This window comes from Haemaphysalis longicornis, unplaced genomic scaffold (assembly GCF_048455015.1).
Source record: "Haemaphysalis longicornis isolate Haplotype H1 unplaced genomic scaffold, Haemaphysalis longicornis Haplotype H1 scaffold_9, whole genome shotgun sequence".
NCBI lineage: Eukaryota > Metazoa > Arthropoda > Arachnida > Ixodida > Ixodidae > Haemaphysalis > Haemaphysalis longicornis.
In genome coordinates this window covers 81,039,562-81,171,681 of record NW_027526460.1, presented here as the reverse complement: position 1 = coordinate 81,171,681, position 132,120 = coordinate 81,039,562, and the positions used below count along the sequence as shown (strand labels likewise).

General features: G+C 47.0%; 1 long non-coding RNA gene and 1 other non-coding gene across 2 annotated transcripts; both read right to left on the bottom strand.

Moving 5' to 3' along the window:
• Nucleotides 1–13,796: 13,796 nt before the first annotated feature.
• On the bottom strand, nt 13,797–60,805 carry LOC144152255 (uncharacterized). Its single transcript, XR_013319119.1, has 3 exons — nt 60,683–60,805; nt 17,065–17,156; nt 13,797–14,011 (listed from the first exon to the last, which is right to left on the bottom strand). It is a non-coding gene; the product is annotated as an uncharacterized LOC144152255 (long non-coding RNA).
• A 67,447-nt stretch (nt 60,806–128,252) lies between these two features.
• On the bottom strand, nt 128,253–128,325 carry Trnat-ggu (transfer RNA threonine (anticodon GGU)). The gene has a single exon. It is a non-coding gene; the product is annotated as a tRNA-Thr (tRNA).
• Nucleotides 128,326–132,120: the final 3,795 nt, after the last annotated feature.

Here is a 132,120-nt window from a genome sequence, read left to right as displayed (position 1 = left end):
TTATAACACACGACGCCCTCTTTCGTTTCAAGCGCGTGTTTTCGTCTGACTTCAGCGCACCTGCATATAACAGTACGATTTTAAAAATTCTCCAAGGTTGTAGCGGCGTACTGCTTCAAATCAACATCATTGTGTTTGGTAAGGGCAGAGAGGAGCCCATGACGAACCTCGTGGCAGTGCAGAAGCTGATTAAAGAGTCAGGACGCACACTAAACCCAGGAGTGTCAATGACACGCAGGTGTTTGCGCTTTCGGGCCATCGAATAGAGTCAAACGTTATTGTGCATTGAGGGAAGAGGTTGCTTAAATCAAGACCCTCGAGCCCTCACTGACCCATCCAGCCTTCGATCATTTCCTGGATTATTCGAATATTATTCTAGGCTCATTTCCAACTTCGCCGACATTGTCGAGCCACTGAGTGTTCTGCAAAGAAAGGGGCAGCAATTTGTATCGCCTGTCAAGATAGACACTAGTGTCAGAATGACCAAAACCGCGGTGGCATATAGCGCTATGCTAAGGATGTGCGATGCAACTCTTCTAGTTGTAGCGTCCACGACGCTACTACAGCGGTGTTTGGAGCCGTCCTACAACAGGTAGACGGACATAAACTGCGCACTGCCACTTTCGCGTCTCGAGTGCTATCGACAACTCAAAGGAAATTTCTGTAGGAGAACGGGAAGGGCTTGCCTGTGTTTGGGAGTACGAGCAGTGGCATGTCTGTCTGTTGGGACGCCACTTCGCGTTGCTCACTGACCACCAAGTATTATTGGTATTGCTTTAACTCAAGGGACCGGGGTGCGCCGCTCGCAGATATCGCGATTTGCAAAACGTCTGCAACGGAAAGTCTATACATTCAAGTACAACAAGAAGTGGTAAAATAAAGTGGCGGACGCATTGTCACACTTGCCCGGATAATCTTCACAGGAAGAAGAAACAGATGTTAGATGAGATGGTATTAGTTCCCGAAATTCCTTCTTCATTCCCAAAGAACAGTTTGAACAGGCCCAGTTGCAAGATAGCACGTTGCAACAAAGCAAGATCTGTGAGAAATCGCCATCGCCGGCGCACAAATATTTATCATCCGAATTTCAGCTGTTCTTTAAAGTACGTGATGAACTTTTAGGGGTGTACTTTCGGAGTGCGCCGCCGCCGGCGAGCTTGTTGCAAATTGTGTTTGAACCTCCCGCGCAAATATCACGTGGTGCGGATTATCGCCGCACAAGGGAGCAACAAGAATGTATTGCATATCGTGGTTGAACCTCCTGCGCAAGCGTACGTCGTTTGGAATAGCGGAGAATGGAACAGCGTCTGGGGAAAGTGTCGGGAGGGCGCTCCTTGGTGGCGATGCATGAGACGTGTGTGAGGGAAGGGCAGTGAGAGAGACGACGCCGTAGCCGCACATGTCGCACTCCACTTCACCCTTCGCTAGATGCGCCATCTGTCTTTCGTCGCTACTGCGTTCGCTCACTCGCTTACGTGGACATAAACCGACGCCGCTCCCGCAAAGCCCAGGTAATGGCTTCCAAAGGGCTGCCCTATTAAAACTTCCGAAACCCCCCGTCGCCGTTTGCGCTGAAATCACTCACCAAGTAGCTGCGAATCCCTCCCTGTGGACGCGAAAGTTCCCCAGTTGGAACGTCGGCATAATTCCATGTTTCTTTTCAAGCCTGGCAGACATTCCAAGAGACATTTTCGCCGGTGTCTTTCACGCCTAAGTATGCGCCATCACCGGTTACGGGTTTATGCGCGCATGGTTTGCGGGTGGAAAAAGTGGGGGCGTGCACGTACTGCTTGGCTTCATTCCGCTGCCGACGAAATGCCGGTTGTGCTGGTGTGAGGTTTAGGTGTCGAAATTACATGCCTCAATGCGATAAGTCGGCTGTTCTCCTTAATCGAGTGGTTTGGGTGTTGAGTTATGCGTTATACAGACCATTCGGACGAAGAAGAGCAAGGATTGAAGCCTTGGCCAGTAATTAAGGGCAAATGGGCCAAAAATAACGGAAAGCTTTCGGCGACGCCATTGCCGCCTCAACTTCAGCTCGTCGAGTAGTGGCGAACCCCTCCCGGACGAACGACTACTAGCCCGTTTCGCACGCCAGAGTGAGCCAATATCACTTCTTCGGAGTGCTTTCAGGGGATATCTTCGAAGGCGTCTCTCTCTTCTAAGCATCCTCACATGACCGGTTGCCGGTTTATGCGTGCGGAGGTTGGATAATAGGGGGAGCAAGGAGGGGGGCGTGCACGCGCAGCTACAGATTTCATGCCCGTACTGATGGATGGCGCATGTCCGTTGTGCTGGTGCGAGGTTTAAACGCGGATGTTAAACGGCCCAATGGGACAGGTCCGAAGCCTTTGTGGTAGAGTGGATTGGATTTGTGTGTTCGGGTACGTTCAGACTACCGACGCCAAAGCCGTATCGTGATCTATGGACGCCAAAAAATGGGATGCCACGCAGTTCAGTTGGATGAGACGTTAAATGACGTCACGCTTCAAAGTTATTACGACAGTGGCCGCAACAGTCTGAACCCGGCCTTACACAAAGAAGATAATTACGACGCGGGAGGGACACAGGTAGCTCCAAGTTTACCTTCAAGAACAAAGCTTGGATCCTTCAGAGGTTCATTGAGCTAATTGGCTGGGAAGTATGCTCCATCACAAATTACATTTAACGTGCTTTGTTTCGTGCACTCGGTAGACTGCGTCGAGCTATGCAGGTCATCCTTCTTCACAGAGTGGAAGGGCCCTAATTTTTTTTAATAATTCGTTCACTTTTTCTTTAAACACAAACAAGTTTGTTTCTGTTGTAGGGCTGTCAGAATTCTGGAGAAAAATGTCGAGAAAAATTGAGAGTTCCTGATTAGATGTTTCAAAATAGGCTTTGTTATACTCGCGATTACGTTTATTTTTCTTTTCGGTTTTAGTACAGGCATAAGTGTGTCAAAACTAAGCGATAGCTTGTCGCTCAGGGATGGTAAATAAGATATGACTGATGCAGTATCTGGGTGGAAAGTTAGTATCAAATCGAGAACATTAGCGGAGTTGTTCGCTATCCGAGTTCGTTCTGTGTAAGCGAAAAAAGCGAGCGCAGACTAACACATGTTGTGCTCGTGGATGAAAATGGCATAACGAATGGTCCAATGGGCAGCCATTTTATATTTTAAAAATTAAAGTCGCTTTTTAGAAAAAGTGTAGCTGTAGGGTGCCGCGCGACAACGACGTTTAGCACGACATGGAGCTCGACAATGAAATCGGGTGGGTGTTAGGGGGCGATAACATACCTCGACAAGAATTGTTTGGGGCCCAAGTTCTAAGTATGCCCGTACAGTTTCCAGTTCAGTGCGGAAGTTAATCTGATCAGATATGATAGATTTATTTTGGCTAGAGAAGGACACCACCGCCTTGTCGCAAAATACGGTCCCAGCAGTAAGTGTGTAATCAAGGTGTGTTGTTATACAGTTCAGCGTCATGCAAGTTTGAGTTCAACGAAGTTTCAGTAAGTGCTATAATAGCAGCATTAAACGTGTCAAATGAAATGAGTTAAATTAGTCTCGTTTATTAACAATACTTGTAACATTTGCAAGTACCACGGTCATGGCTGTTAACGCACCCTGTCCCCTCGCATTTCCCTACGTGGTGGGAGATTTCAAGCTTTGTGCCGTGCTTTCGGTTGCGTGAGTTATGTTAGATGCAAGTGCTTCACGAACTGCTCGCGTAGATTCTGTCGCAAATTGTACACGTAGCTTTTTTTACCAACGAACAGTTATGTCGCAAAATAAATTAGGGACATTTTGGTAAGTTCTTTGCGAAATCCAAGGGCTTTCGCATTGGCGTGTAGCCGGTGAGTAGTCTTCTGCTATACTAATGTTGCTTTCTTTTATTTTAAATGCACAGCTAACATCTGGCTTTTTACCTTAAATGACCGAAAATAATTCTGACAGGGCCACATATGGAATGAGAAAAAGAGCCGATAGGGTGTGCACGCTCTATTTCAATCGGGGACAGCTCACTGTCGAGCGCTGCTGACAACAAAGAAACGGCCTTTTTTTCTGTCTGATCCCGTGTTTCTGGCTCATCTGGAATGCCATGTAGGATGACGTTGTTTCGTCTAGGCCTGTTTTCAAGGCCTTGTAGTTGAGACATTACGGCATTGTTCTAGGTTGTTGAGTGCTCTGCAGTGTCCTCTACAATTTCAAATTCTTGTTATGTTGCATCAAACTCATTATATGCAGTTTCAAGGTATTCAAGTCGGGTAAATATACCTACAAATTTAGTTTTCATAGCAATTTTGCTGGATTTTATTGATTTAATGAAAGTAGTAAGCTTCATAGTGCCTGCGTCAGCTTCTGTAATAGTTTGAGCAGCTTGCCACGGTTGTCTGGTACTGTTTGCGTACTATGGGAGCGAAGTGTTTGGCCGGGAAGTTTTTTCACTATCCCCAGAACAGAGTATTAAAGAAGCCATGTAATAGCCCTCGTCATAAAGTTCGACAACTCCAAGTTTTCCGCAAGTGGAGAGGTCTGTGTGAGAATGCGGTGGTGCCACCTGAACATGTGTTTGAATCCTCTAAATGTGGCTGAATCAGTGTATTATGGTTTGTTGCGCTGACTCACTGCGCATAATTGTGTTTTAGTTGAAACTTTTTGTTCACACCGAAGAACACCCTGATCCTAACACTATGCTGGAACAGATAATCTAAGTTGCTACAGATAAAATCTTCCCAACAAACTCTGCAGAATGGAATACAGAGTGCACAGACCAAAACTGCGTCCATACAGGCCACTCTTGCCACACTTAAACAGTACCACAAGAAGGTTGTTGGTGACTGTGTGGAAACAATAACTGCGGTTCATTGTGAGGTCAAGGACATGAATTACAAAAAAAAATTGATGACTAAAATATCCATATTCGTCGGAACAACCTAGTTGTGTATTTGCGCTATGGAGCACCAAGATGCGGGTTTGATTCCTGGCCGCGGGGGCCGCTTTTCTGATGAAGGTGAGTGTAGAAACGCCCGTGTTGTGGAGAATTTGGTGCAGGTTGAAGATTCCCAGGCGGCCGATATTAATTGCAGCCCTCCACTACGGCACACCTCATCACCTGCGTAGCGTTGGCGCGTTAAACTATCCAGTCAATCAATGAACCTAGTTGTGTATGGCGTAAACGAAAAGGAGGATGAAGCTCAATGCGACCTTGTTGCAAGTGTTGTGACCAATACCTTTGCGGGCGGGCTATTGGTAAATGTGAGGGCTGTCGAGCGCATACACTGCGTTGGCAAGAAAAATGCCGTATGAGAGCGGCATGTTGTAGTTTGATTTTAGGACTTCAGAGAAAAATGGCAGTGCTACGGTACTGTTTCAAGCTAAAGGTTTCAACTATATCTTTTTTGGAGGATATTTCACCTGCTGTCGGTGAAACGGGTCCGAAGCTGTGGCACGTGCCAAAAGTTAACCCCGACAACAGCGACAAAGGTACCCTGGTGTATGACCACATCAAATAAAGAAAAAGCTTATATGTTTGGGATCACGCACAGAACATTGGAGTGGTAATAAAACAGTCCCATGTCGATTTGCCTGCAGATGCCAGGAATTCCGATGCGTGACGCATCAGGAATACTACACTGCTTTCATTACTGTGTTTCAATGCGAGAAGTATTGTACCAGATAAATTAGAATTGTTGTTACTGTACTCCCCGGATATAGTAGTTATAACAGAAACGTGGGTAAATAAAGGCATACATAATTTCGAAGTAATTATCGTTTGTACTATACCCTGTGACGTACGGATAGTGACAGTCGAGGAGGGGGCGTAGCTATTGCCATAAAAATAGCCTCATTTTTCGCCCGTCAGGTCATCCCTAACCACAAAAGTACTTGGTCACTATTCGGTTTAATAATACTTGAATTCTTATACACGGGATCTATAAAAAACCAAACGGCGATTGAAGATTAGCTCAATCCAATGCACGATTTGCTTTACCAGAATGTAACTGAGCGCACTAAACCTTTCATAACTGGTGTTTTCAACCTCGCCGGCATTGACTGTGATCAGCTTACCACATGTAGGCTGTGAAGGGCTTTTAAAGATAATGTGTAGATTCTTGCTATGTCGGTTGCTAAAAAACCTACGTGCATAAAAATAAGTGCTCATTGAGTACCTATCTTGCGTTTGTATCCCGACGGTTAACTCCTGAAGTAAGTGTAGAAAAAGGCATTTCTTATCTCCAAACGCTTTTACTTGCACTTCTTAACCAAAATCAGAATTCCAGCGGCACCAATAATTTCTTAGGGTAACGATCAAGCAGTGTAAGAGGGCAAACGAAGAAAGAATTATCGACCATCTATAAATAGTGTCCGAGAAATTTTTTTTCTGATTACGATACAAGCAATAATTAGTTATAGCAGAAGTTTAGGCAAGAAATAGAGTTTGGCGAACCCATCTTAATTTCTACTAAATGAAATCCGACATAGGGGGAAACGCCTTAGATTACATGTACTGTCATGGATATTGAAAGACAGTTAGAAAGAATACAAGGAAAGAGAAATTATTCAGCAAACAAAAGTCAGCTCCATGAACAATAAAGGTCCACAAAAAGCCAGAGATAACTTGTTTCCAACAACGCTTACAAGTTTTATAATAAATCAGCGACAAAAGCTTTGCCGTTATTTGTCTAAGCCAGCTAACCCCATCAGCGCATTGGAAGTAGCAGGTGCCGGTTTAAGCGAAGAGAAATCAATGTCAAACTTCTGCAATAAGTATTTCCAATTGTTTTTACTCGTGTTACTCTCGTAGTAGTCGGCCGGTTGAGGTGTCGGCGTAACGCCAGACAGTTACCGGCCTCTGTCCCCTCTTCCCCCCCCCCCAACAACCACTTCATCATCATCATCATCTCGTAGTAGCACCGCCGACAACGCCTCTCTCAGAAATGCCGGGGATAGATAGAAACAGGCGGGAATATAAAACTTAATTTTTCAAATAGAGGTTAAAATAGTGCCGGTCCTGATAAAATATCAAGTGATTTCTTTAGACAATACCCTGAACAATTAGTTCCATTTCTTTATGTAATATTTACAACGTCCCTCAGGGCGGCCACCCTGCGCGGAGATTGGGTTTGTGCAAACATAACTCGCATCCGTAAAGGCGGCAACCAACTGCGCGCAGGCCAGTCTCGCTAGCAAGTTGTTGCTGCAAATCGGCTGAACACATTCTCAACAAACCAGTAAGATCTAACTTTAAAGAAAACAGCCTGCTATACCCAAACAACACGACTTTTGCTAGGCTTTGTCCCCGGTGACTCAGCCTGTAGAAATAACGCATGATTTTGCATCCCCAATAGATTCCAATCTCCAAGTTGATACATTATTTATTGACTTCACTAAAGCGTTTGACCGTGCACGACATAGCAAGTTTTGGAAAATTGAAGTGAACTAGCACAAATTATCGAGTTTAATACCGTGGGAAACAGTCTATTTATTCAACCACAGTCAGTACGTAGCCATCAGCAAATCGGGTTCTGACCATCTTGACGTTTTCTCTGGGGTTCCGCAGGATCCCGTGTTGGGCCCCTACGATTTCTTGTATGTTTAATGGCGTTGCTTACTGCGCTGGAGACGGAGTTACCTAGTGTATATCGATAAAATACAGAGTACCGTAACTGAGGCACTCAAGTGAGCAAAGGCAGCCATTTTGTCGTTCATCAGTGTTGCCAAAGTGCCGCCTCACCGGTAACCTTGACTAGGTCACTTGCAAACAACACTGCCAAAGACGCAGCAACACTGCAGCTTCGGACACACTTATGCAGATGATCAAATCTCCTCAGCGCGTTTCGACTCTCGTTCCGAACGACGCCAGTGGTGCGCAGCCGCAGAGCAGGTGGACATGCTGAGACCACCACAGTTGAACGACAGAAACCGCGTAAGCGACAAAATTGCTGTGCCCGTAAGCCATCGCAGTGTAAAAAAATATCGCGTGATGCGAACTGATCAATGATCACGGTGGGGGCATGGAAGAATAGGCGAAAATTGATTGCTTGGTTGTAGGTTTTAACCCGCCCACGCAACGCAGGCGATGGGGCGCGCCGTAGTGGAGGGCTCCGGAATACTTTTGACCATCAGGGGATCTTTAACATGCGCCGAAATATCGCACACATGGTCGTTGTCGCTTTTCGTCTGCATCAAAAATGGTGGCGCCGTGGCCGGGAATTGAGCTCGCGTACCATCGAACCAATTTATAGAAAGACAATTTCTATAAAATAACAACTGCCACACGCCACCACCCCAACACATCACTGATTGGGACGCGTTCCGTACTGACTGCGCTACCCTACCAGCCCTTATTCACTTCGATGAAGGCACGCTCGAGCAATCGCTTCGTTGTAAGATAAGACATAAAACGCAGTCATGACAAACCAGTTGACCTAGAGCTTTCCGGCCCATAGGCGGATTCCCACCTCCTCCATCGGTGGGAACACTACTGCAGTATCGAAAAGCGCTGGCGGTCCCACAAATGCCCCAGGTCGCTAAAACGCACACTTACTCGCCTACAAGTTTCCAAGTATGTCCATGCTTGCACACTCTCTCGGACTCACGGGTATCAGATCGGCGACGACGTGCGCATAGGCCTTTCAAAGAAAAAGCCCGGGGCCCTCCGCTAGCGCCTCCTCGACCCTACGTCATCCAAAACCATCGCAATTATCCGCCAGCACTCGCTCATAAACAATTACCAAGGCACATCCACTGAGCTTCTGGACAAGCTTCCATTCATGTACATTCCTACTTCCTCATCGCAGCGCCCATCCCTTCCCCATTACTCCGGATCTCTGAATGTTGTTTCGCTCGACCAGAACATCAGTCTTGCTGAGGTCAGGCAACCTCCTGGCAACCCCCCCACAGTGGTCATTAACAAATACGCGCTTAGCGGACCCACACTTCACTTTAGAGCATGTAAAACAAGCAGCAGAGTCGGGTAAGTGCAAATATAAACTATTTTAAAAGACATATACCTTACTTTACCATACAACAGACACATATCGGCACCTTTGTGTGTATAGACACAGCCACACTCTCAAAGCAAAGTATAAAAAACGAATTTTTTTTTAAAATAAAATCATACACCTTCTTTTCTATGCAAGACACACGTATCAAAGTTTTTGTGTGTACAGACACATACACATGTGCTCGCACAGACAGTAAGGGTTAGTTTTTATTAGTTATTTTATTCTTCGTAGTAGACAACTGGGCCATGCATACCAGGATCACGGCACAAAATTGTTTTCTTTTTCGTCGATATCTTACCCACAACTCCTTCGGTACCATGGTCCAGCAACCTACAAACGACCGCCTAGAAATTGCGAGAAAAACAGAATAGATTACTAAATAGCCAGGTGTTCACCTTTCGCTCTTATCTCTGTGATGTGCAAAGATAAACACAATTTTTATCGAACGTAGAATTGACCCCTTCTCCACAATGTCATTTGGACAAGATTTTCGCATTCAACGTGCTGTTGGTAATGGCAACACGGTCAAAACCAGTCGCAAGCTAACGAGTCATGTGCAACGTCTAAGGCACCTTGACTGAAACCACACCGCGGTACCTGTTTTAAATCATGCAAATGCTGCATATGCGATCATTTATGAGGAATACCAAGCATACCAGTCTATGCTTGGGCTGTGTCTAACGGGCATTTCAACAATGTTAAATACACGGCTATCTTGATGAAGCTGAACCCTGGACTACGGAGTAAAGACGTACCAGTACGTTAAGCCCTTCACAAATCGCAAAGCCATACTGAAATTAGGGAACCGCGCCACGGACTCCTTTCCAATCGGATGACGTAAAACTCTGCAGGGGGAAGGAATGCCCTCAGCTTTAAGATTGATGTCATGGGACTCCGCGCACTACTCCATTCAATACAGTGTGAAAAGTGCTTGAGTCATCTCGCTGTTGATAGCAGTGACTGAACAAGTTCACGAGCGAGATAAGTGGATTATAAATCAATTCCGGGGTATGGTAGCTTCTTTCCAGATGTCCCGTACAATAACTACAAACATTTCTTTTATATCGTTGTAGAGGGCACCTTGCTCTTGGGTATTGATGCAATCAAGGCACTCGGTGTGGAGAATTGTGGCTAGCCACTACAGTGCCTAGAAATAAGACGACTGCGTACTAGGGCATGAACAGTGCAGTCCTCTGTCCAGTCAGAGGGGCAGCAGCCCATTAACCTTCTCTCAGAATTGCTTCAAGGGTTTGGTGCTATTTTTCATCCAGGGCTTGGCCTCGCGCAAGGTTTTGTGCACCGTGTCACCGTGTCAAAACGCGATCGACAGTATTTTCAGTTGCTCCAAAACTCAGGCTCTTTCCGCTATCACTCCTGCCACGAGTCTCGGGAGAACTCCGCCGCTTACAACAAGTAGACGTGAAAGTGCAAGTAGATGCACCTGAATGGGTGGCTCCGATTTCTGTGGTTGAAAAGAAAAATAGAGGCATCCCTTTATGCAAAAATTCTTGACAGGTAAGCAAAGCTGTCGGGCCTGGTACAATAGCTGGTACCTCTTGCTCATACAATATATTATAGCATACAAGAGCAGTGGCAACACACTATCCCAAGCCTGACCTTGTACCCACTTTCCATTGGGGCGTGTTTATCCCTGAGAGCCACGATATAACAGCTTTTATAATACATGACGGTCTCCTTCGTTTCAAGCGCGTGTTTTTGTATGGATTCAGCGCCATCTGCATATAAGAGTATGATGTCAAAAATTCTGCAATGTTGTTGCGGCGTGCTGTTCTATATAACGACCTAATTGTGTTCCAGAAGGGCAGAAACGAGCATATGACGAACCTTGTGGCAGTGCTAAAACCGCAATAAAGAGACATTACGCAAACTAAACCCAAAAGCGTCAATGACATGCTCAAGCTTTCGGCCCACCAAATATTGGCAAACGGTATTGTGCCATTAAGGTAAAATGTTGCTTAAATCCAGACACACCAGCCCTCACTGACCCACCCAATCTTCGATCATTTTTCTTTCTGGGATTGCTGGAATATTATTCTAGGACTGTTTCCAACTTCGCCGATTTTGCCGAGCCAATGAGTGTTCTGCAGAGAAAGGGGCAACGATTCGTTTCGCCTGACAAGATAGACGCTAGTGTCGCAATGTCCAAAGACGCGCTGGCGTGTAGCACTACAGTAAAAATGTGTGATACATCCCCTCTCGTTGTAGTGCCCACTGACGCATCCGAGAGTGGAGGTGGGAGCCGTCCTACAACAGGTAGACGGACATAAACAGCACACTGACGCTTTCGCGTCTCGAGTTGAGAGGAAATATTAGTTAGGAAAACGGAAAGCGCTTGACTGTGCTTCGAAGTGGGAGCGGTGGCCTATCTGCCTGTTGGGACGCCACTTCAGTTGCTCACTGATAACCAAGCCTTGTTGGCAGTGCTTTCAAATCAAGAGACAGGGGGGAGCCCTTGCGGGTATCTCGATTGGCAAAACGGCTGCTACAGGAGTTCTATACATTCAACTAGCAAAAGCAGTCGCAAAATCAAGTGGCGGACCCACTCTCACGCTTGCCCGGGTCATCTCCACAGGAGGCGGAAACGCTGTTAGATGAAGTGGTATCAGTGCTCGAAATTCCGTCTTGCATTCCCATACAGTTTGAACAAGCCCTGTTGCAAGATAGCACACTGTAACAAAGCAAGATCTATGAGAAATCGCTGTTGCCGGAGCACAAATATTTATCGGCCAATCGTCAGCTGATCTTCAAAAAAGGACATGGCGAACTTTCAGGGGTAGACAATGGCGTGGCGAACGGCTTGTGGTTCTAATTTTTCTCGCACAGCAGGTAACCACAGCCGCTTATGAGGTGTACCCCAGAGTAATGCGAAGAAACGCGCAGCTACGAGGAACATATTGGGGGCATCCATGCACCGCAAGCCGAGCTAGCTATCCAGACATGTAGCATTTGCCAGGAAGCAATCAAATGAATCAAGGTGAGAGGCGTACCATTACAACCAGTTCCCTTTCCAGATCAGCCGTGGCTGAAGGTGGGCATGGGCATTGTCGCCCCACCTGAGGGGGCACCCTACCATGGCAGATAAGCAATCGCGGTTTTCGTACCATTGTGAGTGGCCCGAAGTGCATTTCAGGAGCGATGCAACAACCAGCTCAGTAATACGCTTCTTAGTGGCTTTGCTCACGCGCAAAGGCGACCCAAAATATATTATTTCCGATAACAATCGAAAGTTTGCATCTAGGGGGTTCGAGGCGTTTCTGCAAGATCGTGTCATTCGGTTTGAACATTTGTCCTTGTACCTATCACAAAGAAACGGCTTAGTAGAGCGCATTAACAGTTTAAAAAGCTCCATTCAAGTGGCTATTCTATTCTACCTATAACAGCGTACCTGGGAGTTTAACGGTGCACACTACATGCTGCAACTGCTCCAGCTTTTCTGCTTAACGGACGACAGTCAAGAAAAATCGGTTGCATGTCGTTGGGATTCCACCGGTCACTTTCTTTGATGATCCTCACTGGAAGCTCCGTCGGTTACGTGAGCGGCTGAGGCAAAAGCAACAGTGCAGTAAACAACACACGGTCACCCCGATGGCTGCACGAGAATGGAGAGTTAATATTGGTGACTTCGTTCGAGAAAAGAAACCCCACAATGAGTTTTCAAAGCGACCAAGAATTCAGCCGCCCAAGAGAAGCTATCAGCAAAAAAGGATCATCATCTTTCCGGATGGATAGCGGCAAAACGTGTAAATCTTCGAAGTTGTCGAAAGTGACACGAGCCTCTTCAGGCCTTTATATGTGGGGTGGAACATTACAGCTAGTCAAGGATGGTCCCCGCTTACAATTGAATGAACTACCCTAGAAACAACCACGAGCACTTCAGCTGTAGCTCCTGCGGCTACACAATCACCCTGGTCGCCCGCTGCTACGCATTCGCCCATGTCTGTTGGAGCATTTCCGCAGCAACGCAGTGCACAACTACCAAGAAACAGATGACCACAAGATCGTTATGGTTACCATGCGTACAGCACGAACTTGTGCTGTATCTAATGAAACTGACACTTCTCGCGAGTTCAGGGTTGCTATAATGAATACTGTGACCTTGTGCTGGAATATAGCTATGTGTACAGTTCAGTTCGTTGTTATTATAAGTAGAATTTTCCGCCTGTGTACTAACTAGTAACCAACTATATTACTAATTAATGTAGCTGTTGTCTAAGGAAGGAAATATATTGTATATTTGTATATTTCGCTTCAGTCCCACGATCGCTGCCGCAGGGTGCGTTAGTGTTGCTTAGGTATTTAAGCATTCGCAAGTTTGCATAAAGAGGTCCTTTGTTGTGATGTGTTCTCCGGTTTAGTTGTTCCTAGATCGGCGGCGCATGCCACCTCAAGAATCCTTCGATAAAAAATCGAGTATGTCTTTTTTCAAACATGTCGGCATTGCACTTGCATCAAGCATTCTAAAATTTCGATTATTTTTAACCACTTTTAAACGAATTACATTCGAATCTTCCGAATATCCGAAAATCAGAAGTTGACAAATATGGTAAGTAGAATATTTCGATACGACAAATATTTGAATGTTCAATTTTTGCAGTATGCGGACATTTGAACTTAGGTCATTAGGCAAATTTTGGATATTCAAAGGTCGTCATACCAATTTTGCATCTGGTCTGCAAAAATTGGATTTGTAAAATTTTTAAATCATGTCTACAAAAATGGGAAGTAGAGCGCTGGTTCACCACAGCCGAGCATAAAACGTCAGTTTAGCGATCGTTTACCTCGTTTAGAAGTCCCTCGTAGAGGAGTGAGGTGCGGGAGAGTTTCTAGCGTCTTCCAGGACCCCCGAGGAACTCGCTGCCGTTTGGTGAGTTCTGTCTCTTCTGCGCCAAGTGCTCATTAAACTTGTCATGGAGGCTGTGGTGTGACCTCGATGACCCAGACCGGCGCCGAGGCAGTGGCGCCATTCGCTTTTCCAGGAACTCGGAACCCGTGCGCCTCCCTGCACGGTGCGCAAAGACGCGCGGTTCGCAGTAAAATCAAACATTTGGGTGATATAACATTTTCTCAACAGAGTGAGTGAGTCCCCATACAAAGCTTTATGCCAACTTTCCGAAGAGAGCTACCGCTAGGCAAGCAACTGTACACAAACGTTTTTTGTTATTCAAATAAGTGCGACCACAGCCGAAAGCAAAAAAAAACAAAAAAGGGGGAAACCTCCCAGAACAATGGTTCGCTGCGTTCTCGCCACACTGCAACAAACCTGTTGTTCAGGGTGCTTGCTTGCCAGCAATGAAAGATGTACGGGACTTGTTAGCAACGCGCGGACACTAACCTTGTGAAATGCAAAATTGTTAAAGCTTTGGAAGTCAACTGTCAGAAACTGTGCACTTGATTGTGTGGGCGACCGCAGCTTTGTTATGAGCTTGCAACCGGACCGGGTGAGTCTACCTCGCGCAGTGGAATCTGAACGCCACTGTACGAGCGTAACTTCAGGGGGCAAGTGCGCCTCCACTCGCCGTTTTAGAATGTTGTGCATTATAAGAAATTTAAGTCACGACACAGCCCACACCTCAATAAATAGTCAATAACGGTAGCCGCAGGTTTACCAGTCGCACTCCGAACCAAACATTTGACTAACTGACAGAAGGCACACAGTAGTGCCCCCATATTGCAAGTCACAGCCTTTATGTCGATGTTTTTAGCGGCAGTTGTTAACGATAGACGCCTACACGGTGCTTTGGGCCTCCATCCTGGAACTACGTTGGCGTGTGAACTCTCACCGGATCGCGAAAGTGCGGCGTGTCGATAGCGCCTATTCAAATTCTAGTTTTATTGTTAAGGTGCACACTGAATTCGCGCCTCGGGATTAGTAACTGCACATTGAAACTAGTTTAGGCTAGTGTTGGTGTAGGTGCCGCGGTTTGACAATCAGCAGTAATAATGTACTTAAAAAATATGTCTTTGAGAACTGTGACTTTGCGTACGGCCGCATTGTCGTGATGAGAACGAGTGGTACGAAACTTTTCATCACTTACGTTGTACGGCTTGGTTGGAAAGAAAGATCAGCAGAAAACTTCCGCACATTGTTTTTCATCTATAAAAATGGAAGTAAGGTACCACCCGCCACCAGCTACGGCAACACCTCGCCAACACGCACCGACATCAAGCCAACGCGAGCTTACATCTAGCCAACTCAAGCATTGAATCTGGAGACTGCTTTGTCGACAGCATTTGTCTGGAATAGTCCCTGTCGTAAATTTCATAGAGGAGGAAGATGTAGCTCCTACAAAATAGTGCGCCTTTATCATCATAACTGCATAGTCGTTCTCTTCCACTGCCACCATAGGGTTCGATCGGAGTGTCTCGAGGCACGATATCCCTAGCGGCTTAGCCTTGATGAGGTGGTCATTCCGCGACAGTTCCAAAGGGCTTATGCTTCCCCGAGCTATCTTATATATCGAGGTAGGGGTAGAACGACTCGCGACGCAGGAGATGAACGTGGAGCAACTTGTGTTTTCAGCGCCGTCCCACTGCATTGACCACTGTGTAACACCGGCGGGAGCGGGAACGCAAGTCCCTAGAAATCCGCTTAAAAATGAGCGGGGTAATGACCATATTGCCGCGAAGCTCACGTTTTCCGAATGAAACGCCTCGACTTAAGCGCGCCGTAACCCCAGTAAACACCATTGCATAGAGCACGAGCCCTAACGGACCCCGCGCTTTGAAGCGTAATGCGCCTCCGCACCAAGAAGCGTGAGAACCCCCTCCCCAGCACCACCACGGAAAAATACGAGCGTGATATCAATGCGAATCTCACATGCGAGATACGCTGATAGCTGAAACATTGCGCAGTGTTAGCAATGAGACGGTGGCGGTCTTCTTCCAACCTCCCCAAACATTTCGCCGCTACTCTGACGCCATTAGCGATGTGGCTTGCCCCGCTGAGCCGCACTCGACGAATATACCCTACGATGTCGGTGCCATCTCAGCTCAAAGCGGTTGCACCTGGATGCCACCATCCAGGTGGCATCCAGGTTTCTCGCCGTTTTCTCGCCATCTCCCCGTTTCTCGACGGCGAACTAAGATTTGATTGGCAGCACACGACTTGCGTGGCAATGCCACGCAAGTCGTGTGAGTGCTTGTGTATGCCACGGTGGCATTCACCAGTACCCTCTCATCAAGCAGTGCACGCGGAATTTCTGAGCGCCAACGGCTGCACGCGCACAGGGTACGCAAGAGTTCGTGCTGCGCGATGTGTCTCCACCCTTCTGCCTTTCCACCAGTAACAGCTCAAAGAAGCGCACCGTTATCCACGGAGACAATTGCAGCATCTTGAACAGAAGTGATTTGTCTAAATGCTCGTGTTGGTTTGTCTGTAAGCTGAAATACTTCTGTATCCAAGGAACGGCTCCGATTCGAGCTGGTTTAGAGAATTTTAGTGCACCAAAGGCAGGAAAAAGCGACAGGGCAACGCACTAAGGTGGGCATCATCGTGCCATTTGCCTATAGTGCGATCGAAAAGGAATCTGGGAAAGCACTTAAGATACATTGAATCCTCGTTATTACGAAATCCTGGGAATACAAATCTGGTTTTGTTATGAGCAATACTTCGTGAATCGCTCGGATAAGATTGGGTTTAAGCAGTGCACATGGGAGACGAAACACTTTTGTTAAATGTACATTTCGTTATTACGAATGCCCAAGGAACTCGCAAGATAGTGGTTTGCTACCGCGGCCTTTTAGTTAGTTTCACGGAAGCCCCGTTGACGCTCTGAGCCCTGTTCGCGCAAGGTGCCAGAAGGAGAACGCTTTTCAGAAGAGTTTAGACAAAGCTTCGGGTTCGTCTGCGCTTCTGACAAAGGTGCGAATGCCGCATGCCACTTCTGGGCCCAACTTATGTGTACCGCCGGTAGGACGGTTTACATTGAAGGTAGAAAGGAGCAAAAGAAAACAAAAAAAAAGGAGGAAAAACGGGCAAACGGAAAATGAGGAGGAGGGAGGATCGGGAGGGCGTAGAAGAGGCGTTGTGGACGTCGGAAGGGCTGCCATTACCCTCCATGTTGGCGTGCAACACGCCGAAGAATCCGCTTATCGCCAGGATCACCAGAGCGAACAGGTGAAGCCAGCTCATGATGGCGAGATTGCTGAAAGAAGAAAAAAGAGGCAAAGAGAATAAATGATGATCCCGCTTCTTTTTACTTATACCACGAAGAAGGTATGAGAATAAGCGAAAAAAGCATACTGTTTAGAATATTCAACAAAGCTTCCCTAACGTGTTGCGGATATTTGTAGAGAGTTTTCACTAGAGATGGGACAAGCGTGACCGGTCGACATCTTTATTTCTGATAAAACATTTGTATAAAGTGTTTTGGGCACAGGGAAAAACATGGCTGAAGTTAGTTTTCCGAAAGAAAGTTTGCCTTCCTAAAAAAATTCCCAAAGCCAGCAGGCCTGGCAGAATGTTGGACGAGCCGCAAGAAATTTGAAACTCGTCCTGTTGTAAGACGCAAATTATTGCTGCTATTGCCGCAGTGTCTTTTTTTTTTTAAAGCGTTTCATACTTGCAATGAAGTTCGCGTAAACATTTATTTATATATGGTAAAAGAAATAAATTTACAAAGTTGACATTTCCCGAAATTGCCAGAATGTTTAGCCCTGTTACTTGATATCTAGACAATTTTTGGTCTTCAATATTTTAACCTTACTCCTCCATCCTCTTCTATTCATCGTGACAAGTTTAGTTTATGTTGAAAACATAGTTCAGTATAAAAAATGCGGTGCTACATTGTGGTCAGTCGCGCATTTTGGTTTAATTTGAAAACCAGTATACAAAGTCCACCATTAATTTATTCGATCTCTCACAAATTGAAGCCGAGCGCTTTATAAGCAAGAATTTGTACTTCAGGATCAGAATCCGTGGCTAGTACGTCCTAGCCACACGTTAGCTTGGTGTTTTAAAGGGACACTGAAGTGAATTTGTCAAGCTCCTGTTCTTGCTTGCACGGCGTGGACTGGCTAAAATTAACAGACTTTTCATCGTTTATCCAGTTGATAAGTCGTTAATTAATTTATAAAGCCAGACAGAAGAAAAACTACCATGCGCGGTCTGTGGAAGCCGCGTCAACTAAAGGCTATGACATCAACAGGAGGTGCACAATGATTGGACTATGTCCAAGATTAGCATTCAAACAAGTTTTGGTTTCTGCTAGGTATACCAACACGCTTGACATGCGATGTTATCGTTGGGTGGGCCATCTCAATATCTCAATAATCGCCATACCGCGCTTCTGCCATGTTGTCGGGTGCAAAATGTCTAAGATACGCCTCCCAGGAGGGCGTGGAATCGTAGCAATCACTAGCCGAGTCCTGCGCATTGGAAGAACGCCCTCCGAGTCACCGCAGATGCTAAAATGCCATGCGCTTTTCCCCCATATTTAAACCTTGCCTCACTAATGCCTATAACATTAAAAACGTGTTCCACCAGGCCAAGGGTCAGGTGATTCTGGCCGGGGCCCACTGTCCGCAAGCAGTCGGTGCTTATGGCAACAGCACGCCAGCGAAAACTCGCTGGCGCGTCAGCGTCACTCTGCGCGCGTTCTGCGAACTCGCTCGTGGAGCAGTAAACGTTACGGCCCAGAAATGGTGAACTGAGCATAAAAAACTTAGACGAAAAACGAAAAAACTCAACTTACAAAAATAAAGAATGTACCCTCGTTGATTCAAACTTCTTACCTGCGAAACAGCACACCTAGCGCTCCAGACCACTCGACCACGGGCCAGCACTGCCGTCATCGGAAATATAAGGTATATAATGTATAACCAAGTTAAACTCTTGTCTAGTTTTAGCATTTCAAGCAGCTTAGGCGACTATTGTTGCATAGCGCTTGTGCACAAAGCGTCTCCCGAATTTCCACAATATCTCACGTCTTGCAATTGCATTGCTTAGACGGAAAAGCGTTCGCAGATGTGTGGTCCGGATGCTGACCTCTGTGCTTGTTCACACAGCGCAAAATTGTGCTTCCTGCTACCTAGTTTTACGCTGTGCGGAAACGTTTTAGTTGATTTTATTTTCTTAGTACCCATATTGACTTTGCTCACTATCCTCCCGCCTTCAACTGGCCTTAGATGTTCCAACTAGCCTACCAGTCAGCGAAGCGTCACATGAGCGCTTGTGCAGCACTTGTGTCGAGCGACCTGGACTTAGAGCTTGACAGTGTGCAAACTAACAAAGTAACGAGATGCACATGCTTGCATTCACAAACGTGTCGTGGCTTAGTTTCAACTGAGCGAACAAATTGCGCCGTCCCGTCGGTGGCCGGTGGACTAAACGCTGCGGCGACTGCCTGTTTAGGAAGGTCGGCGAGCCGCGCAGTAGCGCAGTGAAGCCAAGTCATCTCTTCCTGACGTCCCACGAAAACGCCGGAGAAAAGGGGCGAGGATGCAGAGAGGAGGACAGCATTTTCGAAGTGATTCTTTTATAAATACATTCGCGTAAACGAACTCAGAGTGGTCGAAAGATGGCCAATGGACGCCGGACTGCAATTTGCGCTAGGAATCCCGCAATGTATACAGATCAGTTTATTGTACCTGTAAGGGGGCGGTGAGTAACTGCGTCTCGTTCCCTTGCGCCAACCTTAGAGTAGCTGTTCACTGCGTTGATGTTGATACAAAAACGTTTCTGGAAGCACGTTCACGTAGCATTCCGCAATGTTGTGCAGCGTCTTTCACACAAAGTGGTGGCACACGCACTGCACTTGCTGAGCAGGCGTGCAGATCTGGTTATTTCCAAAGGGAATTCCGAAAAACAACACTTTCCTGCCGCAACTGGTCCTCTCCTAGTCCTTCTGTACGCATTGCCTCTCCGCACCATCATGCTCCCTCAACACGAGGTCGGACATAATGTCAAAGGCGCAGTCGTACCGAGATATGCATTGGCCAAGGACCTTTCGAAAAGAAGCCTTTTCAACGCAGCTGAGGAATGATGGCCGCTTTATCATGACCCTGCAACGCTTTTCTTCAGGTTTTTTCAAACTATTGAATATTTGCAAAACGCACTCTATCACCACATCCAGTATTTAAACCGCGCGGTCGCAAAGTATGTCAGACAAAAATGGCTGCTCCATGCCCGTCAAATAACAAGCTAAATAAGTTGCTCAATTTTTTATTCTCTATTTGCCGGTCTAGGCGTTCCTCGTACGGTAGAGTCACGCCATTACAGTGGTGTAGCCGCTACCGGCCAGCATTCCTTCAGTTGCAGCAATGAACGCATTAGACAGCCACTTATTAAAAAATGGCTGCCATACCGTCCTGCGAAAGTGGATGTCCAGCGAAGCTTTTGTAAACCACTACTCATTCTGTTGTGGGAGGACATGAAATTTTCCTCGTCGTCTCGGCGAGCTTGTCACTTGCCCTCGGTTTCTCTGGCGTCAGAGCCTGACCCATGCGCTCGCCCTCGAAGGACTTCAACCCCCCTTTTCGTGAGCAGCTGGAAACCTAGTCTTTACCAGGAACACATAGGGGGTCGCATTGTTCACAGCCGCCTTTTCATGTATTGTGTTGTTTCGATGCTTGTTTTGTGGATTTTCTTTTAGGGAATACTGAACTCTCTGCTGCATGCCTGATTGCAAAGGAAGATTGTGCTGGGCTTCTCTGGCGGCAGATGCTGGCTCTTGCCTAGCCGGACGCATACGCTCGCTGTATTAGGGGACAGCTACTGGATCTTGCCTGGGTGTTTTGTTTGCGACACGAAATGTTCCGACCAACGAGAGGCTAACAGCTTCGCTGTAAAAGCAACCCACAAAAGCCAAGCAGAACTGGAAGGCGAATCTGCTGCCTCGAGCAAAGCACGCAGTGCCGCTCCGTGCTGGGGATGTGAACAGCTTTCGCAGTGCCTCCAGACGCGACGGGAAGAGTGGAAAAGTTTATCGGCATTGTTGCGGAGCCCTTTTAATGTAACGGTAGTTCAGAAGTTTGTCACTGAAAAGTTCTGAGATGTTCTGTCCGCACGTGAACAAACGTGCATTTTGATATTCCTTGCCGCAAGCCTCTGAACAGAGATGTAACGGTTTATGGCGCCACATTGAGTGCCGGGGGATCAGTTGGATGCAGCAACATTGAAACTGTCACCTGTGTCGTTTTATAAATTATCCATGGGCTTTCTCCGCCAGTAGAGATCGGGCTTGTGGATATACCGGGCTTGTGAATATCCCACACTCACAAGCCCGTTTCGTGTCTTCAGCCGCTAATTATGCCAAAAACTCGGCTTAAAACAAATAACAAAACCGTGATATACCTACGTAGCCTTTGCCAAATAAAGAGTACTAACACGAAATTTTGAATACGAGATAACTTCGCATATAGCTTGGTGTAAACGCACACATCCTATACAAAATAGCAGCGGCAAATGCAGCCTAGACCTAATTTCAAATGAATTTTAAATTGTGCGAAACGCAATCGAGCAGTCAGCGGAGTACCTCGCGCAATCGACATTCCCGGTATGTGAAGTAAATAAACAACGTCCCAACACGTCACGAGTTTCTGATGGCTGGTCCCGCACGGCCTGCTCGCTGCTCCGATCGGAGGTCGGTGCTTTAGCTTTCGAGCAACGAACGATCCGATCGCAGGCCGTGGACGCACCAGGATTTCTCTCGCTCATCGCGCAGCTGGCAGCGATCTAAATATTTTCAGTGATTCCAAGCACTCTATTTTTATCGCTTTTTATTATACTGGACGCAAAAACGTGCCGGCGACACGAACAGTGGAGTGGGCCAACCTCACGGTCGCGGCGCAAAAGGCAGCCACGGCCGTGAAGTTCCGCAGGCCGGCGCAGGTAGCTCGAGCGATAGCTTGTTAGCGCTGCACGAAATGGAACTAAGGTCACAAACGAGGTAGCGCATACGAGAAAGGAGTTATTGGTGCGATGGTTAATTGCATTAGGAATCTTCATCTTCACGGCTTACAAGAGCAGCCTTCGAATAACCGCCACAGTGTCAAGCCTAGCACTTCTGTAGGCTGGCGTGAGGGCGGATCTGGTCTCCACATCCCCTCTGTCGAGCGTCGCGGGTCGTTCTCTAGCCACGGCAGAAATTTGCACTCGCGGCGGTTTCATCATGTCCACGGTCGCTTTTTAATTAGGCAGCTCACAAGATCAGTACATGGTGGTATTTGCAGAAACTGCCGTTGAAGTGAAATCGAGAGTGCTACGGCAGCACTTCTACGTGATATCCGTTAGACAGTCACGTGGGCAGCTTTATTTATACCACATCCAGCCTGTCGCGACACTCGTTAAAACTGAAATTTCGACCGGCCGCATTAAAGCGTCTTTAATAAAACAACCTTCGCGCGCTGAAGTAAATGATGTTTCTACGTGTTTTTAATGTGTCATTAGCTACTTATCTCTACAAAAAAAACAAGATGCACACTTTTTGTGTCAGTGCCTGTTTATAGGCATCAACGAACTAAACACTCCCGTTAGTATCTTCAGCAGGGCTGAGAGAAGTTTGATATATCAGAAAGCGGGCAAATGTACTTTCCTGTCATGCTGTCATAATATTATTCTGCTGCAAGGTAACGGGTATCTTTTGTTTGAAATCTTGTGCAATAAATTTTTTTTCTTTCGCCTTGACAAAGAGTATATGTACACTTTGCACCAATTGTAAATGCTAGCTCTATCATAGTCAGTTCAGTCACAATATCTATGTAGCATCAGTAAAAAGGAACCGCTCCGCAGGACACGTATTTCTAATTGTTGCATTGTTTTTTAAAAGAACAATGCCTCCACACTGAAACAGCTCAAACTGCCGTGCAAGACCTATTTTTGTCCACTAAATGCCACCACAAGAAACGCGGCGTGGGAAAACGGATATTAAAGTGAAAAATCAAAGGAGTAATGTAACAATACTTCTATTTCAGAAGAAAGTTCAACCGCAAATACAAACTTCTGAGAGATCCGCTACACTTCGGTAAGTCGGCTCGGAACTCAAAGTGGAACCCCTTAGTTTTTTTTTTTTTTTGCCTATCTCTCACTTTTATACCCTTGGCACGATGCATGCGGATCCAGCAATTTCAACATTACCGAGTATAAATTCTTGGTTTTTCACGGTCCGCTCTGTTTCCATAGAAACCGGGAGCCCTATTGCGCATGCGTGGCGCGCTTGGCGCGAAAGGCATTAGAGAGTTTTAGAATAACGTACGCAGACGTACGCAAACAGCTAGCAAACGCTATTTTTGCCTCATTCGCACTGCGCATGCACCGTACGTTAAGCCGCTTCTGCGTTTAGCGGACGTAAGAATAGCGGACGCTATTTCAGCAAAATAGTGTGCGTACGTGAGGCCGCTTGCGGCAAGTAGCGCGACACCATGGCGGCAAGTAGCGCGACAACCATCCACGGTTCTGCTCTTCTGTGGACAGTAATTTGCTTCCGATGGACCTAGTTCTTATTTTGTTCCTGTGTTTTAAATACGTCGAGTGGTTAGCACGTCGGCCTCGCGCACCTCTCTATCGTCGTAGCACCGCTGACTGACCGAATGAAGCTTGCAGCCAAGCCAGCGACCAATGCTCTGTGTGTGTGTGTGTGTGTGTGTGTGTGTGTGTGTGTGTGTGTGTGTGTGTGTGTGTGTGTGTGTGTGTGTGTGTGTGTGTGTGTGTGTGTTGTAAACGCGTTCGCTTCGCGATGAAATGCGACGTTGTGCTTCTGCGGGTGGATAGTGCTTCGCATGCTCTCGATTATCTTTCTAGAGCAACGTACGACTTAACCTCGCATCGGGTATGAGCAGTGTGCGTGGCTAAAAGCCTTCTCGGCTTGCGCGCCAGAGTTAACTAACTTGCTGTTCGTCCCCGTAAACCGCGGTCGAGATGACTGCCGAATTTACGACAGGCAGGCGGAGCAACCGATCCCCTGTCAATCGCGGTTCAGACTTGCAACGCATGTTGTGACGTTGCGTTCGTTCGAAGCGCATCTCTGGGTTGTTTTGAAGTTGAATAAAATGTATGCGTCAAACAGGGGCATTCGGTTCAGGGCGTTCCCTGCGATTTCACGAAAGAAGTGCCACGTGTCTTCAACGCTTTCTTTATGGGACGTACTCAGGTAAGAGAATATCTATGTCGTGTTATGGCCGTGTTGCATTGAATACTAAAGGGAAAGCGTTTGTTTACACTTGTTGGGATAGTCTAAAAGGTCCAAGCACTACGGCACTCCGCTGGCAGATCAGCCGGCGATTCATTTCGTAAGACATTCGACAGATGGCGCCGTAAGCATTAGCGTGTCGCTACTCAAAACCGATGAGACGCTCTACTAAAACTCCTCTCCTCGTGTAACATAGCATGACGCAAAAATTCAGCGTTTACCGTACGCAAAGGCAACAAACGCTCTACTGAATCTCCTTATTGGCGCTGCTTGCACTGAGCCTCGCGCTGATACCGGAGCGGACCCTCGAAAACGGTCAGCTAAAAGTCTTATTATCTGTATTCGGATTCTCAACCCTGTTCGGCTAGTCTGTCAATGTATTTACTTTTAAGGAAGAAAATGTATGGCGAAATATTCTGCATGTTGTGTAACGCTGCCACCTTCACTACAATGTTTTTACGGCCAAGTTTCCTCTGCTTCATTGTACCAAGGGCATGAAGAGGACGGAAACCAAATATATATATATATATATATATATATATATATATATATATTGTAATGAACAATTGGGGCAGGGAACGGTATGTGCAGAACCATGGCCAATCTACGCGCGGGTATGTGCTGCGGACCTGCAGCAGTCATCATCAGTGCCTGTCTGTGCGTCTTGCAAGGTTATCTCTGGCTTCGCCGTTTTTTGAAGAGACTGCTCTTCCTCGCCTCTCGCTTGGACAACTGATCGAATTAAACACCATTGGAAGTGGTGGAGGTGCGGTTTCAACGTCAACCAGCACGAATCCTGGAGCTTCGAAGCCGCAGGCTCCCAATGCCCACTACCCCCGTTGACGCTGTTGATCAACAAGCCCCAGCGATGCCACAGATCGTCTGCGCTGGTTCCATCCGTCAGCGCGATCCCCCATTCTTCAATGGCGAGGGCGATCATGATGCTGAGGATTGGCTCTCGACATACGAGCGGGTGAGTGCTCGCAACAAGTGGGATGATCCCGCCAAGTTAAGCAACGTCGAGTTCTATCTCACGCAATTGGCTCAGACGTGGTTTTTCAACAACGCACGTGACTTCAAAATATGGGGCGATTTTAAGACCCGCTTCCTTCAAGCATTTGGCAGCCCAGCCGTGCGCAGACTACAAGCAGAACAACGCCTCCGCGGAAGAGCTCAGACGCAGGGGGAGAATTTCATCAGCTACATCGAAGAAGTTGTAGATCTGCGCAGGCGCGTCGACGTGGCCATGTCTGAAGCAGATAGGGTGAAGCATATTTTAAAAGGCATCGATGATGATGCGTTCACTATGTTGCTTGCCAAGGACCCGAAGACCGTGACGGATGTCGTGAGCCTCTGCCAAAGCTTTGATGAGCTGCGCAGGCAACGAGTGCTGGTCCGGCAATCTCTGGGGACAAATGCAGAACTCTCCGCTTTGACTTTCACTTCCGAGCACTCTTCACTTGAGACGAAGATAAAGGACTTCGTCCGCGAGGAAGTAGCACGCCAACTATCGATTGTGCCGTTCGTTCAAGAGCCACGCCAGCGGACGGAGGCACCGCCTTCATGCCTTCCTTCGTCTCTTCAGCGCACCATCCGGGAACAGGTCACCGAGGCCCTGCCAACTAATCGCCAAGTAGTAGCAGCTCCTGCTCCCCTTACTGTCCCCCAGATAGCTACTGTTGCTCTTGCCCTGGCTTCACCGGCTGCATTAACCGGTCCCCTGACGTATGCTGAGTGTGTCACACAGCCACCCCGACCGTTTACCCATTCGTTCGAACCAACCATCCCAGTGGCTGTGCCGTCCAGCTATCAGCAAGTCTCCCAGTTTCGACGTCTAGTGCAAGTGGTCGCGCAGCAATCCAATCCTTGGCGCACGCCGGACAATCGCCCCATATGCTACTTTTGTGGATACTCCGGACATGTCGCCCGTTACTGCCGCCGTGTGGTGCCGCATCCTGAGGTTCTCAACACTCCAGGATACACACCTAGGCACGTTCAGCATCGCGTATCCTCGAGGCCTCCCCACCCATCAGCGTCACCAAAAGTCTTGCTTTTCAATAAAAGTTTGTTCCTCCTCCCCAACGTCATATGAGACCGACCAGCCGACGTTCACCAGTCGCCGATCGCCTTCTCCCCGCCGCCGCTCCCTGTCACCTATGCGCCGCCAGCCTGCTCCTCCGGAAGTGGGAAACTAATACCCGCAGTTCCAGAGGCACGAACTGCGTACTCCGAGAAAATTCAAAGTCCTCGTGCCTATCCACCGAACGTTATAGATGTAGTTGTTGAAGGAGTCCCTGCCCTCGCTCTAGTCGACACCGGTGCCGCCATATCTGTTATAAGTGCTACACTCTGCCGCTCGCTGAAAAAAGTAATGACGCCGCTTTCTGGACTTTCGCTTCGGACTGCAAGTGCAGCACACGCGTCCCCGATAGCAGCATGTACTGCTCGAGTGAGTATTCAAGGCACCTGCTATCCCATTGAATTTGTTGTCTTATCTTCGTGCTCCCATGATGTCATCCTTGGCTGGGATTTTCTCTCATGTCATCACGCTGTTATCGACTGTGCCCGAGATGAACTGGAACTTTTTCCACAGTGTGACGTCTCCGGTGACACAAAACTGATACTTTCCGAAGACGTGGATATTCCGCCGCGAAGTTCAGTGTTAGTGGCTCTTTCTTGTGGTACCCTGCCGGATGGCCCTGTTCTATTTACGCCATCCGACCTTTTTGTTCGCCGAAAGCATTTATTTCTTCCGTTCGCCGTCCTTACGCTGCGTGCTGAACACACCACGATGTTTATTACCAACCTCACAGACAACCCTGTCAGTCTGCTTCGCAGCGAGTCGATTGGCCAAATTGAACCTACTTCCTCCATTCTCAGCTTCGACATTTGCAATGCCGCGCTTACCCTGCCGCTAACCACCCTGACGTCATCCCGTCTCACCGACCAGCTTCTATCCGACGACGTGTTCACCAAGTCTCTCGACACCGCTTTGGATTCTACCCAGCGCAACCAGCTACTGAACCTTTTGCACGCGTTCCGTTCTTCATTTGACTGTCAACAAGCTCCCTTGGGTAGAACGTCAACGGTGGTCCACCATATCGACACTGGGACGCACGCACCTTTGAGGCAGCGACCTTACAGAGTGTCGGCGTCAGCAAGTTGGAAGCGCTCGGGGTGCACAACAAGGTGCGGGAGATCATTGATGCCCACCTTGTCAGCCAACTTGAGCGGCTCAGACTGACTTCGACCGGTCGCACGGTGCTGAGGCAGCTAGGCTACCGGATAGGGGACGCCAGCCACCCTCGTCCGGAAACTGCTCCTCAAGACATCCGCACGCTCATCAGGGTTGCTCCGCTCCCGCAAAACATGCATCCTGAGCATCACGTACAGTGCAGGCAAGCACGGGTACAATTCCTGCAAGGGAAGTACTCTGACCACCCGCATGTGTGCTTCACGGACGCGGCCCTCTACGCGTCCCATCCAGCCAAGGCAGTTAGTGTCATTGACGGCTCGGGCGATGTCGTTCGCACTACGACCGTAAAAACCACAAACATTGTTGAAGCCGAAGAAACGCCCATCGCACTGGCGATGACGTCTCCAACTTCGAATAGCCAACTTCATATAATTACAGACTGCCAGCAGGCATGCAGAAACTACGGCAACGGTCGGATCTCAATATGCCCTCTCCGACTTCTAAAAAAGCACAAGGACACCCTAAACCCAACTGTACTAATATGGACGCCAGGTCACGCAGGGCTTGACGGAAATGAGCGAGCACACGCTACAGCCCGAGCATGCACCCTCCGGGCACCGCACCAGTCGCTCCGTGACGCAGAGCCTGTCCAGCAGCAGTACCGTACACTTCTGCAACACCACCGCCTTGCAAGATGTGCCTGCCCACCACCGCACCAGAAGCTCACCCGAGAGGAGGCTGTAGCCCGGCGGCAACTACAGACAAACACATACCCCCACCTTAGCTTCCTGCACATCATACACCACACAATGTATCCACCAACATGCCCACACTGCAGCGAACATCCAACACTGTACCACACCACATGGGCTTGCCAAAACACACCAGCAGCCCCCATTATTCGCACACCCACCTTCGAGCAGTGGGAGGCCGCGCTGTGCAGTTCGGACCCTGAGGACCAGCGACAGTTGGTGGACCGGGCACGCAGAACCGCAGCCGCCGCAGGGGCCCTGGACTGAGGGCTTCTCCCGCTTTCAAGCGCGAACCTCTTTCGCTTGAATAAATGTTTCTCCACCACCACCTCCTCCAAACAGTTGGTCCCGTCGGCAGCTTCAACAATTCAAGCTTTTGGATGGCATCTTGTACCGTTCCACTCATCTCTCTTCTGGCCACCGATGGGTTCCCGTTGCGCCACGCTCCGTCCGCGCGCAGATACTGGAAGCGCTGCACGACGATGCAACAGCCGGCCACCTAGGCTTCAGCAAAACCTACGAGCGCGTACGCTGTCGTTTCTTTTGGCCCGGCCTGTCCACCTGCGTTGCCCATTACATCGCTTCGTGCCCATCTTGTCAGCAGCGCAAGAGATCCACATCCCGGCATGCCGGACGGTTGCAGCCGCTTCCGTGTCCGTCTATGCCTTTCCAAACGGTTGGTATAGATCTCTACGGGCCTCTGCCTTCTACGGCTGCAGGATATCGGTGGATTGTGACAGCAGTTCACCACCTAACACGCTATGCGGAAAACGCGCCAATTCGCTCTGGCTGTGCAGCAGAGGTCGCAGACTTCTTCCTGTGCGCAATACTCTTGTGCCATGGGGCCCCTCGTGTTCTTTTGAGTGATCGTGGCAGGGTTTTTCTGTGCGGTGTTGTTGAAGATGTACTTCGTGCTTCGAACACAGTCCACCGAACCTCTTCCTCCTAACCCCCGCAAACGAACGGCCTCACTGAAAGATTGCACCAGACACCCTCGGATATGCTTTTTTTGTACATTCTACCTGATCACACCAACTGGGACGGCGCCACATGCCAGGCGAAGCCCCAGATGAAGCACTCGATCCAGCATTTTAAGGGATGTTTTACTTGTTGACCCATAAAAAAACACTTCCATAGTCCAATCGTGAACCCATCAGACTAGTAAAAACACGTAACGGAAGTTGCTTGTCAGCACCAAATGAAGAGTGGGAGAGAACTTTGACAAAGTCATAGCGTTTCAGCATTTATGTTCAGGTTGTTTTATATGTGAAATGAATGTGAGCTTTCTTCAAGGACTACGCCTAAATACTTGTGTTCATTTCTTACTGGAATAGAGACACCATTGAGTTGGATGTCTAGATCCCGCCGAATGCCACGCCTTTTCGAAAACAAATTATAAGTACACTTTCCTGGACTAAATTTAAATCCGTTGCTATCGGCCCAAACCGCTAGCTTGTTAGCACCAAGCTGGACTTAGCCCTCGCAGATAGACAGGTTACATAACTTAAAGGATAATTGCACATCGTCTACTTTGATTGAACAGGAAATTGATGGTCGCAGTGCCTTTCTGAGTGAATTCATTATTACAATAAAAAAAGTGCAACTCAAAACTCCGCCTTGCGGCACGCCATTTTCCTGCAAATGAACCCTTGAAAGTGCACCTCCATCTCTAACACGAAAGGTTCTTTCACACGAGTAACTGGAAAGTGTGTTTAGCATGTTACCCGACATGCCGAATGACTTCAGGTCGCCTAGTATGCCATACCGCCACGTGGTATCGTATGCTTTTTCCAGATCAAGAAATACCGTCATGCAATATTGTTTGTGGAGGAAAGCATCTTTGATATACGACTGTAATGCAACGAGCTAATCGTTGGTAGATCGTTCCGCTCTAAAGCCTGCCTGGCAGCTCTCGAGAAGACCGATGTACTCTAAGAAGTACACGAGTGTCCTGTTTATGATCTTCTCGAGAACCTTCCACAGGCAGCTTGTCAAAGCAATGGGCAGCTAACTGGCAGGAGAGGAAGGGTCCTTCCCTACTTTCAGAAAATTCACTACTACGGCCTCCCTCCAAGGGCCTGGAAAGTGCACCGAAAGCCATATTATATAATATAAATGTAGAAATATTTCAAGGATGTCCCAGTGTAGGTGCTGTATCATGGTGTATGTTATTTTGTCTGCACCTAGCGCTGAAGGCTTACATGTGGTCAGGACTGCCTTCAGCTCATGAAGTGAAACAGGAGAATTCGAGGAAGTGTGCCACTTGTTGCTATCACGCAGGAACTTTTTTTCTGCACATGTTTTGTGTTTCACGCAAGTGTTGGTGTACTGCGCTGAACTCGATACGTTTTTGAAGTGTTGTACAAGTGTGTTAGCCTCGTCTTCAAGTGTGTCCCCTGTTGTGGTAAACAGGGGTAGGCAGTGTCTCTTGTCCTTTGAGCTAACGTATATGTGTAGAGACGTGTGTCTCCGTGTATGATTAACAATGTCAAGAAGGTGTGCCAACTTTCTTGTTTTGCTTCACGGCGCACACGTTTCCGAACGCCTTGGCCCGTTTGAACAAAGTAAGGTTACCCGACGTGGGGTACCGACGAAGGATACCCCACGTCTTGTTCGGAGCCTCTCGCACCCGCCTACAGTTCTCATTCCCCCACGGCCTCCCCTGGTTGCGTGGTGCACCAGAGGCATGGGGAATGGACTTTTTGGCGGCATCGAGGATGTGCGCCGTGAAGAGTTGGGTAGCGTCTTCAATGTGTAGGTGCCTTATTGGTTGTGTAAGGCAGTTTGGATGTGTCTGTAAATGTATTACAGTTAGCTCTTGCTTCACTGAACCTTTTCGGGGAAGATGGACTGCATGGGCCTTTACCTATATATGTTAGTGAGGTCGGAAAGTGGTCATTACAATGTGGGTCAGTGCCCACGCCCACTCGAAAAGAGGAAGGAGAACTGCTGAGCCAATAGCCAAGTCAAGATATGAGTGTGTGTTGTGTCCTAAATTAACGTCGGTGGGCTTATTTTTGTTGAAGAAGCATGCTCCCGAAGATGTAAGGAATGTCTCTATCAGGCGACCTCGGGCAGCCGTCGCAGAAGAGCCCCAAAGAGAATTCTGTGCATTGAAATCGCCTGTTAGGATGTATTGTTCGGGCAACTGGTCGACCAGCACCTCGAAGTCAGAGCTCAAAAGTACAAGATCAGGACGAATGTATATGGTGCATACCGTTACCAACCTATTGAATATTATAGTGCGAATTGCTACAGCCTCAAGGACAGTGTTCAAAGTGACAGGGTGGCATGCTAACGATTTCCTGGTGATTATGGCCACACTCCCAGAAGAGTGTGTGCATCCATCCCTGTCCTTTCTGTATACCAGGTAACTATTCAAGGAATTTGTGTGTTTGGAATTCAAATATGTTTCCTAAAAACAGATTACACTTGGCTGATTAACGTGTATTTCGTATACATCGCCAAGATTTTTAAGAAGGCCTCTGCAGTTACATTGTATAAAGTTTTCTCTCCCATTATGAAGTGTTCGTACCTACTGGATTGTGACTATTTACGTAAGGTATTTCGGGGCTTGCACTCTTCGAAGGGTTTTTTAACCTTCTCTGGAGGTTTTGATGGAGGGACCCGCTTTTTTCCCTGCGAAGCAGACAGGAAAATGCCCACATCCATTTCATCATCAGATTTGGAAGGGGTACCCGGCGGACCGGACCCCCCAGACTAGGCCTCCTTTCCGGTGCTCTGTGTTCGAGCCGTGACCGCCGATTGCGTCAGGAGCACCCCGGGTGGCACAGGCGGTGCGGTGGGGGTGGGAACTACAGCGGTTTCCTCCGTCGCGTGGGCTTCAGGCCAGTGGAGAGGAAACAGTGGGTGCACCAGCATCCCCCACTGACGTGGATGCCACCATAGCCGCTGCTGTCTCAGCAAGCGCTGCGGAGGCGGGTTGGGCTGCCCGAGGCAACCCTGGGGGGGGGGGGGGGTGAAAGAGGAACCAGGTCCGACTGTCGGTACTGGGTCCCAGCCGAAACCAGACGCGGCTCCGCCCCCCGGAGGGCTGCGTCGGCATAACTCCCCAGGGGGAAATAGGCTAACCTCTTTTGCGCCTCTCGGGAGGTTATGATCTCGTTGGCTGTAAAGGTAATGATCTGCTTTTATTATTTTGAACTTTTCACAACTCCTAGAATAGGCAGTAGGCGGTCCCTGATATTTTGCACAGGTGAAGCTCTCGGATGCACAATTGTCCGTTATATGGTCATGTGCTGCCTATTTAGAGCACGTCAGTTTACTACGGCAAGTGGTTGTGCTGTGCCCAAACCGCTGACACTTGAAGCAGCGGCATGGGATCGCCACGTAGGGTCGGATCAGACGTCTCAAGTAACCTGCGTTGACCGAGTACGGAAGTGTTGAGCGGTCAAGCGTCAAGATTGTGTGCTGGTTGGAATTATTTGATCATTTTGGCATATTGTGATTCGCATAACGGCTGTACTGCCCTGATCTCAGAGGCCGTCGAGGAGATCTGCTTCAGTCTCGTTTATTAAATCCCGATCAGAGATCACGCCTGGCAGCTATTGAGGCCACGATGAGGCGTTATCTTGATGTCAACATCGACCAGGATTTTTGTTTGTTTTCTACTTCATTCAAAACTTCTCTCGTTGTGAGTTTCTTAGGCTTGTATAATTTTCCGATAAGGCTTTCAAGAAACTTGGAAATCAGAAAGGCACACTGGGAAGTGATCGGTTTTGACTTATCCCGGGATTAGAATATCAAAAAGCTCGAGAAATTATCGGGCTTTGGGAGAGAGATCGAAGGCAAAGAAGGAAAGAATACTTCGGTGCGGCCCCTTTTCAGGGACCGATCACGCTCTGGAGAGGGGGGGTTAGAAAATGCCTTATGATATAGTAGAAAGCAGGAAACGCGGGTACTTCTTTGTCAGCCTTGCCCTGATAGCTGAAGAGGTCCCGGAGCTCCCTGCCGGGTAAACAGACAAGGAGCCCATCCGCCGGAGCTTGACCTGGGCTCCGACGGCCACCGTTTGTGGTTTCTAACCCTCCACCCTAAAACACATCGTCTCGGTTGGATCCAGCTTAGGTTTGGGTGCTTGGGGTCAGCGGTGTCGTCAATACTGTCACCAAGATTGCTCAAGGTTCCCCCATGCGGGACCCGTAATCCAATTGGATTGGATTTCATCCAACACAATCCAGTTTAATCTAATCCAAGCCAACCCAATCCAAGCCAACCCAATCTAAGCCAATCCAATCCAAGCCAATCCAATCCGATCCAAACCAATCCAGTGCTCCTCGAGCTTGCACCGAACGGCCCTTCACGGCCCACGCGAAACTGCTCAACCTCGGCCACAGTAGCTTACGCTACAAAATAAATGACGGTTACCGGTTCACGCTGAAACAGTTCGGCCCATTGGGGGAATTTGCCTTTCAGGCACCATCAACTTCGCAACTCCTCACCCACTTTCTTCTTCAGAGGAGTCGCAACACTATCAACATCCTGTTGACCTCATAATATGAGGAAAGGTACGCGCACCAATGTTGCAAATGCATGCTAGTGCTGGTCGTGCGAGCCGAGTTCCACGCTGAGGAAACGAATTGTTACACTGCCGATGTCCCGATGTTACGAAGCCAGAGATGACGCAATTAACTCTAAAGAAAAAGAAGTTTATTCCAGCGAACGTCTGCTTCCATTACAACTAAAATAAACACTGGCGGCGAAGCAAAAGTCAACGAAGTCAGGTGCACAGGCGTGTGTCTTAGAATTGAATGCCGTGGCGTCGGCTGTGCCGGCATTTATCTGTCGGCGCGGGTGTTTCTGGAACCCATCGAATTACTTCGGGAACACTGCAGGTCAAAGAAGACTGTTCTAGGCTAGTGACATTATGGCAAAACATTGTCCCTATCAAATGAGATAACCCGTGCGGCATCAAAAAGAAAGAATGGTGCACGCGATCTGCTTGGGACACCGATAACACAACCCGGCGTAGCGGTCGGTAAAAACACAAAATAACTAAATCCAATGCAGGGTTCGCGGCTTTATGCTACTCCTGAAAGCGGAAGCACAGTTCTAGGATGGGCAAATTAAATATCACACGTTGCCTTGCTAAGTAACTCGGGGGACGAATTGCGATGCATGCTCACCGCGCAGGACAAACAGAGTAGTACCTTGCGCCTGAAAATATTATGCAGAAAATTTAAGTTATGAATAATAACCTCGGAAGACCACACCGGTTTCAGACATGGGGTGAGGCAGTAGAAGTTGTAAGGGAATATATTTACTTAGGCCATGTTGTGACCACCGTACCCAACCATGAGTCAGAGAAATTTAAAAGCATAAGAATAGGGTGGAGTGCATTCTCAAACAATGAATGGCCGCCTGCCCCTGCTGTCCCTGAAGAAGAAAGTGTATGACAGCTTCATCTTACCGGTACTTACATACGGGGCAGAACGTTAGAGGCTCACTAAGAGGGTTCAACAACAATTGAGGACGACTCAGTTCCAATGGAAAAAAAGGTGTTAACATTAAGGGATAAGAAGCGAGCAGAGTGCGTCAGGCAACAAACGCAGTAAGGAAAAATTAGTAGAAATTAAAAAGTATACAGGCACGTTAGCAGGGGATGTAATGCGAAGGCAAGATAACCGTTCGTCCTTAAGGAATTCCAGAGTGCATCCCTAAAGAAGGCAAGCGGGAAAGTGCGAGGAAGAAAGTTAGATGGGCTGATGAGACCAAGAAGCTTGCGGGAATAAATTGGTCGCAGTTTGCACAGGACCGACATAATTGGAGGCTAATGGGAGAGGCCTCGGCTCTGCAGGGGGCGCAGATAGGTTGTTTATGATGATGATGAGTTTAGAAACAGAGTCCCATTCGTTGCAAACTGCGCAAAAGATAGCGTTTCCCTATCGGCCAGATGCCTGTATGTGGTCTCTACATCTTGTTTTCCCGCCGTCCAAACCAATCCTGGACCAGCCTCGGCGTACGCCCACTTACTTCCGTGGGGTCCGGGTTACTCAGAAGGTGCTGTCAAAAACGTTAATCAAGCCTTGCAAAGAAAGCCCGCAATTGCCGCGTAGGAGCGCCAGAATACGCCCATAACAACTGTTACGAAAGCCCGCCGGCGCGAGCAGTCACCGTTGTGTAGGAAACGCTGTGTGATATCGCCCTATCGCCGCGCCATCTACCCTGTGCTCCATGAGTGAAAAGCGCCCTCCCCATCCCAAGCCGCGTTGGGAGTTTGTTGTTCTGCTCGCCACGAAAGAACCATTTCCACATAGAGGTAGAAACCTTTGCTGTAAAAGTCCGTCATATAGCATAGTGAGGTTGCAGGTGGGCCACGTGGACGACTTGGAGCTGCATGCGTCGTCTTGAGTTTCTGGTATAACCCTGGGGGATCACCTCGTAGGTAAGTTGGCCAGCCACTTGTAGAAACCGGTAGGGTCCAAAACATCGTCACAGAAGCTCCTCACTGAGCCCGACTCGTCGGATGGGAGTGCAAACCCACACACGATCCCCTGGCTGGTACGCGGCGTTTCGGCATGGAGGTTGCAGCGTCCGACATCCACCAGCTGCTGGTCTGTTGTTTAAACTCTAGCTAGCTGGAGGGCCTCCTCCGCCCGTTGAAGGTATCGTTGACGTGGGCGTTGAGGTCGTCGTCTGGTACGTGCGGAAACAAGGCGTCAAGCATCGTAGTCGGCCGTCTTTCGTAGACGAGCTCTAACGATCTCTGCATAGTTCCCTGGATAGCCATGCTGTATGCAAGCGGGACGTACGGAAGGACTTCGCCCCACGCCTTGAGTTCAATGTCGACGTACATAGACAGAATATTCGCAATCGTCTTGCTCACACGTTCCCTTCGTCTTGTTTGGTTGTGCGTGGTACATCTTCGTTCTTCGGTGATTCGTGTAGTTTTATACGTAACGTCCTTGCATAAGCTCAGCAGTGAGGCCGTCCCGCGTCCGTGCTTAGGAGGACAGAGGCTCGATGTCGCAGCACAACTTGGTTTAAGAAGAACTTCACGCCTTCTTGGGCAGTCTCCCTAGGAAGAGTGGCGGTCTCTGCGTAGCACGTTATGTAGTTTGTCGCTACGACCATCCAGTTGTTCTCGGATGATGACGTAAAGAACTGACCGAGAAGGTCCATTCCACTCTGTTTGAAGTGCCTCGCTGGGAGGGCCTCAGCTGCAGAAGTACGGCGGGTCTCGTCGGCAGCGTTTGTTGCCGCTGGCATTACCGGGAGCTCCGGAATTGAGGTACACATCAGTTGTTAAGCGGGGCCAGTAGTAGTTCGCCTTTATTTTTCAAAAAGCGCCCGCTGCGCCCAGTTGTACTGGAAGCAGGTCGTCGTGGCACGCTTCCAAAATTTCATCGCAAAAGTCTATGGGGATAAGTTGTTCTCCTTCTGGGATTGAAATTTTTCTGGCAGGGCGGTGTTTTTAAGGCTCAATGTAGGCAAGTTGCGTTTGAAGGCTGGGCACGGTGACTTTGCGTCCTCCGAGATGTTCGATGATGACCCGTAACTCGTGGTCGGCACGCTGCTGAGCTGCAAGGTCGCTCTCCGTCACGACTCCGAAGAGCGCGCTGTCTTCATCAGAGTCTTGTGAGCTTGGGTCGACGGGGGCCCGAAAGAGGCAGTTGGTGTCGGAGTGTTACCTGCCGGATTTCTAGGAGATTGTAACGTTGAATTCTTGCAGGCGCAAGCTCCATCGCCTAAGACGCCTGATGGAGTACTTTAAAATGACTAGCCAGCACACTGCATGGTGGTCTGTCACAACCTGAAGCGGTCTACTAAACACGTATGGGCGAAAATATTAGGTGGTCCATATAATAGCAAGACACTTTCTCACGTAGGCTGAGTATTTTTTTTCTTCCTTCGACAGACCACCGCTGGCACAGGTGATTACTTTTTCGCAATCGCATTGCCTTTGGAGGAGCACGGCACTCAAGCGTTAATTATTGGCGTCTGTGTGCATTTCCGTTTCGGCGTTTTTGTCGAAATAAGGGAGAACGGGCAGGCTTTGCGGGCTTTGTTGCGGCACTCAGAATGTTACCTCTTGGGCGTTTTTCTAGCTGAAACGGATGCTGTATTTCGTCAAGCGCGCGACGGGCTCTATAATGCGTTGAAAGTTTAAGATGAAGCGCTGGTAATACGTGCGCACTCCGAAAAGTCGACGTACCCTCTTCTTGTCTCTTGGTCTTGTTAAGCTCGCTAAGGCTGAAGTTTTCGCCACGCAGGCATAACTTCTTGAACGACGGCGCGGATTCTTTCCGGTAAGTCTTCCGTCGCGAATCCAGGGGCGTGGACGGGGTTCGACAAAAACTCGCTATGAAGTGGACCGTACTGTCTCGAATGCATGTCCAGGGTTCTTTCGATCATCGAAGCCTCAGTCACGAACTCGGCGAGTGTTTTTTTTGGTGTTGCGCATGATCCCAGCGAAGACATCTTGTTTAACGGCCCGCATCAGAAATCGCAGCGTCTTTTCTGCTGCTATTTTGGGTTCAGCTCATAGGAACAGTTTCTTAATCTCCTCGACGTACGCTGTTGTACAACTGCTTCATTTTGCTGTCGGATTCCCATCTGTAACAATACCTCAGCCCATTCTTCACGCACACCAGTTGTGGATGTCTTCGAAAATACTGTTTTGAAGATGCCCCTTGACGTTAGCAAGCTCTCGCGATTTTTAAACGAGACTCGAGCCGAGTGCCCAAGATAGAAAAACACTTGTCTTTGGGGTAACCCCTTGTATCGAAACTTCGTACGTGCTCCAGCATCTCCAGCCACTCTTCCGGTATTCACCAGGGGATCCTTGGAATGATGGGGGCTCCAGACGTTGCTGCAGAACGATGGGAGGACTGGCCTGGTTGACCATGGTGCTGGTCCCTCTGTATTCCTTCTACACTCTTCCCAGTAGTAGACCGAGCTCGGGTGGGAGGCCTTGATGTCGCTAGCTGGTACGACTAGAACTTGCTTGACCTCCACCAGATGTCACGAAGCCAAAGATGGCGCTGTTTTCTTGAAGGAAGAACATGTTTATTGGATAGAACTTCTCCTTCTCTAACATAAAAATACACTGGTGGCGAAGCCGCAGTCAACAAAGTGGCGTGCACATGCTTGTGTAGGCGAATGGAATGCCGCGGTGTCGGCTGGACGGGCATTTATTTTTTGGCGCGGGTGTTTCTGGAACCGTCGAATGACTTTGAGAACACTGCAGATCAAAGAACACTATTCTAGGCTAGTGACCGTGGGTTAAGAATTCTCTCTATCAAATGAGATACTCGTGCGGCATAGGACAGAAAGGATGAACATGCGCTCTGCTTGGGACACCTATAAAACAGCCCGGTGCAGCCGTGCGGTAAAAACGAAACAAATCAATCCAATGCATGGTTCGCGGCAGTATGGTACTGGTGATAGCGGGAGCAGAGTTCAAGGATGAGCAAACGAAATGTCACACTCTTGGTAACCTGCCAGCGATATAAAACGCCGACTTTGCGCTTCCTTGACGTTACGACTGTGTACGGCCCTAAGACTCCTTCACTGCGCGAAAGGCGAAGGCCAACGCCGGAAATCTGCATACTTCATGCATTTAACACTTTCCTGTAAAAATGTCGCACACCTTAATGGTGTATAGTGATTGATCGAATAAATCATTGATTGATTGAATGTAGGGTTAACGCGCCGACGCAACGCAGACGACGAGGTGCGCCATAATGAAGGGCTTCCAGTAAATTTTGATCCCCTGGGTATCCATAACGTGCGCCGAAATATCGTATACACAGGCGTTTTTTCTTTTTACCTCCTTCAGAAAAGCTGCCGGGGGCCGGGAATCGAACCCGCGATCTAATGCTCAGCAGCGCTACGCATCAGAAACTGAGCCACCGTAGCGGGTTCAAAGTGTAAATACTTAACTAGGACCCTCTATGCCGGCTCGGAGTGTGAGCCGTTGTCTGCTGACCAGAAGGATACGTGTTCGATCTCCGCAACCGACTGCCGTTTTTGAAGTGAAAATGAGAAACTAAAACATCCATACATGGAGATTTCATCGCCCGTAAAGATCCCTAGGTGCTCTAAATTTCTCTGCCAGCCTTCAATATACGCTGCCCTTTATGAAACATTACCAGGTTTGCGGAATGAAGTACCCAAAAATTATTCGATACGTGTTTTCCACGTGCCCATCTCGTGGCTTTAAAATGTTCTGCGCCGATTTTCTAAACCCATATTTCCGGCTCTTTTTTGCTTCCTTCAGTCATCAAATAATCGAAACACAAAAACGAGGATGTTACTCTCAACACCTGTTTCTTCGTCCATCCTTTAACATAACCAAATTGCAATCACGTCGAATGCAGTAAGCGGTAAAGCCTGCTTTACAGTCAGTTTTTCAGGACGCAATGAGCGGACAACTTTGCGTTTTTTTACTGGTCTAAGCAATGATAACAGATATTGCATAGAAAGCTGTTAGCGCATGGTACGCACTTTCTCCTATTGCAAGAAATGTTTTTCTCCGATCTTCTTTGCGCTACGTAGTTCGTCTTGGATAAAAATGGCACTCAAGAAGTAGGCGACCGGTACATAAAGGCAGGCCGGTCCCGCAGTATGGCATTGTCAGAACGCAAATACTTCGTGCTTTTTCTTTGGTTTCGTCTTTAAGGATGCTTTGTTTTCGAATATGTGCTTCACTGACTAGTCTAACGCACTTCTCTACTGCTACTGCAACTGCTACTAGTCCCCGGGGCAGGGGGGCGATACTGCTGTCGAGAAAGTAAAGAGCTCCTCACCAAATCAGCTTTATCTCATACTTTATGAGAATCTCCGCCAACCCGCGCGGTACGCTGGTAAGCTAGTGCATTCTCTTTCTTTTTCCTTTCATTGATACAACAACAATAAGGATAGGCTAAGTCGTGTTCACTTTGTAATGGCATAATCTGTAATAAGACTCCGCAGCTTACTGGACGGAACGCAGCCCGAAGTCAGACATAACGAAGACGTATTCATACAGAGAGAGAACGAGAGAGTGATGGTATTTTGTCCTTTGGAACATGCAAGGCACTTCAGACAACACGACACAAACATTTCAGAGAACTCTACAGACAACATATCCCACTACATCCATCGCTGTTCCTAGGTGACGATGCCAGTGTTTCTATGAAACGTGTGTTTATTTATTTGTCAGATGTTAAGTTTTTAAACCTTATCTCATATCACGCATAATCAAATCTGGCCCTATACACCAGCCACCACCATTACCTTTAATTGATTTTACTATGTCCGATTTACATGTTTTTATACCTACCTTTTTGTGGTAATCACTTCGCTCCATTATATAACTTATTTTCTGGCGCTCTTTGCCCTCGTTGTCCTTGCGCCATGAAACAGCAACCATCATCAACATATTTTGTCCTTTGGGAACAAGTACTAGGCGTGGAAGAAGAACACAGGCCCGCCTCCAATGCAAGAGCCCGGGAGGAGGTAGTCGGTACTTGGCCTGACTCCCTGCTCACTTCTGCTCCCAGATGTGAGGAGAGGGAATAGGGGTATAGGTCTGCGGGGAATTCGCAGTGCGAATGATAGTGACCGCCTTTCGATCTAGAGTGGGCATGGGAGCAGCGTGTGGGCATGGGAGCAGCGTCGACAACACTTCTGATATGCCGCGCCTTTGCCCGTTACAGGCTTTTCTGTCGCTGTGCTTGCTATGGCCTCCAGCGCAAGCTACTGGAAAATCTGCGGCACTCATTATCTTCGAACCCGCACACCAAGGAGCCAGTCACCAAGAACAAGCAGTTTTCCTGGACCTGCCTGTGGTTGCGCCAGCGACCGTCTGCGCATCGACGTCATCAGTGACGTCGGTTGCTGAGTTCGACTTGAGAGCACTGCAGAGCGGTTGCCCCTTCAGTGGGCATGGGAGCAGCGTCGACAACACTTCTGATATGCCGCGCCTTTGCCCGTTACAGGCTTTTCTGTCGCTGTGCTTGCTATGGCCTCCAGCGCAAGCTACTGGAAAATCTGCGGCACTGATTATCTTCGAACCCGCACACCAAGGAGCCAGTCACCAAGAACAAGCAGTTTTCCTGGACCTGCCTGTGGTTGCGCCAGCGACCGTCTGCGCATCGACGTCATCAGTGACGTCGGTTGCTGAGTTCGACTTAAGAGCCCTGCAGAGCGGTTGCCCCTTCAGTGGGCATGGGAGCAGCGTCGACAACACTTCTGATATGCCGCGCCTTTGCCCGTTACAGGTTTGCAACTGCTTTTCGCTGTATAGTAGAAAAAGTGACAACCGTTGTCTATTTCTGCTCCCGTGCCCCGGAGTTCTGTGCGACATTGCGAGTGATTGTTTTCAATGTTGTTTTTTGCTTTTGTGCGCCGGCGATATTGAAACTAATCCAGGGCCTGGAACTCGCTCCAGCAGCTTGCTAGCACCTGAGTCCTTGCCCACAGATCCGTCCGAGCAAATGGAAGTGGTGTTTCGCATCCTCGAAGACATACAGGCGTGTTCAGTAGAGTCATCTAAAAATCACAGCGAAGTGGTCTCCGAGCTTAAAGAAATCAAATCAAGTCAGAAAAAAATCGAAGACAAGATCGGTGCAATCGAGAAACGCTTGGACACGCTCGAAGAAAAAACGAAGGCAGTCGATCACTTCGAACAGGATATGACTACTATTCAAAGTTCTGTTGAAACATTGGGAACCCAACATGAGCTATTACAAGCTCGTCTCGATGATCTTGAAGATAGATCACGACGCAATAACCTACTTTTTCATGGTCTACCGGATTCACAAGAAACATGGGAACAATCAGAACAGCACATTACAGAAATACTGTCTAGTGCAGCTATTAACGTGGCAGATTACGACATTGAGCGCGCCCATCGTCTCGGTATTTACAAAGAAAACAAATGTCGCCCCATGATAGTGAAGTTTTCTAACTACAAAACTAAAGAGAAAATTCTTTCTGTTCGTACTAAATTAAAAGAGCTAAACGTCGCCGTCACCGAAGATTTCTCTCCTGCTACGCGTCAGGCTCGAGGAAAGCTCGTGGCGTTTGCCAAAAGCCAACCCGGTTCACCGCCTTTCAAGCTACACCATACTCAGCTTATAATTAACAAAAAGCACTACACGTACGACCCTTCCAGCGATAGCATTAACGAAGTAGGTCCGCAAGAAAAACCTAATCAGGTGAACTGCGATTCAGCGTCACCACGTGCCCTAACATAGGAACACGCGAGGGGAAGTGGAATAAAATCATCAAAAGTGTCCGTGCTTTTCACGAACATTCGGAGCATTATTAACAAACGGGATGCTTTATCATCTGTCATTGACACTTGTAACGCTGACATCATCGTACTAACTGAAACTTGGTTGCACCCACAAGTTCGTGATCACGAAATTCCACAACAAAGTCGTTTTTTGTTCCATCGATGTGACCGCACGTTACGGCGAGGCGGTGGCGTTTTGTTGGGTGTCTCCAAAGATTTTTCGTCGCAGCGCATCCACGTTATCAGTAATCTCGAGATTGTGTGCGCCTTTGTTGAAATAGGGTCCCGAAAGTTCATAATTTGTGCCTGTTATCGACCCCCTACTGACTCATCTGATTTTGCAAACGAGCTTCATGATGTTTTAAACATACTTGTCTCCCGGTATCCCACGTCACCCCTGTTTTTGTTGGGGGATTTTAACTTGCCGACTGTACAATGGGCTGATAAACAACCTATTATTTTTCCATTCTCTACTTTCGCTCAAGAATTCCTAGATATGTGCTCTCTTTTTTCGCTAACTCAGTTAATTAAGGAACCAACAAGGATAACGAACGGAACAGCTAACACTCTTGATCTAGTACTTACAAACATGCCTGACCTGGTTTCTAACCTTGCACACTTACCAGGTTTGAGCGATCATTCCTTACTTACGTTCGATCTAAATTCATTACGTCCGAAAACAATGAAACAAAGTAAACCTGTCCGTAACTATAACCGTGCGAACTTCGAGGCCATTAACAACGAACTATGCGAATTTCTTGACACCTTCTTAGCAGATTTTGCAGATCAAACTGTGGAAAATAACTGGAGCCTATTTACGAAAAAAGTTAGCGAGCTCACACAAGTACATTCCTATTCACTTCATCACTTCAAGTCGTAACGCTCCATGGTATACAAATAACCTTAAACGTTTATCTAACAAGAAAAAACGTCTGTACAGATCCGCTAAACTTTCAAGGAATGATGCGCGTTGGGCGGCTTATAAAGTGGCTAATGATAACTATGTTGCAGCACTAAGATCAGCGAAAGAAACCTTTTTGCGTACCGTATTACCCAATATGCTCGTTACTGACACTAAAAAGTTTTGGCGTACTATCAATCCTCGTGATAACGATATCATTCACCTAACCGACAGCGATGGTGTTGCTATTCCTCCAGAGGCATGCGCTAACACTTTTACTGAAACCTTTGTGCGTAGTTTTTCTTTGCCCGATAATGTTTGCTTACCCCGTACTGAAATTTTCAACTACCCCGATATGTTTCCAATATTTATAGAACCAAGTGGAGTAGCCAAGGTAATTAAATCGCTCAAACTTTCTTCCGCTCCTGGTTGTGACGATATCAGCCCTAAATTCTTGCAGAACACTTGCTCCTATTCATCTATCATTTTAACAAAGATTTTTCAGCAATCACTTGACAGCGCGTGTTTGCCTGCCGACTGGATGGTGGGGAAGGTGATTCCGCTTCATAAATCAGGAAACAAAAAATCGCCGCTTAATTACCGACCTATTTCACTTACTAGCATCCCTTGTAAAATACTTGAACATGTTCTTTTTTCCCACGTTGTTAATTTCTTAGAATCAAATTCATTTTTTACGCGATCACAACATGGTTTTCGCAAAAGTTACTCATGTGAAACACAGTTGGTATCTTTCACACATAAGCTTCATGCCATACTTGATCGATCATCATCTGCTGATTGCATATATCTTGACTTCTCGAAAGCATTTGACAAGGTGTGCCATAAACTACTACTACACAAGTTACGTCAGCTTAACATTGAAACGAAACTTCTTGCATGGCTCGAGATGTTTCTCACTAATCGATCGCAGTTTGTTTCGATTAACAACCAAAATTCTAATAACACTGCTGTCCAATCAGGTGTACCACAAGGTTCTGTTCTCGGCCCTCTGCTTTTTTTAATATACATTAAGGATTTGACGTCGTGTGTTTCATCTAACATGAATTTGTTTGCCGACGATTGCGTAGTGTTCCGGGAAATAACTTGTGATGATGACCTAACTAACCTTCAAACTGACCTAAATTCTATTTCAGCTTGGTGCTTAAAGTGGCGGATGGAGCTTAACGTTAATAAGTGTAAGTTCATGCGCGTATCGAGGAAAAATAACACATTACCTGTTTACTGTCTTGATGGCATCGCCCTAGACTCTGTTTCTTCTTATAAGTATCTCGGTGTTAACATCACTAACAATCTTACCTGGTCCGTTCACATACAATATATTATTAACAATGCAAATCGCATGCTCGGTTACCTCAGACGTAATTTTTCAAAGGCACCATCATCCCTTAAATTACTGTTGTACAAAACGCTTATCCGGTCTAAATTAGAATACGCCTGTTAAGTTTGGGATCCTTCCTTTCACAATCTCATTAACAGACTTGAAATGGTTCAAAATAATTCTGCACGTTACATTTTGTCGAACTTTAACCGAACTGCTAGTGTAACTGCAATGAAATCTACCCTTAACCTTCCATCCCTAGCAGTTCGACGTAAAATTTTCCGACTTTCTTTGTTCCATAAATTATTTCATCACCAACACCTGCATGATGAACTCATTTTGCCTCCATTGTACGTTTCTTCTCGTATTGACCATACTCACAAGGTCGGCATAGCATCGAGCCGAACGAATGCATTTTCCCAGTCGTTTATTCCCCGGACATCGTTAGAATGGAATCGCCTTCCCTCACCAATAGCAACCATTGTTAACCATACGCTTTTCAAAAATGCCATAGTCAACATTGTATGAACCATTTATTGTTGTGTGCATTTATGTTTGCTTGCTGCGTTTTTTTTTTTTGCTTCTGCCTAATTTTGTGTAAAGATGTATTTTTATTGTATTACCTTTGCTGCTTTTTGTTGTTCTACTCATGATTGTAACCACTCCCCTCTATAATGCCATTGGCCTTGAGGGTATTGCTAATAAATAATAAATAAATAAATAGTGAGTGTCGAGTTCCCCGCAGGCTGGAAACGTAAGGATAGTAAAGATATGCGGGTGAGTGCGTATCTATTGTGTTTGGTGTGGGAAAGTGCGTGTTTATAGGATGCGCAGGATGTGGCCTTCCTGCTGGGAGAACTGTGGTGCAGGGGTGGGTTTCGGGGGTAGGAGGCCGTGGGCATGAATCCGCACCGCTTTCTCGACGATCGCCTTACAACGACGTGGATGTCAGCAATCGTTGCCACAATGGAGCGACGCAACAAGAAGAAATTCCCCGATGACTCTGCACTTCTTTTTTCCCTTGCAGCTATCTTAAATGCACCCCAGTGGCCAGAGTAATAATGAGGGACTAAGCGGTAAATAACAGCACACTTGTAACAAACCTTTGGCTCACACACTCGGGCAGATGACTGATAAGAAATTATTCTAGGTGACCAAACCGTCGAATTCATAGGTAGAATATACCTGGCTGCTGTAGGGTTATTTCTCTTGCGCTGCTACTAATGAAAAAAGTACACCGCTGAATTTTAACACGTCCTCTGATAATATACCGAGGGGACTCGAGCGGATTCAGGCGTAACTCTAGGTGTTTAACGTTCAGGGTGACGGATGATTCCCGACAGGAGACGGGGATTTCAACAACCAAAAATTAAAAAGGAATAAAACGGAAGGGTAAGGAAGTGTATCCCGCAGACTTGTTATGACCATTGCTGGTTTTAAGTAGTACCTAGGGCAACATAAGGGCTGGGCGGAAAAGGTAGGTGGTAAATGGTCGCTACTCGGTGGTGTGTTTTTTATTAATGTTTGGCCTAATTGCTCGCTGTCGCTCTTAAATCAAAACTGCGCAACTTTTATTTGAATAGGTGCATTTTGAATGCACCGGAAATATATTGATATTTCATGGTCGCCTTAAACTGCAAAACATTTATTTCGAACATCGCCAATATTTTAAATCAGCGAATCGGTTCACGAAGGTTCAAGATTCTGAACAAGTTCGCTAACCATTTCGGGTTCTGGTTTTGTGGAACCGCAACGGAATCGGAGCCAAATAAATTCATCCGTACCCGAACCGTAACCGAACCGGTATTGTTTTGTTTCGACACAGTGCTCATCATATAAATATGTGATGATGATGATGGTTGGATGTTAACGGCGCAAGGCCAACTGGGGCAAAGAGCGCCAAAACAATGGTTATATATGAGAGGTGAAACCGTAAACACTAAGATAAGATTGAAGAAACACAAGTAAAATCTGTAAACGACAATGAGCATGGGTAATGTATAGGGGCAGGGAGTGATCATGCGTGGTATGAAATGAGGTCTAAAAATTTATCTTCTAAATATTTAAAAACACGCTTGATACAAGACATGGGATCGTCAGACAAGAAAAACTCTAGGTGTAGTGGGACGCGTAGTCTGTATAGTTTTGGAAAGTGTTTGCGTCGCGTTGTGTGAAGTGCTGTGCATTGAATGAGTATGTCAACTATGGATAGGGCCTCTCTACACCTGATGCACTGGGGTCTTGAAGATCTCGTCAGCAGATACGAGTGCGTTGCATGGGTGTGCCCTATCCGTAGCCTAGCCAAGGCGACTTCCGTGTGTCTGTTGCGTGTGTCAGTGGTGTATGGTCCCAAGTGTGGTTTTATAACGTGTAACTTGTTATCTGTCTGTTCACTCCAGTGTGTTTGCCATGTTCTGCTCAAGTGTTGTGTTAGGTGTAGCTTGAGGTACGGTTGGTGTGGCTATAGTGTTCCTAAGTGCAGCAGCAGCGGCCCTCTCGTCTGCCAACTCGTTCCCAGCGATCCCAGCGTGTCTTGGGACCCAGCAGAAGAGCAGCCTATGCTTTTGTGCATACACAGACATGATAGTGTTGAATACAAGAATAAATGTGTCGTTTTTTTTTTTGGGGGGGGGGCTAGTGGGATGATAGTACGTGTACAACACTCAAAGAATCTGTATAGATGATGGAAATGGGAATTGGATTTTCAATAATGTGTCGTACAATCCGTAAACGTCCGTACGCTTCTGCAGAAAAAAGTGTTGTGTGCACCCTCATGGTTCTGGCTGCATTGAAATTCGTACCATGAGCAGCGCATGACTCCATAGTCGAGGTTTTGGAAGCTTCACTATAAAACTCTGCACATGTGTATTTAAACTGCAGAGACAGAAATTGCTGCGGTATTGCAGCTCGTGGTACCCGATTTTTGTCAATTTTTATAAAAGAAAGTTCACAGGACATAGGGCGAACTTTCCAAGGCGGTAAAATGTCTGAAAACGATGATCTGTACACATATAAAAACGAAGCGCTGAGATTCGCGGCTCGCTCTCTCACTCTTAGCGGAAAAGGCTAAGGAACGAATGGGCGATTTAAAAACAGCAGAGATGTGTATGTATGGGTAAAGACCAGATAAAAAGGAGGGTTATACATCGATGAAGTTTTAAACGCATAAAGCTAGTTCATGTGCGTCCGTTCGTTCTCAAGGCTCCATTTATTACACTCGACATACAGACTCTTGACAAGGCTAGTCAGAAAAGCATCCGACGCAACACGTAGCCCCAAGTGTAGCACTGGGTCAAGCATTCGCAACGCTGTTTTTAGTCCGCGACCCATACACCACACTGCCATAGTCCAAGCGAGACCCAACCAAAGCAGTATACAAGCACAGCAGGAGTACTTTGTCAGCCCCGTATGATTGGTGGTAGAGAACCTTCAGGATATTCATTGTTTTGAGACATGTATGCGTAAGTTCCTTGATGTTGGGAATGAATGTGAGTTTGTGGCCGAACACAACAGCTAAGAACTTGCGCTCCTTGTTCACAGGAAGCGACGCGCCATTAAGAGTAATGTCTGGGTCCGGATGGACCCCGCGCTTCCTGGAGAACACAACGCAGGAACTTTTTGCAGGATTCAATTTAAAACTATTCTTGTCTGCCCAGCCGGTAAGTTTCTTAACACCAAGCTGGACTTGACATTCGCAGATTGGCATATTGCATGATTTATGGGATATCTGGACGTCACCTACATACATAGAATAAGAAATTGTACGTGGAAATGCCTATCCAAGAGAGTTCAAATTAATTATGTAAAAAGTGCAGCTCAGCACTCCACCTTGCGGCACGCCATTTTCTTGCACGTGAACCTTGGAGAGTGCACAACTAACTTCCACTCGAAATGTTCTGTCTGACAAGTAACTAACAAGAGTGTTTAACATGGTACCCGAAACACCGAATGACTTGAGGTCACTAAGGGTTCCATAACGCCAAGCGGTGTCGTAGGCCTTCTCGGGGTCGAAAAACACAGTTAAACAATACTGCTTATGCACGAAGGCATCCTTTATGTACGAGTCAAGTGCCACCAATTTATCATTCCTTGATCGCCCCACCCTTAAGCCTGCCTGGCAGCTCTCCAGAAGACCGTTGTACTCAAGGAAGTACACGAGCCTGTGATTGATCATCTCGTCGAAGAGCTTGCAAAGGCAGCTCGTTAGGGCTCTAGGGTGGTAACTTGAGGGGGACGAGGCGTCCTTTCCCTCCTTCAAGAAAGCCACTACTATGGCCGGTGGAATGTACCCCACCTGGAGTGTGGAATGTACCCCGAAAACCATATTTTATTATATAGATGTAAAAGTGTTACAAGTGCGTCTTCGTGTAGGTGTTGTATCATTGTATATCAGATGTTCTCTGGGCCTGGAGCTGAGGGTTTACTCGTGCTCAGAGCAGCCCTCAGCTCATGCAGTGAAAACTCTGAGTTATAAGAAGATGTTGACCTATTGTTATCTAGTAAAGGCTTCTTTTCGGCTGATTGTTTGTGTTTTATGAAAGTGTTAGTGTAGTGTGCTGAACTGGACACGTGTTGGAAGTATTGTACAAGTGTGTCAGCCTTATTTTCGAGTGGGTCTCCTTTTGGGCTGACCAGAGGCAGGCTGTGTGTTTGTTGTCCTTTAAGTTTGCGTATTCTTGTCCATACTTTCCGTGTGTCAGTGTAGGAGTTTATTGATGTTATACATGAACGCCAACTATCTTGTTTTACCTCACGGTGCACATGTTTTCCCATCGCCTTTGCCCTTTGGAACAATAAAAGTTTTCCCGCCGTGGGGTACGAACGGAGGATACCCCACGCCTTGTTCTCGGCCTCTCGCGCCCGCCTACAGTCCTCAGTTCACCACGGCCTTCGCTGGTTGCGGAGAGCACCAGAGGCGTAGGGAATGGACTTTTCAGCGGCGTCGAGGATGTGCGCCGTGAGTAGTAGGGTTACCTGTTCAACCTGTGTCTTATGGATGAGTACCGTAGTATAGATGAATCTGTAAATGTATTCCACTTTGCTCTTGCTTCATTAAACCTGTTCTGGGAAGATGGACTCCTCGGGCCCTTACCTATATATGTTAGTAAAGTGAGGAAGTGGTCACTACCGTATGGGTCCGTGCGCACGCCCCACTCAAGACAAGGCAAAAAACTGCGGACCCAGTTGCCAAGTCAAGGTGTGAAGAAGTGCTTTGTCCTATAATATAGTATGTAGGCTGCTTCTGGTTGAAAAGACATGCTCCCGACGATGTTAAGAATTTCTCAATGAGGTGTCCTCTGGCATCCGTGCAAGCATAGCCCCAAAGAGAGTTATGCGCATTCAGGTCGCCTATGAGAATGTATGGTTCGGGTAACTGATCTACCGGGCCCTCATAATCTGAGCTAGAGAGCTGGAAGTCAGAAGGAATGTACACATAACATCGTGTTATAAGCTTATTGAACATTATCGCTCGGATTGCAACAGCTTCAAGAATGGTCTGTAGTTGGACAGCTTGGTACGCCAAGGATTTTCGGGCAATGATGGCCACACCAACTAAGGATGTAGCACCACCACCTCTGTCCTTCCTAAATACCATGCAATTGTTTTAGAAATGTCTGTTTCGAGTATAATTGCGTTTCTTGGAGGCACATCACACTTGGCTGTTTAGAATGAAATATTTCATATATCATAAAGATTTTTAAGGAGGCCTCTGCAGTTCCAATGGATGATGTTTTCTCTTCCCATTTAGAGCAACTGGAGTACGTTTAGAAGTTTAGAGCAACTGGGTTTTTCGACTTTTCTGCTGACCTGGACGCCGGAGCCCGTTCCTTTTGCTGCGATGAAAGCCGGAAGGGCTCGACGTCTATTCCGTCATCTGAAGACAAGGGGGTGCCCAGTGGACTGGGCCCCCTTGACTTGGTACCCTTTCGGTCGTTCTTTGCCTGCACTGCCAGTGCCGAAGGTGTGGGGAGCACCGCAGATGGCCCTGCCAGTGCGGCGGGGGAAGGGGTCGCTGCTATTGCCTCCATCTCTATCTCCTCCATGCCCTTGCGTGTGCTTTGGGCCGGTGGAAAGGAAGCAGTGGATGCAGTGGCAACCCTAACAGACGTGGTTGCCACCACAGCCGCTGCTGGCTGGGCAATGGCCTGGTGACCGGGGTGCTACCACTGGCAGCCTCGTGGGGGGCGAGGGCGGGAGCAAATCAGCTGCGCTGTATTGCGTCGTCGCCGAAACCAGGCGCCGCTCCGCCCCCCGGCAAACAGCGTCAGCATATTTGCCGGAGCTGAAGAGTGAAAACCTCTTGCGCGCCTCTGGTAAGCTGATGTTCTCATTGACCTTCAAAGTGATTATTTGTTTTTCTTGTTTGAACTTTTCGCATGATCGTGAAAACGTGGCATGAGGTCCACGGCAATTGGAACAAGTGAAGTTCTTAAGTTGCTAGCATCACAGTTGTCTGTAAGATGGTCAGTTTGCCCACACTTCGCACATGTGAGTTTACCGCGGCAGGAGTTCGTACCGTGCCCATAACGCTGGAACTTGAAGCAGCGGCGTGTATTTGGCACATACAGTCGCGTGGGACATCAGAGAAAACCTCCCGTCACGGCTTCTCGTAGTGGAGTTCTATCGAATGTCAGAATAATGTGCTGCTTTTTTATTTCTTTGTTGCCTCGCCTTATTGTGATCCGCCGGACTGGTGTTACCCCTTGGTCACGCAGTCCTTCTAGGATGTCGATTTCTGTTTCATTGATGAGATCGAGTTCGGAGAGGACGCCTTGAGAACAGTTTAGGGTTCTATGGGGAGTTGCTGTTATTTCTAGATCATGGATTCTGGTTTGTTGCAGAAGCTTATTTGCCTGCTCTTTGTGGCTGACTTCAATAAGCACATCTCCAGAAGGAAGTTTTTTTGCCTTGCAGTTCTTTCCTGCAACAAGCTCAATGAACTTTGCTGCGAGGAAGACTGATTTTTCAATTACGGGTTTTTTTTATTTACAGATTGCATCACGGGGAAGCGAGGATAGTTGTCTTTATTTCGAAGGTCAATGGTCGGTTGCGCTTTGAGGGTTACATTGGTGCATCGATCCTTTGGAGGGGGGGTTTAAAATACCATATGGCATAGTATAAAAGCAGAAGACGGGGGTACTTTCTTCGTCAGCCTTACCCTGATAGCTGAAGAGGTCCCGGAGCTACCTGCCTGGTGAACAGACAGGGAGCCCATCCGCCGGAGCTTGACCTGGGCTCCGACGGCCACCGTTTGTGGTTTCTGCCCTTCACCTTACAACTCGTAGCCACGGTAGATTACAGCAAGAGTATGGGGGCTCGGGGTCCGTGGTATCACCAGTACCGTTACCAAGATGGCTCAAGGTGACCCGTGCGGGAATATATATATACAGGGTGTCCCAGCTATCATGCACCAAGATTTTAAAAAGAGTGATGGCGTAACTCGACGAAAACCTAGTGCATAATGTTTGCAGTATTTTGGAGAAGCGGACAGTATTTTGTCGTTAACGAGACGCAGAAGCTCTTCAACAACGGTTGAGAGAAAAACCCTGCCGCGGTCGCTCAGAAGGACGCGTGGAGCTCCATGGCGCAAAATAATGTTGTGCAGGATGAAGTCTGCCACTTCTGCGGCGGTGCCAGAGCGAATAGGCGCAGTTTCGGCGTACCTAGTCAAATGATCTACAGCCGTAACTATCCATCGGTACCCAGATTAAGTCGCAGGTAGCGGTCCATACAAGTCGATGCCCACGGTCTCAAAGGGAGCCGAAGGACAAGGAAGAGGCTGCAGTAGTCCGGTCGGAGGAGTAGTCGAACGTTTGCGGTGCTGGCAAGAGGCGCACGAGCGGACGTACTTGGCCACAGCTGCAGAGAGGCCAGGCCAAAAGTAGCGGCTACGTATTCGCTCGCATGTTTTTGCGACGCCAAGGTGCCCAGCGGTTGCTGCATCGTGATATTCTTCGAGGATACGACGTCGAAGTGGACCAGGTACTACAGGGACCCATTTGTTGCCATTGGGATGGTAATTTTGGCGGTAAAGGACACCATGGAGGAGTTGAAACTTGGCGAGTTGACGACGGGCACGGCTGGTCGGAGGCGGCACACGGCCGTCGAGGTAGTCCATGATGGGGCGGCAGTATGCGTCTGCTCGCTGTAGCGAGGGCAAGTCACCGTGTCCAGCAGAGCTAGGGAAAGTGATGGGTGCCAAAGGGACATCGTGGTCGAGGCTTTCCTGGAGAGCAGTCGACGGAGAAGACAATGGGCAACGAGACAGAGCGTCTGCGTCCGTATGCTTCTTTCCGGACTTATACGTCACGGAAAAATCATATTGTTGGAGGCGGAGAACCCAGCGACCAAGGCGCCCAGACAAGTTTTTCATGGAAGATAACCAGCATAGTGCATGGTGATCTGTGACCACTGTAAAGTGACGGCCATGGAGATAAGGCCGGAATTTTTGAACAGCCCAAACGATGGCAAGGCATTCCTGCTCTGTAATGGAGTAATTCTTCTCGGCGGGTGTCAACGAACGACTAGCATAGGAAACGACCCTCTCCCGGAGCTGAGCATCACTTTGAAGGAGAACAGCGCCGATTCCGTGGCCACTTGCGTCTGTGTGGAGGATAGCGGGCTTGCTTTCATCAAAGTGGCAGAGTACCGGGCTAGACGTTAAGGCGGCTTTCAATGCCTCAAAGGCTTGTTGGCACTCATTCGACCAAACGTAAGCTACGCCGGACTGTAGGAGCTGGTTGAGGGGGGCCGCAATGGTGGCAACGTTCCGGACAAAGCGACGGAAATACGAGGCCAACCCGAGAAAACTGCGCAGATCTTTTTGTTGGCATGGACGCGGAAATCCGACAACAGCAGCGATTTTGTCGGGGTCGGGTCGTATCCCGTCCTTGCTAACGACATGGCCGAGTACCTTGATATTTTTGGTCGCAAAACCACATTTTTTTGAGTTGAGCTGTAGTCCAGCATTGGAGATGCACGTAAGCACTTCGTCCAAGCGTTGGAGATGCTCAGCAAATGTCGAGGAAAAGACAACCACGTCGTCAAGATAGCAGAAACAGGTCTTCCATTTTAGTCCTCTGAGCACTGAGTCCATCATCCGCTCAAAAGTTGCCGGGGCATTGCACAAGCCGAACGGCATGACATTAAATTCATATAGGCCGTCGGGAGTAGCAAACGCCGTCTTTTCCTTGTCGGACTCGTGCATCGGTATCTGCCAGTAACCAGAACGCAAGTCAAGGCCCGAAAAGTACTCGGCTCCTTGAAGGCAGTCCAGGGCGTCGTCGATCCGGGGCATAGGATACACATCCTTTTGGGTAATTTTGTTGAGGGCCCGATAATCTACACAAAAACGCACGGAACCATCCTTTTTCTCCACCAGGACGACTGGGGAAGACCAAGGACTGGATGAGGGCCGAATAACGTTACGCTGCAGCATATCGTTCACGTTCTCCTCAATTACTTGCCGTTCTGATGGGGAGACTCGGTACGGGCGGCGGTGAACAATAGTTGATCCATCAGTTTTGATGCGATGCGTAGCTGCGGGGGTGCGAGGAAGGAACTTTGAATGGGTGTCGAACGAGGCACGGTGCTTGTGTAAAAGTTCCAGTACTGAGGATTTCTGGGATGGGGTAAGGTCCGGACCGATGGTGACCGCAAGAGACGGCGTAGAGGAAACGGTCGTGGAAGGCCCACTGCCTGTGGAAAGAGTACCAGACGGAAGGATGGACACGTCGTCGGCAGAAACAGAAGCAATCGCACAGCCTTGCGGGAGCAGAACCGCTTCGGAGGTCGTATTACGCACAGGGATAAAGGCGCGCCCTCGGGAAAATCGTACCAGACAAGCGGCTACTGCAAGACCTCGTGAAAGGAGGCGGCCGCACGGAATGGCCAGTACATCGCCGTCAACGATTTTGTCAGCGGAAACTGAAAGAATGTGCTCTTGGCGGGCGGGCACAACGTGATCGGTACGTAGCACCAGACGAGGCGTACTTGTTTCCGGGACAGCTGAGTGATGAACGTCTGTGATGCTAATAGCAGGAGTGCGGCAACAAATAACAGCGGAAGTCGACGAAAGAAAGTCCCAACCAAGAATAAGCTTATAGGGGCACTCCGAGATCACCGCACACTGAATGTGATGACACAGCCCATCGATAGAAACGCGTACCGGGCAGAATGCAGAAGGTTGGATGGACGTGTCGTTCGCACCACGTAATAAATGGCCACTGTATGGGGTTTTTACCTTTCGTAGTCTCTTACAAAAGTCAGCTCGAATAATAGAAATACTTGCTCCAGTGTCCACCAAAGCTCCGATATCGTTACCTTCAACTGATACTAACAACAAGTTCGATGGGTGTTCTGGAGGAGTTGCTAATTTACCGATAGATGCAGTTTCCCTCCAAAAACTGCATGACTTAGTTTTCCGAGAGGTGGGTGGGGTCATGCACGACAGGGCGAAGCGGAGACACAGATCGTCGAAATGGTGATGGGGAACGACGTCGCGACGCACGAGAATTGGTCGGGGACTCGGAAGTGGCAGGAGGAGAGGACCGCCGTGGCGGAGATGGGTAACCCCTCTGGCGGTAGTCGTAACGAAGGTTTGGTCGGTCACGTTCGTACGTGTCGTAGCCACGTCGCTCATCAATTAAACGCCTCCTACAGAACCGCGAAATGTGCCCGCGAATTCCGCAGTAGAAACACACCGGCCGGTTGAAAGAGGGCTGAGGGCGCTGCGGTCGCCATGCCGGATAGTAAGGCTGCGGCCCAGGGACCGGGTTGACCGCTGCCACATAGCCAGGAACTGGTTGGGCGGGGACGCCTGCCACGGACAGAGGCGGCCTGCCAGCAACTTCGGAATAGGATGGCGTGACTGGAGGAGGGGTAAGATCTGCGGGAAGTCTTCCGTGAGTACACGCGGCAAGCTCCTCTCTAATGATCTCTCGCAGGTTAGGTGTAGACGAGTAGGGACTGGTAGAAGAGACGTGCACAGAGGTGCGGCCGTCAAGTTCTTCCCGGATGAGTTCGCGTATTAGAGCTCGGAGGTCCTCATCGACGCTGTTGCGGGCCATGGTACCCTGCTGGAGACGGAGCGACTGAAGGTTGTCCAGGCGTTGGCACGTTGTCCTCACAACCGAAACGGTAGTCGGGTTCTGAAGGGCCAGGGCATTAAAGGCGAACTGGCCGATCCCTTTCAAGATGTGGCGTACGCGATCAGCCTCCGTCATGTCTTTGTTGACCTTTCGGCACAGGGCCACAACATCTTCAGTGTACGACGTGTACGTCTCACAAGGATCTTGGAATCGTCCCTCCAGCTTCTTTTTCGCGATGTCTGAGCAGGCCGAGGAAGAACCAAAAATCTGGCGCAGCTGGGTGGTGAAATCGTTCCAGTCATCAATGCGGTGCACATTGTTCCGGAACCACGTTTTGGCCACTTCGTCCAGGGACCACGAGACGTTTTCAAGCTTCGCGCGGTCGTCCCACCTGTTAAAGGCGCTGACGCGTTCGAAGGTATCAAGCCACTCGTCAACGTCCTCATTACGAAGGCCAGCGAACATCGGTGGATCCCGCTGGCGGCTGGTGACGAAGTACGGTGGGACGGCGGCTGAGCCCGCCCCACCGGTTCCGCTGCCGGTTCCACTGCCGGTACCGCTGCCGGTTCCGGTGGCACGTTCCGCTGTCATAGGCATGGCGTCTCGCAGCAGGCGACGACCCGAACGGAGCTCCAGGGGTACACTCAGAGATGGAGGACGAGGGACCAAGACGCACGCTCCACCACTTGAGAGACGACGGTTTGCGTGGCCGTTTATTCCAACGCTCGGGCCAAGGAAGAAGATCAAGCGGTGATGATGATTATTTACAAGTGATGATGATGCCGAGCCCATCGGGGCTAGCACTGATGATAGTGGGTGATTACGAAGAAGCGCCCGTAACATAACGCAAAGTACTGGGAGCGTAGTCACTGGGTCTCACAGTATTTGTAATTATATATCTAACTCGCAAAGTGGTGTCGTAATCACTAAAGTGTCAATGAGGCACTTGTAGGTACCCACGAGGGGTATCTAACTGCGGTATTTTCAGCGACGAAGTAATTGCGTACACATTTATTCTGACTGATAAAGTCCCGCGAAATATGAAAAATACCACGTGACGGTGCCTCCGCGCGCATCGTAAAGCAACGCCCTCAAGCAGGCTGCCTCTCAGCTAGCCATAATCAAATAAACAAAAGAAAGAAACAAGAAATCGCGACCGATTTTGTGCCTTCTCTGCACACGCGCCGTGCGAATCTGGCTGTTTCTGCTCCTTCCATGCATGCCATTATCAAGGTGATGTGCTGTCTCTTCGGGCGTGTAACACGCGAAGCAGTTGCTTTCAATCAGCTTATTTGGGGACGCTGCTTTACAATGCGCACGGAAGCGCCGTCACGTGGTATTTTAAATGCAGAGCATTTCAGTTACTCACGATGTCACCCACGTTGACGTCCGTAGTCGTAGTCCGCACCCCTCCCCCTACACTATATAAAAAAAATACTATCCGGCGCCTGGTTTCGATCCCTCGACCTTGCGGGCGGAACGCAATATACATGGTGCTCTACCCACTGCGCCACAAAGCCGACACAGAATGGGAGGCTACGAACGCGCCTTATATCCTTGACTCATTCAAACTACGTCAAGAAGATGCTGATACAACGCATTCACTACCACCAACTCCCCAAACACTAAACGTTAACGCAATACACCAACCCCCTATGCGACGCATTTACTCGAGTCCCCCTCGCGGGGAGATGGGCCCAATTTTTTTAAATTTCGCGGGTTTTCTTTTTCAGTCAGAATAATCGAGTACGCAATTAGTTTTTTGCTAAAAATACCACAGTGAGATGCCCCCTGTGGGTACCTACAAGTGCCTCATTGACACTTCAGTGATTAAGACAGTATTTCGCAAGTTAGATAACCTATTAGAATTAGTTATTTAAACCTCAGTAACGAAAAAAATACTGTCCGCTTCTCCACAGTAGTGAAACATTACGCACTAGGTTTTCTTTGAGTTACGCCATTGCTCTTTTTTTAAACCTTGGTGCATGATTGCTGGAACACCCTAAATATATATATATATATATATATATATAAATATATATATATAGAGAGAGAGAGAGAGAGAGAAGAGAGAGATCATAAGGTTTGGTGGGCCAGTATAAAAGCAGTAAAAGAAGTCGACTGACACGTTTCCCGTTTTTTGTTGCCAACAGTTTTGGAGTTAGAAACTCCTTCTTCAGGGCTTTATTTTAATTTCTCACATTTCGCCTTTAATACAAAAACTTCCGTGAGGGAGGGTGACTTCCCTCATCCCTCCAGGAGAGGTCGCGGGTGAGGGGTCTTTCAAAGAGTTTGAGCAAGTGAGGCATTCCGATTGGCTAGAAAGGTGGAAGGTGAGGGAAGGGGAAAGAACACGCACGAAAAGGCAGCAGGAAAACACGATAACAAGAAGCACACAAGCAAACACAAAATCAAAAACAAGAGTTAGTCCTGCGCGCTCTGTAAATGGTGTAAAAGTAGTCAGCGGGAAGGGAAAAGGGGCAAAAAAGGGGAGTGAAGGCAGACGGACATAACATGGCGGCACAGGCATAGATCTTCGATTCGGTCAAACTTGACGGCCGCATGCATGCACGGCCCGTCCAGTCGACACATGGTCCCCGCGCCATACTCGGAATTTCCTGTCCCATTTTCGGTTTTGTTTAACTCCTGGTTAAGCCTAGAGCAGCTCTCATCTTGGCGCCACTTCGACGAAACCGAGTGGTGTAGCAAAGCTTCGCCGCGCGGCCAGCGAGCCGTGGGACAAGTAACACTAGGATCTGGTTTCGTTTGCGCCGCATTCTTCGGCCGTTTGTCTGTCAGCGGTGCGGCGGGCTGCTGTACGCCCGCCGCTGTAGGCTTAACCAGCTGCTGCAGGCTTAACCAGGAGTAAAACAAAACCGAAAATGGGACAGGAAATTCCGAGTATGGCGCGGGGACCATGTGTCGACTGGGCTGGCTGTGCATGCATGCGGCCTAGCAGTTTGACCGAATCGATGATCCATGCTTGTCCCGCCATCTTATGTCCATCTCCCTTCACCTTCCTTTTTTGCCCCTTTTCCCTTCCCACTGACTACTTTTACACCATTTACGGAGCGCGCAGGACTCACTCTTGTTTTTGATTTTGTGTTTGCTTGTGTGCTTCTTGTTATCGTGTTTTGGTGCTGCCTTTTCGTCTGTGTTCTTTCCTCTCCCCTCACCTTCCACCTTTCTAGCAAATCGGAATGCCTCACTTGCTCAAACTCTTTGAAACGCCCCTCACCCGCGACCTCTCCTGGAGGGATGAGGGAAGTCACCCTCCCTCACGGAAGTTTTTGTATTAAAGGCGAAATGTCAGAAATTAAAATACAGCCCGAAGCAGGAGTTTATAACTCCGAAACTGTTGGCAACAAAAAACGGCAAACGTGTAAGTGGACTTCTTGACTTCTTTCACAATATATATATATATATATATATATATATATATATATATATATATATATATATATATATATATATATATATATATATATATATATATATATATATATATATATATATATATATAAATATATATATATATATATATATATATATATATATATATATATATATATATATATAGACTGAAAAGATAAAAACTCACACAGAGCGCGAAAAAAATAAGGTTAGTAGAGACAGAGACAAACGAGAAAGACTTAGAAAATAAAAATAAGTTTACTGACGTTTCAGGGAGAGGACTCTCCCTGAAACGTCAGTAAACTTATTTTTATTTTCTAAGTCTTTCTCGTTTGTCTCTGTCTCTACTAACCTTATATATATATATATATATATATATATATATATATATATATATATATACATTTATATATATAGTAAAGCCTCCTTAACTGGAACTCGCATATCTCGAAATCTCGGTTAAGTCGAAACTTTTTTTCACCGTGCATTAACCTCCCATAGGTGCTATGTATTTGCCATTTGCCCCCTCTTATCTGGAAACGTTTTTCGGAGGGGACAACGGATATCTCGAAATCTTGACGGGGAGGGCAGAAGGCAAAGTCCACTCCCTACAGGAAACGAGGATTCCTTGCGAATGCTTAGCTCTTACTATAATGCCGAACGCGGTCGTGAAGGGCGAATTTGAAATTCTTACGGACGCAGCCGTTTCCTATCCGCATTGTCAAGCAACTGTGGGAGTGATCACGTGTGCGAACCTGCGCGCGACTTATGCGTGCTGGGGCGACGTGTGCAGCGTGTGTCCGTCAGTACGCAACGTAGCCCTTGCATGTTCGAGCTGCTATTCTTTGTTTTCACCGCGATCTCCACGCGACGCATCTTGAGTTCAGTTTTGCTGAGTAGTGAGTGGTCTGTGCAACGGACGTTTCCGAATATCGACCAAGATGTCCCGCACAAAGCAGTGCAAATCTCTGACGTTGGAGAGAAAATTCGGGTTAATCAAGAATTTTTTCCCTGCAAATCCTTGTGCCTTTACTACGGTAGCTCTCTCGTGCAGTGGAGCTTTTCCGGGCAGCAATGGCTTTTCTTTTACAGTGACCTGGGCAAACATTTCCGGCGTTTTGCTTAACTCAAAATGCCGCTTATTTCGAAATTTTTTGTGGTCTTTACTATTTCGAGCTAACGAGGAATTACTGTATATGTATTAGCAGTTATAGCGTACGATATAATGTATTATAAACTCTCTCACTCAAACATACTTTCGTCCATTAAAACCACACAGGACATCGCCTACATGTCTTCAAATTTGGCTGAATAAAGTGGCAGGAAAATAGAGTTACTATCAAGTTTTCCTCCTTTCGAAAACCTGCCAACCTGTGAATGCGTATTTCTTGGATGCCCAGCAAAAAAAAAATGTCCGGTAAAAAACGCGACACTCGATTTGTGCCTATTGACGTTGGAGTAGTCTGAGAGATACCCATTTCATGGGTAGAGGCCAAAATCTATCTGACGGGGATATGCGTGAACGATAGGGGGTATCTTCGACATGATGACTCGTCTCTTAAACGCCTTCATTCACTCTACTAGAGGCTGTCAGCCCTCAATACTCACGTGATCTCGGTGAAGTACCGCGTCAGTAGTAGAAGAAGCACCAGCTGTGTGTTGTCGTCTCAAGGGGCGTCTGCTAATGCAGCCAAGTGTTGCTTCCTGGCAGTTGTGTCTGACTGCAGCCGCTGTTGTACACATACCAAGCTTACCCACTACGGGTTTATAAAGCGCCGCAACGCGGTGCGAGGGCGCGGCCTTCGCGGGCGAGCGTTGAAAAAAAAACGTCGAGAGAAAGCGTGGAAAAAGAGAGTGAGGAATAACGAGAGAGCGTACACGCACCCTTCCTTGTTCTCCCGTACGAATCAATCGAAGACCAATCGCTGTTGAAGCGTGACAGGGCCAGTGGGAGTTGTGCTGTGGTGGAACCGGTTAAAAAAGTCTGCAGAAATTCAGAGAATCGTCTTGTAATGCGTAGCTTTGGTATGCCACTATGCTAGAGGGCGAGGCCTTTGAGCCCAATCTTGCTTGGAACAGCGAACGACGTATTATTTTACTTTTTTAAGTTTTATTTTCCTCCCTTTGGCCAATGACGTAAATATATACCACTATGGCGCTGAAGTGCGTTTACTTCGCTTATCACGTCGTTTCTTTCCGAAGATGCAACGCATACTGAACAGTTGGTCCGATCACACGATTTTTCTTTTGTAATTCCGGCGTTTTTCTGCGGAATTTTTTGCTCGTCGTTTTTTGAAGAAAATGAATAATATGCATATCGTGACTTGGTCATGTCATTTTTGTTAGTGTTATTTTTTTACTTTTTTCATTCTGTTTGTTTTAAATTCGGTCCGACCAAGTACCTTCATTTGTTCTATTGAAACGGTTAAGGGGGAAAATTCTCTCAAATTTGCAATATTGAGGGAATGGAGAGCCTTACATAGTTTCTCGCTTTCTTCGCTATTTTTCATTTCGTATCTTGAACGCTCTCCTGAAAACTTGTTTTTACCCGCCGCGGTGGCTCAGTGGCTAAGGTGTTGCGCGGCTGACCATGCAAACGTGGGTTCAGTTCGTGGCCGCGGCAGCCCCTTTTTCTCATGGAGCCGAAAAGCAAAAGCACCCGTGTGTGCGACATTTTGGCGCACGTTAAAGATCCCACACGGTCAAAATTATTCGGGAGCCTACAACTATTTCGCACCTCATTGCTTGCGTTGCTTGGGCGGGTTAAACCATACAATCAACCAAACTCAACTTTGGAAACTTTTTCCGTGTATTCTACAGTTTTGGGAGGAAATGTATGATGCACATTTGTAACTTTATCATATCATTTTTGTTAAAATTTTATTTTTGTTTTCTCCTTCTGGTTCTTGTAACTTTGTCCTACCAATCATCTCCACTTACGGTATTACAACGATTAAATGTGTAACATTAAACGTCCGCCAAACGGACATTTTGGTGTAAATGAAGCCGTTACATGGTCCCGGCTGCGGGGCCACTCGGCAAACTCTTGGGGCCTGAATGACCGACAAGACCGAAATTCACTGAGGCGGGAGGTCCACCGAGCCAGAAGATCCAATCCAGGCTTAATGTTCACCAAGATGAAAGCTTCGCCAAGACGAAAGGTCCAATATTTTAACTGGTCATGTGTGCTCATTCGGATAGAGCGTCAAAGTTTACCTCACGAAGCTTAACTGAGCGAAGCTTAACGAAGCTTAACTCAGTCCTCCCCTTTGCTTTCCGAGGTCTTCTTGACTGCCATTTCTTATTTCTGTCTTATTTTCAATGAGCCCCTCATTTCCTATTCTGATTCGCTACATGCATAGCGAGGGCCTCTGTTCTGGCAGTCTTGGTGCCATATGGAGCTTAAGCGGGTTCAACGCTGGTCGACCACTCTCGACATGTCGTGGACGATCGAGTCACGGCCCGGGGGTTAAAAAAGTCCCCTTCACCCCGAGTAGTCCGAGTGGCGCTGGCTACCACCCCCAAGCGCAGGAAACAAAAACACCTGAACATAAATACACCAGAAAGTGGAGGCTAAAGTAGCCCCGCCGGTAGCGTAGTGGTTATCACACCAGACCGGTATTCTGGAGGTCGTGGGTTCGGGTCCCACCTGGCGGGCATTTTTTCTCCACTTACTTATTTTCCAAATTCTTTATCTTGAGCTACTACTTCCTACGCTTTGCTTTCCGACGTCTTCTTGACTGCCAATTCTTATTTCTGTGTCTTATTTTCAACGAGCCCCTCATTTCCTATTCTGATTCGCTATATATATTTATATATATATAAATGTATATATTATATATATAAATATTCCTTCCGCGGCAGACTTAGCAGACACCTGAAAAGTTCAGTTTTGCTCTTCGATGAATTTTTTAGGCTATTTCAGCCGAGCGGAGCTGAAGTTAAAGAATTATTTTCAAGGCACGAAAAAAGTCACCAAGAAGTGAGCAGGTGAAACATAGTTGTCCATATGTTTGGAAATTATTTGCATCTCCCGCGAGAATAAGAGCTTTTAGCGTTCGAGCAACGCATCGACAAAAATATACATTTGGGATGTTTTCTAAAGCCCATTCGGGGCTTCCGTGAAGACAAAAAAAGAAGAGACAGCAATATTTCAACTGTCACAAAATGGTTCGTTCTATTAAAGCGAAGCTTTAGTGCCCTTACTGAAGATGTCTGTAACGAGAAAACGAGTTCAGCGGGAAAAAAACGCTTCCCTTTGCTGGAAATGAATTTGGGTCCATCACGAAATGAAGCCGGCGTCCGTCCAATTGCTCCATTTGGACACGGTCGAAGCAGTTTGTATTGGGACAGGGTCTCAAGTACGTGGAAATAAACCGAAAAATCCTGCACTCTACCGTGTATAAACGACGCTGATACATCACGCCAAAGCTTCGCATTCATCCATCGTTGTAATTAGACGACGGGTCGCTGAATGTTTCTTTTGTTTGTGTATTTGGTGTGTTTTGAGCTCACAGCTGTATAGGTGTGAGATGCTAATACTTGGGGCCACTTTGAGTTCTCTGCGATATCCCGGTGACGCTCTTGTCACTGATGATGAAGTGTTGGGGTACTTGAGGGACGTACTGAAATATACGATCAAATTGTCTTCATGAACACACTATTCACGAAGGCAATTTTGTCGTTGATATCAGTAGGTCCGTCAAGTATCCAGACACTTCCCATTACGTTTTTATACTACCGCGTAAATCACATGCGACCAACAGAACGCGCATTCGGGCACACTTCTCTTAACTGAACTCGCCAAAACATGCACAGAGCATTTTTGTTTTTGCTGTGTATTTTCTTTTTTGTTGTGGTTGTGCTGATGGGTGTACATCGTGTCGCGCTTGAATTCGAAACATTTGTATTATAATCTTCCCTGTTTCAGTCCCGGCGAAAATACCGGTTTGTTTCCGTTCGGGTTCGACATGCTGGCTTTTGGACGATATGTATGAATCGCATATTTGCGTTTCGTCAGATGGTTTTTGGGAGTTGTTGTAATTGTAAATTTTTTTCCCCGATTCAGTCCTGCCAATTATCTTGATATTACAAGGACTAAAAGTGGCAATTTCCTCAGTCGTGAATTTTTGTTGGTTTTCTGGGCGTTGCACGGATGGCTCATTTTTTCCCGTTTCTTCATTCCTACTTTCAACTTTCTGGGCCTGATTTTGGTGCTTCTTCTTCGTTTTTGGAGGAAATGTATAGAACGCTAATATAATTCGTTATTTTATTTTCTGTTTGTGGTTTTTACTTTTCGTTTTTTTGGTTTGTTGGTGTCTTGATAATATATGTGTCATTTCTTCATTTCCGCAGCTACAATGAATGAATGTGTCAGTTAGGCCAGTTATTCATTTTTGTGGACATGCAGGCCATTATACAATCCTGGCTGCTGGGGTGCTGAGCAAAAAATTCTACTTAATAAAAATGGTCACTTGCAGCCCCTGCCACGTAGTTGCCAGTCTGCTTTCTTTCATCTACTTTCTCGTCGTTCCCCTCCTGTCTTGTCCTCCCATGTTAAAGGCGATCAATGTTTGTGATCTCAATCCAGTTTTGCGGCGTTCTCACATCTGGCGTGCCCTCGGTTCGATCTTTTGTTGTGGTACTAGAGCGGGAACCATCCTTGTATTCTGTGGTTAAAATTTTGTTTTGAGCATTGGGGTTTCTTTTGTAATTTTATAGGTTACGCCTAAGACTATATTTATTTACAAGAACCCTGTTGGTGTCATTGATGTAATAACATTTTGCCTTTAAATATCCGTAGTCCTTTTTTTGCTGTACTATGTTGACAATTATGAGCATTGCCACCAGATTTATAATTTCGGAAATATTTTGCTTATATAATCGTTTTGTTTAGGAATTGCCTTCTTTTCACAGGGTAGTTGAATCAAAGAACGGACAAACAGACATGCAGACAGACAGATTGGCAGGTTAACATTTTTGTGTAGCCCGAGGGCGACCTCTCGGCTTTGACAAGTTGCTGACAACACATGCTCGCCTCGTTCAATTTATTTTCTAAAGTCTGGTTTGACTTTCGTTGGAGCGCCGATCCTGCATCTACTAGGTTATGTGGAACAGAGCCAGAACACCGCAAGAGATAAGACTTGCTCTGGAAATTGAAATGGCCGACCTAAATAACAAGCGTCAAAGCAAGTAAAAGGGCTCACATAAAGGGTGTTCTTTAAAGTGATGATGATGAGGATGTTTGAATGTTTATGACGCAAGGCCAGCTAGGGCAAAGGCGTCAAGAAAATGTTTTGATGAATGGGTGACAACTAAAATTTGGTTAGAGGAAAGACGAATAAAATCAAATAAACTATGAGCACGGCTGGTGTGAAGGTCCAGGATGAAGACCAAGAGTGGTTAAAAGATAAAGAAGGTGGCTGGTGTATAGGACCAGGGGTAAACTTTGGGTGGTATGAAATGAGCTGTAAGAAGCGAACTTCTGACAGAAACTGAAAGGTGCGCTGAACAGAAGACATAGCATCGCCTCCTAAGAAGTACGATGGATATAACAGATTATGTTGTCTGTAGAGTTCTCTGAAGTGTTTGCGTCGTGTAATGTCGAGTGCCTTGCATTGAGTGAGGATGTGTATCACGGATAGGCCCTCCTCACACCGGCTACACAGGGTTCTTGAAGATCCCGTGAGCAGGTGCGAGTGCGTTACATGTGTATGGCCTATCCGTAACCTAGCTAAGGTAACTTCAATGTGCCTGTTGTGTGAGTCAGTAGTGTATTGTCCCAAGTGTGGTTTTATTACGTGTAGTTTTTTGTCTGTCTGTTTGCTCCAATCTGCTTGCCAAGTTTTACGAAGTTGCTGTGTGATGTGTGGCTTTGGGTCTGTATAAGGTAGTGTTGTTATGTTTACGGTGTTTCGTAGTGCAGCATTGGCAGCCATTTCATCTACCAGTTCATTTCCGCCTATGCCAGAGTGGCCTGACACCTAACACACAGTCACCCCAAAGTTTGAAGAATTACCTAGCATAATTGATTTAAATCAAGAATAATGACATCGTTTTTCGATGAATTTCCCGATGACAATGCACGGGCGACACTCGGCAAATCAGTATAGATGATGGATTTAGGAATATGATGTTCAACTATGTGACTTACAACCAGAAAAATGCTATATGCTTCCGCCGTAAAAATACTTGTAGAATCATTCAGTGCTAGAGCCACTTGTGGTAGAACCATTCATGGCTCTACCTGCTTTAAAAATGTATCCATGCGCAGCACAAGACACCGCAGTGAACGTTTTAGATGCATCACTGAAAAATTCTACAGCCCTGTATTTATCCTGCCGATACAAGAAATGCTGCGAAATCCCACTTCTTGGTGTCTTGTTCTTGCATTGTAAGAAAGGCAAGTCACATGACGAAGGAACAAGATGCTATGGTGCTACAAGATCAAAGTGAGATGATTTGAATGTGTCTAAGAAGGAGACCTCATGAATATACACCTCTTCTCTGGCCCTCTGCGAGAAGGGAACAGAAATTGATGGGCGGTAAAAAGAGTTGAGTTTCGGTTATATCATTCAAAAACCGGTTTAAAGGGATGGTTATCCATTGATGAGATTTCGGAGGCATACAGAAGGTCGGCATAAGTTCGCTGCTACGCACTCTATATAAAGACTTTTGACACGACTAATACAGAATGCGCCACAAGACAGGCGAAGCCGCCAGTGAAGCACCCGGTCAAGCATTTTAATTGCTGTTTTCGTGGCGGACCCATACACAAAACTTCCGTAGGCCAACCGTGACCCAAACAACGCGGCATAAAGGCGAATCCGAAGTTGTTTGTCTGCACCGTATGATTGTTGCGATAGGACTTTCAGAATATTCATTGTTATTAGGCATTTTTGTTTGAGTCGTTTTGTGTGAGGGATGAAGGTGCGTTTTTCGTCAGACACAACACTCAACAACTTGCGTTAGTTTTTTAATAGAATTGAATCACCTTTGAGTTTTATGTCGGGATCGGGCAGGATGCCACGCTTTTTTGAGAATACAACACAGGAGCTTTTTGCAGGATTAAGTCTGAAACCTTCTTCGTCTGCCCAGCGACAAAGTTTGTTTACTCCAAGCTGAACCTGACGTTCACATTTGGATATGTTACATGATTTAAAAGATATTTGAACGTCATCTACATGCATCAAGCAGAAGAAAGTTGTCGACGATGCCTTTCGGAGCGAGTTCTTGTTAACTTTAAACAACGTGCAGCTCAATACGCCACCTTGAGGCACGCCATTCTCCCCGCACGTGAATGTTTTTAAGTGACGAACCGACTCTGACACTAAATGTTCGTAAAGGTAGGTAACTCGAAAGAGCGTTCAGCATGTTACCTGTTACACCATAGGATTTTAGGCCTGCAAGGATGCCACAGCGCCATGCCGTATCACGTTTTCTCAGAATCAAAAAGTATGGTCATGGAGTACTGTTTGCGTATAAAGGCATCTTTAATGTATGATTCAAATGCAACTGGTTGATCATTTGTGGATTGCTCTGCCCGGAAGCCTGCCTGGCAGCTCTCAAGAAAGCCATTGTACTCATGAAAGTGCATGAGCCTACGGTTTAGCATCTTCTCGAGAAGCTTACACACGCAGCTTGTCAGGGAAATGGGTCTATGACTGGCGGGAGAGGAAAGGTCTTTCCCTTCTTTCAGAAAAGCCACGACTATGGCCTCCTTCCAAGACGTCCCTTCAAGACTTAAGCCAAATCTGGCTGTATAGGTGTAGGAATACCTCAAGAGTGTCTCCGTGTAGATGTTGTATCGTAGTGTATGTAATGTTGTCTGGCCCTGGATCTGAATTCTTAAAAGTGGCAAGAGCAAGCTTCAGCTCATGGAGTATGAATTCAGAGTTCTAAGCAGCTTTTCACTTATTCTGGTAACGCAAAGGGTTCTTTTCTGAAGATGTTTTACACTGCATGAAAGTATTAGTGTAATGTGCTGATCTGGACGCGTGTTGGAAGTGTTTTGCGACTGTGTTAGCATGGTCTACTAGTGTGTCCCCGGAAGTACTTACAAGGGGCAGGCTGTGTGTTTGTTGTCCTTGAGTTTTCATATTCGTGCCCAGAATTTGTGTGTGTGTATAAGTTGATGGAAGTAAAGGAGGGCGCGCCGACTTCCCCTTTTGGCCTCACGACGCACCCGCTTTCCAAAAGCCTTTGCCCGTTTAAAAGAAATGAGGTTATCCGACGTGGGGTACCGAGGGTGAATGCCTCACGCCTGGTTCTGGGCCCCTCGCGCCCGCCTACAGTCCTCATTCCACCACACCCTCCTCTGGTTTCCCGGGGCACCAGAAGCGTGGGTAATCACGGCGGCGTCGAGGATGTGCGCCGTTATGAGTTGGGCTGCTTCCTCCATGTGCAGCTGTTCTATGAATGTGTGGTGTAGTTTAGATGTTTCTGTAAATGTACTCCAGTTTGCTTTTGATTCATTAAACGTGTTCTGGGAAGATGGACTGCTTGTGCCTCAACCTATATACATTAGTGAAGTGTGGAAGTGGTCACTAACATACGAAACCATGCCCACACCCTCCTCAACAAATGGAAAGTGAATTGCAGAACCAATATTCAAGTCAAGATGTATGTATTGTTTCCTAAGTTATGGTATGTAGGCTGTTTTTTGTTGAAAAGGCATGCGCCCGAGGATGTTAGGAATTTACCAGGCGGCCTCGGGCATCCAATTCTGGAGTAGCCCCAAAGAGAGGTGTGCGCATTAGGTCGCCTGTGAGGATGTATGGTTCCGGCAGCGGATCAACCAGCGTCTGGAAGTCATAGCTCGAAAGTGCAAGATCAGAAGGAATGTAATGGAGCGCACCGTATCAACCAATTGAATAATATTGTGCGCATGCCTACAGCCTCAAAGACAGTGTTCACGGTGTTAGGGTGGCATGCTAAGGATTTCCGGGCGAATATGGCCACACCGCCCCAAGAGTGCGTGCAGCCAGCCCTATCCTTTCTGAATACTATAAGGCTATTTAAAAATTGGTTTGTTTGGAATTGAGGTGTGTTTCTTGGGGACACATGACACTCGGCTGATTACCATGCACCATCTCATACACATCGTCAAGATTTTTGAGGAGGCCTTTGCAGTTTCATTGGATGATGTTTTCTGTATCTATTATTTACATTTAGGAATGAATGAACTGTGTGTGTGTGTTCATGTGTTGTCTTTTGGGGCTGTTACTCTGAGATTGGGCTTTCTGGGCCTTTCTGTAGGCTTCGAAGTCGTAGGCCGCTCCTTGCGCGGCGTTGCAGGCAGGAACGGCCCGACATCCATCTCCTCGTCAGATGGCAAAGAGGGGATCGATGGGCCGGGCCTCCCAGACTTGGTCCCCCTTCGGGGGCCCTTTGTTTCACCCGCCACCGCCGAGGGCGTCGGGGGCACCAGAGGTGGCACGGGCGGTGCGGTGGCGGTAGGCAGAAAAGACTGTCTTTACTCTGTACACTTATCTAGGGACACTAGCCGGCCGCAACTGACAAACCCGATGAGACACGAAACAATTCATACCCTCCTCTATAACTGTTCGTACTGTTTTACAACAGCTTTGCTGGCCATCCACACTCGCTGGGCGCTATTGTGACCGATTTTGTCTCCCTTCTTCCTTATGTTTTCCACCGAGATATCGCTAAATACAGAAGTTCATAGAAAAAGGTTAGCGAAAGCTTCGTACCTCCTCCTGCTGCTCCTCCTTACCACCACCAACGCCATCATCACTGTCATCATCACACCATCATCACCATCACTATATCCGGACTGTCTACGCCCACTGATGGGCAAAGGCCTCTCCCATCGATCTACAATAACCACGGTCCTGTGCACACAGCGGCCAATTTATTCCCGCAAACTTCTTCATCTCATCTCCCCACCTAATATTCTGACGCCGCTTCCAACGCCACTCTTGCTTCTCTGCGTATCCACTCTGTTCCCGTAATGACCAGCGGTTTTCTTTCCTGCGCTTTATATGAACTGCCTTCACTCATTTCTTCTATATTTCTACTAATGTGTCCTAAGAACGCGTTTGTGTTCTTAGGCACTCCGCTCTGTTGTGGTACCTTAACGTTACACCCACCATTTTCTGTTTCAATGCTCGCTTAGTCGTCCTCAATTCAATTTGAACTCTCTTAGTGAGCCTCCACGTTTCTGCCCCGTAGGTGAGTACAGGTAAGATGCAGCTGTCATACACTTTCTTCTTCGGGCAGAATGCTAGGCTGCCATTCATTATCTGAGAATGGCTGCCGAATGTACTCCCCATCATTCTCATCCTTCTAATTATCTCTACATCGTGGTTTGGATCCGGGGTCACAACTTGGCCTAAGTAGATGTATTCGTTTACCACTTCCACTGCCTCGCCACATATCTCAAACCACTGTGCTGTCCCGAGGTTATTCATCATTACTTTAATTTTCTGCATATTAAGTTTCAGGCCCACGGTTGTACTCTATCTATTTCAGTAAGCATGCTTTGCAATTCGTCCCCCGAGCTAATCATCAAGGCAACGTCATCGGCAAATCTGAGGTTACTGAGGTATCCTCCATTAACCCTTACGTGCACCTGTTCCCAATTCAATGTTCTGAACACCTTTCGTAAACATGCTCTGAATAACATTGGAGAGATTTTGCCTCGTAGTCCGACGCCCTTCGTGATAGGTATTTTGCTGCTTTCCTTTTAAAATACTAAGGTTGCTGTATACTCGGTGGAGATATCCCCTAGTATTATTACGTAATGTTCCTCTACACCCTAATTCCGCAATGCCTGCATGGCTGCTGAGGTTTCGAACGAGAAAAAGCTTTCCCACAATCTATGAAGGCTGTATATAGGGGTTGAGTGTACTCTGCGCGTTTCTCTAGCACCTGATTGATCGTTAGCATATTCTCAACAGTTAAATAGCCTTCACAAAACCTTGCTTCTTCTTTAGTGTGACTGAAATCTACGGTCTCCTAGATGAGCAATTTGTCTAGTATACGTGCAAAAACTCGCACTTGCAAAACCTTTAAATATGCGTTGCACGTACCAGACACAAAGAGGCTGAATATTAGAGGAGTAGATGCAAAACTGATATTAAACTCTCGGACTGGACGTTATTGGCCTACAGATCGAACAGACATTATTTGAAAGCAAGAACAGTATTTAGAACTTGACATGATAAGTAAAATTTTCGGTTTTATTCAAGTGAAGACAGGTGTTCTACGCTACAATCTATTTTCACTGAACGAAATATAAAACACGCTTAGTGAAAATAGCCTTAATTTCCGCAAATTTGCACGCGGCCATTATCTAGTTTGCCAATCCCCGCGCCTTTGAATGGAGGTGCGCAGAGGAACACCGGCAAATTGAATGACATCGATTTCTCCCTTCGTCGAATAGAATTGCACCAAGGGCATTAGCGAGCAAGCAAAAATTATCCAGCATAGTTGCCGCTGCGGGACACTCTTTCCCCATATACATTCCCGGTGTGGCATGTGAAGGAAGCTGGAAATGCCGGTGCTGCTTGAAACACCAGATAAAAAGCCAGGCGGTGCGACCGGCTGGATGCAGAGCATAAACAAACAAATGCGAAGGCGTGGTTCGAGCTAACGTATTAACTATTTTCGCAGTGTTTGCAGAATATTTTTCAAGCAGGCGATTTTTAGCGTTTAGAACTCTAAAAAATTATCGGGAATAGCTGATTGCAGCAAAATTCCTACAACAAGGGGATTCAAGGATTCAAATGCTAGTGTTGTTTGCTTATGGAACTGACACAATCAGCACCCCGAAAGTAGTAGCGAGCGGCCGTCAGCGTTGAAGCTCTATTTCGTAATGTATCGCCGCAATTGGGAAACATTTGGACATGCAGCCTAATGTTTACAATACAGTCCACTTCTAGTGCACATTAGCCTTAAATGTCAATGCAATTTGCAATGTCCACTGCATTCCTTTCCAGGGTGCAGGTACGGCGACGCTACTGGTTGCTGTATATGAAATTTGTCACATGGTACAAACAATTACAAGTAGAAGAAAGCCTAGAAGAATGCCAGTGTCCCTCAAATTCTGTCCTACCAACTTCAGCAGCAGTGCCTCAGCGGCTAATGACACCCACTCTGAACCTATCACAAGGTGAAGCCGTGCTGGTGGCTCTATTTATTTGTATGTTTTTATAAGAACTATGAACAGATAAGTTGAGTCTGGGTGCTGGAAGATGTCTTGAGTTTCTTCAAACTATCAACTTGACCAGTTGGCTGGAGATACAAATGCTTAAAGACATTATTTTTTTCTGTACCTATGGAACAAATGGAAAAACGTAATTTAGTATGCAGGCGTGATACTGCTCTACCTAGAAATTCTATTTATTATAACGAGGCGTGAGAGAGAATCAGATTAAGTTATGCGGGAACTTTATCACAAGATTATGAAGGTGTGGTTCGATACTCACGGAAATGGATGTGTGGTCTTGGTGCGGCTGCCCTCTTGAGGAGGACGAGGTGGTATGAGAGGGAGGGGCTGGACAGTAGTGTCTCCCACTGATCTTAGCGGTTAGACAAACGGTTGCGTATTTTTTGTGCATTAAAACCGATTTTAAGCATTTAGGACAATACGGGTGCTGGGACTGCGAATATATATCGCTAAACTAGCTGAACTTTCTCTATTTCAGAAATGTCACTGTGCGGTTTATTAAGTTCTTGCTATTCGATCAGTCTCAAAACCGTTCGGATGAATAAAATAATTTGCTTGAATTTCTATAAATGTCTTGAGACTGCCTTTATAAATGTAGAATATTATAAAATTTTGCACGTGCCTTGCAAAAACATCGCACCTGTTTCACATTTTTCAGGTCAACAGAAGGGTTTTTTCTTCTTCGCTTGTCCTTCTTTTAGACCAGCTTCTTTGGAATCATCACGGTAATTCTGGCTGGAATACTTATACGTGCCATTACAGGTAAAGTATTCATCTACTGATATTGTTGCGGCAGGTGTGTAAACCATACCTTGATGCAAAACGATGGGTTTGACTTCGGGGCCCCCTGTTGAGTGAAAATACGAAGAAAACGGGATAGAAAGAAGTATAAAACTCGAGCCCAGAAGAATTTCCACATTAAATTATTCGCTTCAGTGACTCATTTTTAACTGAAAGCCCGTATCCCACTTTTTGTAAAGTCGTGTATTTGTGAAAATAAGTTATATTGGACGAAACGTCACTACAAGCTGTGTGGAGGACATTAGTTATATGTCTTTACCTTTTGATGCCACCCACATACTATAATATTACCTTGCACGTCTTATTTTTGCGTGCAGAATACGGGGACCACGTGTTCGTATTTCTATTTTTGTAATACCAAGCGCAGCCGTTCCTCTGCACATTAACACGGAGTTACTAATGCTGAAGTGGGGAAGGCTGGCTACAACGCCGCTGGTAGCCCTTCACACGAGCTCGCGAAACACTCAACTGGTTTGGCTAAAATCCACACTAGTGATTTTACGTGTTATCATCGTGGTCACCATTATTTTTTCACCATGAGGAATTTCTCAAAACCTGGTGGGTGAATTTCAAAGCAAAGCCTTACAGATCTCGCCGACGGGTTTCGTCGCAGCGTTGAATTTGGTCTTCACATAAGCGCTGCTCCACATCATGTGACTCGAGGGGCCTAGCTTCAGAGACTGTCGCGTTCGCCGCTGCCGCCACCTCTTCTGGATTTGTGCATGTGCTCTTGGGAGTTTGTTCGTGCGTGACCTCGTAACGCTCCGCGGTCATGCGAGCTTTGTCATGAATGAGAGCGAGCCCGGGCCGTCCTCTCCCGGCGTTGAGCCGTAGCTGCAACCACCCCGCGGATATCACCCGGTGAGCCGTTCGGTACAGAAAAGGCAGAAAGCGGGGTAGATGTATACAAAGACATGCTTTTGACTCGTAGTGTAATAAATACATTGCAATCACAGGTTAATTACGTGAAACCAAGACTTATCCAGGCTTAGCCAAGGTTTGGCGTTGGCACATCGAGGGTTAGCCGCGCTAAGCATAATCCATGACCATTTAATTCGGGCGAGTGTACTAGGCCCACCACTGACGTTTTAGGCGTAGGTAAAAAAGGTGACGAAACAAGGTCCGTCCGACGACGAAGGATACTGCATCATGATGAGTAAATATGTTTGTCCAATAATAGGCCCGCGAACTTGTCGACTAGGCCTGCAGAACGTACCTGCCCTCGCGCCGCTGGCAACGTACAAAAGAATAACGCAGTGCAAACTCAGTCGGGGGAGGCTGTCATTACCCCAAAGGAACCTACGAAGTGTCCCAAAATAACGCTCAGAATCCTGCAAACCAACATCCCTCCTGGGCCAACCTGTTTACGTAAAATATCAGAAGCCAATACCCTGCCAAGTACAAACACAGTCAACAGCCAAGCACACTCTGGCGAATGTTCGTAAAGTCTAGGCAGTATACACCCGCACAATTCTTTCGTCGCACCCCTGAAACGAATATTATTCCGACATTTTTGTTCAGCTCCTATCTCATCGAGCAACTCCTGCTCAGCAGAGAGAGTCCAGTACTACAATGACGCATGGTTCCCACTGACGGGCAAACCACTCACATGATAACGTTTTAAAAGGTCGTATTAAATATGTCTGATCTCTCTATCACGACAACGCTATGTGTCCGCTTGAATACCCGTGATAAATTCTCTATTACCAAACAAAGTTTTACTCTGGTATTCTCTTTAATATTCGTATTGCATTCAAAGGACAGCGTGAGCGCTAATTTAAACAACACTGGCATAGGGATGTTCACAATGCGAACGATGATTTGTGGTTTCTTAACTGTGCATGTATGCTAAAGACATTTTGCCCAAAAATTGACTTTCTACCCAAGAAACACTTTTCTATTACAATATAAATTTGCCTGCTTCTATTGTGATTTTTGTTAATTGTCTGTCCATTTCTGTTTGTTTACGATATAATCATTACTGCATTCCCTCGGGATAAAATGCAGGGTCAAATACCCGGGACCACATTTTCTAAAAACTGATAGTTGGAGGCGGCTTGTCATGTACGCTTCTTTTTTCGACCTCTATTTTTTGGGCTTTTTTTATGATGCCAAATGACCGACATGTTTCTTGCTATGTTAAGTTATGTGACATGCATTTTTATTTTATAATTGTCGATAACAAGCATTGCTTCACTTCAGTGCCGTTTGTACTAGCGCAAGTGAGACGCAAAAACAAGATATATACCAGTGGACGCTGGTAAATGGCAGAACGTTATCTCTGTGCTGCCATTAGGGAAAATGCATCTTGTTCTTGTTTGACATAGTAGTGCAAGTAGGAAGAATAATCTGGGCGTGTTGGATGTATATTCGTAAAAAATGGCACACCTGTACCTGTTTCTAACGAACCTGTATTTGCCCAAATGCGGCTATTTTTTAACATTGGCGAGATTTATATTAAGTGTTATTCATCGCCGATTTTCCGCTTCTCTTGTTTGAATTGAAAACTTCTAGTCAAGGGAACTTGGGACGAAGAAAGAGCAGCGTCATCTAAGCAGCGATGCTCTAATGCGAATATGGCGGAAATGTTGCCCGGAGATGGTCACAGGCAATGCCGAGGTAACACATTGAAAAATCCGTTTGTGTCAGTATTGTGCCAATATTGGGCTGTCTTTTTGCAGGAAGCCGCAGAAACCAGAGGCAAGAAAATGTCACCATTGGCCCAACTTGAAAATACGAACCTCTTAATGCGCCAAATTGAGACGGAAGCTTAAACCAAGTGTATCATAAAGACTACAGGAAAGTAACTGGGTGTTCTTTTACCATAAAAAATAAAAATATGCAAATTTCCTCGATATTCATTATAGTACTATTTTTATTGTTTTGGTACTATAGGTAGCACAACGCATTTTTTTCTTCTTGTGATCACACTATTTCTATTCTTTACGAATAAATGCCAAGTGTTCTAAAGACAGTCTCAGGTCGGGTCACCTGTCGTAGGTGACCGGAGAATGAACAACTTCATATCCCCGATGTCTCTCTCCCACACAAATAGGTAGTAGTGCTCCTAAAAGTTCTGCTCACTAGTGTGTCGTGGAACCATTGCGAATCGGTGATTCGGTAATTTGCTATTACAAATCAGCACAACAACAGCTTGTCACGTAACACAATGGCGCGTAACGGCCAAGTCAAAACTGAATAAAAGTGCCAAGCGGCTGGCCACATTTAGATTAGAAGAGAAGGGTGTGTGAAAAAGTATAGAAGCAATTGAAGAAGTAGATTGCGGCGAGCACAAATTCGTCGTCATCTCCTCACGCCTTCGACAGCGTATCCAATGTCGTATTTCGTTTGCCTGGAACTACAAGTCCAAAATAGCATTTCAACGGTTAAATTTGGTCCTAAATAAAAAAAACGGTCGCATGCCATTTTGAATAAGTAAAACCACTGTTGTTCACATGGACGCTAGTAGGCGTGCTGTTAGTGCCGTCCCCGTGGAGCTCAACGCAGATATTCGCGAGTGCACCATAGGGTGAACTCGTAACCCTCTTGAATCAGAACAAAAAGAAATTATACGATCACCTAGCAAGACTTCATGGCTGTTGGTGTGCCGGTGCAAAGATTTTTTTCCCTACCTTTGCGGTAGGCACTTCAGAGTAGTGACAAACCTTCAAACACCCTGGTGTTTATATTTGCTGAAAAAACTCTAACGGCATGCTGGTCATTTTACCCTCTGTTTAGAAGAGCGCGCCTTCGCTGTGCACTACAAACCCGGAAAGAACCACCTGTAGGCGTGTGGGCTTTAGCTTTAGCGAGGGTACTATCCTCTGTTAAGGATACATCTCTTTCGAATAGTAGTGGTTTACCCTGGGAACCGGTCGAATACGTCAGTTCTTGAGGCAGTCATACCTTCGGGCCAGTCAATGCAAAAAGTACTCTCGGACACTAATACGTGCATGTAAAGTTAGTAATCTTCACCTTGGGAAACACCGCGCATTCGTGCAATCACTTTGATTAGTTCTATTTTACGCAAGAGGCACATTACCGGCGCACCTACCTTCCTTTTGGCAGCACATATCAGCTTGTGATGCCCGGCTGATTGTATATATGGAGGTTGGCAGCCCTCTGCGAGGACACCAACGCTGCCCACGTGGAAATTCACCAGACATAAGCAGACGCCCGTCACAGCGTATTTTAGCCATATTGTTAACCACTGTCCCCCAATACGTCACCTTGTGTACAGCTCGTCAGCGGCCCGAACACCATAGAACATCTTCACCTTTCCGGTTGCTCCAGCTAATATCATGGTCATCCAGGCCTCTGTAAGTGGTTGGCATCAGCATCTATGGACTCTTGTCTAAAACGTACACTTGCTTGAACTGGATAGTTACTGCAGTTGACCATTTCACGCAACATGCTGAAGCTTGTCGCGATGGTTTGGGCTCCGCTTCGGAGGCTGCCGACTTCTGTGCACACTTCTGTGTTACGGTGCCCCGACTTTGTTTTAGTTAGTGTAGCAAGAAGCATTCTTCGGCCATTGAATAAAATAACAAAGTTGCATTCAATAACCATGCTGGAACCAACTCAATGAAGGCTTTCATCGTAATTTATTAGACCACAGAAAATTGATCCCAGCATAAACATAGCAACTGAGACACAATTTCTTTCTTCGTGAAGTGTGAGTATTGCATGGCCGTATTTTTATTCTCCTCCAACTTAAGAACTTTTTTGTTCTAGCCGTTGCTTTTTTTTTACCCAGAGCCCCCCCCCCAGCCCTTTTATTCCCCATCAGGAGAGATTTTATGCCTAATCAAGCACTGTCACAAACTTCATCCGCTGCTAGCAAAAACTAGCCAACATGACAGCAAAGGTCGGTACCACGCTGCTCACTGTAATGATCGTAAACCCAGCAACGACATCTTCCTCTAAACCACTTTTGGAGTTCGCGGGCTCTGCGAGGAGTTCCCGTGTCCTTTCTTCTGTCAAAACATTGTTCGCGAAAAGAAGTAGGATTCTGTTACAAATTAGGCGTTTTACCCCATCTATTGATTATCGATTTTGTGGAACCTTAACAGTGCACGTTTCCTCACTGTATCTCTTTACCCGTCAGTCGGCTCTCTTTAATTTTCGCAGAGACGCCGCTTAGGGAAAAATGGAAGTAAGAATAATTAAGTATGCTCCTGAAGTCACTTCCTACAATTTCTGTACGCACTCGTCGTCATTGTTGACCAAGTAAATTGTTATACTTCTTCAGTAACCTGTAAGTACCCCGTCAACGAAGATTTTTAGTTTCCTGCAATGCATAAAACTCTCTCGGTATATAGAATGCGTGGAATTATCAGGTCAAGTAATCTTGTTGCGTACTGCTATTGCTATTGCGTACAGCTTGGCTTCGCTGTCATTTACAAAGTCACACCAGAGGCTTTGACTGTCCACTCATTCTCCCTGTAGGTACCCAGTACTTTCTGTTCACCGGGTGGTTTGCGGTTCACTTGTTCAACAGTCCACTACAAGAAAACAAGTCTATGACAGATTTAGAGAGAACGGGGCCAGTGTTTGTCTATCACTTACAAGTTTTACCTGGAAGAAAACATTCCCGATTTCTCGCAACAACCCACACTCTTCATTTAAAACCTCGTTACAGAGAGTTGATGCTCATACTCGGTTGCCGTATAAACACACTGTTATTGCCCGTGTTCTATGCGTACTCTGTCACTTCAGGCGTCAGTGCAGTATTTTATTTATACGCACAAATCTAGGAATCGCGAACTGTGGAGTTGTGCTTGAAACATACGACAGAAGTATTTAGGAACCCTAAAGGCAAGTTCAACAAAAGTATCCAGTGTGGCTATTGGTAAAGAAACAACATTCTTCGTCAGAAAAACTTCCGCGGTTCCCTAGCTTGTGCAGCTGAGCACATTAACGCCGGGGTCCGTCCTTCCGCCGGAGGACGAGTTTTTATTGAAGGTAAAAGGGATCCCAACACCTTTTCCTTATTCCCTCACACTTGCTACAGTACTCCCAATGATACAGGCACATACTCTGCAAGTAGAACCTCCTATTTGCAATGAAAAAAACAATGCCATTTTCTTTTCAAATTGTACTGCTGAAAAACAATTACAAACATCCCGTAGACGCACTGTTGTATAGTCGAATTGTTCTTGGTTCCTAGTGATCTGCGCTACAGTTTGAACGTTATGAACAAAGAAGCCCAAATTTCTGCTCCTTCTATCTTCTCTTAAAAATATTCCCCCATCACAGAACATAAACATAAGCAGAAAGAATGTCAATTTAAATTATGACGGCAACACCTTCCGGGATCTCTTTTTAAGGGAACGAATTGATACCTCCAAGAAAGCCCATGACAGAGTGCTCAGTCCGCATTGGATAGGAACATTTAGTGTGATTCAGTACTGAATGTTTCAAAATACTCTAATAAACCCATGCTCTTGGAAAAGTTTGATGTGCTGTATGGTGTCCCACAGAAAAAAACACTACTTCTCTTATCAGTACTAAAGTTGCTGACGCAAGCAGTACCGCGTACCGAACACAAAAGCTAAATACCACGCGCTCATCTTCCTTTGGTGATTCTTTGTTCTCATCGTTGATATGGGTAACATGGTTTCCAAACAACCTCCTTTGGAGAAGGTCGTGCAATGTTTTTAAGGGTAGTAACATGGGGATAGAACGTTCGTGCAGCGAGTCCCCAAAAATGCACATTCATGTGAGGTTTGAATTGCAGCACACCTGGAGGACGTGAAAACGCGTGCGAATAGTGCATCTTTCTCTGCAAACAAACTTGGTCTCGTCTTCTTCCGCATTTATTGCAACCATCCTTGGAAATCTGGAAAAGGTTTTCGATCTTGTGCCAGTGGTAGACAGCACATAGTTTTATAATTAAAGAGCTGTCTACGTATGGTGGCTTCTTAAGAGCACCCATAAGACTTGTGCGTATGATTATGCAGGGTGCGATTATCTTAGCTTTTAACTCACGTTCTAAAATTTCCGCAGTGTCTGCACAATTGCCCTGACGCCTTACTGTCTCCTTATAACTCAGTCGTCCACTGAAGTAGACAGGCAGCGGAAGGATGCGCAGTAGCCACGATGCGTAGAGCAGCCTTCGAACGAACACAAACCGGCGTACGTTTGGAAGGTTCACCGAACCTGATATGAACATGGCAACGAGGCAGCTCAAAGCGTCGGCAAGATCATCACAGAGAAACCTCTTTTGTCTCGTTAAAGGAAAAGTGAAGGCGTGATGTAGGAGGAAAATATGTATGACGCTCACAATTTCCCCAGAACTGACCATTGCAGCGACTACAGAAAGAATTTTTGGGTCGCCGTTTCTGGCACGGGTTTTTTTTCGTAAGCAATTTGAATGCCTGCGAAGTCAAGTGCTGCTAAGCACTTTGAAATTGTTGTTACAGCTGTAACAAATTCCACGCTTCCAAGGTGAAATTCGCAAAACTATTCACGTACGTTCCGGGAATTGTTAACATCACGGATACATTCCTTGAGAATATTAGGTAGAGAAAACATTATATGCCAGGAAACTGAGAGGTGCGGTGCCCGGGTGGATTCCAGCAAGCCACTCGTAAATGTATTCGAGAAATGCGCATGTCTTGTGCAGATGAGAACGCTGCATAACTCACGCCATCTGCACTAAATACCTTCACCCTCCGCCCGGCTTTTCTTTCAGAATTTACGACTGCTTCTATGGAGTCTCCTTTGATAACAAGAACACTCCGCTTTTGAAAAAATGACACACCTTGACAGGGAAACCCGTACCTGTCTCCTCGTTTAGTCGTGCTTCGGGTTGGAGGCACCTCACTTAAAACTTATGAGTTTATCAAACGCAATCTGTGAGTATGACCTTACTGCACTATTTTGACGTCCTAAGTTGGTATTTTCGGTGGCTCGATGAACAAATTTGGTTGCATCCAAACGCCACGTTGTCCTACGGAGGTGAATCTGGCGGGAAAAGAACACATCTCTACCAGTCCAGATGCGATCCGCACAAGCCCCCATACCTTCGGATACACTTTCACAAAGCTTTCAAATGTTTAACCTTTCTGGGAAGATTGTGGGGGCATAGTTTAGGCAGTGTATAAGTAGTAAGAAACAAAGGCTGTTTCCTGTACCTAACGTCAGTAGATTTCGCACCTTTCAGGAAATTGTTCCCACCGGGAAGTTTACACGAATCTCGTTTTTGTTAATTTTGAAATATCTAAACTCTTACACAGACCGTATGTGAGAAAAACAATATTTAGTGTAGCATCTACAGGTCGCTTCCAACTTGTTATGAGTACGTGTCAAAAACACGACGTAAGGCTTTTGCATGTTTCTTGTTTTGGTTTGGGACTTCAGCCTATATAGGTCACACCTGAATTATTGGAAAACAGGCCCCTATCGGTTGGTACTTAGCCTAATAAGAAACATTTGCACGCAAGGCAAAGAGTGTGTCTCCTAAGAGTAGCAGCGCTTGTAATCGATTAATCGATAACAGTCGTTTCACTTAATTCCTTCCTTGTTGTTATCGTGCTCGAAAATGCAAATATCCACAGAATGCATCTCGCATGTTACGCACTTGGACGTTATCGCCGTGACTCGAAGCTTCGAATGGGGTTTTGTTGTTTGTGCCTCGTTCGTTCTTATATTACAGAGACAGTTTCATTTTGATAACTTTGGAATTATCAGCGACAACGTTTGAAAACACTGGGAAGCGTAACCCGAGTTTTTTAGTGTGGCCCTTTTTAATATCATACATTATTCTGGAGCAATATACATTCAATCGCGTGTAACATTGAGCTCTTTTGCTGGGCACCATGAAAGATAGGAAGGCGGGGATGCTACGGAAGTCGTTTTTTCTCTTTCGTACCCAATTAGGCGTTGCGAGCATGCATGTCCTACCAGGCGTTTCTCGGCGGGTAATGTCGCATGAAAATCTATAAAATTTGTGCAAAGGTATTATTTTAGTGCAGATACAAAGCCTACGTGTAATGAAAGAACGTATGAGAACTATTATGGTTTGTGATTCTTATCGTTTTAATGACAGACACAAACGAAATATTTTGTTGAAGACCCGGACTCGAAAACCTAGTTTGGGGTATCTCTTAAGTTGGGAGAGCAACGGCTGTTTTGCCAGTGTGGTAATAGTGGGAAGCAGCAAATTGCAATATGCATTCCACGTTTAAATGTGCTCTATTAGTGCAGCATTTCATGCGATCACTAGTGACTTGTTCATTTTTTTGTTACACGGCCATTCTGCCGTAAGCGACATCATCTGTAGATTCATGGAGCTGTGGGTGAACCAAGACACTCATAAAAATATATTCAGGCAAGAGTTCCTGTTTCTGGTGACGTAGGCACACTCATCAAGCTGAGGACGAAATGCTGAGAAAAAATCGTCGCATCTTCTTACTTCCAATAAACCATGAACCTTTTGATCATCAAAATGCGATCGGCGCGGAAGCAAGATGTTTTCCCCAGACAACGACCAACACATCACAGCTTGCTGCAATGTACTCATGTAATGCCTTGGTTCCAAGGACTCAAACACGCTTGTATTTGCGTACACAAGAACTAACGGTGAATAAATGGGCGTGCCGCTCCTGAAGAACGCATGAGAGAGAGTGGAAGAACCTTAATGATGCTGGCATTTCGATTTCGGCTAGCAATGAGGTTGCCTGGCTAAATTCTGTGGCAATGATGAAATGTGCAGGTGAGCGAAGAATCGTAACCACAGAAGAATGCGCACAAAAAAATCACCGGAGCAACAAAAAACCAACATACGTAAGAACGCGCACATAACACACACAGGAATACTGCCGAACATAACTTGCACTTGTTTTGCCCTGAGCCAGTGAAGCAGCAGCGGCCGAATGCCATGGAGAGATGACATTGCTGTGGTTCAGGCATGCATGAACACGCCGTCCCGAAATAATCTCTATTGTAAGTTGTAGCGAAATGACACGAGTGCATACACACCGGTTATGTGTTATGTCTTTAGGAAAACTGCGTCTGACACACAGGAGGGCGGGGTGTCATCATGGGCGTCTTGTACCAATATTCGTATGAAGAAGCCGCATTGATCTGTATTGAGCGTATGACTGCTTCCTCCCTGTTGTCTAGGTTTTATTCCCAGGTTATTCGTGCGGTTAAAGGGGTTCTGCGGACGCCTCATTGTCTAAAACGCGCTCATTTTTTAGAGTATGATTGTAATATGCTTGTATGAATCGGATTGGAGTATCACTTGTAGTTTCTACAAGCGCCTATCGCGGCGAAGTTTCTCGCAGACAAAAATAGAATGAAAACGGCTGAGCTGATCGAGATGCGAGTTGCAGACATTTCACGTATACCAAAAAATTGCCTAACAATTTGCTGCATTTGTTTCAGCGTCCTTCCTACGGTAAACTGAACACCAGGGAGACGTATTGAAGTCCATTTGTCAAGCAACACAATGCTGCGGTGACGCAGAACATCTGCCAGCAATACATCTGGTACGAAAATTTACGTTTTACTTCTTACTTAAACAATAAGTCAATATTCGCAAGCGATGTCCTACTGCGTCTTACACTCACTGGTGCTTCGGTGAATGCATCTGACGTCTGTAAACAACAAAATTAGGAGAATTGGAGCAACCAGGCAAAGAAAACATCTGGATTATCGTCGATATTAATTAACAGAAAGCGCGAAATTGTCGCGTGGAATGCGCCGACGAACAATATCTGTGATGAACGCGTACCTTTAGAAGCTTGCGCTTTCTTATTTTTCAAGTTCTGTTGTTGGAACTCTCGTCTTCCCCCCAACGATCAGGTGGTAGGAAATGCGGGGTTGCTTCAGGTTTTTGATGGGTTACGTTTGCCTGCTCTTGCTATTGTCTTCCGTTCCAAGGTTGCCACTTACCAGTCCCATATGAAGGTCCGCAACTGTTCCTCGAAATCTACTTTGGTGAGAATAAATTTAATTTCAGCTTTTTCATTTTGTGCTGAAAATTGTGTGTGTTTTTAAAATGCAGTAGAATTCCAATTATTGACTTTGTCAGGGCCGTGAGGAACCATCGTACAATGCCGGCGTCGCCATATCTGCACAACGGCGCCTATAAATAGAGTTTGAGCAGAAAATCGGCAAAATATTTATTGAAAACCACAAACTGTTGCTTTGCGGTCTCGAAAAGACAAAAATTTAAAAATTCAATACCAAAATATTATTGCAGTGCAGTCACCTTACACGGGATTATAACTGCCTTCATTGCGCTGTATTGAAACAAACCTCCAACGCAGTGCAATGCTGCGATTCCCGTCAGCCAGTGCGAGTCATGGCACAAGCGATCGCGATGAACACACGTGGAATCCTAAGCCTATTCGTGTGACGTCGTTGGCAATTCACTGCTGGGTGGGAAAAATGAACACTGGCATAGGGCTACCGCTGCACCACAAGAAAGACAGAGACGTCACCGAGGCCAGAGCGAAAGATATTGTGCAGAGGAGCTGGTCGCTGCTAGAAGGGAAAGAAAGGAAAGATGACACGGAGAAGAAAACTTTGGTGCAGAGAATCGACTAATCGGGCCCAAGATCCGCGGAACACGAACGCGGCACTAATTTTTTCAGCGCATTGGTCACGGCATCTAGTGGGTCGTCAGGTAACGAGGGTCAGGCCTGAAATTCTATTTGATGCAAGGTTTTTATAGCATCGTTTATGCGGAGACTTCACCGGGACTTGATTTGTCTGTCGTAAAACCAGGGTTATCGTAAAACCCGGGGACATTTAAACGTTGTTACACTCCTCCGTTTAGTAACATACTCCGGATTAACATCTCAATCAGCGCATGTCAGCAAGAAGGGACACAATGAAACTGTCAGTGGGCCGACTTCAAGGTGGAACCCTTCCAATTCAAAACTTATAATATGAGATATGTTGACTGGCAGGTAATTAGGCCGGCCCTACCATCGATTTAACCAAACATATTCCAGTGTCGTCAAAATTTATGTCGGTGCAACCTTCTGTTGGCCTGCGAAAGGACTAAAGAGCTTGAGAAACCACGCCTGTGCACTGCCCCGATACAAAGGATTTCTGCACCGGGGAGGTGTACGCGCATACATCGAGCAGTCTTTGGTCTATTTGCATGCCTTAGCTTTTACCGAGTGTGTGCAGCCTCTCCCGTTTCCTCTCTTTCTCTCTCTTTATTTTATTTTACTCCAGGTCAAGAAAATTTGCCGCCCTCAGTGTGCTCGCCCGGTGTGTTATAAAAAAAGGAAAATAGAACTTAAAGCTAAAGATACCCGGTTGATAGAATGTTATTTACCCGTCTAATCGTGATGATCCCACGTGCCGTAACGCTCCAGATTTGTTGTGTCTACATAAAAAAGTGGCTTCCTATTATAGCGCTGCCGTTAATAGCAGGGCTATATTCGGGTTTGTTTATAATAGGCGGCAGTTTCTCGTACTTATGCCCTGTGCTATGCATTTCTCTGCAAACATTCCAGCCTTCTTTGACTCTCCTCCGCATTCAGGATCATGTCCTATATATTACCCTAAAATACTTTAAGAAATTGAAAATTTTCTTAACATCTATTTTATATTTACCGTCACTTTATAACAGAAGTTGTGCGATTATGTCAGTCTCATGCATGTTTCTACTTCCTTGTGAAGCCAGTATTTCTCGGAAATTAAAATAAAGAAGGCCCAAAGCCCATAAAACTGCTCTTCCATTATTCTATCTGAGCCGTGCGATTTTACCCGTCCGAGTTTTTCATTTCAAAGCAAATATATAATAGGGATTGGAGATCACTCAGATTACCAATGTAACAAAATCGCCTCCCCATTAAAATGTTATAACGGCATAGAAAGCTCGCTCCTTGGAGATTCATTCCCGCAACAGTAAGACAATTGTTCAGAAACACAAGCCATTGAAGCAGCATGGGATCAGGATACGGCCTTTTGTGCACACGGCTGGCATTTCTGGTGTTAATACGACGATGGACGATGGCCGCCCGGCTTAAAGGACAATCGGCGAATTCGAAGATGTCACTGTATGACTCTCCAAGGCAGCGCAGTTCTTCAGCTTGCGACGGAATTAGGTCTACGGCAATCATCCTTGAACGTTCGATCGCTTCCTGCCGTGGAGTTCATCGTGCAGTTTCAATATTTGTTGTCCGTTCATGGAAGGTTGCAGCCGAAATGTTGTAGTCGCGAACCGGCGTCACGCCGTGCGAAACAACCTGCGGACCGTAGCGGGAATTCAGCAAGGGCAAGATTACCTTGTCACTGCCTATACTCACAACGGTAGGAGGCAGGCTCAAGCTGTGCGTGAGAAGCACGTCAACGATTAGTAACACTGCGTAAACCCCGTCGAGAATTTGTCAGCTGCATGACAGGACAACATAAGTTAGTACTCTTGGTGACACTAAAATTAGCTGTTCATAGACGTATCTCTTGTTGGCTGCGTCGCTTGAATCGAGGAAAATTGTCAAATTGAGGCGAAGGACACTAGTAGAACAGTCAATTATGGAGGCCTGGTCACATAAATCAACGATAAGTTCATGCGATCAACGCTCAAATTCTGCAAATAAAACTGTCGTTTCACGGCCAGCTACAGTCACACAAGCAGAGCACATTTCTTTATCAACAGGCTTCCTTCCGTCAGCGACTGGAACAAGATCTGGCGTCATAACTTTTCGTAAACGGCTACTAAGCTGAGCACACATAACAGATAAATGCCGTCCTGCATCGGTATGGGCACTGTCCGGAACACCGTAAACTCCAATTCACGGTATGTCCGTGTAGCCGAGGTCAAGAGAGAGTATTTGGGCGGGTTCGTTGATGCAGCGTAACCTCCGGGAGCTGCATTTGTTATTTTTTCGACTTGAGATGGTCGGAAACAGAGGGCGACGTTGTTGTGGTGAGCGGGACTGGCGCCTTCGCAGCGACGGCGAGGGGGTGGAAAATCGGGTAGTATGGGCATGGCAGTGGTCCGTGTGAGAGCACGTGCAGAGCGAGGGAGATGATCTGAGCGGCTGTACGAATGTCGGTGTTAGGGTATGTGAAAGACGGGGGGCGGGGCGACAGTATCCAGCGACTCCCGCAGTATCGAGCAATGTGGCCTGCCCGGCAGCAGTTAAAGCCGATAGGTCTGTTATTGGTAGTTATTCATTCAGGCGGACGGTGTGTTCTGTAAATGTGAGGCACAAATTCCTTCTGGAGGTGGGGGGGGGGGGGGGGGGGGCACCGGGCGGCCAAATGTGTAGTGGTGTCGCGCGACTAGACGAAGAAACACAAGGGGGCCCTGGTTCGGATTTTTCTTACGAGCGACAGCTTGTATAAACGAAATGATAAATAGGCTGGCTTAGGGTGTGTGGATGGGTGCCAAAATGGGAGTTATGGCGTCTATTTCACGCCCTACAATCTTGGTGAGGTGATCTGGCATTGCGGGCTCAAGTGGGCAGGTTGGAACCTCTTCGCATAATGACTTGGCAGCCGCGTTTGTTAGCCAGGTGAACTTCTTAGCATTTCGACGGGCTTTCCCCTGTTCAAAGCGTCGGCACTCTTCCAAAACGAAGACGATGGTGACGCAATCTTTACAAACGAGCAGATAGAAGGCGTCCTCAGCAATTCCTTTGAGCGTGTGAAAAACCTTGTCTGAGGCCATGTTGGGCTCTATCTTGCGACAAAATGTAGGCACGTCGTGAATTTTAGGGATGTCAGATTCAGTGAAAATCTGTGCACGCCATGCCAGTTTGTTTTGAGCAGCAAGTTTGCGGCCAATGAGTTCGCCGAACGGCTCCTGCAACTTGTCTTTGCAGACATCCATGCTCGTGACCTGGTGTTTGTGTGTCCGAAACCATTTTCTAGCTGTTCCTTTGAAATAATAGTCTCATTTGCCAGCATACCTATGGGCTTCCATCGGTTATGTGCGCTCACCGGCTCGTAGATTCCAGTCTTGTGCATCACCATCGTCCATGCTGGAAAAGTGACCAGAGCATGGGGCTGGGACACGATAACGATTGGTGTGGTCGGAACGTTTCTAAGTTGTCGTTCTTTGTGCTTTAGCCAAGGTTGCGCCCAATACGAGGAACGGAGGCGCGTAAAGGCGACTCCTAGAGAACTACCCTGGGAAACGATCACCCAGTCGACTGGCTGAGAGGTGACGTATGGGGCGGCCGGGATTGGCATGAACTAGCACCGAAACCACGATATCTGGTTAGAAATAAGGTGTATTTAGGTATTTACTCTATTTACAGGAGTAGGGAATACACTCGCAAATTTGAATTGTTCGTCAGCCGGTAGAGCAGAAGCCTCTTCTTCTTCCTCGATTTCAGGACCAACCAGGGTCCCGCGAGGTGCTGCTACTTCGTCGTTTGCAAGTGAGTCTGGAAGCGTACCAATATTAATGAGCGCTTCACAATGCATAAAAAACAATAGAATAAAACATTTGCGTAAAAATTGGAATGTTGGGTGCGTGAGAAATGCAGCTACGTACTACTATGATACCAGTACATAGGACTGCGTGCCCCCGAGAGAAGCCACTCCAAGGGCCATGTGTCACGGCTCGCACTGAGTTTGTGTGCGCCCCTTCAAACTTTTTTCTGTTCAAAATGAACGGACTATGATCGTCATAAAAAAAACTCAGTGCGTGATGGAAGGGAGACGGTGACAAGAAAACTGCCGTTTTCTTTCTTGCAACGGCGCTTTATTTATCTTATTGATTGATTCCGTATTACTGATGCTGTGCTTGTTAGGCTCTCGCAATCACTGTGGTTAGAAAATGAGCAGAACAGTCGATCGACCAGTGGACCAGCACAAATTATTACCGTAATTACCCGATTCTAACGCGCCCCCGATTCTAACGCGCACCCGATTTTCCAGGCAAAGAAACCGAAAAAACTTGCACCTCCGTTTGTAACGCGCAAGGAACTTTGTGAACAAGAAAAATGAATGCGAGAGAAACGGGCGATTTATTCCCCGAAGTAATCTCACTCATCTCACTCCCCGTCACTCTCTGCTAGCCACAACATCTCGTCATTGGTGCCGTCAAGCGCGTTTGCGATGCCACACTTCTGAACGAACGTTCAACCATGTTCGATGGGATCGTGGCCCACGCCTCGCATGCCCATCCCGCGAGCTTCTCCAGAGGCATACGCTTCAGCCAACCGCTCGTTGTGAACGCGTGGGAGCCCCTCGTAAGCCGCGGAAGCGGCGCACCTTCGTTGCCGCTGCTGCCATTACTGTTATCAAGCACGCAAGTGGAATAATTTGACGATTTGTGGGAACGCCGAAAAAAAAGCCTAGGCGCCTAGATCCGAAAAATTGTTGCTAAAAGCTTTGGCGCCATCTTGAGATGGCGATGGCGATGGGTGGAACGAAATGTCAACTGTTTCGGCAGTTTCGGTTTCGTATCCGATTCTAACGCGCATGCAATTTTTCGGCCTATTTTTGCGGAAAAAAGGTGCGCGTTAGAATCGGGTAAGTACGGTATGTGATGCGCTATCTCTTAACGAGCACTTTCTATGAAAACAGAGATGAACTGCCTATTCTAATAGGTTCTGAGGTCTGCCGTGTAGGGTGTACGGCATGAGCGGCCTGTAGCTGTCTTTCAGTTGTTACGCATTCCTGATTTTTTGATGTTCTGACAGACAGGGGAGCTGAAATATATTTGGCCACACGGACATTCTATACTGTAGACGCCTAAATGGGAGCTTCGCTTACGTGATGCCTTTGTTGTACCTAGGGTTCCCACGAACTGTGGTTAACGGTTGCATACTTTTTATGCTCCTTTCACACTGAAATTCCTTCTCTCCGGACTGTTTTTTCGTAGCACCCGTGCTCAAATTAAAGCTTGCATTTTTAATGATGTAGTTGATGTACATGCTGTTAAATGTGCTCGACGGTGCGGTTTGCCCAACTCCGTATGTGCACAATTCTTACTTTCTTTTTTCTGTCTTATGCCTTTCGTTTTCTTTTTGAATGACAGCGACAATATGTGTATCGCTGCGTCCATGATGTGCAGCAGTTGCTGGGCGCATCCCGACAAAGCTTTTGTTGGTTTACTTGGCCCGCACAGGTATCCAGTGACTTCAGAAAACAAGGATTATCAGCATGTTTATTATGTGGCTCAGAAAAGTTTCTTGGCAACTTCAGGGGACTGAAGAGTGTGGATACAAGGTGAGAAAAATTCCACACCACAGTGAAGATGAATTTCTATACATGTTGTAAGAGACATTTTACGCTCATTTCTCGAAACTTTTAAACACCAAGCGAGCAAATATTCAATGTCAAGCTGGGGAGTGTAAAAAAATTCAACTAGCGGGAAGCAAATTTATTCTACTGTACCTTGCAATTTTTGACCACATGTTGAATTGCTTCTCTCGTTAAAGGAAGCGTTAGTAGAGTAGACTAATACGCCTTCCCCAATTGTTCTGTTTGCTTTGAGGTGTGGTGCAGAAGATGCCAAAGATACAGTGTTGTACACGTTCCTCAAAAACAGGAACGAAATCTCGTTTCTCGTTCGTTCCCAATTTCGAAACGAGTTCCCACTACAAGTTCTTTTATTGCGAAAGGAACACGTTCCAGTTTCACTTCGAACATTGGAACGTGTCGTAACAACAACGTTACATTCCGTTTTTTTAAATAAAATATGGATGCGAACCATGCATTTGGTTTTAAATGCGGAGAATTTCTTAGGCCCGCCAACTCCTCCGTCCATACGCGTCCGCAGATCATGACGTCACGTCGAGGCGCAGGTGCGCGCCTCTACCCGTACCCTCCTCGCTCTCAAGAACAGCTGCGGCAGTGCGGCAGGAGGGCGTCTGCACGCGCATTCGCCGTAGCTGCCCCGTGCGCCTCATCGCTCTCAACAGCTGCGGCGCTGCGGGGAGAACGCGTCTGCGTGCGCTTGCGCAGTAGTTACCCCGTGCGCTCCGTCGCGCTCAGCAGCAGCAGCGGCAGGTGTACACGTTATAGCGGCGTGCTAGCTGCGTGACAGCTGCGTGACAACAGCGTGGTGGGGGGCGTGGAAAGGTCAGGCGCTTGTGTACGGAAGTGGGCGCATGCGCGTCTCTCTCCCATACTCCTCTCCCTCGACAGCGCGCGCAGTGTATATAAGCAGCGGAGGGCGCGTTCGAACTTCAGTCAAGTGCGTCTTTGCTTGCCTTTCGTTTGGCTCCAGATGAAGTATAAGGGATGGAAGCAACAGTACCGTCAACAAGTTAAGCATTCCAAACCCTTCCCACATCCAAACGGTAACCACAAACTACCCAATTACGCAACTTTCACGCAATACAACCACCCGTATGCGACGCATTTACTCGAGTTCCCCCCGTGGGAAGATGCGGGCGGGCGGCTTTTTAAATGCAGAGCATTTCTTAGCCTCGCCTGTTCCTGCGTCAGACGGCGTCCACAGCTCCGCGTCCGCAGCAGGTGCGCCTCTCCTCCTTCCCTCCTCTCTCTCAACAGCAGCTAGCGCGCGCATGCGTCGTAGTCAGCCGTTCGCTCCGTCGCGGTCTCGGCGTAACAGGTGCGTGATAGCAGCGCGGTGGGGCTTGGAAGGGCGCGCGCTGCTTGCGCATGCGCGCTCTCCCCACCGTACTGCTCTCCCTCTACTGCGCGCGCTGCAAATATAAAGCGGCTGGCAGTCGCTTGTGCTTCAGTCACTGCGCTGCTCCTTCCTTCCTTGGTCGACGCTCGCTCCACACTAACGCGACTTTACTCTCCTCTCTCTACCCCAAACCAGCACCAACGCAACTACGACCCAACTACCCACCCTAACGCGACTTCACGGGTACCGTTAACGACCCCCAATGCTCTGCATTTACTCGTGTTCCCCTCGCGGGAATTTTTTTTTATTTATGTTAAGCTTATATCACCCGGCTGCGCCGGTCTGTGTTATCTGTGTTTTCTGTCGGTCAAATGAAGCGCGTGTTTTTCTTTCTTTCTATGCCGCCATTGTTATGTCTTCTGATAGGGAGAGCATTCCGAACTGACGTGAACAGCCTAGAATAATCTTCTTTGTCCTGTATGCAAATCGATGGCTGGAGAAACACTCCTGCCGTAGATAAAAGCCTGCAGGGCAGACGCCGCGGCTTTAATTCGGATCGTCGCACTCGCCTTCGCATGTAACTTTGTTGACTGCTGCTTCGCCGCCTGTATTCTTTGAGTTGTTAGGGGAGCACAAGTTCGCTCCAATAAACTTGAACGTGAATGAGTTTGAATGAGTGAATGAGTTTGTATAATGCTGTTAGTAAAGAAAGGTGCTTGAGCGTTATTGCCGGGTTGCCAATTATACTTGGCAGATATATCATTGGCGTAAACGTTAGCAACGTTACCACTACAAAATTCTCAGCAATGACATTGTCCACGACTGAAGGTTTTTATTATTTTTTTCAAATTTCATACTGCCAACAGAGTGCTGGATGCCAAAGCAAGAGTTTTAATACTTCATACATTAATAACAATTTGCTGCCGGGGTGACTCGCTGGTAGCATCGAAAACAGAGCAAACAAGGCATGGACAAAGTCTTCCTCGGTATACAAAGATTTTGCGCAAAACAACAAAAATCAACGAGTTATATGGGTGACAACATATAGGTCGACATGGCAGAGCGCACAAGAGCAAAAGTTTAGAACGTCTCCCCGATGACTTGCGATACCGCTGGAATGTTACCAGCAAAAGAAATATAAATTCGGATTTTGTATTCCAAATAGGTATTATTAGTTGATAACAAGGTTACAATTACTAGCCGGGTGTCTCAATGGCATTCAGTAACAAAAAAGCGACACAGTATATCTTTTAAATGAGGCATGTAGTTTGTAAACCATGGGGGACAGGATTGAGGTGGCCTATTTAACTGAATGCACTTGCCAAAATGAATAGTGCAATGATTTTTAACTATGCTGAGCACACGTTTCAAGACATGCAGCTTTCAGCAGCACTATGAATTTAGTATCTGATTAGTTTATGACTTTGCTTTGAAACATATCCACGCACTCTATATCCGATTATGTTGAAGCTTCTAAGTAACATCTACATGTTGCAGTGATCGCCGTGTGGGCACATGTATGCTACCTATTCTGTTTTACTTGTTGAATGCGATATTGATCCCTTACTAAGAATAAATTCAGCACCGCGGCTATTGATATTGGTTGGGTTGCATGATTATAGCGTAAGAATAAATTCAATGGTATTGTGAGATACCGAAGTTGCTCAAAGCTTGCTGCGTTGACCTAGTCAGTTTGTATGCAAATTAAAGACAATTGGTATTTTTGGGTTTCGCTCTTCTGGGCACACTTTCTAAATTAGGACTGATTTATCTAAAACTACACGTATTGTTTTATATATATAGTAGTTCAGGATTATCTGACATTGTCTCACCGAAAGTTACTAATATCATGTTAAAAAGAAGTGTGCACACTGTTCACAAAAAAATGGAGATGCGAAAACACACGGAGAGCCAAAAAAACTATTTTAGCAAAAGAAGACAACGCATTGGAAGCTGTCAATACAGGTCATTGAAATAAATCAAAATGTTATGATTACAAGGTAAAGCCATAAAGAAAGCATAACAACTCATCTAGGCTACAAGGGAGACGTTCTTTAAGTGTGAACCTATCGACAGGATAATAGTTTTGGTAGTTAACAATTATGGTCTTCAGGCGTAAATTACAAATAGAAGACTCAATGGAACGCTTTTTGAAATATTGAAATTGACATTATTTTCCTCGTCTTTATCAGCGTTTTAAAGAAACAGTAGTGGTAATAACCCCTGAGTTACACTCGAAATACCGTGGCTAATCCTGTAGTCTTTTTTAGTGCAAACTGGTTACATTGAAAAAACGGGGGCACATATTTCCATCAATGAGGCGACCCATGCAAACATCCGCCGATATACTACCTCGGTAAAGAGACGGCTAGCAATTGCGTCTAAATGCAGGATATCGATTGACATGTCTTTTCTGAAATAACTATGCATTCTAGAATGCTCATTTTGTCACAACCTCTCTATCCGAAAATCTGTAAGCCTGCGATGTCCAGCCTACAGGAAAGTGAGCAATTGGTTCTATTAAATTATCGAAAGCAGCCCCGCAACAACCCAAACAAACTTGTCATAACGTTGACGAGGTAGAGTTATTAATACTATAGTCAATATTTCAATGTATGTATTTATTGTACTTAGGAAAAGGAAAAGCCACCAACAGGCGTAATTTGTCTCGCCTAGGGGGCGGACACCGGAACGCCTGCTGGTGTAGGGGGGGAGGGGGAGGATAGAGAGAAAAGAATACATAGGAATAGGAGGATAGGGGAGAAGGTTGACATTACAATGCATGTAACTCGCGCAAGGGTAAATATAAAACACAAAAGAGAAAAAAAAGGAAAAAGGGGAATAAGGGTAAATATAAAACACAGAAGAGAAAAAAAAGGGTTACACACTGGGAAAAAAAAATTACAGAGAAACACTACAGATATAGACAACACATGAATCTACAAAGGACACAGCGCACTTGTAAAAGGGGTCACACACGCACACACACAAGTACAGAAGCTGCTTCAGCAGCAGCACTCCTCCACAATCTGGGCAGCTAGGCAGAGTTGTAGTGGAGTGCGCTGTGCAGCCCCGAGGCCCGCAGGTATGTACCCAGGGCCTCGAGCACTTTGTCTCGCTCCCTAGCACTGCCCGGGGGCCAAAGCAGATCCTCGAGTGGCCGCGCTCCGTGAAGCACGACCAGCAGCTCTGCCCGCCCTGCCGCAAACTTGGGGCACTCGTATAGCACGTGCGGCAGGGACTGCACGGGCGCTCGGCAGTGGGTGCAGGAGGGGCTGGTCGCCCGCCCCAGACGGTGCTTCCGCTCCGCCGTCCACACGTCCCCCACTCGGAGGCGCAGGATGGCCGAGCGCAGTCGTCGAGGCAGGCGTGAGGCCCGCACAGGCGGTAGGCCCCCTCCGACACGCAGCCGCGGGTCCGGATGCTTGGTCCGGATGTGTCGCTGGATGAGCAGGCGGGCGTCGTCCGCTGCCGCCTGAGCCACCATGTCCGACGGAGGCAGCGCGTGTGTCCCGGCGGCCAGCTCGTCCGCCCGCTCGTTGCCATCCAGACCAATGTGGGCTAGGACCCACTGCAGGCACAGTTGAGTGCCCCGGTCCGCCAGCTGTGCCGCCTTCTCCCGGATGCCACGCACCAACAGGGAGTGCGAGTCTCCGTCCTGAAGACGCACCAGGGCCACTCGGGAGTCGCACAGCAGGGCGCAGCGCTCGGGCAAGGGCTCCATTTCCAGCAGCAGGTCCAGGCCCAGTCCGACCCCCACCAGCTCAGCCGTGGCCGAGGAAGAGGCATAGGACAGCCGCGCCTGTCGGGTGGCCTCTCCCAGCACGGCGGCCGCTGCGGCTGACCCCTGCTGCTCCCGCACCGAGCCATCTGTGTATACTAGGGCGTGGCCGTCTAGGTCGCCCCAGGCGACACCCCGGGCCAGCTGCAGTTGCCCGCAGTGGGGTGTCCGCCGCTTGCTGTGCAGCCCCGGAAGGTCCAGCCGCACGTCAGCTGCCAGAGCAGGAGCGGGGCCACGAGGTCCCGCGTCCACGGGGCCCACCACCTCCTCGTAGAGCATCAGCATGCGCCCCATGCGCGAGTGGTGGTGGCTCTTCAGCCGCCGCAGCAGCGGACCGCCCCCCTCTGCGCGTCTCAGCCGGTCAATCTGGCCAAGTGCCCGCAAGTCAGCTGTCATCTCTAGGGTCCACGCCCCCGCCTCGGCCAGCGTCTTCTCGCACGGCGAGCTCTGGGGCAGGCCGAGGCAAGCGCGGACCCCCTTGCGGTGGTCTCCCTCCAGCTGCCGCCAGGTGGGTTTCCGCAGGGTCACCAGTGGGAGCGCGTACATAAGGAGACCCACCGCCGAGGCACTGTACAGCCGGAGGGCCGTCCGCTGCGAGCAGCCGCTGTCCCGGGCCACCATCTTGCGCACTGCCGTGGTGGAGCCGCCGCACACAGCCACTGGTGCCTACAGTGCTGCAGTGGAACGTCAATTCTCTGCGACCGCGTCGTGCGGAGTTGAGTGCGTTTCTGCTGCAGCACGAGCCCCATGTCGTGGCTCTACAGGAGAGCTATGTGCGTGCGGGAAGGGACGGCTCGGGGGGGATTCGCCTGCCGGGCTACATCGGCTATCACAGCCTACAAGAGACCAAAAATGCCAGCAATCCATCTTTATACCACGACTCGAATCCGTTGAGTCCTCAGTAACATACCTTGCGAAAGGAAACTCACCGACTTTATGGTATTACCACCTAACTGCGCGATGAGGCATTGGCATACAAATGTCTGGTCTTGCAACCTCGTCCCCCCCCCCCCCGTCCTAGGGTATCTATTTTCTAGCTTGTAGTTAAGCATGAGGACTCACCCTTTAAGCATGGACTTGTAGTTTCATTGTTCCATGACATGCTGGTTACTCCTGTTCTTCCTACTCTGTTCTAACAATATCTTTTTTAACCAGTGGACTGCAGCTTCCGGTGATCTTGCTACTCGCAGGACTTTATTCTTTTGAAGGGCTGTTGAGATGTGGTCTTTATGCTTTTTTCCGGCAGTACCTAGGGGTTTTGGGTTAATAGCGCCGGGCTTACAATTCCACTCTCCCCTACTATGATTTTTCTGAATTCCACCTCAATACATCCTCCCCTATTAGCCGCCCAATTAGCCGCCCTTTCCCTAACAGCAAAAAACACAACCTATAAACGGGTAGTTCCCTTCGGCCGTCCGTCGCTTTATATAAAAGACTATGGGTTTCTCACTCCCCACATTGCTCCTAATAAACAAAGTTCAGATAAACAATTAATCCTCTCCCCAACCCTCGCTCTTACTCTGTCCGTTTTTGTGAGGGGTCTCATTCTAATAAAAGATGTGCCAAACGTGACTGCTGTAGATCTGACAAAGACAATCCCTCATGGGAGAACCTTAGAACGAAATAAAGCTTGTCCCCATGATCCAATAAAAACCTTATTGACTTTCTTCACTTGTTTCATAATTTATTTCTCTCTGCCTTGTTCTATGAATCCTGTCTTTACGTGGCGCAATCAAGTGACAGGACTTTCGTGACAGATGTTCCGGATGAAACGTGTTAGGGACGGCGCCTGACAAAACAGAACACGTCAGAAACATTACAACGATGTATGAATACCTCCCCAATCAACACTAGTGTAGTAGCGGCCAAAAGTATTGCGTACTGAGCGAAAAAGCCCCATAGTTCTAGGTCAGTCCCTTCTGAGAAGCTCTCCCTTTCTTCTCGTGGACCTAACGCAAAGGGTAAAAGCGCTCCACTTTCCCGAACAACTTGCCAGGTTCTGCGTAGGGCCTTGATGTGGGGCACAAACTTTCGTGTGGCGATTCCCCACAAATGCAAGTTGAGAGGTTCTTTAAATTGTACAATATCACGGGGACCTTCAAGAGAGTACGTATGGCGCATTTGAAGTGCGAAGCATACGCGGTCTATTTTCCTGGCACACGCTAGGCACTCTTTCATAGATGACACGACCAGCCCCTTGCTTTTCTCGCGATGGTAAGCAGCTCGTAGGTACCTCATTATAACACTTCCTTCGGCTGGAGGCATCTCAAAAATATTCTTAAGGCCTTGAGAATCAACCAGACAGGGCGCAATCCTCTGAGCCCGTAATGCCGCTTCTAATTCCTCTGCTGTGTCTAGAGAATTGGCTGGACACCTCACTGTCACTCGAGAGCTCAATTCGCCGCGGAAATAAACCGACAGTGGGAGGACCCCTAGCAGCCAAGCTGCACACAGCATTCTTCGAACAAAACGGCGTCGAGGTCTTTCTGGTATGGTCACCGCAGTAGATAAAAAGGCGGCAAGAAGGTAGGTGATCTCGTCGACAGCCGCGTTAAATCTGAAGATGCTGCGTCCCCCTGATACCAGAAAGAAGGCCACCAGTAGGAGAGAGATAACTGTAGCACCTACAATGCGCCAGGAAGAGGCAATTACAGAAACAAGAGACAGACTGTGACTGTCGCTTTCTCTAGCGTACACGATTCTGTAGGCAGCTTCGACATCTGGATATGAATATCTCGCCAAGGCGTCAGATGAGACAGTTGTAGGGGCGGATACCAAATCAATCCTGCGATTGATGAGCGCACGAAACATGTTGTTAAAATCTTCGAAGTAATAGGAGGTGTACGATATATTTTTTATAATGAACATTAACAGCAAGTAATGCATCCTTGGATAGCTGCAAGTGTTTATGTTGAATTGTGATGGGTTGTCACTTCCGAGCAAAACCACTGTGGATACAAAGCAGGCAACTTTCAGATGTTCGTGATAATTGCTTCCGCGCAAAGTTAGAGCGAAAGTAGTAAAATTAACTTCTGCGCAAACCAGCGGCGAAGTATACCCCAATTTTCTTTCGCAAGACAGTATTCCCACTAAAGAATGCCCGTTTATTATTAAAACTGTCAGTTTCCCAATCGATTTCACATTTTGAAAAGGTGCTTCCTTGGCGTCCTCCTCTTTTACAAATATTAGCAGATGGAGGTACAATGTATATTCATAACCAACATATTTCAATTCCGCCAGGCTTCGGAACAATTGCTTGGAATGCATCAATAACGCTATAGTCCGCCTGCCAAAAATTGCATTTTGTGCTGTTCTACTAATCAAATTCTTGGCGTTTAGTTGCCATGTTGTCCGAGAGAGGGGAAGTTGTTGAGAGAGCCAAATGTGTTGTTCGTTTGTGTCGTGGTGCGAATAAGTAAGCATAACGTCATATAAGCTCCGAGGAAGTTTTCCCAAGAATGAAGGGAGCAAATTAACCGTTATGCTTATAGAGAGGTGGTTAAGGTAACACAAAATTATGAGAGCTCTCATTGCTTTTTCTGTTTTCAGTATCATTGAAATTTTTGTTTCTGGTGTCAAAATTCATGAAGATGGCGTGAAAAGAATATAAGAGAAGTCGGGTATGTTGAATGTGTGCTTCAAAAAAACTATTCGCAAGTAAAATTGTGCTCAGAAATAACCATGCGCCAGAATTTGTTGGCGACTCCTCAGCTGTATCATTACTTCTTAAGAGACTTGTTGGCCTTGTTTCGTGTCACGGCTATGAAGTTCATCCAAAAAGTCTGTGCGACTCACTTCTTTTCACTAGGCGACCTCTCTTGAGAAATCTCCAGATTGTCCATTTCGAACAATAAGGGCTGCGGCGCGATAGACCAAGCCAGGGTTGCTTAAACATCAAAGTTGCGGTCTCTTGCGCTTGACGATGCCGAATGAGAACAGCGTTCTTCACCTGCTCAAGCAATAGCTGTAGTACCTAACTTATGATGCTCGTTTTATGTCATTTGGTGGCTTCAATGCCCGTGCATTTATAATTATTACAGCATCAAAACAAGCCATTCACATTTGCCATGGGAATAGTTCCGGTTGACTTTCCGGTCAAGGGTGGGTTTCTACAGAGGCTGCTCTCATTTGGTAACAAAGGGCAATTTCTTTGATGTAGTTTCGACCTTGTATGAAAGATTTGTTGCCAAATCACATATCGGCAAGAGTACTTCGAACAATTCCTATCTCAGCAAGGACATTTTCATTACTTGAAGTGGTGCATATGGCTGTTCCGATGTCGCTATGTTTGTAGGTGGGAGATGTTTACAGCAATTGGGTGCGTGCGAGCACAGAATTGCGTGCGAAAGCATGCGTGGCCATGAATTCCTGTCACTGCGAAGTTGTACTTTGAGATTTTCTTCGCTGGTAGATGAAAATCTTCGATTTGGTTGTTTTGCTCATAATGCTAAGTGAAAAGTGTATCACACTCGTTGTCGACTCAACGCAGTGCCTTACTAAGCGCTTCGTAAAAACCTTGAGCGGCCGCAAGCAGTGTGACGTACACATGCGATGTTTTGCGAAACTTCAACAGATCCTTGAAATAATGATTATTCTGTATCTACTCTTTTCGGTTTCAAATCGAGTGGCAGTAAAGGGCATACAAAGGACATTCGGTTTCAGTGTTAAAACATTGCTCATGTTAGTCTTCTAAAGTAAGTTAGTAGTCATTCATAGTATGAAGCCGATCCGAGTCATATTTATATCGGATGTATCTCACATTGATAACATGTTATTATTAGACCTTCTGGTTTTTTAGTAATAATATCGTCGCATGCTTTTACCAAACTGTGGGGCGTGAAACGGACTGATTTATTTGTTAATTTATTCCTCGAAAAGTACTCCGGGCACCGACGTTGCCCGAGCTTCAGAGAGTTACAGAAGGTGGTTTGGCAATGCATTTTCAAAGGCACCAGCACTTGTACTTTTCATAGTCGACGTGAATAAATAATTCCATTATTCTAAGGTGACCATAAAAAAAGACACCTGGAATATTTTAGCTCGGGCGTATTACTACTTTGCTGCTGCACATCACTTGTGTACAATGTGACCGCTCTTGGGCACCTAAAGGTATGGTAATACAGTAGTCATTGGCTATGAACCATAAACCTGGCTGTCTGCTTTCGTTGGCGGTTTCTCGACACGGAGGGCTGCTTTCTTCTATATCGGGGTAAACTACAGTATATTTTGTCGCTTGTTGAGGTCATAGCAACCTCTATAAATCAACATCAGGGAGTAAATACTTGCTCTTTGTGAGTCTGAAGGGTTTCACGGATTGGAAGAACGATCGCTTGCGGAGTATGGTGCACAGTTACCTTTGCTTGTGACCAAAAAGATTTCTGTGTTAACAATACAAAATTTTGAGAAACTCCTTAAGCTGAAAACAATTTCTGATAAATAATAGAGTGCCGAGCGAAGAAATGAATGGCATGATTTCTCTGAGTCATAAGGTGCAAAGAACCTCGCCGCTAATGAAAACTTGGCTCTGCCGTTGTAGTTGACTAAGCCAATACGATCAAGAAGAAAAAACTTGGTTTGAATTATTACCACACAACGCAAGCTATGGTCTCTAGACGATTGCAAAAACACTGTAGCTCGTACAAAACGTTACTCCACACAAGGTGGCCTCCCTCTACCATCCAGCAGGGCGTCGCCAACTAACTCCATCCCTTACTCCTAATATCACTTCCACATAAGAGCAGTGGGCGGTCGGCTCACCACTTCCCGTTAGCCATCACAGCGTAACCTGCTACAAACGGGCGGCTTAGTGGGTTGGCCAGGGAACCCTTTGTCAGAGTTATCATGTCAATTTCCCCCTGTCCTGCCTCCAGGCCAGTTAGTAAATCGGCATTCCTGAAACCAAGTGTTGCCGTTACATCCAGCGCTGAATTCCAATGGGAACACTTTTATCTGACTTCCATACCCTCCTACTACCATTTTACCTTTGTTTCTTTGTACAGTGGATTGTCTTTTTATCATCGTGGTTATTGTTATCACCATCATCGTCATCGTCGACGTCGTGGCGTCATCAGGCTGTGTTTGTCGCAGGGCAAAGGTGTCCCAAAAATATTCACAAATATTTTGTTTCTTACTTCTACGTCCCTTTTTCCACCGAATTATTTTAATTGATCTTTCCAGAAGATTTTATGTCTTCCCCTATTTTGTGTAGCACGTATTAGTATACGTAATGTTACACCTATGCACTTCCTATTAACGTTCTTGTCATAACAAAAACAAGTAATCACGGCTTTTACTCTCACATAGTTTAGCATACCCAAGCCATATGAATGCGTCTTTCGTATGTGTCAGAGTAACTTCAACAATGAGTTCAGGGCCAGCGCATTGTAAGTGTAACACACAAAAAAGCAGCAGCTCTAAAAAGACGATACTTTTTGTTAGGATACGTAAACGGAAGTGTCCCCAGCTAACTGGCTTGGTTCTTCTTGCCACAAAACGCCTCAAACTGGCTCCCCTCCTGCTCCCGATGTTCGTGCTACCCCTCTCTACCAACTCAATTCTGCTTTCTATTGCTTCCCTTGAATTTTTATTACCTTTGATCCAATGTATCTTACACTTTTTCTCTCTAATCATTCACTTCCGGCACTTCTCGACTTAAACTCCATTGAGTCGAGAGGACCCCACTGAGCCAATTCAAAGACCAGTGCGGTATCAGGAAAAACGACATATCTCCAGAGCTGCGTATAATTTGAAGGAGCACAGACACGAAATTTTGAAGGCGAGATGAATTGGAAGATAGATTGGTGGAAACACACATACATCTTTTGGAACGGCCACTGCATCCTAGAGCATATTTAGAATCACTTTTACAGTGTGCGAAAAGCAACCGAGCAGCCAGCGGAAGACGTCGCGCAATGGACATTGCCTAGATGTGGAGTAAATAAACAACATCCAAACACGTCATGACATTGGGTTGGCCGCTTCGGCACTGCCGGCGTTTCTCGCCAGCTTGCTGCTCCGATCGGAGGTCGGAACTTTTGCTGTCCATCAACCAACGATCGATTGTTGGCGGCAGAGGCTCCGGGATTTCGTTGGCTCCTCGGGCAGCTGACAGGACCTAAGTTCCACAGCGATTTTAGGCACTATTTATTTATTGTTTTTTTTATTACACTGACCGCGAAAACGACCCGGATACACGAAAAGCACACTGAGTGAGGCGCACGCTCGCTCCGCAGGCGTTGGCAATGATACAGTGGCTAGAATGGGTCACTGTAGCCATGGTTGTAAAGTGGCACACGCAGGTATAGGTAGCTCGAGGGATCGCTCGTTACCACTGCACGAAATTGGCTCACGTCACAAACAAGGCAGAACATACATGAGGTTAATGATGTAATGGCGAATTGCATTAGAAAGCGGCATATGCGGCGCTTGCGAATGCGGAAATCTACAATTTTGCAGCAGTGACCACCCTAACAGATCTGTAGGCAGACCTGTAGGCAGACCGTCCGGCTGCTCCCAGCGCGTGTCTCCCCACACAGTTGCAAGTTTTAGCTGACCCTTTATCACGGTCCGCTCCGCTCCGATCACAAGTGGGAGCGTCATTGCGCATGACTGGCGCGCCTGTCCGCGATCGAAACTGGCTCCGGTTGCTCTGACCGTGTCGCCGGTATCGTAGCGGACCGTCTAAAACGGTCAGCTAACACTCTCTGTCTCCAGCTTCGCGCGTCGTTTTCTCGCTCTGGCAGTAAATTGCACTCACAGCGCCTGCATCACGTCCACTGTCGTTTTTTTAATTAAGCGGTTCACTGGATCAATACGAAGGGGTATTAGCAGAAACTGTCGCCGACGCGGAATCGACAGCGCTACGGCAGCTCTGCTCTTTGATATCTGTCCGACAGTCACGTGGGCACTTTTGTTTATACCAAATCCAGCTTTTTTCAGCACCCGCTGACACGGAAACTGTTACTGACCGCGTTAAAAACGTCTGTAGTTAAACAACCACCGCACGCTGAAAAATTAAATTTCTACACGTGATAAATAGGTGATTAGCTACTTATCGCTACAAAAAAAAACAAGATGTGTTTTTTTGTCGTAATGCTTCTTTAATGCTGCTTCACATTAGGGAAAGATCGTTTTGTTGACGGTATTGTTTTGAAAACAAAAAGAAAACAAAACGGAGAATAAATCAGCGCAGTTTTTCTCGAACATCGCAAAGTTTAATCTGGGCTTGATGTCTTTTTCAGTGTGCATTGCAGGTTAGATGCGAAGTAACCTCGAGCATCTTGCCCCGCGCATGTGGGGCATGTATCGACATTCCCTGCCCTTAGGAAGCAACAAGGTGAGCAGTTCTGTTGAAAGGCATTTATTGTGACATGCTGTGATTGTTTTGATCTTCAAAATTGGTCCTTAAACGTGAAAGGACGTTGCAGTACTTCCCGAGGAAACGCAAAGGACAAGGCATAATATCGAGAAACAACCGGCTATTACGCAAAAAATCCAAATAGGAGCTGCCCTTAATACCACCAGCAAATACGTAGGGCAGTATTTATTGTTGATGAGCAGGACTTTTGCGACATGGCACATTTATGGCCTTACAGAGGAAGCCTGCAAACACAGTGATTATCTGGCAACTAAGATTGCGTCCTTTTTTCCTGAAATGCTGCAGATGGAATGTCCTCTGATAGAACGTTATCAGAGACTCGGCAGAAATCAATCAGATTGTTCTCGCCCTGTCACACTTAAGCTCCTTGATTATCGTGATAAATTGATCATATTTAACAAAGTTTGAAAGCTCAAAAGAAATAAAATTTATAATAAAGAAGATTTCTCTTCACGAGTTCGTACTCTGCGTAAAAAACTGGGGACGCCGCTGCTTCATTTTGTGTTATAGGGTGTCCTACTAGCTTGAGGTTTGATTATAATCTAATAAACAAAGCTCGGTACTGGTGGGACGAAGCTCCTTGTCAAAGCACCTGGTGTGCCGAATAATTCCGATGCGATGCCCTCGTCTGCTGCATCCAGTTCGGAACTCCGTTTCTCTCGCTGTGAACCCTCCCCGGCAGCAGTGCTTTTTGTCTCCGGTTGACGTCCTCCCGGCAGGAATAAATATTTCCTTCTTTTAAATTTAAATGCTAGGGGCGTAATAAAAAAAATTACCCAGCCTTCTGGCCCTTGTTTCAGTGTAGTCTCCTCACGTTATCTTCAAAACTGAAACGTGGCTACATGATGGTATTCTCGATTCTGAGTTCACATCCCAGGGTACACAGCAGTTCACTCTGATCGACTCGTCGGGAAAGGGGGTTGTGTTGCTCTTCTCATCCGTTCGGACTTAAAATTTGCTGTTATTCAAGGCCCCGCCTAAATGGAGTTTATTTGGTGTAAGATTTGCCTCGGTAAATGGGCAATTGTCGTTAGCGTTTTCTATTGGCCTTCCACCTCTACTATTGAATCCTTAAAAATTCCTAATAACTTTATGTATGATCGCACTTTTAGTGCATCCGACTTCATTTGCATGGGTGATTTTATTTCCCCAGGAATCCACTGGCGTTCGCTTATTTGTGATGGTCGGGAAATTGTTATTTGCAGAGAACGTATAGAGTTTAGGGTATCCTTCGGCTTAACTCAAATTGTCCATGGTTCCACCAAGTTGAATGCTGTTCACGACCTCGTATTTTTAAGCTCCGCCCTTTCGCATTAAAGCTTTAACTTCGAAAGAATTGATGGCTTGCTTTAGTATCAGACTGTTCTCGTTTACCTCGCATGCGAAATCAATAAACCGTGATAAGTTTTCACTTCGTTTCCTGACGTTTTAGATGGTTTGGTTGATGCGTACGATGACTTTGTGCTACTCAGTGCTTCAGGCTAGATGATGCACTCACTACCACTTTTGAAAACCTAGTAAAATTAAGCATTTCAGAGTATATCCCTTTAAAGAGTAACAAAAAAAAACACTGACGTCGCCTGGATGAACCGCGATCTTTACACTTATCTCGTAGAGTCCGGAGACTTAGGCGCGGCAAATCGTCTAGCAATCGTGAGAGCATTATCAGGTTTAATGAGGTCAAGAGGGAACTTCGAGAGCAGCAAAATATTGCCACAGACTTTTCGTCGTGTTCAACATCAACTTTTACTACTCAATATTCTCCGCAAATTTTAGCACTCAGTCCTGCCTCGTTATGCCTCCTGCAATTCTTTCAAAATCCACGGCAGAATCACAAATAATCCGGCGGAAATTTTAAACACATTTATTTCGTTTTTTTATGTCTGTTGTTACAGTCCACAATCTTGTTCTTCCTTTTCTTTCACCTTGAATTCAACGTCTGCAGTTCACAATATACCCGTCAGTGAAGAGGGCGTGTTAGATCTTGTAATTATTCCGGGCACAAAAAAATGTAATGGGCGAAAGGTGTATCTAACAAGTTTCTCGTTCGCTACTCTCGGTGGATCTCTTGCTACCTTACAATAATTTTCAATAAATCCTTAAAATCTTGTAGCGTTCCCAGATCCTGGAAAAACGGCAAAATAGCACCTTTAAATAAATATTTTGACAAGCAAGTCTTCAGCAATTATAGGCCCATTTCAGTTGCAACTCATTCCTGCAGGCTATTAGATCACATTATTTACAAACACATCATTCAACCTCTCGAATTGAACACTCGATTGTCTAAATACCAACTTGTATTCAGGCATGGTTATGGTACCGTTACCCAATTAACTGAATTTGTGCATGACATTGCTAGTCACGTAGATATCGTAATCAAGTTGACGCCCTGTTCATTGAATTTTCGAAAGCGTTCGACAGTGTACCTTACTCAAAATTACTATGTAAATAAACACAATATTGAACAACCCACAACAAGTTGCTTGGAGTTCTAATTTTCTTTCTGAACGCTCCCAATACGTTTCTTATAACTCGGCTGACTGCTATGTTGTTAGTGTTTGTTCGGGAGTGCCGCAAGGTTCGGTACTCGGAACGCTACTGTTTCTTCTGTATATTAATAATTTGCCTAGTAACGACAGTTCTAAAGTTCGCCTGTATGCCCATGATTGTCTTTTGTATGGATCCATTGACTCTCTTGAATCTCATCGTCGTCTAAATGATTCATTGAAAAAATGTTGTGAACGGTGTGTAAGCGGACACATGAGTATTAACTTTAACAAATCTGTGCCCATGTCTTTCTCAAATAGCAAGTCCCTTTTTTGCTTCACGCATTCCTTTAGCGAATCCACCCCCAAAAAAGTAAGAGAATACAAATATTTTGGTGTTATCCTTTCTAGCGACTTATCTTGGTCTCCACACATTACCTCCATATGCCTGCGAGCTTTAAAAAAATTACGCCCACCTCCCCTCGCGGGAACACTATTGTGATTCGACGCTGAAGGGGGTTCCATTGTGCGTTTCCGTTGGGTCGATTACTCGAATTGCGTGAGCAATCGTCGGGTAATGCGAGAGAGGGGGAGAAAGAGAGAGCACGCGTAGCGCGGACGACCGTCGACTGAGAGACCGGCCGGAGCGCGGCACTCCGCTTGTATGCGCAGCGCGCCCGAAGGAGGACACCGCGGAGAGAGAGGGCGCTGCACATGCGCACCGCGCACTTGTGCCGCGCGCAGCGCCGCCCACCGGCGGAGTGAGAGAGCGCGCCGCTCTGCGCGCGCCAAAGATGTTGAGGGAGAGGGCACGCTATCACGGCGAGAGGAGAGGGGGTGAGCGGAGGAGACACGCAGCAGTGCGGACGCGGATGACGACGACGACGAACGCAGGACAGGGCCGCCGGCAAGAGATGCTCCTCTCAGCGTCGCATCTCAAATTAGGTTATCTAAGACGAACACTGTCCCAATCCCCAAAAAGCACTAAATTACTAATGTATAAAACATTGATTTGTACCGTGCTTGACTACGCATACCCCATATAAAACCGTATAAAAAAGGGCGATATCAATAAAATTGAGGCCATTCAAAAAATTTAATTCTTCCCGCGAGGGGAACCATGGGTAGATGCGACGCATCCTGGGGGGGGGGGACGCGCTGCGTAAAATAGACGCATAACAACAATGGACATGCTATCATAACGGAAACGCAACGGAAGCCCACACAGTCTCCATTCAAATAATCGGTGGTCATCGGATGTCATCGGTGGAGCGGCGCGGTAACCCGCCGCGGTGGCTCAGTGGCTAAGGCGTTGCGCTGCTGAGCATGAGGTCGCGGGTTCGATTCCCGACCGCGGCGGCCGCTTTTCTGGTGGAGGCGAAAAGCAAAAACGCCCGTGTGCACGAGATTTCGCCGCACGTTAAAGATCCCCAGGTGGTCAAAATTAATCCGGAGCCCTCCACTACGGCGCGCCTCATCGCCTGCGTTGCGTCGGCGCGTTAAACCCTACAATCAATCAATCAAATCAATCAGCGGCGCGGTAGAATGGCGGGGGAACGACTGAATGGAGCGGCGCAGTTACCGCGTTTATATGTAGCGGAATGAGAGAGAGCAGCGCATGCGCATGTGTTTAACCGAGCGCTAACGCGCTCTGATACACAGCTGGCCCGGCGACGGGAGCGAGCGCCAGCGAGCGCTAAACGCAGATGGCGCTGCGATGAGAGAGCGGCGTTAGCGCGCAGCTGGCGCGGCGAGGAGAATGGGTGGAGAGACGTGCGGACTACGCCGACTACGGCGGACAAGGCGAGTGAAAGAGATGCGTCGCATCTAAAAAAAGCCATCAGATTTATTTCTATTCGTTATGACAGTTACTTCTCGCCTTTTCTTGCCCTTTTATTCCTACAACTTACCCCAGTAAGCACGCACCGAATCAGTAATTCTATGAAACTGTTTCGCTGTTTTATCCATTCAGCTTATCGCATGTCTGACGTTATATACATTTCATTTTCCTCGCTGTCCATTACTAGAAGCAATCACCATCTTGACATCAAACATTACTATTGCAGAACCAGTAGATTCGAATTTAGTTTTTTTCCCTTTAATCGCCGAATACTGGAACATATTGTATGGTGACACCCGTTCCGTACCGCTCGAGCAATTTATCGTTGCCATTTCTGATTAGTCATGATTGTGCTTTTCTTATAGTGTTCCACCCCTCTGTTTAATTGCTGTTTGAACTTATTCTGTTGTATGCTCAATCCTGCCGTAGCCTAATGGGAGGGATGCAGTATTTACAAATAAATAAATAAAAGTAAAATTTGTGATCACCACATTGCGAAATCGAAATAAATAACATACTATCAATGATGACATCACAAATTTCACCCTCCTATTCACATCCTATTATGACACACTGAGCTTGCCCACTTTCAATTCGTTGATGCTGGTTGGTATAAAAAAAGACAGCTAAAGAGATACAGAGAGGGCGTAAGAAAGGGGCCGAGAGAGAGAGGGAGAGAGACAGCGGAAACTGTCATTATAAGCCCGGGCATGCAGCGGGAATAAATAGTCTGTTCCATTCAAATGTATACACAACTCCGTACGACAAATCCTTTGTCCCGCTGAAGCGTACAGGCGTGGTGTCCCGCACTTTAAACCCCTCGCAGCTCCGCAACATGAATTTTGTGTACACTGTGTAAACAATGCTTTGGTTCAGTTCATTGTAGGGCGGCCTTACTGTGTGACTGTGAACAAGTCTTCTAAGGTAATTTTTCATTTGGATGGGTCCTGCCAGCAGTCTTCTCTTACTCACATCTTTTTTGGTTGAGTTCTTTCATGCTGACTGGCGGTGGTTCAGAATTCAAGGCGCAGTATGTTAGGTGAAATAGAGCGTTTCGAAAACACACAATATTTTAAGCACTGCACAAAAACCCGATATGAAATTTAGTCCGGCCGACTAAAATTTCGGAGAATCGTTGCAGACCCTTACTCTGAAATGGGGACCGTGGTTGCAGGAAATGGGGAAAACAGTAGCGAGAACGGGGAAACGTTATCTAGTGAATACCTGCCGCGAGTACACAGGTTATACAGGCTACACATGATACAGGCTACACATGACACAGGCTACACATGATTACAGGTGAAACGAAGAGAGCTGTACCAAGAAAACTTGGAAATTGAAAAAAGAGCCAGCTGCGAAAGGTACGTGTTCTAGACTACACGTGTCCTCTGCACATTCCATGTGACTGTGTTGCGCCAAGATCGTCCATAATTCAGATTAGTCCTTCCGCTGCCCGGTCCTGTTCAGTGCATTTTGTCTTCTACAGACGGTGGATGCGTTGATTGAAGCAAACATGTGCGCTCTGGTCCAGTAGAACATCGATTGGGGTCATTGCCTTCGTTTGTAAGCGACAAGTACAAGGTAAATTTTACTAGCAGTTGCAAAACTGGCAGTGGGTGTGCGGGACCGCAGCAATGCGTTGTTTCTCAGTTTGGCTTCCGTGCGTTTTTGTGTTGCTTATTGTACCTTCGGAAGAACGTGAAACTAATACGTCCAATCCCTAAGCAATTCCAGTGCACAGATGAAGCATTTGCAATTTACAACAAGATCAGCTCAACCGACTGCTGTCAATTTTTCCCCCAAGAAATTGCGTCGAGATTCGTGCTTTTATGAACTACAAGTGTTACTCCAAACCAGTTCATCCAAACAAACAAAGAGCACCGGTCGGTGCTTAGAAATATGGCAACCAAAAAAACCAACCACACGAGCCGTCACACTTGCGCAAAAGAACACGAACCTTGTTGCAAGTATCGCAAACGACTTTGCAGACTCCTTCCGCCGCAATATGATCCCTCTAATCCGAAGTATTCGGTCACAGTCTTATGATCAGTAACATGGGCTTCTATGGGAGGCGCGAGGTTGCAGGACGTCCCAGCAGATGGCGAGGACTGTGCCTTTTCGCTTTTTACTGGCACGTCTTCTCATTTTGATTTATGATAAATGACAGGGCTCCTGCGGGAAGCACATTGTTGCAGAAAGTGCCAACAGATGGCGAGCGCTATGCAAACGCGTGAACATTCAACTGAATTTCACGTCCAGAAGGGTGTAAATTACGAAACCTCACTTGTATTTCCTGCGCACGTTTAGTACAAAATCCTGAAAGTGTTTTTTGGATGATTGGATGGGCAGCGTTTTCAAGTAAAAACAAATTACATTTATAATTCGGCTGTGTACTTATTGAGCAATGTGTAAAAACACACCATATTTTCGAAGTGCAGATTTTGCCTATTATATTGGAGTCATAGGAAAATGTGTTACATCAGTGTTTAAATGAGTGAGTAAGTTATTCATATTAACAAACACCAGTTCAATATCTCAGATGGCCAGCGATAAAAAGTTACCACCTGAAAAATTATTTCCCCGCTTTTCACTCTCCCGGTGGTGTAATCTTTAAAATTTTCAGCAATATTGCTCCAACACCGTAATCCCAGTGTGCTCATAAAATATGAAGCTGTTTGAAGCAGGAGTTTGGCTAGGCGTTGACATCACCTGTTAGGCTTTTCGACTCGTCAGGCATCTAATTTCCAAAACCAATTTTGCCCTTTTACCGGCGTTGCAGGGGGAAAACATTAAAAATTGTTTTTCCGCCTCTGTAAGAATAATACATGTTAGTAAACACCAATTGGATAGATAAAGTACTGAAATATTTATTGGGAAACCTTTAAGAACACCCATTTTATACCGGAATGCGGAATCAGCCCGATAGCCTTGGTTAGGGCGAAATCCTGAAACTATTTTTCAGGTATTCTTAAATACTATATATATCAGCAAAAAGAACTTCGATATGTGATGGAGTGACCGAGATAATCACGCATTCATGAAAACAAAATTACGTCCTCTTGCTCTCTTTCGAGTGCCATTTCCGAAACTGCTGTGTCTGTGGGCACGTACCCTATAACGCAAATGTACTCTCACTCTAACGCAAATGTACTCACGAAGTTTCAAGTCTCTAGATCTACCGGCTTTGGCTGGGTGTTGATGAGTCAGCCAGTCAGTCAGGCAGTCACTCAGTCATTCAGTCGGGCACTTCATTTTATAGGTATAGATTGATCACCTCAATAATAAGGTGGCGTTTCGCATTCGACCACTGATAAACGCCCGCCCATTTTTTACGCCAACACTTCGCTCTCAGTGTTTTGCTTTGTACATAATAATATTACAAATGGCATTGCCGCATGGGGTAACAATCACGATTGTCGTTTGTACCCGTTACAACATATTAAAAATCACGCTATTCCTAACATTAGTGTCACCTCATTCCGCGCTAACGCTTGTGTTTTTCATTAAAAGAATAATGTAGTATCGTTTAAAAATTTGTGCTTTTATGACGTAGCCGCTTCTTTGTTTCAACTACGTGTTAATATTTTTATCGTAGAAATTTTGTTGCATTGATTGGGAGTTTCACGCGCCGACGATACACAGGTGATCAGGCGCGCCGTAGTGGAGGGCTCCGGAATAATTTTGACCACCGGAGGATCTTTAACATGCGCCCAGATCTCGCACACATGGGCTTTCTCGCTTTTCATCTGCATCAAAAAAGGTGGCGCCGCGGCTGTGAAGTGAACTCACGTACCATTGAACCAATGTATTGACAGACAATTTGTAGAAAATAACAACTTCCAAACGCCACCAGCCCAACACACCACTGACTGGGACGCGTTCCGTACTGACTGTGCTACCCTACCAGCCCTCATTCACTTCGATGAAGGCACGCTCGAGCAATGGCTTCGTGGTATCATAGACATAAAACGCAGTAATGAAAAACCAGTTGACCCGGAGCTTTCCAGTCCATATGCGGATTCCCACCTCCTCCATCTCTGGGGAGACTAGCGCACTATCCAAAAGCGCTGGCGGTTCCACAAACGCTCAAGGGCGCTGAAACGCAAACTTACTCTCCTACAAGTTTCCAACTATGTTCATGCCTCCACACTCGCTCGGACTCACGGGTATCAGATCTGCGACGACATGAACAGAGGCCTTTCCAAGAAAAAGCCCTGGGCCCTCCTCTGGCACCTCCTCGACCCTACTTCGTCCAAAACCATCACGATTACTCGCCTGCACTCGCTCATCAGCATTTACCCAGGCATGCGCGCTTAGCTTCTGGAGAAGCTTCGATCCAAGCTTTGATCCACTTTCTCATCGCAGCGCCCTTCCCTTCCCTATTACTCCGGATCTCCGAATGTTGTTTCGCTCGACCAGGACAGCACTCTCACTGAGGTCAGGCAACCTCCTGGCAACCCCCACGAGTGGTGCTTAACAATTACGCACTTAGCCGACCCACACTTAACTTTAGTGCATGTAAGACAAGCAGCAGAGTCGGTTAAGTGCAAATATTACCTATTTTAAAAGACATATACCTTCTTTTACTATACAGCATACATAAATCAGCGCCTTTGTGTGTATAGACACAGACACACTTCCAAAGCAAAGTATAAAAAACGTTATTTTTTTAAAATGAAAATCCTATACCTTGTTTTCTATACAGTATGACACGTATCAGAGTCTTTGTGTGTACAGACACATACACATGGGAATGCACAGACAGTAAGGATTCGTTATTATTAGTTTTTTTAGCATAGCAAAAACTGTGCCATGCATTCCAGGATCACGTCGCACTATTTTTTTTTTCACCGATGTCTTCCCCACAGCTCCTTCTGTCCCATGGCCCCGCAACCTAGGAACGACCGCCTAGAAATTGCAAGAAAAACAGAATACATTACTAAATATCCAGTTGTTAACCTTTCGCCCTTATCTCTGTGATGTGATGCAAAGATGACCACAATTTTTATCGAACATATAATTGACCCCCTCTCCACAATATTGTTTGCACCAGCTTCTCGCATTCAACGTGCTGATCGTAACGGTGACACGGCCAAAACGAATCGCGATTTAAAAAGTCATGATGCAACGTCTAAAGCACCTTGACTGAAACCAAACCACGGTGCCTGTTTTAAGTCATGCAAATGCTGCATATGTGACCATTTAGGAGGAATACCAAGCATACCAGTATATACTTGTGATGGGTGTAACGGGCCTTTCTACAATGTTAAACACAGGGCTATTTTGATGAGGCGGAAGCCTGGACTATGGAGTCAAGACGTACCAGTACGTTATGCCCTTCACAGATTGCAAAGCCATACTCAAAGTAGGGGACCGCGCCACGGACTCCTTCCCAATCGGGTGACGTGGAACTCTGCAGGTGGAAGTAATACCCCCCCCCCCCCCTTCAGCTTTAAGATCGCTGCCATGGGACTCCGCGCACTACTCAATTGAATACAGGATGAGAAGTGCTAGAGTCATCTCGCTGTTGAGAGCAGTGACTGACCAAGTACACGAGCGTCCATCGGCTTTGCAGGGCACAAGGAGGGTGAAATCGACATGATAGGTTTAGCAGCGTTTTGATGGACAGGTGATTTCTGCCTTTCCCCTATAGATAAGTGGATTATAAGTCAATTCCGGGCTATGGTAGCTTCTTTGAAGATGTCCGGTACTATAACTGCTCAACATTTCTTCTTTTTTATGTCGTTGTAGAGGGCACCTTGCTTTTGGGTATTGATGCAATCAAGGCACTCGGTGTGTAGAATTGTGGCTGGCCACTACAGTGCCTAGAAATTAGAGCACTGTGTACTAGGGCATGAACAGTGCAGCCCTCTGTCCAGTCAGAGGTGCAGCAGCCCATTAACCTTCAACCACAATTGCTTCAAGAGTTTGGTGCTATTTGTCATAAAAGGCTTCGCCTCCCGCAAAGTTTTGTGCACCGTGTCAAAACGCGATCGACCACACTACCACTTCCTTCAAAACTCAGGCGCCTTCCGCTATCACTCCTGCTACAAGTCTCGGGAGAACTCCGCCGCTTAGAAGAAGTATACGTGAAAGTGCAAGTAGAGGCATCTGAATGGGTGGCTCCCATTTCTGTGGTTGAAAAGGAAAATGGAGGCATCCCTCTATGCGAAAATCCTTGACAGGTAAGCAAAGCTGTCGGAGCTGGTAGCTTTCCTCTTGGTCATACAACGAATTATTGCATACTTGACTAGATGCAACACACAATCCCAAGCTTGACCTCACATCCACTTTTTATTGGGGCGTGTTTAGCCCTGCGAGCCACGATATAACAGCTTTTATTATACACAACGGCCTCCTTTGTTTCGAGGGCGTGTTTTGGTAAGGGTTCAGCGCCATCTGCATTTCAGAGTTTGATGTCAAAATTCTGCAAGGTTGTTGCGGCCTACTGTTCTATATAACAACATAATTATGTTCCAGAAGGGCATAGAGGAGCACATAACGATCCTTGCGGCAGCGCTAAAATCGCATTGAAGAGACAGGACGCAAAATAAACGCAAAAGCGTCAATGACATGTTCAAGCTTTCGGGCCACCGAATAGCGGCAAAAAGTATTGTGCCATTGAGGTAAAAGGCGCCTAAATCCAGACACACCACCCCCCCACTGACCAAGCCAGTCTTCGATCATTTTTCTTTCTGGGATTGCTCGAATATCATTCTAGGATTATTTCCAACTTCGCCGATTTTGTCGAGCCAATGAGTGTTCTGCAAAGAATAAGGAAACGATTCGTTTCGCCTGACGAGATAGACGCTAGTGTCAAAATTTCAAAAGGCGCGCTGCCGTATAGCACTATGCTAAAATGTGTGATACATCCCCTCTAGTTGTAGGGCCCACTGACGCATCCGAGAGCGGAGCTGAGAGCCGTCCTACAACAGGTAGACAGACATAAACTGCACACTGCCGCTTTCGCGTCTCGAGTTGGTAGGAAATATTAGGTAGGAAAACGTGAAGCGCTTGACTATGTTTCGGAATGCGAGCGGTGGCTTGTCTGCCTGTTGGGACGCCACTTCACGTTGCTCACTGACCACCAAGCCTTGGTGGCATTGCTTTCAAATCAAAGGACAGGGGGGCGCCGCTCTCGGGTATTGCGATTGGCAAAAAGTCTGCTACAAACGTTCTATACATTCAACTAGCACAAGCAGTCGCAAAATCAAGTGGTGGACCCACTCTCACGCTTGCTCTGGTCATCTCCGCAGGAAGCAGAAACGCTGTTAGATGAGGTGGTATCAGTTATCAAAATTTCTTCTTGCATTCCAATAGAACAGTTTCAACAGGCGCAGTTGCAAGATAGCACCCAGCCACAAAGCAAAATCTATCAGCAATCGCTGTTGCAGGCGCACAAATATTTGTCGGCCGATCATTCAGCTGTTCTTCAAAAAATTACGTGATGAGCATTCAGGGGTAGACAATGTGATCTGGCGTGGCGAACGGTTTGTGGTTCTTACATTCCTCACACACCAAGTAATCACCGCTGCTTATGAGGCGCACCCCAGAGTAGTGCGAACAAAAGCGCAGGTACGAGGAACATATTAGTGGCATCCATGCATTCGGCAAGTCGAGGTAGCTATCGAAACAAGTAGCGTTTCTAGGAAGCAGGCAAATAAATCAAGGTGAGAGGCGTACCATTACAACCAGTTCCCTCTCTAGATCAGCCGCGGTTGAAGGTGGGCATGGGCATTGTCGCCCCATCTGAGAGGGCACCGTACGATTGCAGATAAGCAGTCGCGCTTTTCGTACCATTGTGAGGTGCCCGAAGTACCTTTCTGGAGCGATGCAACAACCAACCCAGTAATACGCTCCTTAGTGGCTGTGCTCACGCGCAAAGGGTATCCAAAATGAATATTTCCGATAACGATCCAAAGTTTGCATCTAGGGAGTTTGAGGCGCTTCTGCAAGATCGTGGGACTCGGTTTTAACATTCGTTCATGCACCTTTCACAGGCAAACGGCCCAGTGGAGCGCATTAGCAGTTTAAAAAGCTTCAATCTAGTGGCTATTATGGAGCACCGACCCATGCGCCCGGCTGTAACAGTGTACCTGGGTGTTTACCGGTGCACACCACATGCTGCAACTACAACTGCTCCAGCTTTTCTGCTTATCGGATGACAGTCAAGAAAAATGGGTTGCATGTCGCCGGGATTCCATCGGTCACATTCGTTGATGATCCTCACTAGAAGCTCCGTCGGTTACGCGAGCGGCTGAGGCAAAACAACAGCGCAGCAAACGATACACGGTCGCTCCGTGGGCTGCACGAGAATCGAGAGTAAATATTGGTGATTTCGTTGGAGTAAAGAAAGCCACGATAAGATTTCAAAGCGACTAAGAATTCAGCCGCCCAAGAGACGTTATCAGCAAGAACGGACCAACATCTTTCCGCCTGGATGGCGGCAAAACGTGGAACTCTTCTAAATTGTCCAAAGTGACACGAGCCTCCTCAGGGCTTTATATGTGGGGAAGAAACAACACGGCTAGTGAAGGACGTTCACCGCTTGCAAGTGAGATAACTACCCCCAAAACAACCACGAGGAATTCAGATGTCGCTCCTTCGGCTACGCAGTCACCCAGGCCACCCGCTGCTGCGCATTCGCCCATATCTTCTGGAGCATTCCCACAGCAACGCAGAGTGCAACTACCAAGAAATAGACGACCACCGCATCGTTATGCTTACCGCGTGTAGTGCACAAACTTGTGTTGTATCTAATGAGACTGACACTTCTCAGGAGTTCAGGGTTGCTGTAGCGAATACTGTGATCTTTTGTTGGAATATAGCAATGTCTACAGAACAGTTTGCTGTTATTATAACTAGAACATAGTAACCACCTACATTACCAATTCATGTAGCCGTTGTTTAAGGAAGAAAATATATTTTATATTTCTATATTTTGTTTCGGCTCCACGATCACTGCCGCACGCTGCCCAAGTGTTGCTTAAGTATAAAGCATGTGCAAGTTCGCATAAACGGGGCGTTTGTTCTGATGTGTTCTCCAGTTTAGTTGTTCCTAGATCGGCGGCGCATGCCACCACAACACTCCTTGATAAAAATTCATGTCTTTTTCAAACATGTCGCCATTGCACTGGGATCAAGTATTCTAAACTTTCGATTATTTTCAATCACTTTTAAAAGGTCTGTTTTCATCTGGTCTGTAAAAATCAAAATTTATCAAATTTCTACCTCATTTTACAAAAGTGGGAAGGAGAGAACCGGCGCGCCACAGGCGAGCATAAAATATCAGTTTAGCGATTGTTTAGCACGGGGGAGTATATCACCTGGTTTAAGAGTCACTCGTGGAGGAGGGTGGTGGGGAAGAGTTTCTAGCGTCTTCCTGGACCTCCGAGGAACTCGCTGCCGTTTGGTGAGTTCCGTCCCGTCTCCATCAAGCGCCGTTCAAAGTCGCCATAGTCGCTGAACGGTGACCTCGCTGACGCATACCAGCGCCGAGGCTGTGGCGCCGATCGCTTTTCCAGGAACTTGGAACCCAGGCGCCTTGCTGCATGGTGCGGTAGCACGCGCGGTGCGCAGCCGAATAAAACATTTAGGCGATATAATATTGTCTCAACAAAGTGAGTCCCCATGGGAAGCGTTATGCCAACTTTCCAACGAGAGCTACTGCTAGTCTGGCAACTTTACGCCAACGTTTTTTTTGTTATTCAAATAAGTGCGACCAGAGCCGAAGGCAAAAAAATACGGGAAACGTTGCAGAACAATGGTTCCCTGCGTTCTCGCAACACTGCAAGAAACGCGTAGTACAGAGGACTTGCTTGTCAGCGATGAAAAATGTACGGCACTTCTTAGCAACGTTGCGGACACTAACGAAGTCAAATGCAATATTTTTGAAGTTTTGGACCTCAAACGCAAGAAACTGTGCACTTGATTGCGTGGGTCACCGCAACTTAGTTATAAACTCGCAACCGCGGAGCGGCCTAGTCTACCTTGAGCCGTGGAATGTGAACGCCTTTTTACGAGCGCACCTTCAGGGGTCATGTACACCTCTGCTCGCCGTTTTAGAATCTTGTGCGTTACAAGAAATACAGGTCACCGCATGGCCCACCCCAATAAAAAAACAAAGACGGCCGGTGCAGGTTTGCCAGTAGCACTCCGAACCAAACACTGGACTAACGGACACAGGGCACACAGTGGTGCCGCCATATTGCACGTCACAATCCTTATTTCGCTCTTTTTTCAGGGGAAGAGGTTAACCATAGACGCCTACACGCTGCTTAGGGCCTCCATTCTGGCGCTACGTGGACGCCAGAAATCTCGATGGATCCCGGAAGTGCGGCGTGTCGATAGGGCCTATTCATATTGAGTTTTATTGTTATGGTGCAGACTGAATTCGCGCCGCGGGATTAGTAACCGCACGTTGGAACTAATTTAGGCTAGTGTTGGTGTAGGTGCCACGGATTGACAACCAGCAGTATTAATGTCCCTACAAAATATGTGTTGGAGAACTGTGGCTTTACCTACGACCGCATTGTCGTGATGACAACGAGTGGTACAAAAGTGTTCATCGCTTAAGTTGTACGGCTTGTTTGGCAAAACAGATCTTCAGAAAACTTCTCAACATTGTTTTTTAGCTCTTCCTGGGGAATTAATCTATAAAAATGGAAGTCATGTACCGCCCGTCACCAGCTACGGCAGCACCTGGTCAACGCGCATCAACATCAAGGCAACGCGAGCCAAGATCAATACAATGCCAGCATCGCAGCTGGCGACTGCTTTGTGGACCTGGAATGGCCCTGTCGTAAATTTCATAAAGGAGGAAGACGTCGCTTCTACAAAAAAGTGTGCACTATCATCCTCACTGCATAGTCGTTCTCTTCCACTGCCATTATAGTGTTCGATCGGAGCGTCTCGCGGCTCGATATCCCTAGCGGCTTAGCCTTGACGAGGTGGTCGTTTCGTGGCAGTACCGAAACCGCTTATACTACCCCGAGCTCTCTTATATATCATGGTAGGTGTCGGACGACTCGCTAAATCGGAGATGAACGTAGAACAACCTGTGTTTTCAGCACAGTCCCACTGTTTTGACCACTTTGTAACACCGCAGGAAGCGGAAAATTAAACCAGGAACGCGAGTGCCTAGAAATCCGCGGAAAAAATGAGCTCGAAAATGGCCATGTTGGCGCGAAGCTCGTGCTTTCCGAATTCAAACATCTCGACTTTAGGGGGCCGTAACTCCAGTAACCACAGTCGCATACAGCACGAGCACTAAGGGACCCCGCGTTTCGAAGTGTAATGCTCCTCCGTACCAAGAAGCGAGGGAACCCCCTCCAAAGCGTCACCACGGAACAGTACGAGCGTGATATCAATGCGAATCTCGCGTGCGAGGTACGCTGATTGCTGAATTATTGCGGTGTGTGAGAAATGAGATGTGGCGGTCTTCTTCCAAGCTCCCCAAACACTTCCCCGCTGCTGTGACACCATTAGCGTTGTGGATTGCCCCGCTGAGCCGACACTCGACGAATATAGCCGACCAGGTCGGTGCTATCTCCGCTCTGATCGGTTGCACCAAGATGCCACTCCTTGTCTCCCCTTCTTCTCCCCGTTTCTCCGAGGCAAATAAACGCTTGGTTGGCAGCACACGGCTTGCGTAGCATACACCAAGCCCTCTCTCATCAAGCAGTGCACGCGGACTTTCTGAGCGCCAACAGAAGCACGTGCACGGTGTACGCAAGCGTTCGTGCTGCGCAAGGGGTCTCCGCCCATCTGCCTTTCCACCAATAACAACTCAAAGAAGTGCACCTTTACCCACGGAGACAATTCCCGCCATCTTAAACCGAACTGTTTTCTCTGAATGATGGTCTTGGCTAGTCTGTTAGCTCCAAGAGTTCTGTAGCCAAGCAACGGCTTCACTTCAAGCTGGTTTAGAGATTTTTAGTGCATCAAGAGCGGGCAACAGAGAAAGGGTCAAGCACTAAGCCGGGCACGATCGTGCCATTTGCCTATATTTCGCTTCATAGGGACTCAGGAAAAGCACTTGAGATACATTGAAGCCTTGTTATTACGAAATTCTGTGAATACAAAATTGGTTTTATTATAAGCAATACTTCGTGAAAAGCTGGTATGACATTCTTTATATGCAGTGCAGATGTGGCCCCGAAACACTTCTGGTAAATCTACATTTTGTTATTACGAATGCCTACGGTGCTGACAAGGTAGCGGCTGACTACTAAGCCCCGTTCAAGTTTTGAGCCCTGTTCGTGCAAGGTGCCAGAAGGAGAACGCTTTTCAGAGGAGTTTAGGCAAAGCTTTGTGTTCGTCTACGCTTGTGACAAAAGTGCGGATGTCGGAAGCAAATTGTGAGCCCAACTCCGGCGCACCGACAAAAGGAGGCTTTACTTAGAAGGTAGAAAGGGGCAAAAGAGAATAAAAAAGAGGAGGACAAACGGGAGAAGCGAAGATGAAAAGGAGTGGGGTGAAGCGGAGCGTAGAAGAGGCGTTGTGTACGTCGGGGAAGAGGGGGAGGCGGACAAGGAGTTGTCATTACCCTCCATGTTGGCGTGCAGCGCGCCGAAGAATCCGCACATCGCGAGGATCACCAGGGCGAACAAATGAAGGCAGCTCATGGTGGCAAGATTGCTGGAAGAAGGAAAGTTAGGGAGAGAGAAAAAATGATGATCCCCCTACTTTTTACGAATAGCACGAACAAAGTATGAGAATAAGCAAAAGAAAGCATACTGTTTAGAATATTCAAGAGTCACCCTAACCTATTGTTTTTCTTTGTAGATTTTCATTAGACACGGAACAAGGGTGTCCGTTCGATATCTTTAATTATGATAAAAAATTGTATAAAGCCCTTTGTGCACACAGAGAAACATGGCTGAAGTTTGCTTTCCGAAAAAAAGTTTGCCTACCTAAAAAATCCCATACACTGCAGGTCTCCAGAATTTTGGACAAGTCGCAAGTAATTTTAGACTTTTCCTGCTGCAAGACGCTAAATATTGCTCCTATGCCATAGGGTCTCGCTTTGTAGAAACTGTGCATACTGACAAATAAGCTCGATTGATCAATTCTTCATTTCAGCGAAAAGAAATAAATTTACAAACTTGACATTTCCCGAAATTGCCAAAATGTTTAGCCCTGTTTCTCTGTATCCAGACAATTTAGGCTGTTAAATATTTTAGTCTTCCTCCTCCATCCTCTTCCATTAATGGTATCAAGTGTAGTTTGTGTTGAAAACATAGTTCATTATAAAAATTCGGCGCTACATTGCGGGTCTGTTGCGGACTTTGGTTTAATTTGAAAACCAATCTAAGAAGGCCAGTTTTTATTTTTGCGTTCTCTCACAAATTGAAGCCAAGCGCTTTATCATTAAGAATATTTACTTCAGGATCATAACCAGTGCTCATTACGTCCAAGCCACTTGTGAGGTTATTTTTAGGGGGCGGTGAGTAACTGCGTCTCGTTCCCTGGCGCCAACTTAGAGCAGCTGTTAACTGTGGTGCCCTTGATACAAAAACGTGTTCGAAGCACGTTCAAGTAGGTTTCCGCAATGTGGCGCAGCTTCTTTCACACAAAGTGGTTGCACGCGCACTGCACTCTCTGAGGAGGCGTGCAGATCCGGGTCGTTCCAAAGCGAATTCCGGAAAGCAACCGTTTCGAGCAGCGACTCCTCTTGTCATATTCCTTCTGTACGCAAATTATCTCTGCACCAATCATGTTCCTCCGTACGGAGATAACAAACTCAAAGGTGCAGTCGTACCGAGATAGGCATAACCGAGATAACCGAGGCATAGAGATAACCGAGCCCCTTCAAAAAGCAGCCCTTCGCCACGCAGCTCAGGAATAACGGTCGCTTTATGGGTACCCCGGAACACCGTTTTTCAGCGTTTTTTTTTTAGAAATCTTGAATGTTTGTAGAACGCTGTCAATCAACGCACCCAGTACTTAGACCACGGGGTTGCAAAGTATCTCTGCCAAAAAGTGGTGCCCCATGCCAGTGAGATCACTCGGAAACTTGCTTTAAATAATTTACCCTCTTTGCCAGTCCAGACGTTCTTCGTACGCCGGAATAACGTCATTACAGCGGTGTAGCGGCTACTGGCTGGTGTGCCTCCCTCTGTAGCAATAAACGCACTGGATAACCACCAATAAAATCAAGCCACAGGAGCAAAACAGAAGCGGAAGGCAAATCCGAAGTGACGAGCAAATCACGCAGTGCTACTCCGTACTGGGGATACGTGAAGCTTTCGCAGTGCCTCCAGACGTGAAGGAAAAAGTTACAAAGTTTATCCGCGGTGTTCCGGAGCCCCTTTAACGCAAAGGTAGTTCTGAAGGTTGTCACTGAAAAGTTGTGAGATTCGTTGTCCGAACGAGCACAAGCTTGCATTTTGATATTCCTTGCCGCAAGCCTATAAACAGAGCTGTAAAGGTTTATGGCGCCACATATTGTACCGGGCGATTAGTTGGAAGCAGCAATATTTAAACTGTCACCTGTGCCGTCTTATAAATTATGGATGAGCTGTCGCTGGCAGTAGCGATAAACCACGTTTGCTAATATCCGACATTCACAAGCCCGTTTCTCGTCTTCAGAAGCTCATTATCAGTGTGTCGAACCGAAAAAAATACCCGTTCGGTTATGGTTCTGTTTCAGGCGAAATCATTTTGTTCCGGTTATGTTCCGGTTCGACAAAATCACCTGCCGAACCGGTTCGGGAACTGGCTCTGGAGCTTGAGCCGGTTCGCGAACCGAATCGAAGGGTTGATTTATCACTGAAATTATAAAAAGAACGTTTAGTAGTTAAAAACGACAGTCAAATCAAAATAAAAAAATTCAAGATGCTGCTGCTCCCCAAGGGCAGTGGCGCAATTGCGAAGCAAACTTTAAACAATTATGACATATTATAAAAACAGATGAAATGGCGACGTTACCACCTACTTTCTCACCCAGACTTTGCGTTCTCCTAGCGACTATACATAAAGCCCCCGCCAAGAGATATGACGGTGGGGTATATTTTCTGGCCGTTTTTTTGTTGAAATCGCAATCGTCGCTATGGAATCGCCCATGACGATGACCTGCAAGCCTTAAAAGTAGGCCTGCGTACTGGCGCGTTCAAATACCAGTGCTTAATAACAATGGGGCACATTTGTTTTATATTTGTAACAAAAGAGAAAAATCCTGCAACAGGCACATAAATACTACCAATAAATTAGACTATTTGGTCACCTTGAATAATTTGTTATCGGTCACCTTATCGAATGTGTTCCTTACACTGTTGTTAAGGTAGGCTTAGTTAACGCTCAGTCACTGCATTATTGCTCTAACCACTGTTTTCCTTTTGCAATAGCTATACCGGATGTGTGCATTACAATCAGTATGTCATCGTGTCGCCTGACCCCCGGCCATCATTTCGTGTGCTACATTGCGGAACAGATAATGCTGTTACAAAATGAAAGGGAAAGGGAAATGGAGCATGAGATGGGATTTTTTTGGGTAGCCGCTCTTTAATTCGTCCACAGCAGGACTCCCCTCTTAAACGAATAGTAGTAGAAGTAATTTAGCCAGTTGGGCAGTGCACAAGTTTACCTTCGAAAAAAAAGGAGATCTCAAAGACACAAAACTGCAGAACAAGAAGAAAAGAGGATCGCTGGGCGATTGGGACACTGTGAGGTACCGGCCTGCCTTTCTGCACGTGTCATCTGCTTTATTACTCTTCCTGGTTTCAAGACAAGGTCCAGGGCTGCAGTGTCTTGCCAAGGGATTAAGTGCGCACCTTACAGTTCTCCCTGACATATCTGTTGTTATTTCTACCTGTAAAAAAACAGAACTTGTCCACTGTACTGCCCTCAAAAACAGACCACGGAACTCACTTCCTTTGCATTGATAACACGTTTCGTTGTTAAAGGCAGGCCAAAGAAAAGTATAGATCAATATCCACGTTTTGGTACTTTTTTTACTTATTCGGTTTTACTTACTTTTTGTGTAATATTTAGAACAACGTGATTTGCCTTTTCTTTGTTGCTGTTTTCCGTGTAACCACATTTAAAAAACCTGGCGCATTTGATCCCGCGTACTATATCTCTGCTCCGAGGCGCAGCTTATGTTGCAGGCCGGCAGACTCATATTAACCAGCTGGTGATATTAAACGTGGATCAAAATCTCGATACATGGACGCTCTCGATTTCGATCTACTTCAGAAAAACGGTCGTGGGGAAGGTAGATCAAGGCCACTTGTGGTCAGGAACAAACGGTTTAGCCACTCAGCAGCTCCTGCGGTCACACTTGTCAAGTATTAACAATTGGCAGGTATCGGACCGTTTAAACAAATTATGAAATGCAAAACGTTTTCATACACCGGGAGTGGGCTTTCGCAGTTGCGCAGCGGAGCACTCCTGTAGCCTGATTGCTCCTCTAAAGTCGCAGCTAGGAAAGGCCAAAGTCGTTTGATATCCTCTGCAAGGTGCCGAGAATGACATTTCGTTTTATCAGCTTGCACTACGCTCGCGTGTCCAGCAGCAACAGACCATTGCTACATTGGCGCTCATTTATTTCTCCTGATAGCGCGCGATAGTGTTCAATTGTCTGGAGGGGAAAGAGCGCGAGCTGGTACGAACTTGATGGTAGGTGAAAGAAAAAAAGCCTGAATTGCATTGGCTGTTCAATATCAAAAACTGTGGGTCGAACCGTTTCGGCATGAACCGGTCGGTCACCGTTATTTCTTTTTTCGGTTCAGTTCCGGTTCGAGTTCGGCGTGCTCAAAAATTATCGGTTCGGGTTCGGGTTCATTTCTGCCAAAAATACCGGTTCAGTTCCGGTTTTCGGTTCGGTTCGGCTCCGGTTCGACACCCTGCTTATTATGCGAACAACTCGGCTCCAAAAAAATAAAGAAACCGTAATATATGTAGTCTTTGCCAAAGTCAACGCATTGTAGGGACTTAGAAGAGTACTGACACGACATTTTGAAGGCGAGGTAACTTCGAAGATAGGTTAGTGTGAACACACACATCACCTGCAAAATATCAGCACCAAATTCAGCCTAGAACATATTCAAAATAAAGTTTAAAGTGTTCGAAGCGCAACCACGCAGCCAGCGGAAGACCTCGCGCAATCAACAATCCCTGGATGTGAAGTAAATCACCAACATCCAAACACGTCACGAGTTTCTGTTGGCAGCTTCCGCACGGCCGGCTCGCCGCTCTGATAAGACGTCGGTCTTTTGCTCTCGAGCAACGAACCATCCGAGAGTAGGCTGCGGAGGCACGGGGATTACGTTGGCTCATCGGTCAGCAGGCTGCGACCTAAGTTCTACAGTGGTTCCATACACTCTATCTTTATTGCTTTTTTATTATACTGGACGTGCAAACGCACCAGGTACACAAAAACCGCAATAGCCGAACAGCACGGTCGCTGTGCAAACTGCAGCCACGGCAGCGACGTGGGACAGGCTGGCGTAGGTAGCTCGAGCGATAACGAAATGGGACATTAGTCCCTAACAAGGCAGCCCATATCAGAAATGATTTAATGACGCGACGGGTAATTGCATTAAAAATTGTTCTCCTCACGGCTTACGAGAGCAGCAATCGAATATCCGCACAGTGTCAAGCCTAACGCATCTGTAGGAAGGCCTGTAGTCAGACCGGCCGGCTGCCCCCAGCGCGTCTCCCACTGTCTCGAGCATCGCACGTCGTTGTCTAGCCGTGGCAGCTATTTGTACTCGCGACTCCTCCATCACGTCCACCGTTGCTTTTTTAATGAAGCGGCTCATGAGGTGAGCCGCTTCACCTCATGAGCCTCGTAATCCCCGCGCCGTGACTCGAGTGTCTACGACATGTCGAGAGTGGTCAACCAGCGTTGAACCATCTTAAGCTCCCTATGGCACCAAGACTGCCAGAACAGAGGCCCTCGCTATGCATGTAGCGAATCAGAATAGGAAATGAGGGGCTTCTAGAAATAGCACAGAAATAAGAGTTGGCAGTCAGGAAAACCTCGGAAAGCAAAAGGGAGGTTGTTGTAGGTCATTGAAACAGATAAAGAATTTGGAAAGAAAGAAAGAAAGCGGAGAAAAAATGCCCGCCACATGGGAACCGAACCTACGACCTCCAGAATACCGGTCTGGTGCGATAACCACTACGCTACTGGCGGGGCTGTTTCCTCCTCCCCCTCGCTTCTGCGGTATTTATGTCAATGTAATTTTTTTCCTGTGCTTGGGGGTGGTAGCCAGCGCCACTCTGACTTCTCGGTGTGAAGGGGACCTTCTTTTTAATCCCCGCGCCGTGACTCGTGTGTCTACGACATGTCGAGAGTGGTCAACCAGCGTTGAACCCTCTGAAAGGGACACTGAAGTGAATTTGTCAAGCACCCGGTTTTACTTGCGCTGCGTAGACTGGCTCAAATTACCACACTTTTCATCGTTCATCCGGTTGATAAGTCGTTAATTATTTTATAAAGTGGGAAAGAAGAAAAACTACCATGTGCGGTCTGTGGCGGCCGCACCAACTAGAGCTGTGACGTCGTGAGGAGATGGCACCGTGTTTGGACGATGCCCGAGGTTAGCATTCAGACAAGTTTCGGTTTCGGTTCTGTAAAACAACATGCTTGACATCCGACGGCATCGTTGGATGGGCATTCTCGATGTCTCAGTAGTCACCGTACCGCCCTTCTGCCATATTGTCGGCTGTAAAATGCCTGAGATAAGCCTCCCAGGACGGCTTGGAATAGTAGAAATCACTAGCCGAGTCCTACGCAGTGGATGACCGCCCTCCGCGTCACCGCTGACGCTGAAATGCCATGCGCTTGTCCCGCATATTCGGAGCTTGCCTCACTCATGCCTGTATCGTAAAAAGCGTGTTCGCACCAGGCAAAGGGTGTGCTGATTCAGGCCTGTGCCCACTTCCCGCAAGCAGTCGGTGCTTGTGGCAACAGCACGCTAACGAGAACTCGCTAGCGCGTCAGTGGCAGCCTGCGCACGTTCTGCGAACTCGCTCGTGGAGCAGTGAACGTTACGGCCCAAAAATGGTGAACTCAGTTTAGAAAACATCGGCCGAAAACGAAAAAATCAACTGTAGAAAAAAAAAAAGATGTACCCTCGGGGACTCGAACTTGCGACTTGCAAAATTATAACCTAGCGCCTCAAACCACTCAGCCACAGGCCAACTGCGCCGAGGTTGGATATATAAGGTATATAATGTATAACCAGTTTACACTTTTCTTTAGCCTTATCATTTGAGGTACTTTAGGTGACTATTTGTTGTATAGCGCCCATGCAGTAAGCATCCCCCAAGTTTCCACAATATCTCACGTCTAGCAATTGCATTTCTTAGACGGAAAAGCGTTCGCAGGTGCATAGTCATGCTGCTGGCCGCTGTGCTTGTTCGCCCAGCGCGAAAAAGTGCTTCCCGCACCCTAGTTTTACGCTGTACGGTAAAAATATCAGTTGATTTTATTTCCTTAGTACCTATATTGACTTCACTGACTCTTCTCCCGCCTTCAAGAGGCCTTATATTTTCCTACTGGCGTACCAGTCAGCGAACGTCCCATGTTGGCTTGTACAGCGCTTTTGTGAAGCGACCTTTACTTGAAGCTAGATGCAGTGTACAAACTAACAAAGTAAAGAAAGGCGCATTCTTCCATTCACAAACGTTTTGTGGCTTCGTTTCAACTGAGCAAACGAACTGCGACGACCCGTCGGCGGCCGGCGGACGAAACGCTGGGCCGACTGACTCTGTCTGAAGGCCGGGGAGCCATGCAGTAGCGCAGCCAATTGCGAGTTCGGCTCCTCCCGACGTCACACGAAAATGCCACAGAAAATGGGCGAGAGTAAAGAGAGGAGGACAGCATTTTCTAATTAGTTTTTCTACTAAATAAAATCGCGTAAACGTGCCCAGAGTGGTCGAAACATGGCCTGGGGACTCCGGACTACAATTCGCGCCAGTAATCCCGCAATGTTTACATATCACTTCAGTGTCCCTTTAAGCTCCCTATGGCACCAAGACTGCCAGAACAGAGGCCCTCGCTATGCATGTTGCGAATCAGAGTAGCAAATGAGGGGCTCGTAGAAATAACACAGAAATAAGGGTTGGCAGTCAATAAAACCTCGGAAAGCAAAGGGGAGGTTGTGGTAGGTCATTGAAACAGATAAAAAATTTGGAAAGAATAAAAGGGGAGAAAAAATGTCCGCCAGGTGGGATCCGAACCCACGACCTCCAGAATACCGGTCTGGTGCGATAACCACTACGCTACCGGCGGTGCGATTTTCCCCTCCACTTTCTGTGGTATTGATGTTTCGGTATTTTTGTGCGATACCCACTACGCTACCGGCGGGGCGATTTTCCCCTCCACTTTCTGTGGTATTTATGTTTAGGTATTTTTGTTTCTTATGTTTGGGGATGGTAGCCAGCGCCCACTTCTTCTGCACTTTCTTTCTTTCCAAATTCTTTATCTGTTTCAATGACCTACCACATCCTCCCCTTTGTTTTCCGAGGTTTTCTTCACTGCCAACTCCTATTTTCTGTGTTAATTTCAACGAGCCTCTCATTTCCTATTCTGATTCACTACATGCATAGCGAGGGCCTCTGCTCTGGCAGTCTTGGTGCCATAGGAAGCTAAAGAGGGTTAAACGCTGGTCGACCACTCTCGACATGTCGTAGAAACTCGAGTCACGGCCCGGGGGTTAAAAAGAAGGTCCCCTTCACCCCGAGTATTCCGATTGGCGCTGGCTACCACCCCCAAGCACAGGAAACAAAAATACCTAAACATAAATACACCAGAAAGTGGAGGGGGAAATCGCCCTGCCGGTAGCGTAGTATTTATCACACCAGACCGGTATTCTGGAGGTAGTGGGTTCGGATCCGACCTGGTTGGCATTTTTTTCTCTACTTTCTTTCTTTCTTTCCAAATTCTTTATCTGTTTCAATGACCTACCACATCCTCCCCCTTGCTTTCCGAGGTTTTCTTTACTGCCAACTCTTATTTTCTGTGATATTTTCAACGCGCCCCTCACTTCCTATATTGCCTATTCTGATTCGGTATATACATATATATATATATATATATATATATATATATATATATATATATATATATATATATATATATATATATATATATATATATATATATATATATATATATATATATATATATATATATATATATATATATATATATATATATATATTGTAGTAAGCATGTTGCGCCCATGAGAACTGTGATGAGCATCAGCCAAAACGGGGAAATCCCCCTACGTGGATATGCTGCGCCGGATGCCGCTTGAGGAAGAGGACGCGCTCGCTCAGGGTCAGTCTCGCAAGAAGCTGGTCGTTTCGGCTCACCCCGTCTGCATCGACGCCTCGTTCGTGAATAAACAAGTCCAGCCTTCTACCGGAACGCCGACTATCTCCTTTACAATTTTTGGTGGAGGTTGCGGTGCTGCTCGGGTCCCCATTTATCTACCCTGGAGCTGCGCAGCCGGACACTTCCCTCGAGGATGTCTCAAGGTACCCACCACGAGTCTCTACCTCCTGTGGCGCCCATCATCTGCCCTGGCACGGTCCGTTCACGGGATCCCCCCTTCTTCAACGGCACTGATGACCAGGATGCTGAGGACTGGCTCACAACCTTCGAACGGGTGAGCACCCATAACAACTGGGACGATAAACTCAAACAGAACAACGTCAGTCTCTCCTTAACCGGTGTCGCAGAGACCTGGTACAAGAACCACGGGTCTGATCTACGCACGTGGTCGGAATTCAAGACCGAATTTATCAAAGTATTCGGCCGCCCCGCTGTTCGGAAACTGCGCGCTGAACAGTGTTTACGCGAACGCGCTCAGCGCACGAATGAAACCTTTACCTCTTACATCGAGGACATCCTTGACTTGTGCAAGCGGGCAAACAACGCTATGACCGAAGAGGGCAAAATCAAGCACATTCTTAAAGGCATAGACGACGATGCCTTCCAAATGTTGCTCGCGAAAAGCCCTCGGACGGTTTCTGAAGTCATAAACGCTTGCCAAGAGTTCGATGAACTTCGCAGAGAGCGGGCTCTCACTCGTAAGCCCATGGAACACGACCTTTCCCTTTGCAGCTTGGCATCTGAGGATAGGGGTGTTCTCTTGACCCAGATTCAACAGTTTGTGCGCGAAGAGGTGGCTCGTCAGCTTTCTCTCGTTAGCGACGTAGCGAAGTCGCCTCAGTCGGATTTAGCCCCAACCCTCAGGAGCGTTATACGACAACAAGTGGCTGACGCACTTCCAAGCACTCGACCGCCCAATTCCGCGGTAGCTCCAGTGGTATACGCCGACGTAACGCCGCAAACTACGATGGCAGCTCCTTTGACTTTCGTCGACCCAGTGCCACATAGGCCTTTCACCTATGCCGAGACCGTGGCACAACCTTTTACTGGAACCATGCCGGGACCCTTCTTTGCGCCTGCTGCAAGCCCTGGGAGCCATGCCGGGGTTCAACGCGTCCGGTCCATGCGTGTCGCTTCGCATCCACCGTCTACATTCGCGAATCCTTGGCACACGGTGGATAATCGGCCTATCTGCTATTCGTGTGGGATTGCCGGACATGTCGCCCGCTACTGCCGTCGTGGCATGACGGGCGCGCGCAACGCATCGTGGCCCTTACCCTACACGCAAGCACCGCCAATGGAGCACGCTCCGACCCGGCTGCCGACGACTGCTCCGTCTGATAACCGCGACTTCGTTAGCCGTCGTTCTCTTTCCCCACGACGTCGCTCACTCTCCCCGATGCGCCGTCGTTCTTCCAATGGTGACCCGGAAAACTAGACGCCGCAGTTTCGGAGTCACAAACTGCGTCAACGTCGAAATGCCTAAGTCCTCATTGTTCGCCGTCCAATGTAATCGAAGTGTGTGTTGATGGTGTTGCTGCCCTGGCGCTTATTGACACTGGAGCTGCGGTGTCTGTTATTGACGCGAAACTTTGCCGAATGCTACGAAAAGTGACGACACCTGTAGGTGGTGTTACTCTCCGAACTGCTAGTGCACAACCGTTGGAGCCGCTGGCCGCATGCACTGCTCGAGTCACAATTCAAGGGGTTGTATATGTAGTCGAGTTCATCGTTTTGTCAGCGTGCTCTCACAACATGATTCTCGGATGGGACTTTTTGTCGCGCCACCACGCCATCATTGACTGTGATCGCGCTGAAGTTGAGCTGTTTCCGGAGGTAGAAAACCCGCAGGACGAGACAACCGCCAAGTTGCGTGTCAACGACGATACGGACGTTCCTCCTGGCTCATCTGTGCTTGTGCCGTTGTCGTGCGACAGCATTTCTGACGCCACAGTCGTCTTCGCACCATCCGGTCTTATTTATGCTCGCAAAGGGTTGTCGCTGCCGTTCGCCGTTCTTGATATTGCAACTGGTGCCGGCACAATGGTTATTTCGAACCCGACGTCGTTCCCTGTTACACCTTTCCGAGGGGAATGCCTTGGCGTTGTAGAAGAAGTGCATGCCGGTCTAGTTTTCGGTGTATTCGAGGAATCGACGCCCGTTGGCATCACCGCGATTGGTCTTCAGTCTACACCTGATGACACCCTTTTGAGAAGCGCCATTGACGACGACCTTTCTTCGGCCGAACGTGACGAGCTACTTACTCTTTTACACCACTTCACTTCATCCTTCGACTGCTACGACACCGCTTTGGGCCGCACGTCGACTGTGTGTCATGAGATCGACACCGGCACGCACGCACCATTGCGACAGCGACCCTATCGCGTGTCCTCCACTGAACGGCGTGTCATTGATGAGCAAGTCGCGGACATGCTGAAACGCAACGTCATTCGACCATCCGTGAGTCCTTGGGCTTCTCCTGTGGTACTCGTTAAAAAAAAGGACGGTTCTATTCGATTCTGTGTGGATTATCGCCGCCTGAACAAAATCACGCGCAAGGACGTTTACCCGCTGCCTCGCATAGACGACGCGCTCGACTGCCTGCAGGGAGCTGAGTTTTTCTCGTCATTAGACTTGAAATCCGGCTACTGGCAAGTGCCCATGGCCGACGCTGATCGTTCAAAGACG